General features: G+C 36.8%; 2 protein-coding genes across 2 annotated transcripts; one reads left to right on the forward strand and one right to left on the reverse strand.

Annotated features, from left to right (window-relative positions):
* Window positions 1-548: 548 nt before the first annotated feature.
* LOC140164577 (endoplasmic reticulum resident protein 29-like) lies at window positions 549-62269 on the reverse strand. Its single transcript, XM_072187882.1, has 3 exons — window positions 62103-62269; window positions 49723-49861; window positions 549-2078 (listed from the first exon to the last, which is right to left on the reverse strand). The coding sequence occupies exons 1-3, from the start codon at window positions 62217-62219 to the stop codon at window positions 1576-1578; spliced, it is 759 nt and encodes a 252-aa protein (XP_072043983.1). The 5' UTR covers window positions 62220-62269; the 3' UTR covers window positions 549-1575.
* Window positions 62270-62496: 227 nt separating this feature from the next.
* On the forward strand, window positions 62497-97686 carry LOC140164578 (TBCC domain-containing protein 1-like). Its single transcript, XM_072187883.1, has 18 exons — window positions 62497-62621; window positions 67368-67478; window positions 70221-70345; window positions 71276-71373; window positions 73374-73482; window positions 74715-74781; window positions 75377-75452; window positions 77098-77191; window positions 77945-78011; window positions 80965-81085; window positions 81808-81871; window positions 83337-83385; window positions 87762-87841; window positions 89697-89819; window positions 92728-92903; window positions 94864-94961; window positions 95852-96001; window positions 97068-97686. The coding sequence occupies exons 1-18, from the start codon at window positions 62619-62621 to the stop codon at window positions 97137-97139; spliced, it is 1683 nt and encodes a 560-aa protein (XP_072043984.1). The 5' UTR covers window positions 62497-62618; the 3' UTR covers window positions 97140-97686.
* The last annotated feature ends 46493 nt before the right edge of the window (window positions 97687-144179 follow it).

A 144179-nucleotide genomic window follows, 5' to 3' on the forward strand; every position in this document is an offset into this window, starting at 1 on the left:
AAACGTACTTCACAGACAATTCTTCAATATTACTTTTTGACATGTTAAACAGTATTTTTATACTGTAAGATGTCCACAATTGATGTTGCCCCTTTAATGAAAATCACCTTCTTTGAGACATTGAGGACAAGCTTTTTGGTTTGGGTATTTTTTGAGGGGGGGAGGGCATTCAACCCATTCTTTTAATGGCCAGATACAAACACTAATTCTCACCAAAATTTCTTACAAAAACATTTACAGCCTTGTCATCATAAAAGAGTGTAATCTGAGTTTTAAACACAATACTTGACTTTATTTACGTGTAAGGTGGTACTACACCCTTGATAAATTTTTGAATATTTTTGCATTTTTCTCAAAAAATAATAACACACTGGTAACAAAAGTTAGGGGCAAGGAATCCAGTTACTACACTGGAATTTCAGTGACTCCAGACAAGCGGTACATTATTTATGATAGGAAAAGAGGTACCACTAGAATGTACCTCATTTCTTAACATGTTTATATAATGAACCACTTGTCTTGAATCACTGAAATTTCAGTGAAGTAATTGGATTCCTTGCCCTATAATATACATAACTTTTGTTACCAGTGTTTAGTTATTTTTTGAGAAAAATGCGAAATTAGTCACAAAATTAATCAGGGGTGTAGTACCACCTTAATAGACACCACACTTGGGAAACCACTAGTACTATCCTTCCTTTTTCTAAATGTAGGTAAGCAGTACAGTTTGCCCCAAATTCACCTGCTAATCATGTGCCTGACCAAATCCACTAGGTCTAATGGCAATATCATAAAATTGAGACTAGAGTTAAACATAATCATATTACTAACATGTCGTTTAAAATTCTCTTTTAAATGCTGAAGACCTCACAAGTCTTGACACATTTGTGCAAATTTATGGGCTTTTTAATGAATAATCTTATTCAACAAACCAAAAAATTCTATGTATGCAGGTTAATTAAAACTGCTCATCTTCAAACTTAAATAGTCAATAATAATTTTGTATTCAAAATACAATTAAGAGCAACATCTCACAGATAACTTTGATCATTTTAAAAGAATGGGCAGCCTTATTATTGGTTGTGTTATTGTGTCAGGTTAAAACTAATTGGAGACCTAGAAACACTGGGATCCACAACATGCTCATCTATCAGGGCACAGTTCTTTGACTTCTATACATTTGTACATTCATTGAATGACCTTTGAAAATTTGGGTACAGAAACTCATACTCTGCAACTTGAGGTCAAATTTTGTGCCATGATTGTTTAATTGAGGTTATTGAACTATGCCATTGGGATGAGGCCATTGTGGTCCATAGTGAAAAAGGAACTGTCCCACAAAAAACACCTGCCATTACATCCTAGTTGATGATAGATTTATGTCTTCTTATGTGATAACTTTGACCATCATTTGATGCTACCTTACACCTCATCATCCCAGTTAGAATAGGAAACGGAAACCAAGCAAAAAGAAAGTAATAGTTGGATTAATTTATATCAGGTACACTCTTTTACCATGAAAATGCTGTTTAATTCTTAATCGCCTCATTTTCTGAAGAAAACATGTCGGCTATGTCAAAGCTCATCATGACCTGCTTGTGATTTCATTGATGCCAAGATATTCAACCTGGATTCAAAGGATTTCTTCTTTGCATCGCTAACTTTCTCCTCCGATAGTTTCTTCACCCTGTCGTATTCATCTTTGACAAATGAGTTGCCTTTCTGTACAATTTTCTTCATCAGCTTAACATATATATCTGCATTGTTTTTATCATCATCTTTCTCGAGTTTTTGCAAGGCCTCTTCGGCTTCCTGAATTATGCCTGATTTTTCCTCGTCGGACGTCGATCCTAGAAGGCGCTTCACTAATTGGTCAAATTCTTGGAGGCAGTTTTCAAGGCCTATCCAGAGTTTAGAATGATGGCTGACAAATCTTAGAATGTCCTCATCTTTGATTTCACCCTCATAGTCTATAGGCTCTGTCTGACCTTGAAGGAACAGTTTGTATGCTGGACGGTCTTCTTTTTTTGCTACGCCAAACCTCTCTGCTAATTCACTATTTTCTTTATTCCCGTAATCTGCAAAAAATACAAAAATATAAAACAGAATATTTGAATTTGAAATGTGACTTTAAGGGTACACAATGTATTGTTATCGATTTTTGTTATCTATAAATCAATATATTATTGAAAAATAATACTTTGATGTTTTGCAAAAGTTCATTTTACAAATCATATACTTTGAAAACTTACTTGATTTATTGCTGTTAATGAGTTATGAACATTTTACAAGTGTTGTTGTTTCAGCCCTCTTTACGACATAACTCAAGAACCACAGGGACCTACAAAAGTATATCTGTGATATTTGAATTCTTCTACACGCTCGCTATGAATTGAGCAATGCAGTTTTTGCCAAAGCTCACTACCATTCGCTAGATGCAGTGAACTACCAAATCGCAACAGTTTAAAATAGTTGCTAACCTTAAAATGAATGATCAAATAAACGCAAATCCAGAGATTTAAACTGGCAAAATTGGACGATTTGCCAGCTGTTGTAGAATCAACAAGCAAATATGCTTCCACCCAAAGGGAAATACCCAGATTTAATAATAGATGCAATAAATGAGAAGTCTGAAGTATCAAATAATCTGAAACCCCTTTTTTTTCTATTCTTTCAAATTAGGTGAATATTCCAGCATCATTGGCTTGAAAGTGGGTGAGTTTATCTAGCTACACATCATGAACCAGAACAAACAAACACTGGGGATCAATTTCATGATGCAAGGAAATGGGATATAAATCATAACAAAAGAAGAAAATAAATAACCTAGTTTATATTACCCAACACTGTGCTACAATTAACAAGTGCAAGGCCACATTTCACTGAACTTAATAGCCCTTTGTAACTAGAGTAATCGTTGGTAAGTTACAAATACCCTTTTACTCTATGTAACTTTTAGGGGGAGGAGGATTAGGGGGAGGGATTCATATCATAAATTTGATTTAAAACCCCCATTAAAAATTTGAATCTAGTAAAAAAATGTCTAAATGGACTCCCAGACATCTAAACCAAGTAAATAAATACAGAAGTTCATTTAAAAGACCAATACTTGCTCAAAATGATTGTAAATGTGGAAAAAAGAGGTGGGGTTACATCTTCCCTACTTTGTGATTGTTTTTGCCCTCACTCTCTCATTTTTTAACCGATTTCCATAAAAAAGGTGTCAAAATGCTGAGGAGGATGAAACACTTCAAATGAGATGTGTAGGTAAAATGTTTGAACCATTTAATTTTTTTACTATGTAACACAAAGGTACCCCAGGTTGTGACACAGGACCATGTACTTTACGAAGGGTACTCTGATGGTAAGTCATTCTAGTGAAATGGTTTTTCTAATGTCTTAAGTTACGACTGATTTTGATACTGAATACAATGCAATAAGATTTTGCTGCAACTTTCAAATCTTGGGTTTCTTTCACTTAAATGTACACTGCAACGTCAATATTGTGACCATTGCAACAAATGAGGTGTCAAATGCGCAGAAATAAATTCTACTTCAAATACATGCCAAATTTGGCATTATGATCAAACGCTTTGCAAATGGTCATTTATGGGAGGGGGTAATTATTTATTGGTAGGTATTTATTGTATTATGTCCAAACCAAAAGACCATCCACTCTTTCTGATAAAGAGGACAGAAACCTGCAGCTAATGTACAGTACTCAGCAACAATAGTTGCTGATGCTTAATAATAATAGATGGGTTTAATCCTTGTTTGGGACCTCCAATAGATTTTTCCCTATGCACTAAAATGCTCAAATAATATCACAATGACCAAATGACTTGGGCAAATGGGCTATTCCAGTTGAAATCCATACACCCCGCTATGGAAGTCATGTTCTTAATTTCCCACACAGGGAGTGTGAATTTCCAATGAGGCTACCTAGAAATGGGTAACTCCTTTTGAAATCTACACCTCCTGTGTGGGAGATTAAGGTCATGTCTTCCATAGGGGGTGTATGGATTTAAACTGGAATAGCACAATTTTAGGACCACCCCTTTGCACTCATTTTAGTGATAAAATATTAGACCTACCACCTTGGGGTTTGGTATAGAATGGGGTTTGGTATAGAATTCCAGAAGGGGGGTATACCCCTAAGTGTGTAACCAAAGAATACCTCGTTATAAGGCACACATTTTGAACAATCCATATAAACCCATAAATATGGCATCACATAATCAGATATACATACATTTAAAAAGTGACTAAATAACTTAAGGGTTGACTAAGAATTTTTGGTCGAGGCAGCCAAAAAGACCGATTTTCATTATCTAAATCAATATATTAATAAAAATAAAATAACACCTTTATGTTTTGCAAAAGTTCAGCCTACAAATCATACTTCATTTATTGTCGGCAATGAGTTATGTACGTTTTACAAAGGTGGTGTGGTTTCAACCCTCTTTACAACATAATTCAAGAACCACAGGACCTACAAAAGTTTATCTGTGATATTTGAATCCTTCTAGATGCTCGCTATGAAATGATCACTGTAATTTTTACCAAAGCTCACTACCATTCGCAGGATGCTCTGACCGAACCTTAAACAAGGTGTTCGAGGCTAATACTATACAAATGTGGATCTCACGTATAGTAAATAGGAAGCGACCTTAAGTATACTTGCAACTAAAAGGAAAAAAGTTGACTATTTTTGTCTTGCTGTGAATAAGTTATGATGTATTGCCGCACAGGGATAACAAAGATAAAGTTAATTCATATATAACTATTAAAAAGAATAAACAAAATATATTTTTGTCTATGAATAAGTCTACAAGTTAAAGTAGGGTTCCTAGTAAAGTAGACACCATAAATTAAAAAAAGATGCCGTGCTGTTTGTTTTGTGGTGCGCATTCATCTTGGAGAAGTATTTTTCTCCCAATTTTTTTTTACCCAAAAATATTGCTTAAATGTTTAAAATATATTTTTAAGCATTTTGTTGGTAGAATTGTGTAAAAACAATTTAAATTATCAAAAATGTTTTATTATGTGTATAAGAACATAAGTTTTGAAAGAAGGAACTCAAGTTTTTAAAGTTCAAAGCATCACATTTGCTTATTTTAATTGAGTCTGTGTGGGAGAATGAATAGCAAACCGCATTCTGCATTAAATGTTAAAATCATCGCAGGCTTTGTTTGCCAAGGTCAAGTATTGCTGATGAGACAGGAAGGACAAGGATGAAGTTACAGAACTATTATGTGTGTAATATGCCCAGTGGCGTAGATTTCTTTTTGACATTGGGGGGATGGGGTTGGGAAAAATTTCTTGAAGTATAGTGAATCAAGCACCTTTTGGCGACAGAATAAGTTAATGGTACAAATAAGCGGCAAGTGTGCGAAATATTTTGCCATATTGAGGCTAAATTGATTAAATATGGTGCAAAAGTGGAATAAATCTGCACAGAGCATGCAAAAATTTGCACTTTGGGGGCTAAAATGGACAAATATGAGGTTAATTTGGTCAGAAACCCACATACAGTTGTCAACAATGGGGGGGGGGTAGATGACTGTATGGACTCCCCGGCAATACAGTCAAAAATGCCGGGATTTATCCCCCACCCCCCATCCCCCAGGATCTATGCCTATGAACATGCCCCTCGGTTCTACAACAACACATTTATATTATTAATAAATTGTTTTTCTAATATTTGACCAAAAAATATTTGTTAAACAAGTATTCATTATTAAATATATTACCCCAAAAAATTCAGTACAGAAAACTGAAATAGGAGAAATGCATTATGGGAAGTGTAAGATGCATTCTCTGCTTTACTCCCTGTGCAGTAAAACATTTAAATGAACCATAATCTTAAGTGTTAAATTTATTGGAGTAATGCATAAAATATGAGATTTCTTCTGATACCAAAATCTCAAATTTGAGGAAAAATGTTGGGTGGGGATGAGGTTGTTGATCAGGTTTGGTCACATACCTTTAAGCAAAATTTCCCCAAAAGAAAGATTTTAGAAAGCACTTTTAAAAGTTTTGCTTTTTTTACCTCAACCAAGTTGAAGATTTGTAACCATCTGTTAAATAGCTGGGTTTTTTTTTGTTTTACGTTTTTGTTGTGTTGTTGTTTTGTTGGTGTGCGTGTTTACTGTAGTCTACAGGTATAGTCTTTCTTTCTAAAAGGATCCTTTTGGAAACAAGCCTTTTAAAAAGCTTATAGAGTTATCTTTTAAAAGCAAATCAGCTGAAACTTATTTATGGGGCGTTATCAAAACATTTGGCCATGTCTGATGTGTACACTTGTCATACTTGAGTGGCTCACTGGGTTGAATCATAGATCATCTATGGTTGAAGACAATCAAATCTGACTTGATAATTATCATTTTGTGTGGTGCATGGTGACATCATATTTTTGGTCCATCAATCCTGTCATCCTGTGCCTTTATATATTATGCTGCGGCATGCACGTGCGGCAAATGTCATAGTCAAGTCATATATATACCAGCCCACACTATCCTGAAACCCATTATGAGACACACACGGTATGTAAGTAATTCAAATGCTTCATTGGAAAGCAAAATCTGGCCACTATGATAGCTGCCTTTTGACACTTTGAGTGTTCAAATGGATCAGTGTAGACTGTAAAGTAGGGAAGACCATGGAGTGTTTGCCCTATTTTTTCTGACTAGCCTAGCGATGTCAAGTTTAAGGCTAGGACTAGGAGGGATATAGCCATGAAAGCCCTGGCTACATATGACCATAATCTCAGGACTGTAGGCCTTACAATAGCAACAGAGTAATTCTGGGTTTATACTGGGGGAAACAGGGGGGCATGAGTTCTGACTGGGGGCATTTGCCCCCTCATCCACCCGACGTGGTGCCGCTACTGGGACAGATTAAGAACAACCTGTGGCAAACACCCTCCTCTTTATGAAACTGACTGCTACATACATAAACATTACTCTCTGTAATGACTGCTTAAAGGCACCTTCAAATGATGGAGTACTCTCAACGGGGTGAGCTGAATTTAATTTATAGATGTTGCGAATTAAATTCAATACTCCAGCAAGGTGCCACTGTCAGGAATTGAGCCTGGGACCTCATCCTCATACACCAGAGCGAATACACTAACCACTGTGTCATGCACCCCCCCCCCCAAATAAATGGTACTCTTGGTACAAAATTCTCCTTCACTAAGGCAGCTTTGACACTTACAACCTCCTTGCATTCTCCAAAGACAATATCACTTTAGTAACAGGTGGATTAAATGTCTCCTTAAAATCTCCTTAGATATTGTTAAATGCCGATAATGAATTGACATGGCCCACGCAGACCTACCTTATTGCTGGCAGCAATTGAATACATGAATACAAAAGCCACCTAAGTCCATGCGAAGTTATTTTGAGAGAAAAACCCGTGTATCATTTTAATTCCTTCAGTTAGATTTACCTGGTCAATATGGTAAGTTTTACGTGCAAATGAGTGGATTAACCTGTATTAGGTATGACGATTAGCATTTCAGGGACTTCGTGGGGTTCATTTTAAATTTTGGACTTAGGTGGTTTTTTGAATCATATACAAAGATAACAATGTTAGAATGAGATTACCACTAGTAAGATAATACAAAATAAAGCACACAGGTATGTATAATGTTGATAAGCATTCTGCCATGTAATATAAACCACACACTTTCCTTTATTAAACCCATTTTTTGTTCAAAAGTCATTCTCTAGCAATGAATGTGTTCAGGGCCGTAGCAAGCGGGGCGGCCGGGGATGCCATGGCCTCCCCACTCTTTTAGAAATTTGTTATGATTTTCTTTATATCTTTATTTCAATTTGGGCATTTATTTGTAATTTGGCCGCCCCACATTTGTGATGGCCGCCCCACATTTGTCAACCTTGCTACGGCCCTGAATGTGTTACCACTGGCGTGTCCAGGATCTTTTCCTGCGGGGGGCTCAGCCCCTCTTTCAGATTTATGTGGGGGGCTTAATGGCTAAAATCGCCAAAAACGGCTGATTTTACATGATTTTTAACAAAGTGCGGGGGGCTTCAGCACCCAAAGCCTCCCCCCTGGACACGCCACTGTAACAAGTGGACTTTTATACATACTGGATTTCAATCAATGTGTTACAAGACTCAAATCTTGGAATTGGGTGATTCTTTCATACATGCTATTTTTCACATGCCCAATAGACACAGAGAATGAATTTGAGTTGTTCTTTCATGCATATGACAGGCCTATGTATAGCAACAATTTCCCATGCTTAACTCAATTTGGCCAAAGTATGGACTTAGGTGGCTTTTGTATTCATATATTCAATTGTCTTTGGGTCATGTGCATCAGAGCTGGTTTGATTGTGAAGAAGTGTGTGTATGAAAGGGTTCATTACTGTGACTTGCTAGTTGGGTGCAACTTCTTAAGAAGCTGAATCGCTTCCTACCCACCCCTTTCACATTAAAAAGAACTGTATTAAGTTTGTTACAGAAAAATGTTGGTACATAGGCTTATATGCTGTAGAAATCAATTTAAATGCTTTTTAAAGACTTTTACAAGACAAAAAAATCTCCTGAAGAAATAATCCCATAAACAAAGAATTGAGAACACAAGATGATGTCCCATGCTAGACACACATTTGACAGCAGTGCCAAAGCTGTGTCGCTGCTAGTGTGGGCGTGTTACATGTTTTGAGACAGTAGGGGTTTATAAATGTTTATGTGTTTGTGTTTGAACAAAGTGCATTTGTTGCTGGATGATTAAATACAAAATTAGTCAATTGGTGATTAACACTTTACCTTGCATATATCATTTTGAAGACAATAATCCATCCATTTAATAATCTTAAGAACCAAAAATGCTAAAATATGACGCATACTATCACCTTCAATGACTAATCTTACTTGTAAAAAATGCCAATTAATCTCATTTATCTTGTGCAGAAAACAAGATGTATTTTGTTAGCAATTTGTTTTGATAATCCTCCTGATGACACAGTGGAAGTGATTAATTATTTTAGCTGCTCTGAAGTTCATACACATTCATTATCTAGGCCTGACAAGAATTAAGGTGGTAATACACCCCCTGATAAATTTTGTAACTAATTTTGCATTTTTCTCAAAAAATATAAACTACACACGGGTAACAAAAGTTATGTAAATTATAGGGGCAAGGAATACAATTACTACACTGAAATTTCAGTGATTCAACACAAGTGGTTCATTATGTATGTTAAGAAATGAGGTACATTCTAGCGGTACCTCTTTTCTTATCATAAATAACGTACTGCTTGTCTTGAGTCACTGATATTCCAGTGTAGTAACTGGATTCCTTGCCCCTATAATATACATAACTTTTGTTACCAGTGTGTTATTGTTTTTTGAGAAAAATGCAAATATAATCACAAATTTATCAAGGGGTGTAGTACCACCTTCAGATGTGTAATATTCTTTTGTCAGGTGCAGGGTTGCCACACCTGTGATTTTGTAGCCCAATTAAGTGCCTTTGAACTATCATCCCGTAGTCATTTGATGGCAACATGGTCTAACTTAAAAAACATCAATTTGAAATAAATAATGCCATCCTAATTCCTTGAAAGACTATATTTGCCACATGAAACAAGTTATAAGTATTGGAAAGTGCTTGAGATAGATCATGTTTCTTTTAAAAATGGAGCATATAATGGGTATGCGAGACTTCAGAAATGGGAAGAGCATCCTTGGTTTGCTTAAAAATACATTTATCTCAAACAGTCAATTTACAAGTAGAATGCTTGAAAATGACCACCATGATTTTGCAACTTTTGGATGACTTCAGGGGTTAAGCGGAAAAACAATAATTTTAGCCCATTTTCTGTGATTTATGTTTTAAACAACAAATCAGTTTTTGAAGACACTTTTTGGAAACAATTCAAGAGAATAATACAATTTTAAACCCATTTTCCGGGCCCATTTTGTCGCAAAATGACATCTAAAATTGATTTTTTGACCAGATATGGTTTAGGTAGGTTTTTTTAATTGTGCACTATTTCAAGTGTCGTACCCACAAAATGAACTGAATTTTTTTGCAACCCTGGTGTCAGGAATGTCATCAAGTAAACCAAGCATAACTTGATATACTGGATTGGCTAGTTATCTACAAGCCGTACATCATCAATGGATGCTTGACTTCTACTTACACATGCAGATTGCATTCATTTATACATGTATGCTCTACTTCTTCTTCTTCTTCCGGTAAAGTGCTGTTTCATCTGGATGAAGATAATCGCACTGCTCTTATGATATCCATTCATCAAATAATTGTCACTACTTTGCATAAATCATACCATAACCTAAGACTATTACGGTATAGGGCAAAAGGAACGAGCCTGGGTTCAAAGGCAGAGTACCCATCTCTCTTTAGAAGCAATTGGGCAAGACTCCTCCATATAAATGCTGCGGCGGGGTAATCATTACACCTCTTCCACAGCGAATCTGTTACCTTCCCAACATTGAGTAAAGCCAGTACCCATTTGTACACATGTGTGGGGAGAGACAATAGGGGTCAATATGTTGACGCCTTAATGAATGTCCTTTACGCATGTAGTTTTATCACCAAAACAATAACATTGCTCCAGCGGTTTAATCAAATGTGTATCACAATGGCCTATAAAACACTATTGGTAGTAAACCATGACGGGGGATGAAACTCTACCACATTTTGTTCATACCATCTATAAGAAACATCTTTTAGGCCTAAATTTTTACTTCATAATCATATTGAGAAAAATTTGAACCTTTTTATGCCAAAATCTAATTTTAGATGTGGTATCAGGGCTTTAATGACACTATTAATACCTGTACATAATAATAATGAAAAATAAAGCACAGCATATATTAACAGTATCTACAGCACGGTAGGAACCATGCATTTGTAAGAATGTGTAGGTGGTAGTACTTGATTATAAGGCACATCACACAAACACAACTTTAAGGGTAGAAAAACATTCTAATTAAATGTTATAGTCTATCAGTAGTAGCAGACTGAATGATAACACACAAATAATAAATTGAAGCCATATAATAGGGGCTACCGCTGGCAACACAAACACTTCTCAATCCATATTCATAGTTATAAGATTTACAGTCCTTAAGGGGTACTACACCCATGTGGTAAATTGTGACTATTTTTGCATTTTCTCAAAAATAATAACACACTGGTAACAAAAGTTATGTATATTATTGGGGCAAGGAATCCAATTACTACACTGAAATTTCAGTGACTCAAGACAAGCGGTTCAGTATAATATGATACGAAACGAGGTACATCCTAGGGGTACCTTATTTCTTATCATAAATAACTAACCGCTTTGTCTTGGGTACCGTCACTGAAATTCCAGTGTAGTAATTGATTCCTTGCCCCTATAATATACATAACTTTTGTTACCACTGTGTTAATAGTTTTTGAGAAAAATGCAAAAATAGACACAAATTTATCGAGGGGTGTAGTACCCCCCTTAAGCTTGAGGTTTTGATTGCTGAACAGCCTGGACAGAGGCTATATTAATTATTATCAGGATAAGGTGGATACTATTTTGTGTGTGTACGTATGGGGGTGCGATGGGGGGTGCTTGTAATCACCCCGAAGCGGGGACACATGAAAAACTACTGTGGAAATGCAGACACACAGGAGTTGTCCCCGATTACATGTTAAAGCATATAAACATGAGTCCGCATTTACCCGGTATAGGACGGTCCCTGGTTGCATGGCGAGTTTTCAAACAGTGGCCCGGTTAGATAGTAAAAAATCAAATGTGTGTGTCCCCGGTTGTATTGTGTTTTCTCAGACGTATGTGTGTACGTCCATGGTTGCCGGTGTTTACAAGTATTCTGAGCTGTGAGTAGGTGTGTGCCTTTGTACCCGGGGGCACTCAACTTAAATTTTGGTAGGGGTGTGCGGCGCGGACCGCCGAACTTTGGGAACTAAGAACTGATTTTCGGGCAAAATAGGGGCTTGAAGAACTGAAATTAGGGCCAAATTATAGGCTGTTGAGCTAAAAAATTCTAATTTTTTTCCAAATTTGAGCTTAAAGAGCTACAATTGTCAGAGTTTGAGGCTCAAAGAACTGGAGCAGATCCAAATGTGGGGCTTAAGGAACTGCCGGAGAGCCTGAAAAAGGGACCCTTGAGCGCCGCACATACCCGTACCACCTTAACATGTGAGTGCCCCCCCGGGCTTTGTACAAGAGAAATTCCCATGTGGGGGTGGACACACAGGGGTCCCAATCGTCCATACAGGAGCTCCAATCCTCCACACTTACTGGATGGGGTAACAAAAATAACAGAAACACTACATCAATGTTTGTAGTTGTATCGGGGTAGATTTAGTGTGCACCCTAAACAAAAACGTAATGTGTTGATCTGCAAGAAGGCAATAAAAACTTTATTGCTGTAAGCGTGCGAGTATGGGTGCATAAATGATCCAATGTTTGTTAATTTTACATATGTAGCTGTAGTTACATAGCTTTATGATCAATAAACATGTTGTAAACAAACTTTGATGAAATAAAATTCTTCAAAGTCCTTCTTGATGCAATAATCAGTGTACATCTATATCTGCTATCTACTGAAGATAGCATGGTAATTACTATGTTGAAGTGACATTTCATGAATGCACACTTTATGTTATCAGCTGGAACATAAACACATCCAATTATATAAGTAGCAAAAAAGCATAATAAAATGTCTATATCAGAAACATAAAAATAGGGACAGTGGGCAATACTACATGTGTTTACAGCACATCCCCATTTGTACTGGAGCACCCCCAAGATGGCACACCCCCTCCCAGAGCTACATGTATGCCACTGTCAGCAATTGACTCTCTAAAAATCACAAATTTTGTCCTTTTTGCAAACATTTTTTCCAGTCAAAAAAAAAATCTACTTTTTGCCCCAAAACAGCTGATATTACATCCATACAACAATTTCCGTCAACTCGGTCTACTCCTGGCAACAACAAAAAACGGCTGATTTTACATGCATACAGCAAAAAAAAAAATAATTCAAAAACAGACAATCTGGATCGGTTGGGCCCATAGAACAAGGCGTTTTTTTTGTCTCCTAACCTCAAATTGTGCAGTGTACCAGAATGAAAGGTACTATGCAGACAGCCTGTAGTAATTGAAACAATAAACAAACCAGTAATCAAACAATATTGCTAGGTGATGAAGCTGCACTTCCGATTGCTATGTGTAAAATAATTTGTGTATACATACTCCAGTTAGGTCTAAAAATATTTTTTGATTGGCATAACCCAACCGAACTTAAAAGTAGGCCTGACCCTAGACTTTAAATAAATAAATAAAAATTAAATTTTAAAAAAAGAGAACAGAAAAACAGTTCCAAGGCCTCTATCAAATGCAATTTACAGCTTCAAAAGCAAAAAATATCCCTACCTACCTACACTATTTTTTTTAATGTTACGCCAATTATCAAACAATTTTTTTTTAGCTTAATGTCGTTTTTGGGAAGTATATAGTACTACAACATGTGTACTCAGTAAACAACTTTTTAGCCATCACTAATTGCTCTATAAATTATTGGCACTTTGTGTATAAACCAAATCATACAGTTCATTGATGTGCTGCTAGCTGACGAAGCAGATTAAGTTCAGGGGCATATTTCTCACACCCAATTCAAAATTTATGTAAAAGAGATATGTCTATCAAATTATCAATAGATAATTAAAAACACGGTAAGTGATATTGCTAACGACCACACCCTAGCCTGTCTAATAAACCACACACTTTCAAGTCCATGTGAAGGGGTAGGTGTCCCAACACTAATGAATATTACATATTTTAATTAACACTGTCCTATGTACTGCAACACTCCCCCAAATGATTTTAAACTGCAACACTCCCAATTTGAGGTTATTGACTGCAAGTATTGGACTACAAAAAGTCGACAATTTATTCAGTATTGTATTGATGAGCCTTATACGCAGAAGCAATAAGTGGAGAATTCTGGCATTGCCTGGTTTCAGAACAACAACAACCTCAAATTATGCACTGTCTATAAACAAGACAAATGCTTACAAGATAATGCCGGTTTAAAAACTGCCCCCCCCCCCCCCCCCCCCGACTCCCACCAGAGCTTCGCCCCTGGACACCACCAGTGCACCTGGACCCCACGCCGTCACGCTTTACTCCCTACGCTTACTCGCTAGGATAGTGGAGCTTGACTGCTTGAACAATTCTATTCTCTAAAAGTGGAGCTTCAGATATGTTACTTGAGAACCCCTGCTATTGAAGCTGCAGGCACACTGTAATCTTTGGTCAATCAATTGTTGAAATATTTTGAGCTCTCTAAACCTATAGTATGCTCCATATTTGAAGTATTACATCCAAATTCTAAGACATAAAAACAAACACTTTCAAAAGTTACAAAAACTAATTTTAATTCAAGGTTGTGAAGCTTTCTCTGACAAAATTTATCTGCAAATGTTTGTGGTAAACAACACATGTTACAAAAAAAGATCTCATAAATAGATCTTTCTTGGTACAAAGGAAGCAATGACTTCAAAGAACAAATCAATTATTTGATACAAGGACTTTGATGGCAATCAACAATAGTAGATCCATTATTTCTGGAAACATACACAACAGTGATCCAGTACTGAGTTTAGGTCTGTTTTCTAGCCAATACAATGAATGTTCGCGGCGACTTCTGTTTTCTAGCCAATACAATGATTGTCTGCTGCAGACTTTGTACTAGCTTTGTTCAAGGCCTTCTAAGACTTCCTTCCTGTTTGAACTATTTTTGGGCTTGCCAAGTCAGCGAGGGCTAGATTACCGCTATAATACTATTAATGATCGTGCGTATGCTGAAAAACCGAACATGGGTTGAGTCTATCAACTACCAAAACCTTGTCTCACTCTACGGGCTCGTAGGCTCAACCCGAGTTTGATCGTTCAACTTACGCATGATTGCAGGTAGCCGCAGTCTATGCCCTCATATCATGGACTTGGCGAGCCCAAAAGCAATGATAAGATTAGAAACTAGGATTCAAGTGCTGGTCATGATGGAAGAAACTTAAGAGGGCCTTGAACAAAGCTAACTTTGTACATGCAGGGAAACAAAACAGTACCGGACCCCTGTATATTTGCTCCCAAGTCATTTAGGAAAGGATCCATTTTCTGGCATCAATGCTGTAAACAAAATCTAGTCTAAAACTTTTTAGTACTTGTACAGAAGTCCTAACTGTTGTGCATGGAAATCCTTAGCTTGGAACCAGAAAGCTAGTAAGTTAGACAGATCTGTAAAGTCTACTTATGACTTTAATGCCCCCTTTTACACATCAGCATGCAGCCCTAAATTATACCACTAAAAGGGTATATTTAAGTAGCATCGTTGTCCAGTCATTAATACAAGTGGCACAATGACCAGAAGCTAACAGACAATCGTGTTGCTGGTTAGCTCATGCCCCAAGTTATAATCTGGACGTGCTAGACAGTGCTTCCCGGTAACCTGGTGTAAAAGCCAGTTGGCATACATTAACCCTAACCGAACCCATAGTGTTTTTGCTATTGGAAGGGAAATAAGAAACGAAAAAGGAGAGAAGGTGAACAAAGAAGTCACTTGGTACCCCTGGGATTCGAACCTCGGACCCCTCGCATGCCATGCAGAAGATTACCGACCTGTAGCCACGGAGGTTACGCTGCGATTCCCTGGGTATACGAGGGGGTATCAAAAAGTTTTAGAAATCGCACAGAAGTGAAAGAGCTATATCAATGAAATTTTGTCAGGGCAATCACTGGTCTTTTTGTACACTATGATGCAAAAATGGTCTCATAAGAATGTTTACTTCTTTTACAGGCGCTAGATGTCAGTACCTGCCTATGTAACCGCATAACCAGCAAAATGGAGAAAATTGAGGCATGTAGCATGATTAAGTTCCATTTTAAGGGTTACAGTGCCCAAAAAATAGGTGATGAAATAAAAATTCATTTTCCAAAAAACAACAGTGACAATATCACAATCACCACCGATGATAACTTTCATTTCATCATCAATTTTCTAGGCACTGCAACCCTTCAAATGCAGGATCTTAATAACGATGTTTGCTTCAATTTTCTCAATCTTGCAGTTTATGCGCAGTAACTGGGGCAGCAGGTTATTAGCATCTAGCGTCGCCTGTAAAAAAAGTAAACATACTTATGAGACCATTTTTGCACCATAGTGTACATAAGGACCAGTGATTGCACTGACAAAATTTCATTGATATAGCTCTTTCATTTCTGGGCGATTTCTAAAACTTTTTGATACCCCCTCGTATATGACTTAAGCTGATTGCGTCATCAAGTCACATGGAATGCATGCACGCACAGTGGTTTTTTATAGTGAGTTTTAGTGAAACTTGGTTCGGTTAGGGTTAAAGATTCAGAATCCTTACAGAATCGATTATACACAGGGTGTATAAAACCAGATTTAACACAAACTTTCTTGCCTCATGCAAAGCCATCTTGCCTCATGCTACATGTAACACAATCAAGCAACACAAAATAGTTGATCAACCACAAATGAGCCTAGAAGTTGGGAAAATGTTGTTTTCAGCTACAGTGCAAGCTATCCAAAAATTTCATACTTTGAGAAAAAATTAGATTTTCACAGATTTGAAATAGTTCACACTTCCTTTACACAGCTGCAAAGTTACACAGCTATACAAAAACTAAAAACAATTGAAAATTGACATTTTGAGCTGGTTTCAACAGAAATGATAGTACAGTTTTCTCAGTGTTGCGCTCTGTTGTAAGGCAAATTTTGCAGAAACGTAACTTCATTTCAGGATATCATTATGATTTTATGAAGGGCCAACTTCTGGGCTCATCTGGACTGTCACATATTAGCTATTTTAATTTTCAAAAACAGTTGGAACATAGCAATCAAGAACATTTTTTAGTCAAAGTGGTTATAGAGCTCATATATTACATGTAGGGCTGTCTTTTATTACCAAACTCAGTAATGTTCATGGGCTGTAGAGCATGAGCTGTAAATTAAGGCTGTAACATAATGAACGAGATAAAAGTTTCCAATGTGACAGCAAATGTGGAGCTACAAAGAAACATTGAAAAATATAAGAGTGTAATTTTGAATACATATATGTAATGTAATTATTTAGACCAGGCCCACTCAACTGGCGGCACGCGCACCACTTGGAGTCAGTCGAAGTGGGGCACTGTAATTTGAATAATATTTTCAAAAAAATCTTGAACAAAAAAAGGTGAAAAATACCCAATCTGGGCCTTAAAATCTAGGAGCTTCCGGGGGCACTGCCCCCTGGAACCCCGATAAAGCACCACTGTACCTTACTCGCTATGCACACGCGCTACATCACACGAGTCCTCGCTTGACATATTGGAACTACATGATCACTAAATTTTCCAGTTGGGACTTCAAATAAACTAGTTGAGAAGCCCTGATTTAGGCTAATAAAAGTTGATGTTGAGTTTCTCATTGGCCATTTGTTATTTTGCCATTTTATTGAAATGTTTGAATATTTAGGTCTTTTTTATACTTTTGATACTATCTGTATAAACAAAATTACCTCTTGTAATGAGGTCAGTATTCTAAATAAGCTATAGTATAACTGACTTGTGGTTTTCTTGCCTTAGACATGGCTTATTATTACTTACTAGTGTGATAGAAAAACCGATGTGTTAAAAAATGAAAGAGTCATCGCATCATTTGGCAAAAATGTGCAACAGGAAACTCCACATCGACTTTCATAAAGGAGTATTTCATGATCCTAGCATCCTCTTTTTATGACATTTGTCAGTGTATATATCCCCAAAATTTCAGTTGATTCCAATTTTGCGTTTGCGAGTTGATTATGTGTATAACACTGTTCCATAGACAATGTGTTGTAATTTTGTTCTGGTGTGCCAGAACGTAATTCAAATTTCACGATATTTTTGCTGAACAAATTAATATGCAAGAAATTTTTTGTACACTAATCATTATGTAGCCAGAGGTTCCCATGCAGAGGTATAAAGTATACAAATCTCAACTTTTTTTGAGAAAAGTGTGGGGATGATGCTGTGGATCAAGTTTTGGTTACAAGCATGTTAACAGATACTTCAATTCAATTCAATTCCCTCAAAAGAGTCAAATTTATTCACTTATATTAAGGCCTCTGGCCCTAAAATACATTGTAAATTAAATTACTTCAAAAATATTAACATAATTATACATCTACTGACGAAAATTAATAATGCAGTGCCAGTGAAATTTCACTATGCTAATGTGCACAGCTGACTCATTACATGTTATGCAACTGTTAAAATGCTTGAAATGTTATGCAACTGTGCAAAACCCCGATTGAAATGTATGTAAATTGATAATCAGTTTTGATTGCAAGGCATCATTGTCGGCAAACAATGTACATCTTACCTAGGGCAAATCCTGACAATGCTGCTTTATAATGTCTCCCACCCACAGTCACCTCAATGGGCTATTCTAGTTGAAATCTATACACCCCCTATGGAAGACATGACCTTAATATTCAAATTTCAAATGGGGCTACCTAAATGGCTGACTGCAATTAAAATCCCCCTGTGTGAAGTTTAAGGTATGTGTCTTCCATATGGGGTGTATGGATTTCAACTGGAATATAGCCCAATAACATTCAAATTAGAAAATGTTTGTCAGACACATGATAAATGGAATACGAGTAAATACTTTAATAACTGAAAAGGGATGTGTAATAAATACAAATTCAGTGTTTAATCACACATTTATTGTTCTTCCCTTTGAGACATCACTGATGCTACTTGATCTCTTCACCTGATATAGGTATAAGATCTTAATTTATCGACTGCTCAGTGCCAGAAGTGGGTAAGTGCAATAGCTGCCATGTGTATCTGCCATGTGTAGATGAGGTCAATACTGTGTGTAAATAAACAAATGTTCACAGGGCAGCTATTGCACTTACCCACTTCTGGCACTGAGCAGTCGTTATGTGGGTGTTTAAGAATAGCTAGGTTATACAATGATGTAGCACCACAGGTTTGTCAAAAATATGTGATAAAGGGGCTGTCATTTTGTTTAGAATGGGAGGGGGCATGAAATAAACTGGGAGAGTCATAAAAGGTTCTGATGATGCCTATTGACCATGATCAATAGTGAGTAAAATATTTTGTTTTGTTCAAAAGAAATTTATTTTACAAATAAGCTATGTAATTTACAATGGCTAGTTGGTCAAGACTTTGCTTTACCAACTCCTCCCAACCCCAGTTACCACAAAGGTGTGCCATTTTACACCTAAAAACAAAACAATGTGTCAAACAAATTTAGTCAAGTAACAATTTCAAACAGGACGTTTCATGCACCACTTGTAGTTAAAGCAAAAATTTCCATTAAAGCAAAAATCAGATCATATTCACATCACACCCTGCCAAAAATGTATCAAATTTCAATTACCAAAACACTTGCTTATGATCAACAACTTTTATTATGCAGATCAAATTTGTTTCCGGTATAATCTGCCGACATAATCACGATAATTAAAATCAAAATTGTGTTCCTGTAGCTACAAACAGGTTGTCAATGTTTGCCAACTGGGCATGTTTAATAGTTTTGGTTTACAACTACTGGCAGATCATGTGATTTGCCAATCAGTTTAAAGTACCCTTATTTGAAATTATAGACAAATTATAACAAAGAATATTATTATATCGCACACCTACAAAAATCACATCACATTCTGATAACAAACTCAAAGCAGTACAGCGTACCCAGGATTTTATTGCGAGGAGCAAAGCCAAATTTTGGTGTATCCTTTGTGTAAGAGAATACTAAACAAATCCCAACTCTAATCCTAACCCTAACTCTAACCCTAATCCTAACCCTTACCCTAATCCCAATTCCTAACCATAACTCTAATCCAATTAGTATTTCGTGCTCTCTTACACTAAGGATAAACCCAATTTTTCATCCCCATTTGTCAATTTTTTGTCCCATTTTAGTCATACTCTGTCATCCCCATTTTATCCCAGAAAATTTTCTGAGGGTAGTTTTCCCCCTGGCTACGCCCCTGACTCAATGATTACTATAGATGATGTAAAAATGTGTCATCATTAACTTGAGGACTCATGCACCAAATCAAAGATACATTATGTATAGGGCAATAAATTTATTGAACAGCGACTTTGTGATTACATGCTATACATTTAACCGCAAGCATGTTGATAGTCTAGACCATGTACCAGTTTCTTTGAATATTGCATTCACCTTATCAATAAATTACCTCAAAGAAAATGGTGATAATTTACCCACATTTAAAGACCAGTTTTCTGTGACTTTCTTTGTTAGAGCCATAATGTAACAGAGAAAGCGAATGTGTGGTTATCGGGTGATGTCTACTGTAGATATAGACAGCAAATGTGTGGCTATAAGATGCTATCTACTGTAGATAGCAGAGAAAGTAATTAAGTGGCCATAAGGTTAAATTTTAGATAACAGAGAAAGCGAATGTGTGGTTATCGGGAGATGTCTATTGTAGATATAGGCAGCAAATGTGTGGCTATAAGATGCTATCTACTGTAGATAGCAGAGAAAGTAATTATGTGGCCATAAGGTATTTTAGATAACAGAGAAAGCGAATGTGTGGTTATCGGGAGATGTCTACTGTAGATATAGACAGCAAATGTGTGAATATAAGATGCTATCTACTGTAGATAGCAGAGAAAGTAATTATGTGACCATAAGGTATTTTAGATAACAGAGAAAGCGAATGTGTGGTTATCGGGAAATGTCTACTGTAGATATAGACAGCAAATGTGTGAATATAAGATGTTATATACTTCATTAATATATTCTTGTTCATTGATTGGTTAAAAGTGGATCACATGACCAAAAATAGTTCTACCAACAGTACTCCTATCCGTAAATAGTACCTCTATGCCGTAAATAGTATTTTCAATGTCCCGGGATGAGCCGTAAATAGTACCTCCTAGCCGTAAATAGTACTTTTGACCATGCCTTCCGCGTGCGCGCATTCGATGCGACATTTACGGTTCACGCACGCGAAACTGTCATAGCGTGATTTCGCGCTGCTGTAATTGGTTATTTTAGATAACAGAGAAAGCGAATATGTGGTTATCGGGTGATGTCTACTGAAAATATAGACAGCAAATATAGACAGCATAAGATGCTATCTATCTGTAGAGAGCAGAGAAAGTAATTATGTAGCCATAAGGTATTTTAGATAACAGAGAAAGCGAATGTGTGGTTATCGGTTGATGTCTACTGAAAATATAGACAGCAAATGTGTGGCTATAAAATGCTATCTACTGTAGAGAGCAGAGAAAGTAATTATGTGACCATAAGGTATTTTAGATAACAGAGAAAGTTTAATGTGTGGTTATCGGGTGATGTCTACTGAAAATATAGACAGCAAATGTGTGGCTATAAGATGCTATCTACTGTAGATAGCAGAGATAGTAATTATGTGACCATAAGGTGTTTTAGATAACAGAGAAAGCAAATGTGTGGTTACAGGGTGATGTCTACTGAAAATATAGACAACAAATGTGTGGCTATAAGATGCTGTCATGCTATCTACTGTGTGAAAGTTATTAAGTGCTATCTACTGTAGATAGCAGAGAAAGTAATTGTGTGCAAATAAGATATTTAAATAACAGAGAAAGCAATTGTGTGTATAATGTAAATATATATGAAACAGCAAATGTGTGGCTATAAGATGCTATCTACTGTAGATAGCAGAGAAAGTAATTATGTGGCCATTAGGTATTTTAGATAACAGAGAAAGCAAATATGTTGTTACTTGGTGATGTCTGCTGAAAATGCAGAAGACACATGTGTGGTCATAAGTTGCTATCTACTGTAGATAGCAGGGAAAGCAAATGTGTGGTTTATAGGGTGATGTCTACTAAAGAGATAGACAGCAAATGTGTGGCTATAAGATGTTGACATGCTATCTACTGAGATGGCAGAGACAGTAATTATGTGGCCATAAGGAGTTGTATAATGATATTTCCAAAATCTTCCAAATGTGGCGTGTGAATTTTAAATGGAATAGCCCAATCAGTGGGTGAAAGTAAGAGACGCCAAAAATACTTGTAATGCCCATGTATGCAGAAAAGGCTTTTAAGTAAACTGTAGTAGTTTGTAATTTAATTAGCATAAGATCTTTCCTTATTGTTGTTTTAACAATGTGGTTATAGCTATTTGGTAACAACACACACACAGGTGACTTTTTCTAAGAAGGACAAAAACAACAACATATCACCAACATTACGACCACCAATGGTTCAAACTCATTTCCTCTGCACTTTAAAGCTTTTTTCCTCCCGCAATTCACTAATTTTACCAAGAAATTTGGTAATCAGAAACAAGTGGTTTGAAGTAATCAGTCGGATGTGGAAATCATTAATAAGGGCGCGTTCTCACTATGCCTGTTTGATACCAGGACGTGGAGTCGATCCTACATCGAGTCCACTTCCAAGCATAGTGAGAACGCGAAATAAGTGGTTTCGATCCTACATCCAGGATGTAGCATCGAGACCACCTCATTGAGGTAGGCTCGTACCTATAGGACGTGGTATCAAACAGCATAGTGAGAACGCGTTTACAAGTGGACTCGATCCACTTATACCAGAAATGTTGTATACACAACCTTGATGGCCGTCGTTGTACTATAGGCCTATACAATATACATGTCTACATTATATAATTTTCCATGATAAAATGTAAACATGCATTTTTAACTTAAAATTGTAGCTGGTATTATAGAACAAATTTATACATGCATGCTTTATTTCATGAATTTACAATATTTATTTTTATGCGGAAAAAGTCGAGGGAAAGTGGATATACACGGACGTTCGTTCGAGATGCTTGCCGTAGTTTGATGAGCAGCATGCTTCTCGTGCAGTGTGAAAACAACGGCATCGCGGCAAGATACAGATTTTATCCAGTTTCAAAATTAAACAAAACGACATTGGGCTTTACAGTATAATTATACAAAAGAATATTCAGGTGTAATATTCATTTTTGAGGTGTACATTTTGCTAGACTGAGTTAAAATTACCAATCAAAATTAGTATTTTTGATGGTGATTTAGAGGTTGTGTTGCGTGTGAATCGGCGTGCTTGACCAAAATCAGAAATAACCACCCGATGTATTTCTCTCATTTTACACGTATAGGCCTATATAAAATAACAGTTTTTAGAGGTGTTTATTTCAGATCTTTCCAAATACATGCATATATCACAAAATAACATATCCATAGATTGAAGGAATATATCAGGGGCCTGGAAATAAAACATGATCTTTCCAAATTGATAGTAGTTTGATTTGCGCTGTGAGTTCGGCTCAAAACATGCATTGGAACAGAATTTGTGACGTCATGGTCATGCATTGAAGCGCTTGATATTATAACATCCGGGTAAGTGGAGTCGATCCTACATCAGCATTTTGGTGTTAGTGAGAACGCGAAATCAATGTGGACTGAGTCCACTTGTATGTGGACTCGGACCTAGGTACGAGACCCCATGTCTGTAGTGAGAACACGACCTTAGTTGCAATATCTTTGATAGTACATTGCATTTGTGACAAGATCTGATCCAATCAGGCTAAACTCGGCAATAATGAAACTGAGATAGGCAAAAAGGGAGGAGAAAAACAATAAAAAAACATAAGAAAATGGTTATATAAAAGCTGAAAGGTTCATAACTTGGCCACCAAGTATTCAAGAGACCTTGGGATTCAACATCAGTAACTGTAGTAATGGCATTAACAGATTAACTCAATTTTCAAAATTTCCGACTTTGGCCTGGATGGATCAGATTCACATTTTAAAGGATTTGACTAATACAGAATTACTTTTGCATCTCACAAACTACTATGCCTATTTTGCATAGCAATCCTCAAATGTTTGTGTACATGTGCATGTAGCAATTTTAAAGAAGCTTAGGAACTGACAGGGAGGGCTTCATTATATACGCTTATACGCTAGGCGCTATTTTGGTGTGTATGAATGTAAGGCAGTTAGGATCCCATAATGTGCATGCATTAGCCATGCAATCTGATCCAAGAGCTGCAATTTTCCCATCTGTAGGCACGATCTCAAAAATACATCCAAATCTGACCCAAAAGCTGTAATTTTCCTAATTGCCTGTACGATCTCAAAACCATACATGTCCAAAAACCCTTTATTTCTTTAGACATAGTTGCATATTTTTACAAAGAGACCAAGCTTAAGAGTAAACCTGGCAAAATAATTTAAAGACTAAAATTGTGTCTATCTTTCATATCACTCAAGGGAAGTAATTATTGAAAACAAATGTTTGCACCAAAATACATTTAAGCCCAGCCTAATATTCACACCTTTATGTCTCTAGTGTTACCTGGAGATATCCCTGCTTTTTTTTTAAATGTTTCTGGCTATGCTTACCTCCAGTCACCCAAAAATAAGAGAGTAATTGGGGTTCCCCAACTCCGATTCTGAAGAGCAACAATCTTTTTGAAGTATGGAATCCAGCACCTTTTGGCGACAGAATAAGTTTATGGAACAAATGTAAAATTTTGCCTTCACAAGCTAAACAGGTGAAATATTGTGCACAAATGGAACAAATGTGAGTGCAGCATGCAAAAATTGGCACATTTTTTTGTCTAAAATGGCCAAATATGAGGTTAATTTGGTCGGAAACCCACATACAGGCGCCAACATTGGGGGGTGATTGTATGGACCATCTCCCCAATCAAAATATTTGAGGGGGTGAGGGTTTATCCCCCCAGGATTTACGCCTATGATTACTTTATTTCAACTGAAGTGTAAAGTGCTTGTTCTGAATTTAATCAAGAACTTCTAAGCAGCTGAGCTTGTTCTGAATTTAATTTTTTTACCCTAACTGAACCAAAAATCAAAAAACCTCAATTCACAAAGCATATGCACGCGCGGGTTTGTTTGTTTAATTTCTTCTTTAATCTGGGACACTCAATCAGTTGAAAACACAATTAATCATCTGTTCTTCCTTGAGGCCCATGTGATGCGATTGCGTCATCATATGGTGACAGAAAGCTTGGCCGACCAAGGTAGACCCCGTGCCAAGGTATGGCCATGTGCGTGTCTGGCACCCGAGGGTGACAGGTTCAAAACCGCACCCGAGAAAACAAATATCTCTTGTTCTTCTTTGCTTATTCTTTCCTTCCCCTTGCCAAGGCTATAGGACATCTAAGCAGCTTATTTTCTACTTAAGTCCACTTGAAACACTGATTAGTTTTACACAGCTATCTCAGTATCCATATTTTACTATATTCACACTACAATACTCCCACTTGTTTTAAATACAGTAAGCCAAAGAATTAAGGTACCAATTGTGTTCAACCCTGTATATCCTAAATAAAGACACATGTGTCAAAATAAAAACCAGCAGCCAATGCCTGTACTCTTTAGCTCTGATTTATAAGACCTTATTAATTTTGTTGAAATTGGCTGAGAATTAAAGAACCAGTGATCTAAAACCTAATGAAGATACAAAATAAAAAGTTGCACTTTTGTGTTCTAATCAATGAAAGCACGACGCTAGTTTTTTGTGCTAATCAATGAAAGCATGGCGCTAGTTATCTTGTTCGCGAACGCTTTGTGTACAAATCAATAGAGAATGGAATGGGGCAAACTACAACTTTTAAATTTGCATCTTCCTTGGGTATTTGGATTGCCGTGTCTTTATTTCTTGAACAATTTCAACAAATGAGGTCTTAAATTTGAGCTAAAAGATACAGCTATTGGCTGTTAGTTCCAATTATGGCATACCTGCCTTTATTTAGAATATATATACAGGGGTAAATGTGACTGGAACCTTAATTTTTTGGCTTACTGTATTGCTCAATGAGTTTCTATTCTTGATATTATGCATTCAATGACTTATGATAGGAACAATTGTTCTATCTGGTATGAAACCTAACACCATCTACATGCAACATGATATGTAAATCATGTAAAGTTGTTTTTATGTTACAAAATGAATGTCTTTTTATTATACAGTTTAAAAAATGTAATGTGGTTCACCTTTGTATCAAGGACATATAACTAAAATTGCATATTTTATAAAGGACACACAAACAATTTAGGGTTGCTTGATTTAATCATGATTTAAATCACACAATTTTTTTTTCAAAAAAATCACTGATTTAAAGCAACTTTGTAATTTCTTACCATTTTTGATACATATAAGTTAATTTCTTTCTTAAATTGACAGTTTTACTTCATTCCTACAACTTTTGGATACAATTAAAATACCTTTATGATGTTACTTTATCTATTGCTAAAATTTGATCTTCAAGATGCACAATTCAACAGGTTGTTTCCCATAATGTTACCAATTTTTTTCTTTGAAATTTTCACATGTAAAAACACATTTAAAATTTTTGTAAATACCTGATAGGATTGTGCATAATGTCTAGCATTCCACTGGTGTCTTTGGAGAAATTACATGAAGGAATAACCTAAAAACTGAACAACAAATTTACCAAAAACTTTGTCTTCTTGTTAAAAAGGATTGCTTTGTGGCAACACAACATATTTTACTTGGCTTTTATCCAGACTCTTGAACAACTGCTTGTCCCAATCTAGGTCATTAATGAATGCTATTCTCTCAAGACACAAAATTATCATGAACACTACTACACTGGCCATCACAAGGACTACCACCGTATCTTTTATCTCTATATCTCTATACATAAAGGCCATATAAAAAGCCACTTAAGCTTTAAAAGCATCAATGATAATTAGGTATATGGCTAGCGTGCAAACCACTGAACATCAATCAATTAATGTAAGTAACTTATACCTAACTATCACTGCAGAGTTGGTCAAGCTTGAAAAGGATGAAATGGGGGTTGCATCACTGAAAAACATCATGAGAGGTTTTATTTAACCCTCTCGACGCGGGTGTCGACTGCAGACGACAAGTTTCAATTTTCTTTCTTTCTGCATTGTACATTTTCATGACCATATTTGGTATTACCATGAAAAATACATTAAAATGAGTACAAACAAGCCTAGTATTGGTTCAGTGGTTCTTGAGATAGCTCTTGATATTTTGAGAAAATATCTCAAAACTTTTTATGTTGAAGCCTACATATGGCTAGCATGCAGAGCATTAAAGATTTGTGTTTAGTTGATGTCCCAATGATACTGCCCTTTTAACATACCTTTTAAGTGAAATATGGTCAGCTTTTAAAAAATGGTTTGAAAAAGATGTGTGGTTTTCTATTTTTTAATGGGCAAATGTTGTGATGCTGCATGTAAATTTCTAGCCCCGATTTTCACAGATTTATTTTCATAGTGTCTAATTTTCTGTGATATGACAGAGCTCCAATCCTGAAAAGATGTGTTGCAACACTTAACAACATCATTTTTTAATACTAAAGGCATCAATGCATACAGGTGTTTTTCATGAACCCCTTACACTCCTTTCCAATTACAAACCCCGCCCACCCACCAACCAATATGGGTGGGTGTAGCCAGTGTACCCTCAAGGAAAATACGACATATTGTTCTCGGTAAATTTCAATAGTTTAAATAGGGTCAATATAATTATATTTACCTTTGAAGTGATATACTCTTATGTGCTATTCCAGTTACACCCCTGTGGAAGACATGACCTTAATCTCCTACACAGGGAGTGCAGATTTCAAATAGAGTTACATGTACCCATTCAGATAAGTCCCATTTGAAATTCACACTCCCTCCGTAGAAGATTAAGGTCACATTTTCCAAGGGGTATACGGATTTCAACTGGAATAGCCCATAAAAACAGCAAAAACTGAGTTAATTTCAATACATGTTAGAAGGTGTCTACATTTTTTCCTTGTGGGCAAAGCCATAACGTTTTGTCTTCCACTGATAACTCAAATTTACATGTATAAGCTGGAAGCATTTGCACATTTTTTCCAGCTGAGGGTAGATGATTTATCTAGTGGATATATTGACCATAGTTTCTTTCATGCTATTAGTACAAATACAGTGGGATAAATTTAAACGAGTAAATATCAACCTTTTGTCCTCATATTTTTTAATTGAGGTAGAGCGTGCCCGCATGTATCCATAACGTGGCAGTGCATGTTGCACACAATGCACATCATCCACGTTTAATAGCAGGAAGATGTAGGGGGGTGTGTGTGTTGAGTGTCGGGGTGTGTGTGTTTCTGCCTACCAAGTAAATATGCTCATAATGAACGTCATTGGGCCATTTTGGACTCTAAAAATGGGGTTTAACTGAACTCTGAGATCTACTCCCCATTCCAGAACTAATTTTTGAGGATTAAAAAATATGATAAATATTGGCATTGATGAAGTAGTTGTCTACTACAGATAATTGTGTTGATGAAGTAGCCATCTACTGCTGGTGTTGGCATTGATGAAGTACCTAGATCAAGTACTGATACTATTGATGAAGTAGCTAGATCTACTACTGATAATGGTGTTGATGTAGTAGCTATCTACTGCTGATGTTGCCATTGATGAAGTAGTTATAGCTACTGCTGATATTGGTATTAATAAAGTAGCTATCTACTACTGATACTGGTGTTGGTGTAGTAGCTATCTACTGCTGATGTTGCCATTGATGAAGTAGTTATAGCTACTGCTGATATTGGTATTAATAAAGTAGCTATCTACTACTGATACTGGTGTTGGTGTAGTAGCTATCTACTGCTGATGTTGGCATTGATGAAGTAGCTAGATCTACTGCTAATATTGACATTGATGTTGGTACTGATTAAGTAGCTATAGATCTACTGCTGATATTGGCATTGATGACATATTTATAGCTTCATATCTACTGCTGATGTTGGCATTGATGAAGTGGTCAGATCTACTGCTAATGTTGCCATTGATGAAGTAGTTATATATACTGTTGATTAATGAAGTAGCTATCTACTACTGATGCTGGTGTTGTTGTAATAGCTATCCACTGCTGATGTTGGCATTGATGAAGTAGCTAGATCTACTGCTAATATTGACATTGATGTTGGTACTGATTAAGTAGCTAGATCTACTGCAGATATTGGCATTGATGAAGTATTTATAGCTTCATATTGTACTACTTCTACTGATATTGGCATTGATGAAGTAGCTATCTACAACTAATGCAGGTGTTGATAAAGTAGCTATCTACTGCTGATATTGGCATTTATGAAGTAGTAACTCATCTACTACTGAAATCATGCGCATATTTTGTGGGGGCCTTGGGGGTGTGATCCCTTTCCCCCCAGGTAAAAGCAGGGGCTGGCAAAAAGAAGGGGCTGGCAAAAAGAAGGTGCAGCAGAAATAATTATTAACGAAAAAATGGTGTATAAATTTTACATAAAATTTGTGGTTTTAGGTCGTTAATGCTTATAATCCCTTTTTTTGGCTCTTCACTTTTTCAAACCATCTAAAAAAATATTGGGTCAACCTTTTCAGGCTGTTGATGAAGGGAGTGGCAAAATTTACCTTTTCTGCAGCCCCGAGTAGGAGCGGCTATGGTACGCCACTGGAAACTGGTGCAATGGCTATCTTTGGCTGATGTTTGCATTGATGAACCGAACCAAACATAGAGAAACTTCAATTCACTAAGCATTTGCACGCGCGGGTATCCCACATGATGCAATTACATCATCATGCAAACAGTCATATGGCCACAGAAAGCTTGGCCTGCCAATCTGGACCCCTGTGGCAAGGTAGGCCTATGCATGGGTGTGGCACCGGAGGGGTCGGGGGTTCACAAACCGCACCCGAGATTCCTCTTCTTCTTTCTTTCCTTCTCCCTCGCCAAAAAGCAACTGGGGTGTTAGGGCCACTATTGGCATTGATGAAGTAGATATCTATTATTGATACTGGTGTTGCTGATGTTAGCATTGATGAAGTACCTAGATCAAATGCTGATATTAGTATTGATGAAGTAGTATAGATCTACTGCTGATATTGGTATTAATGAAGCAGATATCTACTTCTGATACTGGCGTTGGTGTGGTAGCTTGATCTACTGCTGATATTGGCATTGGTGAAGTATCTATAGCTTCATATTGTAATACTGATATTAATCGACAAAGTATCAAATATCTACTGCTGTATGCTGATACTGATGAAATAGCTACCTACTGCTGATATTGGTATTACTGAAGTAACTATACTGTCGATATTGTTATTGATAAAGTACAAATGTTAAATATTGGTGTTGATGATGATGTAGCTATGCTGATATTGGTGTTAATTTAGGTAAGCTTACAATATTATTTATGTTTCCTGCAGTAGACCGGACGCGCCGTATCTATTGTTTTTTATACCGCAGGCCGCCGACACAATTAGTTGTTATCAGCTAATCTGTTTTATCACCGAAAAGTGTGACACTGATCAATAAACACCATCGCATCAACTCAATACGAAGCCTACCGCGGTAAGCTTCCAGCACCGATCTATTTACATAGGCCTACCTAAAGTCACTGATTTGAAACTCTTATCTTAAATCATGTTTATATTGTTAATTAACATATAACTGGTAGGGGAAATGGCCTGGCGGGGTTGAAGCTTTTGGATTATAGCTTTTTAAAAGCCGATTGGGAGCCATTCTGGGCTACCGATTTCTTTATTAAAAAATGACCCTGAAAATAGGACTCATTTTAAAATCGCTGGTAAATTGGTAAAAATGGTTTAACCATAGACCCTGGGTATAACCTAGAAAGGTTTTTGATTTCAACACACCAATAAATGAGCCTAATAGTAACATAATTATAACATTCCTCATGGTAATGTTGCATGGGTTATAGAACTGTTTTTATACCGCGAAAACTTCAGATAACTGTCCTGAAAACATCAGTCGCTCGTCGCATGCAATACAATCGCCTCGTGTTTTCATACACCCAACTACACGCTTGAAAGGGCAATCTTTCCCAGTTTCAGCGGTATTTCTAGAAAGGAGGGTGCAAGCATTCCCTGCATATTTTTTTCTACGATATCAGAATCAGAAGTTATGCTGAAAAGTATAGTCCATATTTATAATAAATCTTCCCAAGAGAGAAAAAATCTGATTTTTATATAATTTTATATGAGCTCAAACTCCTTAAAATGTACTTATTAAAAATAAGGGCGATCTAAAACATGCTTCAAAGTCTTACTTCTTTAATCGAGTCGTATCAATTTCATGTATATGATCAACCAAGCTTCATTAATAAAAATAATTATAGTCCTGAAAACGTTTATGACAATGTACACTGTACAGTATTTCCTTGTTTCCAGTATTTTTTCGACAAATTCAAATTATCCATTTCATAGGTTGTCATCATCTGATCGTCGATACACCTCCTGATTCAATCGCCGCCCCAATTAACATTGTTTGAGCATTCAATGGTATAATGAGCTAATCTGTTAATTCTGTTTACCACTGAAGTGTGTGAATTGTTCTCGATTGACCGGGAACGGGACCGTGTTTACAACTCTATCCTAATTGCGAGATTAAATCAATTACATGGGATTTGGCAGTTCACACATTGGATTTGGCAGCCGTGTTTACAACTCTATCCTAATTGCCAGATTAAATCAATTACATGGGATTTGGCAGTTCACACATCGGATTTGGCAGCCACAAGTCAATAATATTATAATAATCTGCATTGCATTTGCCACTTCGATTTTGTTTTGCCGGCCAGTTCAAATCAAAACATTTAGCCTACAATCTGCAGTATTTTGGCCAATTCGATTTTCTTTCAATGACATTATTATATTTGGCCGCAATCGACCGCCCTAATTTTGAAAAAGGGAAAAGGTGTCCCGAAAGGTGTACAAAAGAATACCGACCTTAATTTATAAAAATCAAGAAACATTTTTCACATTTGTGCATTATAATTGACCACAAATACGTTTTTATACAACAAAATTTACCGTTTAAAAAAACCCAAAATTTTAGAAAGACTGTACTTTCAATATTATTTCCCGTGACAAAATTGCTGCTCAGTGTGTTTGATAACTCGACCTTCGTCAGTTCTCACCTTTATAGCTGTAGGCCCGGGGGCACTCGACTTTGGATGTGACGGGTGTCCCAACTTTTCCAAAAGTTGGCGTCAATAAAATTGCGCCCCCCCCTATTTCGACAAAATGATCCCCACCAACCAGCACCGATAGGCCTACACCTTACCCCAATAACCATGTTAACAGGTTAAAATTGTATTGAAACCAGTCTTTTTGTGACTCCCTCCATTAATTTTGGTCATCTTTTCAAAAAATATGACCCCCCGATATATTTGTGACAACCCCCCCCCCCCTTTCCGAAGAAAATGACAACCCCATTATTGGCCAGGAACATTGGCGGAAACTATAATTATGAAACAACGTGGCTGCCTATGACCCCGTAATTATTTATTTATAAGCCTGACACCCAACCCCCGGGACCCCAACCCGGCACTCCAATAAGCTGGTCAATTGAGATACAGTATTCATGAATCGAGTACCCCGGGATCGAGTAACATGTTGACAACAGCCCATTCATAAAATTATAATAAGGTGAACTTGTTTCCAGCTAGCGCTGTGATTGGTTGTACGTACGTATACCAGACATTGACCACAAAGACCGTCGTCCCGTGTTACCATGGTTACAACTAGATGTCTTGGTATACTAGTCTCGGGGTAAAGGGTAAAGCAAAAATCATTAGCTACAATAGCTGGTTAATATTGTAACAGTAAACAGTTATATTCATCCATTATCACACATTCACACACACTCCCTAGAATCTGTTTATAGTTATATTGACTCATGATTTAAACCAGTGTAAACAATGAACATTGTTTATTCAATGTGCACTAATGCAGAGGTCCGTTGTACTGCGGTGTACCGCGACTGGTGCCACTACTATTAGTGACCATTGATTTTATCGGAAAACTCAAGAGGTGCTAATTGCTACTTACAGAAGTGTGAAAAAATGGGATGAGGTACGCCCCACTTGCGGGATCCCGCTAAAAACTGCAGTGCGACTGGGTAGGCTTTATAAATAATATTGTCAGCTTACCTTAGTTAATTTAGTTTGCTATCTATTGCTGATATAAGCATTTATCTGCTGCTGACACTGGTATTTTATGAAATTAGATCTACTACTGATCAGTATTGATGAAGCAGCAATATTTCTGCTGATATTGTCATTGATCAAGTAGCTTTTACTGTTCTAAAAGGTCAGTATCTACCAATCAAATGGTTATTTGTATTGATGAAATACTACTGATATCTTAGGGAATAATATATTTTGAGGGATATTCTGGAACAGCTGGTGAAGCACTTCCTTGTATCATGCTCATGAAGCTATCTGCTGCAGTGGGTGTAACATGCATTCATTTCATGCCAAGTAAATACTAATTTTGTCATATTTCCCATTTTATAATATTGATATGATTCGCATCATGACATCGAAACATTATACATAACAGTCTATTAAAGCAAAACCGCAATATTGCAAGTCACAATAAACTAATTCCTTTAATTCCAATAATGCAGGAAGCCACTTTAATGTGGAAACTAAGATTGTAAATTACGTATAATATATAGAGTAACTTGAGATCGTGGACGCTGCACTTTAGATAATTTCCCCGGTTTTAAGTTATAAAAAGGACAATAGATATCAAACATGACATGTAAGTATGCAGCGCTTATGGATTCTTGGAATAGAAGTCGTCATTTAATGTCACATGACTAAAACTCTTAATCATATAGATGAGTAATTCTGCATGAAATAATTCCAAACCCCAGCTTATATAAAATTCTCAGCCCACTCAAACTTCGACTGGACTATTGATTTTCTGTGTTTTCTTCTTCTTCTCACAACTTTTTTATAATTTGCTCTAGCTCCTTCATTATTTGACCAATTATGATATAAAATTGGATCGGTTGAGCCCATATTTATTGGTCGAGCTATGAGTTTTAAAATATTGGCCGAGACGTAGTCGAGGCCTATATATTACAACTCATAGCGAGACCAATAAATATTGGGCGTAAAGCATCCAATTTTATCATTATTATGTTTTGGATCCAATATTATCACAACTTGGATCCATCAAAACATAATAATGATATAAAATTGGATCGATTGGGCCCATATTTATTTGTTGAGCTATGAGTTTAAAATATTGGATAAGACATAGTCAGATAAAATTGGATGCTTAAAGCCCAATATCTCGCTATGAGTTTTAAAGCCTTAATTGACTAAGCCCATCAGTCCAATATTTTTAAACTCATAGCCCGACCAATAAATATGGGCTCAATCGATCCAATTTTATATCAAACTTGGGCCAAAGCTTGAATACCTCAGCCTTTACATTTGACATTAATTATTTGGGGTCAAACGTCATGCATGAGTAATTTAGGTTAAAAATGTGATTTTTACCAGAAATGCTACAGATTACATGCATAAATAACACATGGACATTGGCTATTATAGCTGGGGTCTATTGTTACGAATTTGGCAGAGTGACGAATCGAGAATTTTGAGTAAATTGAATTTTTGTATGCTTATGATTATGCTTCAGGTTGTCTTTTATTTCCACCAAAATTAATGGTAAATCTTACTCCTCGACATAGTTATTGAAATTTTGATTCAGACAAATCACACAAATAAATATGTATGAGTTCAGTATGCTACAAGTTACAACATTTAATGCCTGGTTACTGAGCCACTTTATGATAATAATAACATAGAAAAATACTTTATTCCTGTCCACAATTTTAAAACATCCTGTTCCAAATTGCTTGGTGTCAAGTATACTCAAAAGACAGGGTATTTTAGAGCACTGTTTATTCTGTAAATATCCATTTCATAATTTTAAAGGAGGAAGGTCAATTTTTTCATATTCTGTTTTTCATCTTACATCACATTTTTTTGAAAAATGATGGAAACCCGTATTTGGTCTGTTTTTGCATACACTACGATACCTGGAGGAGAAGGCCTTTTTTCTGGTAGGTTAGACCCCTCTACTGATCACAAAACTTTCCTGAATTGCTTCTTATACATGTACATTTGTATAAGGCTATGGAAGGCTATAGAACTTCTCAAACATCTTCATTAAAAAGTTATAACTGAAATTTTAGAAAATAAAAATAAAATTTAAGAATCTTCAAAAAAGGAAGCGGGGGGGGGGGATACTACTATGTAAACATGTTTTTTTTCTTACTCGGCCTACAAAGAAAACCACTGCACAGGCATGCATTGCACATGTCTGGCATGACATTATCAGCCTAAGTCATATATATACCCAGTGAATTGCTGGCTGGACCAGCCAAACCCCCATAGCTACAAGTCGGTGTGGGTGGCACCCGCGGGGTCTAAGGTTCGAATCCCGGGGGTGCCAAGCAGGCCCGTACGCAGGGGGGGTGCGGGGGGTGCGACCGCACCTCCCCAAATTTGCAAAAGTATACAAGTCCCAAAATTTAAGAATTTGCGAGAGTAGCGAGCAAAAAAATCAGTTTTTTTACGTTTTTTTTTGTCAAAAAGGTCCAAATTTGGGGGAAAAGTCCACTTTTCACAAAATCGCCCCCCCTTTGGCAAAAGTCCACTTTTTCAAAATCAGCACCCCCAAAAAAAATCCTGCGTCACGGGCCTGGTGCCAAGTAAAACATTTGTTCATCTTCTCTCCATTTCCGTTATTCCTTTCCTTTCCTTTCCCATCTGATGATGGTCACCACACTTTACAATTTTGTTCACACCATCTAAACAAAACATATCTTGGGCGAATGGGCGTTAAATTTTACTGGGGTCATGAGAAAAATATCTTTCTTCTGATACTGAAATCTCAGTTTTGATGATGAAAAATGGGGGATGAAGCTATCGATCTGGCCATACACCTTTATATCTTGAAATGCAGTGGCATTTCAATGTTCAAGATTGTTTGATGACATTACATGAGACAATATCCGACAGAAAGAAACCACTAGTTTTGAAGGTTATGGAAATAATCAGTACACTTCACTGTCATACTTCACCATATATATCCATTAAAACGCCGCTTAAGTATGTTGTCAATCCAAATTAAATGTGATGCCACTAACAATGGCTTATGGATACTTCGTGGTCGTCATGGTAACATAATAAACCACAATTAGGCCAAGTAAAAAAAATAACATGTATATTGTCCGGACTTTGTCAATAATCATTGAGGCCCTTTTTTTGTTATTATGTTATTTTTTTACCATTCATTTCTGTGTAAAATTGCACTTGCAAAGTCTTTGTCAACACATCATAAAAACGGGGAGGCCCCTAATATTTTTGTTATTTCCTCAAAGACCTACCCCTAGCTTGTGGCTAGAATACTTTGCTTGAAGAGAGTGTTTGCAATATCTTTAACAATATTAAACTCCCTTCATGTCTTTTCATTGCAACAATTTTAGAAACAAAGTAAAGGGAGCAAAGAAGAAAAATAACAAAAATATTTGAAAATCTCCAAAAATTGGTGAGGCCATGGATGATACACATTATTTATTTTACTTGGCCTTAAGTAAGATTTGTGTTTGAATTTGTAAAACTTGGTGTGTTGTTTATGATCAGTGGCAGCGCTAGGAATTTTTACCGGGGGGGGGGGGCATTGAGGGGCAAAGTGAATTTCAGGGGGGGGGCAAAATTACCACAAAAAGGTACATTTTTGGGTTTTTACTGGGGGGGCAAACAGGGGGGGCAAGAATTCTGACTGGGGGCATTTGTCCCCCCCATGGCACCACCACTGTTTATGATTTTTTACAATTTTGTATGTTCTCTTACAATTTTAGTCACAAAATTCTAAAGCTTGGCACACTAAGTCTATCCTGAGTAGTATAGGCTAAGAGTTAGATCATAATTTTTTATCTTTTTATGTTATTTTTGATATAAATTGGTTATGAAAAAAATATTACAAAAAGTATTTTCCACAAATTAGAATGCATAACTTTGTACAAGTCTTTGGGCTTGATTGTCACAGCATATTTTTAAAGTTATTTGACCTCAGATAACCCCTGGGTGACCCCGGATGACCCCAAAATGACTGTCCAAAAATTTGACTCTAAATGTTGATTGTACCCACCAAGTTTCATGCCCAAAATGACCTTAAAAAAATTGGTTCTAAATTTGGTTCTAAATGTTTACAGTAGGGGAGATTGGGGTTAGTTGGAACGCGGGGTAAGTTGAAACATTGTATTTTTTTCTGACACAAAAAATTAATTTGGTAAAATACTGGCACCTAGCTAGTAATAGGTATTAGTAAGGGTCATCCACCAAATTAGCAACAGCACTGATGCCCCACCAGTGTTGGCTTGGGAAAGGAATATCTGTTTTTTGACTTACTGACTAATTTTTATACCCCTCAGAAAAGATGTGTTATCTCCATGTTGTTTGAAGATTCAGGGGATTATTTTTGAGTATCATAAGCAATGATGTTAAATAAAAGTTTTATTGTATTTCTTATTTTGTGTAATGAACTTTGAAATGTAAAAATAGGCATCGGGGTTAGTTGAAACTTTTGAGGTGGGGTTAGTTGACACGTGAAAATCGCAAAGAAAAATATGGTTAAAAATTTGACTTTTTAAAAATTTGTAACATGTTTACCATTTCTTCAATATTGCTTTAAAGTTTAATATGGTTAAAAAGCAATAATACAAGCAAAAAGTGCACACAGAAAGTACATTTTATAATATTTTAGGCTTCTCATATTTTGGTCCATGGTGACACTCGTCACCTTGTGTCCAAAGTATTGACCCCACATATTTATTTATTCATTTTTTCACACTGATTGTATGTTAAAGGGTGCCTTCAAGGGAAGTATAACCCTAACAACACAATAATAATTATTTTGAAATTTTTACAAGCCGTGTTTCAACTAACCCCACCCTATGTTTACACAGGGCCGTAGCAAGCGGGGCGGCCGGGGATGCCATGGCCGCCCCACTTTTTGAGAAATTTGTTATGTTTTTCTTTATATCTTTATTTCAATATTGGCGTAGGCCCCCTATATTTGTATTTTGGCCGCCCCACATTTGTGATGGCCGCCCCACATTTTTCAACCTTACTACGGCCCTGTGTTTACACTTACCCCAGGGGTGGGGTTAGTTGAAACACTTTTTTTCAAATTTTCAAATTGGATTATATGAATAATCATAAGCAGGTCCAATAAAGTTTAAGGCTGTATTTGTAGCATGTATATATATGTTTATACTGATATGGTTAGTGTTTCTTGAAAGTAATCGGTTTGCGTTAAAAAGACGATTTTGTGAAAAATGTTTCAACTAACCCCAATCTCCCCTACCCACCAAGGTTCATGCCCATATGACAGTTTTTGCTAATTTGACCTCAGATGACCCCTAGATGACCTTTGGTGACCTTGACCCACTAACCACACCTACTGGAATTTGAAGACCGCCAATGACCATCCCTCCACCAAATTGCATCACTATAAATCTTACCAGTTCCGAGAAATTGCACCCGCAAGCTCGGACGGACGGACAGATGGACAGACGGACGGATGGATGGACGGACAACTAGGAAACATAATACCTCCGGTGGAGGCATAAAAAATGCCCTAAAAATGCATGTTTTGGGGCTTTATTTCCAAAAATTAATCAAATTTATATTAAAACTTGACTTTCATTGCCAGTTAGAAGAATATAAAAAGGATTTAGGATCGAGCTATGTTGTATTTGGCTAAACAGCATAATTTTATTTTTTTAAATAAATAAATTTAGGTCAGGAAGTAGTCCAGACCACCACTTCACCCATATAAAGTTATAATAAAACTAAAGTACACGCTGTAAGCTGTTGAGCCCTGTCAATGCTTTTCACTGGGGACCACTCATTACAGGAATTGTAAGCGGGCTCTTACAAACATTTCCAAAGAATGTACATCTTTATCGTCCGGCTGCAAACAAATCATCCTTTCTCTTCAGAATATTTGTTTTACAATATTGCTTAAACTTAAAGCTTATATTTTTTTATTTTTAGTTAACAAAAACAATCAAACTGACCACATTTTAATATTTTATTGACGTACATTTGAAAATGTACGTCAATTAGAAAGTTCCGAGAGGCACTATACTACCGGTATATCAAAAACAACTATCTCATTTACTTCACTAAAAAGTACATGTTTGCTTTAGTGTGGGAGCATCTTTGTAATATCCTTTTTGGGTGGGGGTCCAAGTATTATTTTTTACAAGTTGTAATATTAGAGGAGTACATTTTTTGCTTTAGTGCAGTCTTTGTAAATATCATTTTTATGGGTTCAAGTATTTTACAATTTCAGTGGCGTATCAGGGTCAGTTGTCTGAGGGAGCAAAGACAAAAAAACCGGTGGGTATCATCTCCTGACTGTGATAATTGCCTGTGAAGCGCTCCAGGGACTGTCTTTTGGAATTTGCAGGAGAGCATTAAATAGCTCTTCTGGAGCCTTCAAGGAGAGCTGTTTAGAGCAACCATACAATGTAATTAGAGAATGGTCAACTAAGGAGAGCTAAATATCACTCTCCTATATTAGATTTAAGAAGAGCAGCAGAGAGCGACTGCTCTTACTCTCCTCAAAAGGCAGTCCCTGCGCTCAATTTCATTTCAATTGTACACTATTTTAAGGTTAAAATTAAGGTGAAATTTTGTGTTTACCAGGCCAATTTTCAATTTTACACCTAGTAAATTATCCTTACCTCCCTGTTCCTATGGACAGCATTAAAGGAGGTTATGCATATAATATTTTGATACGCGATGTAACTTGCACTGTGGATACGCATACCGTATTTCGTCAAATAAATGCCCCCGGGGGAGTTACATTTTCCCAAGGGGGCGTATATTCAAGGTCAATTTTAGAATGATAATTCCCGTTAAAATCATTAGGTAAACTTAAAACTCACGCTAAAATGACGAACTATGAACTAGAAACACTGACTTCTGGTTCACTTCCGGGTTTCCAATCCAGATTTTCGCCAAAAAGTGACGCTATTATTAAACTTGGTAAGCTTACTACACAAGATAGCATGGAAATATATATTTTTTTGAAACATCTTGGTTGAAAAAAGTGGTGGGGGGCATTTATTTGAGGGGGCGACTATTTGACGAAATACGGTATGTGAACAACATCAAATGTTTGGACAAAAAAAAGTGAAATTGTCTCTTTAAAATCATACTATATTTGCTGTTTAGATAGAAATATAGGTTGCTGCGTATGCCTTATTATTTACACACAAATAATGTGTCGTCAATGGCAGTAAAAACATTGAAATTACGAGTTCGGCTGCACTTTGCCCATTATTTACATTTCCCTTTATTTCTTACATCTTAAATTTATGAGATCTTCAAGACAACTTTATGTAACACTAACACCGTGTATCTTGTCAGGTTAGATTATTTTTACATAAAATATTCCTGCCATATATATTATTTTCAATTTTAGTATCAAAAGTCAAGTATACTCTTAAAACACTGTGAATTCTGACATTTTATTGGACTATTTCAGTTGAAATCCATACACCCCTATGGAACTTGGAAGACATGTCTTTAATCTTCCACACAGGGAGTGTATTTCAAATGGGGTTACCTGAATGGGTAACTCCATTCAAAATCTACTGTACACCCCTGCATGTGTGAGAGATTAAGGTGGTGTCTTCCAGGGGGTGTTTGGATTTTAACTGGAATAGGCCATTTCAATTTTCAATCAACTGTTAAAGTGAGTTCTCAAGCAACCATGATAAATGGGCAATTTGTGTCCTAATATATGTTGCACTCAATCACATGTCGGAAATGGGTGAAATTTAAGTGGTATGATCGTATTCATTGTCTTGACCTGGATATGAAATCACTTCCACTAATGACAACAAACTCGGACTAGCATGTCTTGCATGTCAAGATAATGCGTTTTTTTTAAAGGGAATCTCTGACCTAATTTGTTATTTGTGTTTTTTATTTCAAGACTTCTGAGACCAGAGACAAAAACACAGTATTAATAATACTGAATGGGTTTGAGGGTGATACAAGAATATATTGCTCAAGCTAAAAATTATCGTACAGGTCGCAGATGAGTATGTCTTTTATACAGCATTGAGTGCAACTTATTCTCTTACAATGTATCACCCACAAATAATTAAGTCAATCAATATAATTATCATTTATCTTGTGCTTTGGCTATGCGTTCAGTATACCTTACCAATGTGTACAGTATAAATTTATTAACCTTTATAGTCTTTTTTTCTGCTTTTCCTTTTCAAATATAGACAAATTCGGAATACCTTTTGTAAATGTGGGTTAACTTATATTTCATAATTCATCATCTAGTTCTCAAGAATTGCAGGAGATATATCTGGATTCTGGTTATACTCGTTTAAAAATTACCCATAAGCCAGTGACTGTATCTAGTATGGTCGTTGGACATTTTGACCCGGAAAAAATTGGTACAAAGCTGATTTTTGCACCAGACAAGCAGAATACATCATAAAACATCATATCCAAAATCCGAAGAAATCCTCCTTGGGGAATTTGTTTTATCCAAGATGGCCGCCAAAATGGCTGCCACAACATATAATTAGCTGTATCTTAGCTTCTAAAGCAGATATGATGATGATTTTAGTGTCTTTGAATAGGTTTAAGAGGTCAGAGAATCCAAATTTGTGCAAATCTAACACACTGATGTCTTCAATCACACTGAAATCCAAGATGGTCGCCAAAATGGCCGCCACAACATATAATTAGCTGTATCTTAGCTTCTAAAGCAGATATGATGATGATTTTAGTGTCTTTGAATAGGTTTAAGAGGTCAGAGAATTCAAATTTGTACAAATCTAACACACTGATGTCTTCAATTTACACAGAAATCCAAGATGGCTGCCAAAATGGCCACCACTACATATGATTAGATATATCTCCGCTTCTGAAGCAGATATGATGATGATTTTAGTGTCCTTGAATATATTTCAGGGGTCAAAGAATTCAAATCTGTACGTATCTAAAACACTGAAGTCTTCATCCACACTGGAATCCAAGATGGCCGCCACCACCACGTGTTATGTTTAGGTATATTTTGGCTTATGAAGCAGATATGATAATGATTTTAGTGTCTTTGAATATGTTTAGGTGATGCAGAAGTCAATTTTGTATTTATCTAAAGTACAAAGTCAAGTCTTCACTCACACTGTAATCCAAGATGATCCTCAATATGGCTAAAATCAAATATGCTTAACTGTATATCTCAGCTTCTGAAACCAATATAATGATGATTTTAATCTTTGAATAGGCTTTTAAGAAAATGTAGGTTTTAGGGGTTGCAGATTTCAATGTTGCAATTACTTAAAACACGGAAGTAAGTGCTCAGTAACAATAGAATCCAAAACAGCTGCCACCACATGATTTTCTATATCTCAGTTTCTGAAGCAAAAAAAGCTATCTTCGACTTCAACTGCAAGTATAATCGCCTCAGCGTTTTGGCAATTTTCTCCTCTGCAATCTCCACAATCTGTGACACCTTTAAATCCCTTTTTGCGACAGGAACATCCGTTATTTCCACAAGGACTCCTGGTGGATAGTTTACATTTGTATCATACAAACTTAAGCAAGCCTTGTGGTGCTGTATCTACATCCGTAAGGACCGGTGCTAGTACGGTGTCAGAGAGTTTCAAACCATTGATTTGGATCGAAGTTATTGTTTGTGAGCTTTCTCCAAAGTATGACCTGCAAAAGAACACTCAGACTGTGAAAATACGTTGCTCTTTTTAACTAGGTGGAAGCTTTTGTGGACCAAGTGATGCTGTATTTGATGATACCATATCGCCATGAATTAAGCGAACCGCAGACCGTTTAAAGAATCTTCTTCTCTGCCACCACATAAGACAACAAATAATCTGATGCCATTTGTGCCAATCTGTTCTAATGTCGCCTCAGGATCGCTCATCTAGGATGATATCTGCTGCAATTCTTCTTATCTTCCCGGAAACAAACTTGTCTTTCCATGTCCAAATGTTGCAGAAGTGGAGTCACAACCACTCCATGCAAGGATAAACAGGACCTGAGATGGAATGTCAATACTTCACCAATGTTGTTAATTAGGTCTTGAACTTTCCAACCCACCGATATCAGCTATATTCTGGTCCCCAGTGGCACTTCTCTTCCTTGTCTTGAACATGGAAGGAGTCTTGAAGGGTACATTCCACTATCAATGTGTCAGCATCTCCGGTACTATTGTCCACCATCCATCGACTCAGCTGCGTAGATAAACTGGCATTTGTTCTTATCATATTCAGCTCACAGAATCTATGAAGGTTCTCATCATGACCAGCAGACCTTCGTCTCGAATGAGCAGAACAACAGTCAGTTTATCTCGGCTGCTGAGTCGATACTTGAAACCAATGGTCAGATCGATGCGCAGATGACACAGATATACTTGTCCTTTTGATGTACCACTGAGACCAGACTATGGCTGATATCTTATCTCCTTCCATTCAGAGAAGAAAGGGTAGGTGGTTTGGAAAGTTCAAGACCTCCTGTTTATCCATGCATGGAGTGGTTGCGACTCAACTTCTGCAACATTTGGACATGGAAAGACAAGTTTGTTGAAGAAGATAAAAGAATTGCAGCAGATATCATCCTAGATGAGCGATCCTGAGGCGACATTAGAACAGATTGGTACAGCTGGCATCAGATTATTTATTGTCTTATATGGTGGCAGAGAAGAAGATTCTTTAAACGGTCTACGGATCGCTTAATCCATGGCAATGGTATCATCAAATAAAGCATCATTTGATCCACAGCTATCTACAAAAGCTTTCACCTACTGAAAGAGCAGCATATTTTCACAGTCTGCGGATTCTTTTACAGGTCATACTTTGGAGAAAGCTAACAAACAATGACTTATTTTCAAAGTCTGCGGGTTCTTTTACAGGTCATACTTTGGAGAAAGCTAACAAACAATGACTTGAATCCAATTTAAAGCAATGGGGCTGGAAACACTCTAACATCGTTCTAGCACCGGTCCTTACGAATTTAGATACAGCACCACATAGCTTGCTTAAGCTTGTACGATACAATTGTAAACTTTCCTCCAGGAATTCTTGTGTAAATAACGGATGATCCTGTCGCAAAAATGGACTTAAATGTGTCACAGCTTGTGAAGATTACACAGGAGAACATTGCCAAAACGCTGAGGCGATTATACCTCTAGATGAGAACGAAGACAGCTGCTTTTGTTTCAGAAGCTGAGATATATATTCACATGTGGTGGCAGCTATTTGGGATTGTATTGCGACTTGCACTTCAGTGTTATAAGCCGGGTTTTAAGTAATTGCAACAATTCTCTGACCCTTAAAACCTACATTCTCTTAAAACCTATTCAAAGATTAAAGTCACCATTTATATTGGCTTCAGAAGCTGAGATATTTAGCTAATCATGTTTGATTTTAGCAATATTGAGGGCCATGTTGGATTGCAGTGTCAGTAAAGACATATACTTATGAAGATAAATACAAAATTGACTCCTAAAACCTATTCAAAAACACTAAAAGCTACTAAAATCATTATCATATCTGCTTCATAAGCCAAAATATACCTAAACATAACATGTGGTGGTTGCGGCCATTTTGGCGGCCATCTTGGATTCCAGTGTAAATGAAGACTTCAGTGTTTTAGGTAATGCATAAATTTGAATTCTTTGACCTCTGAAATATATTCAAGGACACTCAAATCATCATCTTTTATGCTTCAGAAGCGGAGATATATCTGATCATATGTGGTGGTGGCCATTTTGGTGCCATCTTGGATTTCAGTGTAATTGAAGACATTAGTGTGTTAGATTTGTACAAATTTGAATTCTCTGACCTCTTAAACCTATTCAAAGACACTAAAATCATCATCATATCTGCTTTAGAAGCTAAGATACAGCTAAGTATATGTTGTGGTGGCCATTTTGGCAGCCATCTTGGATTTCAGTGTGATTGAAGACATGAGTGTGTTAGATTTGTACAAATTTGAATTCTCTGACCTCTTAAACCTATTCAAAGACACTAAAATCATCATCATATCTGCTTTAGAAGCTAAGATACAGCTAATTATATGTTGTGGCAGCCATTTTGGCGGCCATCTTGGATAAAACGAATTCCCCAAAGAGGATTTTTTCGGATTTTGGATATGATGTTCTATGATATATTCTGCTTGTCTGGTGCAAAAATCAGCTTTGTACCAATTTTTTCCTGGTAGCCACTGTTTTTCCTCTTCAACGACCATACTAATCACCAAGTTGTTCATTGTGACACGTGGTGGTGCTTTTTATATGACCATGGTGATGACAAAAAAAATATTCAAAAAAAGATTGTATTGTATTCGAGTACTTTGTATCTGTACAATACAGTTTTGATGTGAAATGTGCATAAGCCTGTGGAGCCATCACATAAAATACTATATTGGACCGATGTGTTTAACTGATGAAGATCTGCCTGAGTAATCCCTCATTGTGTACTTACCATGATTAGTACCAGTGCGACAGGGGGGTCTTAGTGGAAAGGTGGGTACGGGGTGTGTGGCAGATGTGGTGGTGCATTTTACCCTTAGTTTTGCTATAAAATTCATTACATTGTGTATAATCTGTCATAGACAACTCATCACGGCAGAGGGTATGTGGATGAGCAGCGAAGCCGCAACATCAAGAGGGGATAAGCGGAGCAGCGGCAGTGCGGTGGAGCAGTGAAGTCACGACATCGAGCTGCAAAGTGGCATAACCACTTCCGTGATCCTGTCAGTGAGTGGTACCCAATAGTTTATCAAGCAACCATGATAAATGGGCAATTTGTGACCTGATACATTGTATATGTTGCACTCAATCATACGTCGGAAATGGATGAAATTTGAGTGGTCTGATGATATTCATTGTCTTTATACCTGGACATGAAATCACTTCCACTATTACCTAATCACAACAAATTCGGTCTGGCATGTCTTGCGTGTCAAGATCATATGTTTTTTAAAGGGAATCTCTGACCTAATTTGTTATTTGTGTCTTTTATTTCAAGACTTCTGAGACAAGAGACAAAAACATAGTATTAATATTGAATGGCTTTGAAGGTGATACAAGAATATATTGCACAAGCTATAAAATTATCGTACAAGTCGCAGATGGGTACGATATTTTTTATAGAGCATTGAGTGCAACTTATTCTTATAACACCCAAAAATAAGCCAATCAATATTATTATTATTATCATTAGCATTCAAATATATAATCCAGCTTGCCTAAGCAATGCATATTTAAGTCCCGTGATTTTAGTCTAATTATTACCTTTTGACTTGTCTTTTTTTCTGCTTTTCCTTTTCCCAAAGACAAATTTGGAATATTTACATCCTTAAATTTAGTGTTACGTGGTGATATTGAAAATGATGGATACATGCATGGTCTATACATAGATAGTATTGTTTTGCTTCATTCTGCTTTTCCTTTTCCCAAAGACAAATTTGGAATATTTACATCCTTAAATTTAGTGTTACTTGGTGATATTGAAAATGATGGATACATGCATGGTCTATACATAGATAGTATTGTTTTGCTTCATTCCAAACACACAAACTTAAACAGCAAGGACAATTGTTGCCCAAAAAGGGTATACTTCTCAGGTGTCATACAAAAGTCTAATATGGTCATTTTCACGGTAAAGGGTGTAACTTTTGATTTTTAGGGTCAAAATTTCAAACCACTTAAATATGTTTCTGTTTACTGTAATCATGCATAGAAGCAACTTAAATTCCAGTAAAATAGTGTTTCAAGGCTTAAACCTTTTGATTTCTGATAAAATTTGACATTTCCATAACATTTTGGTTAAAATCTAAGAAAAAATGTATTTTACATAAGCTCAGAAAATTATGACATGAAAGCTGGAATACATGTGAAATCCCATTCCAAAGTAAGTCAACAGATATAAGTTAAATTTTATACCATGTTTTGCTATGTTTGTAATTGCAATTTTGAAAATTTTTAACATCAAGGGTCATTTGCAATGGAAATTTCCCAACCTTAAACATATTTTTTAAGTTTTAATTGGGTTCCTAAAATAATTTAAATGTCTAACTTCATGTACAAATACTACTTGATGAAAGGAACCTCCCAGCCAAGTTTCACAGAAATTGGAGTTATTTTTAGAATTGGCAATTCAAGCGATTTGTGTTTCGGAGGCTTCAGTTAACAACACAGGTGATCATAAAAGTAAAATATTTGGCTAACTACTACAAGTTGACATGAAAAAATAGGTAAAAAATATCACAATTACCAATTTTCATGCTTTGCTTCTAAGTATTGAATTTCAGTTGTGACAAAAATTAAATTATCACAGCAAGTCATTTTTTTTTTTTCGGAGGCTTCATGTTTACAATGGTTAAACATGGCAGAAGTAGTTTTTTTGAAAACAACACTGTTGGGATCATCTAAGCTGTTATTTTCTTGTGTGTATTGAATCAATGATTCTATGCGGCAGATATTGCAGATTTATAACATGATAATTTTTTCACCCATTTGTTAAGTATGGTGTTATTTGCATGTGAAGCCTCCAAACGGGCTTTCTTGGATATCAGTATATTTTTCAAGCATTAACCATAATATCAATTTTTTTTTAAATTTATGACATTCTGCACATATCATGCAACAATTACAATGCAGATATCAATATGGAACATACCAATTTAGATATGCATAGATGATAATTAAGTTTACTGTTGTTTCGGAGGCTTCATTTGTTTCGGAGGCTTCAATTGTTAACGGAAAGTTTGTATTGGGTCCCATTTTCAAACGGTGATATATATCTCCATGATTTAAAAACAAGTGACTTGAGGATCTACTTTGCTACATTTTGATAAATAGATTGGATGAGCTCTTTTATTTATATTTGCCCAAGCTTGCTGAACAGTTTGTTTCGGAGGCTTCAAAAAAGTTAACGGAAAATCGGCTCTTTTAATTGAAGTCAAGATTTTATAAAAATTTTAAAAGCTTGCAAATCAACTAATTTTTGTTACCCATTTCAAGTTAAGATATCAACTGTTATGAATCAAGAAGAAGTGAAGAAATAACCAAGAATTATGAACCAAAGCTATACCCACAAAGTTTGTTAACAATTGTTAACGGAAAATGAAGCCTCCGAAACGACAAATATCGAAGTCCGGTTCTCAAAAATACAGGGCTGTTCACAATTAAATCTAATGTGACAGTGTTTACTGAACATATGACCGTACTTTCAGGATAAGAAAAATTATCCATGAACTAACTGAAGAAAACACAGGGTTTTACAAAAATGTTACTGTTTTTTACAGTTTTTCAAAATGGCAATATTAGGTACATTTAAGCCTGCTAAAACTGAACGCAGTAACTCCCGAAGATGATTATGCTACCCAAGGTAGCTGCTAACTAGATGACTTATGTGGCCAAAAATCATGGAATTCTGTGGCTTTATTAGAAAACTACGGATCAAAATGTTACAAATCCAAAGTTACACCCTTTACCGTGAAAATGACCATAACAATTGAATACCTGAGTGGAAGAAGGGCCCAACTCCAATTTTTTACAAAAATGAGTTAGAGCCAGCATTTTATTGCCAGCAGACTGTTCTTCCTTGTGTGTGAAAGATGAGCCAAAATTCACTCTATAAATAGTCTTCCACGTAAACGTAATCATGGTTTGCATGGAAGAAAGGCCCAACTCCATGGAGTTGGGCCCTTCTTCCACAAATATTGGATTAAAGAGGAATTTTGTTCATCCATGAAATCTGCTTTTCACTACAATAAACTTTCTTGTTAACATATTACATGCTTCTACTTGGGCAATTAATGGATAATTACCTAATTTCTATAGCTATTTATAACACATCTGCTTACGGAACTGGCACTTGCAAGTATATTAGTGGAAGAAGGGCCCAACTCCAGCTCAGTATTAAGACCTGTACCGTTGCCATGGAAACATCATATATAATTTCGAATGTATGTAATATTGTATGTTCATGTATTAAAGGTCCCCTGAAGATGAAAACATTCTGTCTATAAAACTTTTCCAAATATTAAGTTTTTTCTTAATATCTCAAAAACAGTTTTGATGGAGTTGGGCCCTTCTTCCACTCAGGTATTCAATTTGAATGGCAGTAATGGGTACTGATGCATGGGCAAAATTTACAACAAGGTTCCAGGGGCTGAGAAACTATTGGGCTTAACCTTTTTATTGTTGCCATTTTTTCCACCAAGAACCGGAGGCTGTTTGGCACTTCTACACCCGCCCCCCACACATTTGTGGATGCTTGTTGTGCAGTCCTGTGAGAATCATAACAGAAAATTTCACCAGCATCATGCTCAGGGGTGTGAGAAGCCACATACTGTGGCGATGCCACAGGAGGGGGGGAGCATGAGGGGGAAATGCCCCCAGTCAGAACTCTTACCCCCCTTTATGAAAATTTCCACTTTTTGCTGCAATTTTGCTTAAAATTTGTTGATTTTGCCCCCCCCCCCCTGAAATTAACTTAGCCCCCGCAATGCCCCCCCCCCCCCCCAAACAAATTCCAGGCGCCACCACTGGCCATATACTAAAAAAAGAGTAAAATAACTGAAAAACAGCGTAAAATCAGGGTAAAAATGCCAAATATGGGCTGAAAATAAAAGAAAACACATAAATTTTGCCAACCAAAAATGAGGAAATCAGCGGAAAAGAGGAATTCTTACACCCCTGTATGCTTAAAACATATATAAGTTACCTTGTATGCCAACCTCTGCAATAAGCAGGTCTGGTTGAGAGCTCCCTCTGGAGGCTACTTTCTTATATTCCTCTTGTTTCTCTCCATATGGGTAGGTCTCATCAAACTTGACTAGTACTGCTTTGTGTTTGGAAATCACCTAAAATTAACAAAAAGACAGAATCAAGCAAAGTGAGTTATTCATACCTTCATTTTTGAGGAGCTCAATTGCACCAGAGCTCCTACACTACTACAGCTCTCCTTAACAACATTTCAGGAGTATGATTTACTGTTTTAGATATTAAAAGATTGAGCTCTAGAGTGATTAACAGAGCTCCTGCAATTTAGGCCTGGTTATTCAGCAATTAATATCGATAAATTGTTTTGTTTTTTTAACTTGTTTTCTTGACTTTTGTATTGAAGCTGTACTGACAAAACATGATTGGAAAATGACAATAAGCTCTTCTTTTTAGTTTGCAAAGTCAAAATATCTAAAAATTATAAAGTCTTTTTTTTTTGCTTGCAAATATGAATAATTGCAAGAATTACAAGAATTACTGCAAGCAATCATAAAGAATCACAAGAATATCACAAGCATCGCAAGAATTAAATTGCAATCATTGCAATTGCAAAAATCATTGTTTTTGTATGCCCATAATTCATAAATCCACAAAGTTTTCTGTACATATTTGATGTGGAGGGTTTGTATGGCTTTGACAAAAAGTTGAGTTATAAAAAAAAAACATTTGCCCCAAAAGGTTTCAAAACATTTGATATATCCTCACTAGCACTGTTTGGTAGCATATAGCACATAATAATTGGTTGTAATTTTTGCATGTAATAATTGGTTGTAAATCTTGCAGATTTTTACATTTTAAGTGTCATCATGTCAAATGCTTAGCCATTAGGACACATTTCTTTCAATCATCATTTTGTGCAAACATTCCTTTGGGTCTATCTGTAACTCAAATTTCTTTTTAAGCACATTTTTTTCCCATTTAAACATTTTTCTACACATGTAGGACTCAAAAACATGGTTTATGTGTCTGTATAAATTGTATCCCTTGAGCATCATAAATCTGAAGATATTTTAGATTTGACGATAAGCTACGGTGTTGACATTTGGCTGTTATCAAAATGTTACAAATTGATCCTAATGATAATAAAAGCAGCAAATGGCAATTTATGACAAATTTTATTATAACTCTAAAAATGGAAGAATTCGAAGAAATCTAATCATTCAACACCATTGAACATTCTTCCATTATGATTATTCTATTCATTAATTTTCTACACATAATATAGGGCTCAAAAACATAGTTCATTTCGTTATGTCCCTGGAGCATCTTAACTCCGTCCTCACATATCAAAGACATTTTGATTTTAAGGCCCGCTTTTTAGGATGAGTTACTATAAGTTGACATTTGGCATATCAATGTGGTGCAAATTGATCCTAACAGAAGCAGCATGGCAATTTAAACACACATTTTATTATCAACCTAAAATCACTTGGATGGGAAAAAAAATTGAAATGAATCCATAGGGAGATCCGCTATTCCTTTCATAGCTGTGCAGCATTAACAGCAAAATGTCAGAAAGTTATTGTATGCTCAAAACAATTTAGAGTGCCAATTGGTAATGTAGCTGATAGTGTATTTGAAATAGTGCAAGTTTATATTGAAAAAGTTGTACATGTTGCACTTTTTTGTGCTTCAATTTGCTTATAAATTTTACACAGTAGCTTCATCTGATTTGATCTGTTCGGGCTAGAACTGAGTGCCATCTTTCTCGGAACTGTTTTGATTTGGAGACCAAAAATCTTCTTTTGGCCACATCTCTCCGTCTTCAGCTGGATAGTTTTGCCAGTCACCCAGCTCAGCATGTCACATGGTCTGCATTTATTATCAATTACCTAAAACCAACTACTTTCTTGACTACCTCTGTGACAGTATTCAAACTGTTGGTATATGGTGCAGACCTCTGTATCATATATTTGTTGCACTGGAGGGTTTCAAATTTGATTCCCAAAATCGATTTGGAACTGTTCTCTTGTAGAAGCATCCTGTAGCTTCTTCCAGTCAAACTTTGGTCTATTGCAGAGTTTCCCTTTGGGAGTTCTTACACTGTAATACACAAGCAAGATGCTGAGGACCCAGTGATCAGAATCTAATTCTAATTCCACTGAATTGTATTAAGGGATCGGATAGCGACGTTTGCACAGTACTTGTTTGGGACATGAGAGCACACACACCAAATTGCATTCTGAATACAAGCAATGTCCTTCTGATATCAAATAATTTTGTTCTTTTGAAATTCTCAACATAATACAAATGTTATTGCAAACTATTACATATTTACATTTTTGACATCACAAAGTATTTAAGTCCTCGAAGTAAACTTTATAAATCTAATGACATACTGAAAGTGTATGTAGCTGGGAGGATTGAAAAAGCTGACCATCATTTGAAAATTTCGACCTTTGGTACATTTTTTCCCAAGAAAGACTGCAGGGCCTAGGCTGTTCATTAAAATGTGATCTCACTGATGTGTTGAGCTGTCGACCCTGTTGGATGCATTCATGTCCAATGACGATGTCAAAGTTGGAGTAATCTCATTTGATCTGGACAAAGTTGTGTTCCTCACACATGCAACTCAATCTAGCATTGACGCCGCCTACAACCAGTGGATATTATGTATTTAGCTGTTTAAAGGCAACAGCAAAACTCATTCTTGTTTTCAAAGGAAGCACACTCTGTGGGAGCATAGACAAATTTGCAATGGTAATATATTTTATGAAGCACTGTTGAAACATGCCAAAAAAAATGAGCAAAAGTTACCAATTTCATATTTCACCTTTGGACACAGATTACCTGACTCTAAACACAAAAGAGATATCTTACATTAGTGGTGGGTTAAGGAATTGTGATGTTTCAAATTTCTTAGGGAACCAGCTTATTTGATGCAATTAATATGATCTCCTGAGCATTTTGACACCATTTTCATCCAAATCGGCCAAAAAATGAGTTGGTGCCGGCAAAAACAAGTATTTGGACAGGGGGTCTGTAGGGGGTCTGAAAATCAATATTTTCACCAACAATCATCATTATATGCCTGATTCTGTTAAAGTTGATATTGATTTGTATGTAATTGATGTCTAGATTTCCATTTTTGAAAGTTGCATAAAAATAGGAGTTGTTGTTTTCTTAAAATGGCCATTATATAAGGGTGTGAGGGTGCTTTGCATTAAAAACATGCACAAATGGAATTCTAGACATTAATCAATTACATACAAATCACCACCAACTTTAACAGAATTTGGCATAATAATGAGCGGGAGAAACGTAAGTCCGATTGAGCTCTAAGCACCTAATGCTGGTTTCATACTACCATGCCGCTTGCCGCTGAGCGGCGTGGCGCACGCGCATTGCAGATAAACGAACACAAGTAAGGCTTGTCATTGGGTGATATGCCACGCCGCTTGCCGCAGCGGCAAGCGGCAGGAAAGTATGATAGGGGCATAAGTTTAATATACAATGTACCAAATCAGAACAAAATTGAAGATGGAGGAGGTCAGGATATAGCCCGAAACATCATGGCCCTGTTCCTTCCTCACTAGGGCCATGAGTGCCATACGTACGTAAAAACAGGGCACCGTGAAGTCACGTCGCGGTGATGACGTCACACTGACGGCATCTATTTATAGGAAGAGTTCAAAACACAGCGATAACAGTCACAAGTCTGGTCTTTTACATCCTTAAATGTAGGTATATAATACCCAAAAAAAAAATTGAAATTTTTTTGATTCTCATCAAAGTAATCTCATAAAAAGAGCTAAATGAAAGAAAACTGATGAGGCATAAATGAATGTCATACGACATGTGGTTGCGGAGATATGCTAATTTGAATGTCTCGATTTTTCAGCCATTTTCCTGTACAAACTTTTTGTGCATGCACATATTACAATGTTTATAGGCCTATGAGTATTTACACAATTTTAAGAAGCACTTGCTATTTACCGGTACTTAACTGTAGGGGCCTAAATGTAATCCTAGATTGATTGAATTTGTATTGATGTGAACATAAGGGCCTATCATTTTCTTTGGAAGGGGGGTCCCAACCAAATATACAGGGCGGTCATAATTTTTTGGAAAGAAAAATAGGGGGGTCATAAAATTTTGGTGACCAAAATGTAGGGAGTCGCAAGATGACCACAGATAGTGTGTTTATCTTATAAATTCAAAAAGACTGAATACAATTTTAGCCTCTTCAGGGGGTACATGTAAGGTGGATCGGATTCCAAATGAAACCATCTACAATCTGACCAACACCACTCCACTGGTTGCCAGAATCAAGCTTCATCAACTCAAATTTCTCGGCCATATACTGCGTCTTGAAGACGATGAGCCTGTGAAAGAATATGCCCTTTATATTCCACCACATGGGAAGAGGAAACCAGGACGACCGCGCACACTGTATTTGCAGTATGTCCAGCACAAAATTGTTTTGCTTGCCCAAGATCGCAATAGTTGGAGAAAGCTTGTAGTCGCCTGCTCCGCAGCCGACTGATGATGATGATGATGATGATTTAAGGTGTATCAGTGGGTGGTGGGGGAGGTGTCATAAAACTTTGTTGCCGAAATAGGGGGGTCGCAATTTTATTGATGCTGACTTTTTGTAAATTTGGGAGCCCCCTTCTGCAGAAAATGATAGCTCCCTAATATACAAATGAACATGTATGAGTAACATTTTGTTTTATTTCTGTTTTCTAATGCAGATTTCAGCTTTTACAGATAGGATGGAAACCAGGGACTATCTTTTGGAATTTGCAGGAGAGCATTAAATAGCTCTTCTAGAGCCTTCAAAAGCTGTTTAAAACATTTACAATAAAATGTACGGTAATGAGAGAATGGTCAACTAAGGAAAGATAAAAATCACTCTCCTATATCTGATTTAAGGAGAGCAGTAGAGAGTGATTGCGCTCGCTCTCCTCAAAAGGCAGTCCCTGAGAAACCACAGTGAGGACCAACACCAAATGCAAAAATAAAGAAAAACTTATTCAAAAAGATGAAATTTGTATTGAAAGTGTCTTATTTTTATTTTTTTTGTCATTGAAAAACTCATGATTTTGATACTACCCACTTGAGTACACCTTTTCACTGATACAAGGGGGGGGTAATTTGTTTGAGGGGGGCACCCTTTAAAATGTTTAATTATTATATTAGCACTAGCTGATGCATTCACCCCCCTCCCCCAGGAAAATGTTTTTGAGCAGGCACCCTTTGGAGCTGTTCACTTGAACATCAGAATGGGGTCACTCCTGCTCAAGTATGAACCCCCTTCCCCGTTCCCCCAACTTAAGTTTTGTCTTTGAGCAGGCAGCCTTTGGAGCACCAGGGTTCGATTTAACTGGTGTCATGGAGCAAAATGCTCCCCATTTTGGACAACCTGCTACACAAATGTCAGCTTGCATAGCAATTTTTTACAATTTAAACATGTATGCTAATATTATTATATAAAGAACATCGCCAAAATAAGGTTTTTGCTAAAATTGCTACGCAAATTTTTCAAAGTAAAACCAAACCCTGTGGAGCACTGGCTGGCGCATGCTCCCTATTCTGAAGATCATTGCGGAAACTCGAGGGACAGTTCACTTGATCATCAGAATGGGGTCACTCCTGCTCAAGTTACCCCCCCATGACATAGCGTCATAGGAGTACGTCCCCCATCAATTTGAACATTTAGAAAATCAAATAGGAAAATGGCCAAAAAGGAGGGAATTACGTCAACCAACCAACCAATGGCGCCGGGTGCGCGATTTCCCTATGCTGAGAGAGGCTGAATATTGCGCATGCTCAGGTAAGGGCAGCCCTCGAATTAACCCACGGCACCGATGGCATATTCCCGTGGGTGCCCACCCCCACTGCCGTAATGCCCTCAAAATATGTCATTTCCCCTTCCATGACCTTTTTGAAAGGACACTATGCATAATTTATTATTTGATTTCTGGACATTTTCGAATCAATTCTTATTATAAACTGTTGGATTCATATATATACCCTCACTTAGACATGATTATAAATTCCATGGTGTTAAATTGTTTGTTTTTTTTGGGCAAAATCATTGTCTGGTGGAGTAAAACCCGGGGGGGGGGGGGCACTTCCATGACAGATATGCATCATGTGCCTCGGGATAGACCCCCTTTTTCAAACCGGCTTGTACCCAATGACCCCCTTTTTTGTGTTATGGTCCTACCTATTACCCAATGACCCCCTTTAAAAAAAATTCATGTACTCAATGACCCTCTTTTTCTATTTCCTGCTATACCCAATGACCCCCCTTTTAATTCCCAAATTTAGGTGGTATTTGTGTTCTCCTCCATAATGAGATTTTTCACATTTCCAAGGTGGCGAAGTTGTTTTTACGCAGTTTGGCACTTATTTAAGTGTACTTAATGATACTCTTTTGGCAATCCTGTACTGACTCCCATTTTACTTTTTGTTACCCCAATGACCATCCTTTTTTCAAATTTTCATACCGAATGACCCCATTTTTATTCAGGTTGTGTACTGAATGACCCCATATTTTTGTAATTGTACATTTGATCTGAATGCCCCCTACTTTTAACATGGCGAGGCACACCCTGCCATTTCAGATAGGAGTGCCCCGGAGTAAAACAACTTCAAATCTATCGTACGTGTTATATCATTGAATTAAAAACACATTTTTAGTGCATTCAGTCATAGTCACTAAATATTTCAATGAGCTAATTTGCACATTTTACCAAATAAGGAAACCTGTTTTGTAGTATACATTCATATTTGTGAACATGATTAAGCTCATCAGTAGACTAAAATGACTTTATGCTTAATGCTTGTGGTGCTAGCTGATGATGTCCAGGAGATGCCGATACATTTACATATTATAATGAGCTAATTTGCATATTTATATTTTGCAATTTTTTAAGGAAAATACCTTAACCTTTGGTGTTAGAATGGACAGAATAATTCTGGTATACCCTGCACACAAGTATAAACCTAATCCAAATCGATATAGCTACAGACTGAAATAAAAGTTTCCCTGCTGGTCAGTTGGTAGGCCTACTGTTTTAGTTTGCTTTTTTGCTGAAATAAAAGGGAATTCCCCAATTCTTTCCGCATACTTGCGAACTTCAATTTGAAGACCAATGTTTGATGAGCACTAAAATCATCTATCATGATTGCTATCGTGAGTTTTCTTCACTTTTGAGAAATTGCCTTGGTGCCCTTCTCAAATTTTAAACAGTTGCCATGATGCCCTTTTGAAATATTACAAATTGCCGTGCTGCCTCGCCTTTTCAATGAAAATCCAAGGCAATTATCAATTTGCCCTAAAAAAGTTGCCGTGCCCCTTCAGATCCTTAATTCGAGGGCTGGGTAAGGAATGCTCACATACCTATCAAATGTGCTCAAAATTTACGAACATGCACCAAATATGTTTTGTTTAAGTCTCATCTTCACGTGACGTCGTGAGGAATGGTAGGAAGTGGTATTTATGAGAAGTGGTATTTTATGTGTACCCTTGCTCGAGAAACACTAGCCACGAATTTGCTCACGGATGCCCTCGCATTCGTGGCTAGTGTTCCTTTGCCCGGAATATCGGTCGGTAAACAAATTACGTAAGCTTACCGTTACGTAATGGGTCACACGTTTTAAACTCGCCACCCAAAAAGGGTGGAGATGTTACGCTTTTTGGTATCAAGCTGCAGTAACTGTTAATCTCATATATTTTCATAATTACAAAAGCTAGATCAATGCATGTGGTCTCATTTGAAAGCTGTATTATTATGTCATATTCCTGCAAAGTGGCATTGCCATAGTCCATCCAGAAGTGAAGATATACCTTTTTGTAGCTTGAAGTACAGGGGTGGAGGCGGCGCCGGCGCCGGCGGCGCCGCCTGTACAAACTATATGGGAAATTGACATTTTTAGTACTATTTTTGCAGAAACGTTAATATTTTTGTCAAATCTTTGTGTATGGCTATAAATTTGGTACCCAAAGAAAGCTAACACATTCTACTTTATTGTTTTATGATTGACAAGTAGGTAAATGAATGTATAGTATGGACAAACTGGGTGATCATAAAGAAAATAATAATAACATAGTGAATTTGTGACAATTATAAACTTGCAAATCGGTAGGAAAAATTATTTTAAAAATAATATTTCATGCCCATTGGTTTATTTTATTTTAAAAAGCCAAATAATGTTAACTGTTGGGCCTATATATAAGTTTCCAGTAATCATTGTCACTTTTTTGTTTATTTTAAGTCAATTAATGTCAGCATGATGCTAATGACCTTTTTGCATTCAATAAATCAGTAAATCCATGAAAATGAAGATGAATTTGGACTTCTAGATCAGTATCCTCCAGGAACTAAGGTCATTACTGGATACTACTAAAACAGTACTATCTGCGCAACATTCAGGCAATCCACATCACTACTAAAGCCAATTGATGCTATCATACCTAAAGACTGTGTATCATATTTTGGTATCAAAACATGCCATCGGACACACCCTGCATGGACTATGTGGATGGAATGTGTGCAATTGCACTCTTTAGATACTTTTTACATAATCTATGTTCTTAAAATCCTAATATTTGTGTATGTATGTTTGAAAGAATAAGCCTGTTTTCATGGGACATAGATAAATTTCATGTACATCTTTTTAAAAGGTGCATTCCCATCAACACATTTAATTACTCGGTAAATGCAGGTTGTTTCAGGTATGTTAACGTTTTTTTTAAAGTAAATTATGATGACTTGTTTCAGTGATTCTTGCTGCCACAAAAGCAGGTTGGAATGTGCAATAGCAGGATATAAATAGATAGATTTTTGGGGGTGATAATGGGCAATTTTAAGACACTTGCATACATGGACTCTGTGAGAAGATTAAATTTCCGATTATAATTTTGCACCAAATTGGGATGGAAATATTTATTTTGGGTGAATCATGAACCCCGTGCAATTTTATATTGTTGTAAGGGCCTAAGTGTGCTCTGCAAGAAAATAGCATTATTTTTGCTATAGGGTTACCACAGAAAATGTTATTGTAAAAAACATTGAATGACTAAAAATATTTAAAAAATCACATTTCAGTCAATGTTACCTTTTTATCTTACACCTAGTGTCAATTCTGAGTGCATATTTGGATTCCTTGGGCAATTTCCTTTCAGAAAATGTATACTTTTACTACCATAGGGGGTATACTTCAGCAAATATGAATTTGTAAAGGTAAAATCATGTCGCGAAAGCAAAAATCACCATGTAACGCGAAAGGAGGCGACCTTAAAACGCACGACCAACGTAGCTTTACCTACCAATTTGTTACTATGCGAGTTGTTGACGTAATTCTCAGTTCTATGTGTCATTTCAGGTGCATTTAGGTAAATATTTCATTACTATTTCTGGAGAAATTGCTCCAATATTTTCCGGCGATCGGCTAAGCGTCACCATTTTGTCAGGAAGTAATTCAAGTAAAAGGTCAGAGAGATGCAGGTGGTGAACGCCGTGCAATCTCTAAATTCAGTAAATTTGCTTTGTCAGCCGTGTAATTGAATGGGATTATTTTGAAATTTAAAAACGCTTAAAATATCACAAACAATTAGGCCTATGTTAATAAATATTAATACAAGCTGAAACCGTTGGGGTTCGATAAGGCCGTATAAAATTAATGTTTTGGTTCTCGTCCAGAGGATTTTCATGAATTGATGAGGGAGGGAGGTGTTTTTTTTGTTTTTTTTTTTTTCCAATGTAAAATTAGCATTGTCAGTAGTTTTCTGTCTTCTCCAACAGTGCTCGAGGAACGATGAGGCCCCTTTTTTTTTTTTTTCAAATGTGAGATTCTGAGGATAAACCCCTAGAGTACCACAAAAAGACTTGGAAGTGATGCTTGTTCTCTAATAAACTTATTTATATGTATGAAGATTTCATAAATCATTCCAAAGTCTAAAAAATTGAAAAATCTATAAAAAAAAAAAAATCTGACAAATCCCAGAAATTAAAAAAAAAAAAAACGAGAACCAAAATATTAATTTTACACGGCCTAATGAACCCTACAAAAATAACCTTCAAATTAATTAAATACTGTAAAATTTGATTATTACTGGATGAGAGTCACTCTGACGTAATTTGCCGTGTTGGTTAGGCTCCGATCACTCAGTGTGCAAATTGAATGGCGCGTACCAGTGATCACGGCAGCTGCGAAATTCATCGCACTTGTGTGGAAAGTGCCATCATGTGAATACTGGCTGAGCAGTTTTGCCGTCTCTCTCTATCATGCATGTCATCCGCCGCCTGACTGAGGGCAGCAATCTAAGGTCAGGTCACGTCAAGTAAGCTCGCGTGGTAATAAGATACTCTCATCTATAGAATCTGTTAGCCTATGACCTCCCAGTCATTATTCATGAATATTTACCTGCGTCAAATGCCCCTACAGGTTGAGCTTAAATTTCTGCCATCTTTTCGTCGGCTGTGCAGTCAACAAAAATCAGCTTATATTTGCTTCCAATTTTTAGGATCGTAAGTATCGAAAATGTAAAAAGGTACGACGTAATACATGAAATAGAATAAAGCTTATAATGACACGCTTATGAAGTGTGTTTGTGAACTATGAAGCATGTTTACGTCCCGGTTAGGCCTGGCATTTTCGGGTAATTTTGTACCCGGGTACCCGCCGCAATTTTCGGGCGGGTAACCGGGTACCCGAAATTGCAACAACTTTTTTTAAGTTTTTTATTTTTTTCGACTTTTGTAGTGTCTCTGGACCTAGACCTAAATGCCAGGATCATTCATGGTTGACCTAAAAAAAATAAAAAAAAAAAATTCAAGATATTTTGTTATTTTTTATATGAAAATTGATAATTTGTATTCATGTCATAGTCTATTAATGATTTCAAAATGTATTGAATTTGAATGCATTTTGAAATCATTAATAGACTATGACATGAATACAAATGATCAATTTTCATATTAAAAATAACAAAATATCTTGAATTTTTTTTTTTTTTTTTAGGTCAACCATGAATGATCCTAACATTTAGGTCTAGGTCAAGACACTACAAAACCGAAAAAAATAAAAACTTTAAAAAAAATTTTTTTTTTTTTTTTTTTTGAATTTGGTACCCGGGAGGTATTTCCTACCGGGTAATGTAATCTCGGCGGGTACCCGTTTACCCGACCGAAAATGCCAGCCAGTGTTCGAAATAAGTACTTATCCTCTTGTCCTCTTGTCCAAAAATCACTGGGGACAACCATATTGCGCTATGTACTTATCCCCTCGACAATCACTATATTTTACCTCCAAAAGTATGACACATTATGGGGACAACCAAAATGTATTGAGGACAAGCAGAATTTATGCTTTAGTTATCCTCGGGATAACCTCCAGATTTTCCTTATTTCGGACATTGATGCCAGCCTTAGTCCCGGTACAATTTTATGAACCGGACTATGCACAAGGATGACATAGTAGCCATCTCTAACAGTAATGCTAAAGCATTACGTGTTAGAGAATATGCTCGAACAAGTGTACCCTGGATATGCTCAGGAGTCTCAGACCTTCGTACGGAGAAGGACAGTGGAAATCATAGTGACGGAGGTGTGACTGTGAGTAGGTATGCTAGGTGAATTCAAATTTGCTATCAAACTGCATCATTTTATATATCAAATTAAAGCCCTTGAGTAAACAAAGCCAAAACTGAAAACCCTTTTTTCATAGCACTTTCCGTAGCAAAGTTACATAATCTTGTCAAAGATTGACTTTCATCAAACAATCACAAAAAGATTCAGCTAGCAAAATTCCCCAAAACGGCATTTCGGGGGTGTTTCTAGATCTTGTGTCTCATTATGATAACAGGTTTTTTAATGGAACTGCTATCAAAATCCCTCTAAAATTCCATGAGCGAGTGTCTTATCACCATAAAAAATCATATATTTGGGTCAAGTGAAGTATAGAAAACATATTTATGTAGGTTTCCTTCTTCGCCAGTTGTTTTAAATTTCTATGTAAAAATGCATTGACATTTTCGGCGAATTTGGCTGACTAGCAAATGTGTTTGCCTGGCATACCTAACTGTGAGTACCTCGGCTCGGGCTAGTCAGGTCAGGATAGCATTTACAAAATTACATTTTATTTGCAATTTTGGCGATTTGATATGGAATGAGCCTAATGAGCGATATTAGCGGAGAGAACCCACTTCCGTATTTACGCTATGCAAGCTCTCAAAATGTGTCGTTCTTTGACAGAAACTGTAGGTAAATGATAATGAGGCATAAGAGGGTGATGTCTATTGATATCATGTCATGTCTGTCGAATTCGGCATTCATGCGTCCGACTTGCTCGTTTTTTATTTTTCAATACCTTATCAAACGTAAGAGAATCAAGAGGAACGGATCCTTTCACTGCCAAAGCTCGAACATTGTAAAAGAGCAATGTAAGATACACAAAAATGAGATACACAGGTGTTTTATCCATCATTTGACGTCTTTTTCCGACTGCTCCAAAGTGACTTCTTAAAAAAAAATCGTCTGCAAGCTTTGCTGCAAATGCTCTAGAAACACTTTGTTTATTTTGGGAAATGCACTGGCCAGTATTATTTCTTATTTCAAAGAAAACTTGCTGACTAGATTTCAACATTGCATTATGTTTTTGCATGAATGATAATATAAATGTATTTTTAAAACCTTATACCTGTTTTAAAATAATGTAATATGTAATTCAATTAGAATAAAGTTAATCAAGAAATAAACACCGCCGAAAAAGTCCATGAACTTTGACACTTCAAAACAGGTGCAAGAAAAGAGAGTCGTTCTGCAGGTGGCAAATTCAAGAAAATTCAACGAAAAGATTCTGCATTCAGGCTGCAGCTTCCACTGAATGGTATAATAATTTACTGTGTAAATATTTTCAAGTGTAATTACTTATAATTAATATAAATAATTAATCTTGGCGATCCTGACTTTTAGACCACCCTCGCTATATAGGGCTCAAATATTACTATTTCATCAAGGTTTAATATTCTAACAAGCTTAAACTAAAAGTTTCATCTAAGGAGTCAAGCTTTAAACTATTAAGCAACAATATCCAACAAGCTAAAAACGATTTTTTTACCCGTTTTTTAACAAGCTAAAACCAATTTTTGAAAAGAAGCTTTAACATCAATTTTTTCATTGTAAAAACCATCTAAACAATCTTTAAAAATACAGTGACCTACCTAATATTACTAATCTATGTTTCCGATGATATCCAAGAAGCTAAAATATTGTGAAAGAGGGCAGGGCTTTGAGTAATGAGGGAAATTCGGGTAAAATACATGACGTTTTTCGAGAAATTCGCCATCTTGAATAAATGCAGAATTGCGTCATGCAGTAAAAGCGATGTCAAGCGCGCTTGAAAATGCATGATACGCGAGCGTAAATTACCATCAAAATGAGCGTACATCAAGCGCTTGTGCTACGGGAAAACTTCGAGCTGGCATCACCGGTTTTGTAACCAGCTCTTTTACGTCAAAAATAGCTATAAAAACATGAATTTTGGAACAAAATAAAGCTTGTTTGATGGAATAAAAGGTATGTTTGTACAGTTGAAAACATGTTTAACCTTGTTGCGAAAGTTTAATATGATAAATTTGCAATTTGTACCTTATATAGCTCGGGTGGTCTAAAAGTCAGGATCGCCATAATCTTCATGAATAATTTCCATTCTGATTGATTTTGGCATGCAAACTTGGATTTCAATTTTCATTGACATTGTTATTTATATTTCATGATTTTTATATTGTACTGTGTAAGTTAATTTTTTATTACTTCTGTGGTCCCTACCCGCTGGTGATCGGCGATTGCATAAAGTGGCGAGGTATCCTCCCCCTCTACGCGCCGCCGAACCAATGGGGGTACCGTGACAACCGTCTTGTTGACTCGAGATTTGCTAATGGATATTTTGAACAACCGTCTTGTTGTCATGAAGACATGATTGACCGTTGATCAGCCAATTGGCGTGATTGTTTATCACTTCTGTGTGTATGCTTGTGCACGCCGGCGAACAGCTCAGACCACTGAACTAATAAAAAATTAACTTTAAAATTTAGACCCTTCACAATTAATTCTTAGACTTAGTTTCCTATTTCCCGCCCGCTTCCAAAGCAGAGAATTGCAAAATATTTAATTTGTTATTTTTATTTCGGATTTTCGTAATTTAACTTTTCTTCTGTACCGCGTATGTGTTTATTGCGGAGCCACTAGCGTTCACAGTTTTATAGCCAATCCAAGAAATACTTGTAGTAGGAATTTTAAATGAACGCAGCCTGATATAGCGTGATGATTTTTTTGCGTACCTGTACACTACGAGATACATACGCCAGCGTGTGCGACTGTGCGTGAGTAACACGGAAGTGAATCCAACCATGACAACACACTAGTGATTGGTAGTTACATGGATCGAATCCATGGGTTCCTACTCAGGACTACAGTCACCCATGGAAAACAGGGTACTGAAAAGCAGTACACCATGGGTTGTTTACATGACAATAATTCCTTCAGAATAGGCACTACAGATTCCAAACATATAAAACTTACCTCATATCAGTTTTAGTTGCCTCTAATAACGCCAAATTGACATGACAATTAATTCTATTTGCTCAATTTCATACCAAAATCAAGGAAAACATGGTGTTAATTGTTATTGCAAAATAACATAAAAATCAGAAAGGTTATATCTGGTCACTGTAGTAGGCCACTTGAAGTTAATCAATATTGGTACTTGAATTACATGACTCAGTGACTTTCTGCTCATTGTAAGAGTGATAGTATTGTAAACTTGATTGCATAACATTAAGATTGCCAACTGATATATCCTTTGTATTTGAGTTGTCTGTTGATGGTATTAGAACTGTCATGGATGTAAACATTACACAAAATGTCAACAAAACAAATCATGCAGAACTCTATGCCTGTATGTGCCGATCTGAGGGCTGATGACACACATTCGATGGGTGTATTGGTTAGTATTGTATCCAAGGTGTTGACGTTTGAAATGCACATGTTATACGATTGTGGTTGGATCAAAGCTGTGTTCATACAATTGAAATTCCTTCTCTATTTTCCTGTAGCTCGAGATACTCTTACCTACATGTACGGTAGCTGTTTACTATCTTACATTATTTTGCTGTATTTCAGCTAGAGCCCATGTAACCCAGGTTTTTTCTGAGAACAATACAAATACGTAATCTCTTCATGACCAGTGGCGTAACTACGGAGAGGGTGGCAACATGCCCTGGCCGCTACCCTTAGGGGGGGCGCCAAATTGACCAATTCAGCATCGATTCTGCGCACTAAGCGCGCATTTCAGCACAGAAACAATTGAAAGAACATTTTAGGACCGATATTCAACTTCTAGGAACCAAAATTATAGTGTACATTGTATATAGCCTTATTGGTCCGCCCGCAATTGTTTCAAGAATGGGGGGGGGCATTATGTATCCTTAGCTCCTAGCTATATATGCCACTGCCCGCGTCTAAGATATTCTCGGGGGGGTAGGGGCGCCAAATTTGTTAGTTACGCCACTGTTCATGACCTCAGTGATGCGACCTCGATGGCCATCATTTCAATTCTCCATGTCCATTGAAGTGAGAGAGAATTGAATAGTGTGTGTTTGTCAGAACAGAAATTTACACAATAGAAATCATCTCATGAATGCGCTACCAATCTTTAATAAGGAATAAGAAAACTTGCTTCTAGGCGGGATGGTCTTGATGTCTGAGTGTACCGTACTGTATTTTTTTTGTCATTTTTACTTCAAGTATATTCTATTTTATAATTACAAGCACGGTGGCACCAATTTTGATCAGTTGTCCTCCTCTTCACTTTAAAAAAAAAGAAGTGTCCGGCAATCACAACATTATGCCTTAAATATGTTAGAAAAATAATTATCAAGCACGAATCACATGGTTTTATTTGAAACAAACTCACAATCATATTTTAAACCATAAAAACGAATTTAAACAGCCATCTGTCAACACGCGATATTCAAAATTCCCGGGCAGAAATTGTCTAGAGTAATGACGTCCCAATAATTTAATGAAGCCTGGCGACAAATGAGCACAAATAACCATGGCGTTCCATTGATCTAGAACCTTTGGGCGTGGGAATTTTGAATATCGCATGTTGAGAGATTGCTGTTTTTATTAGATTTTATGGTTAAGGGGGTACTACCCCTGGCCAATTTTGTGCCTATTTTACATTTTGCATTTTCTCAAAAATTATAGCACCTTGGTGACATTGAAGTACATGTATGATATGTATATTATAGGGGCAACAAGGACTACAACTACCGTATTGGTCCGAGTATAGTCCAACCTGTTTTTTTAAGTGAACATTTTTCAGAATTGGGGGATGGGATTATACTCGAATTTCCAAAAAAAAAAGGTTTTTTCGGTTTTGGAGTGATGCTAGGATCATTCATGGTTGACCTAAAAAAAAAAAAAAATTTAAAGTTTCAAGATTTGTGTTTTTAATATGAAAATTGATAATTTGTATTCATGTCATACTCTATTAATGATTTCAAAATGCATTCAAAACACAAAACATCTTGAAATTTTTTTTTAGGTCAACCATGAATGATCCTACATTGTATAGCATCTAGGTCCAGGGACACTCCAAAACTTACAATTTCTGGAATTTGTCGAAAAATGGGGATGGGACTATACTCGAACGTGGGACTATACTCGGACGAATACGGTAATACTGTACTAAAAATTCAGCAACTCAAAGCAAACTTAGTTACAGATTTCGTCAAATAGTCGCCCCCTCTCAAATAAACGCCCCCACCACTTTTTTCAACCAAGATGTTTAAAAAATGCAGATATTTCCATGCTATCTTGTGTAGTAAGCTTACCAAGTTGCTCACATGGTTGATAATAGCAGCAATAAATGGCGAAAATCTGCATCAGCAACCCGGAAGTGAACCAAAAGTCAGTGTCAAAAGTTCATAGTTCATCATTTTGGCGTGAGCCGTGACTTTTAAGCTTACCTAATGATTTTAACGGGAATTGTCGTGCTAAAAATGACCTCAAATAAACGCCCCCCCTTGGGAAAATGTAACGCCCCCAGTACGGTATTGATTTATTGATCAAATATTGGTTTTCCTTCATTTTTGACTGTAACTCCACAACTGTTGTCTGTGCTGAAATAAAATTTCCAGTGCAGTAGTTGTAGTCCTTGCCACTATAATATATACATATCTTACTTGTCCCCAATGCGCTATAATTTTTGAGAAAAATGCAAAAATAGGCACAAAATTGGGCAGGGGTGTAGTACCCCCTTAATATGAGTTTGTTTTGTTTTGTATTATAAGGGGCTAGGAATCCAATTACTTCACTGAAATTTCAGTGATTCAAGACAAGTGGTTCATTATATATTAGGAAATGAGGTACATTCTATAGTGGTACCTCTTTTCTTATTACAAAAAAAAAGTACAGCTTCTCTTGAGTCGCTGAAATTCCAGTGTAGTAATATTCCTTGCCCTATACATAACTTTTGTTACCAGTGTGTTATTATTTTTTTAGTTTTCCAGAACCGGTGTATACAAAATGTATTTTAATATATATTTCATTGTGCATTGATCTGCAGAAAATGACCACAATGGCAGGCACCGGTGGAGGGGTGTCATTATGGTTAAAAGTTGATCCGTTCTATATTGGAGCATTGCCTGTACCACCACATCCAAAACTCTCACTACATGTAAGTACCGGTATTGAATCATCCACTGATTTGTTCAGGTTTCACAACCCTTGTCAACCCAAGAAAGCCACAATAGCAGGAATCAGTGGAGGTTTTTTATTATTATTTTTTTTTTAATTTTAAGGATGGCTTGCGTGACACAAGGTTAATGAATGAAGTTATTAAAAAAAAAATCAAAACATGTTTGATTTTTTTTATAATTGTTCATGTTTAGGTTTTATAGGGCCATCTTCCAGAAAAAAAACATTGAAAAACAAAATTCCTGACCTATTGACCCTACTTGGCAAGTCTGTCAGGGATGTAAGTTTGTAAGTTCTCAGTTTTTTTAAGGATTGTTTTTATTTTTTGATTTTTTTTACATTTCCGGAATTGGATGATGATATTTCATCATAAAAAGAGCAACAAATTTTAGGGGTTATACCGTCACCGCCTTTTTCCCAGTCCCTAGCGTTCGCTATAAAGATACATGTAGTGCTCTAATCAAGCGTTCAGCTTACTCGCACCGTTTCAGGGTGTTTTTTTTTCAACAACTACTTACATGCCTGGTTTTTGGTTGCTTTATGGATGGCTTACGTGACACAAGGTTGAATGTTTAGTTATTTACATAGAGGACAGTTCAGGGGGCAGGAGGGTCTTGTACAAAGGGATTGACATTCATGCTGAATGAGGATTTAAAGGATAGTGTTGTGCTTGCAGAGTGTATCTGCTTAAATCTGCTTTTTGGATCTGTTCAAATTCCTACTATTTGATGTCTAGAGCTTGATCTCCTTTTTTGAATACTTTTGCATCATGAGCATTTGGAAGGATCATTGTATGTGATTACTGTGAAGACTGTCACTTCCCCTTTAATTGAGAGCTTAACTCTTGACTGCAGACGACAAGTTCCAACAATTTTTTTTAATTTCACAAATTTATATTTGGCCATGTGTTTTATACTGGGTACGGTGGAGCAGTACTTTTGTGCGAGATTTTTTGTGCTAATTCTTAGTATTTTTAAGTCAAGGGTGTCACCTACCTAGACAAATTACCTATCAATTTAAAGCTTTTGATGAGACCTTTGTATTGGTACCATAACAATTTATGTAGCATAAACCATTCTGAAGTTATTTTGGTTTGAGTGAAAACATGACAGGGTGGAGCCGAGGATTGATATGGAGTAGGCCTGGCATTTTCGGGTAATTTTGTACCAGTACCGCCGCATTTTTGGTGCCGAAATTCAAAAAAAAAAAAAATTTTGTATTCATGTCATACTCTATTAATGATTTCAAAATGCATTCAAATTCAATGCATTTTGAAATCATTAATAGACTATGACATGAATACAAATTATCAATTTTCATATTAAAAATACAAAACATCTTGAAAATTTTTTTTTATATTTTTTTTTTTTTTAACCATGAATGATTCTAGCATTTAGGTCTAGGTCCAGGGACACTACAAAACCGAAAAAATAAAAACTTTAAAAAAAAAAAAAATTGTTATTTTTAATTTTTTTTTTTTTTTTTTTAGGTAAAACATGAATGATACTAGCATTTAGGTCTAGGTCCAGGGACACTACAAAACCGAAAAAATAAAAAACTTAATACCCGACCGAAAATGCCAGCCTTAATATGGAGGATATGTAAATTTAACTAAAAATCTCAAAAAAATAGGGGTATATTGATATATTTGCTTCTTTTAATTGGTTTTACATGTATGTTGTAAAGACTTAAGAACAATTATTTAGAAACTAAAAAAGATAACTCTGTCTTTAACTTTAGTGAATTTCTAGTGCAAATCACTTGATTACAGAAAATACCTTAAATTGCACTGTTTGTGTGTAAATCCCTATTCGGAATGCCTCAAATGTGTGTTTCAAATATGTTTGCACACAGCGAAACCTGTAGCAGGTATCATAATAAAAGTATACATTTTTTAATGCTCTTGAGCCAAGGAACTCAAATATGATGTCTTTTTCAGCATAGGGTATAACATGTAAAAAATATATCTCACTGAAGATCAAGCAATTTTTATGGAAAATGTTGCTATTCAAAGTCCACTACCTCCCTAACCAATCTTTCTACTGGAAAACTAATATCATTTTTGGATTCCCTGTTTAATTTCCTGTCAGGAAATGTATACTTTTCTATTATTTATGGGTTTAGTTTTAAACAATTATATTTGTATCAAAAAGCGTGTATTTTCAAAGAGGGAAAAAATTGGAAATGTTGGGTACCGAAAAATCTACCAACTCAAAACACATGGCCATTTGTACATTTTCATGACCATATTTGGAATCAGCATGAAAAATGCATTACAATGAGTACAAACAAGCCCAATTTTGGTTCAGTGTTTCTTGAGATAGCTCTTGATATTTTTAGAAATTACATGTAACTTTATGTTGAAGCATACATTGTACAATGTATGGCGAGCATGCAGAGCATTAAAACCAGAAACAATTAATGTCCACCAGAATACAAAAATTATAACAATTGTATTTAGGACCATGCTATTACATGCTTGCAAGCTAGGCCCACTGTCATACATGTATTGATATTATTTTCAAAGTTATCTAAAATAATAAAAAAAAAGAAGAAGAAAGGTATTGTTTGTGCTGGCATTGCAACTGCTTACTCATAAGTCATCAAAATGACCTTTTGGAAACAGCCAGCTCTAAACCTCAAGCATTTATTGCCAAGGCACATCAAATCCACCAATTACCTACTTTAATGTACATGTATTGTATCTTTTCTTTACACACAGTATTTGCGAAAGATAGCAGTTTACGCCAAGAGTAAAGGGAAAGCTGGATTTCCACATCTGAGTTACCCAGTATGGAAGCATATAGCGTGCAATAAACTCAACATATCGGAAGAGTTGGCATGGATGTAAGTGTTTGACCTACTTTTTTTGTTCTTAAAAGCAGAGTGTCTTTTAATTTCAATCAAGAGGGTTAGAGGTCATATTCTGTGTTTGAGGGGGCTTAATAAATTAAACCAAAATAAACATAACCTGTTGGAGAACTGCACTTTATTGCTGAAGTCTTAAATGGTCACAAGAACTCCTGGCTCAGTTTTTATGGTACATAGCAGGTTGTAACAAAGAAAAAACTGTAAGACATAGAAATATGTGACGCGATCTGGTCCATGGGGGCCAAAGGCGGCAAATATGAAAGTGAGATAAAGGCAAAAATATGGAGTAAAAAACAATAAAATACATAAGAAAATAGACATCACAAAACTTCATAACTTTAGAACCAAGTATGCTAGACCTTTGGTGTTTTCAATATATAATAGCCTAATGTTTTTATAAGGTTAAAATCATAGTAACTCAATTTTCAAAAATGCCTCCTTTGGCCCTCATGGACCAGATCGTGTCACATATTGTCAAAATGCTTCCTCATATTGTCAACCCATACTGATCATTAACTTGTTCTTTATACTCATATTGAGGCTCTATTTATTAAAAAAACAACAACTTGGCCTATTCTATGGGTGAAGGTTCTCTTCAAAGTTGGGCTGTTGGGTTGGGTGGGTTAGCAATATTTTTTTAAACCATGTTAGTGCTAAACTTGACAATAAAAGCATTTCCATTCACTTTGGTAGATGAATTACAGAACTAAATAATCAGAACCAGAACCATTTGAAAAAAAAAGTTTTCTGAAATTTTACCAAAATTGGGCCAGTATTCATTTGTACTGGAATTTTTATTTTTATTTTAAAATAATGTGGTTCGGGCCTGTAGGATGGGGTTTCTTTTTTCTTTTCTTTTTTCGTTGTCGTAAATTTACAAATCCACTTGTTTGTTGTTGTTTGCAGGTACTTTGAAGGGTTTGACCTTCTGTGTGAATATCCTCCTGGAGACAGACTCAAACTAGCACAACAGGTGGCAAAGTGCAAGAACAAAGAGCAAGAAGGTTGGTCTGAAAACTTGTCATAGTCTCTATTAATAATTTGAACATTTCTGTAATTAGACTAACAGGAATTCTGATGCCAAAATGATTGGTATGAAATCTGTTTTATAGAAATAAAAAAGGGAATTTATATCATGCCTTGTGCTATAGAACCAGCTCAATACGCATACAATATAAACCCATATACAGTATAGTACTTAATTTAATATGCAAGTCGTAAAAATTTCAATGAAACATATTACATAAAAAGTAAGTATTTTAAATATCACTGTTGCTTTATCCCAACACTACAAGGCCATGGCGACACACAACCTATAAACAAGATGATGAAGTGCAAAGCATGATGGGAGGGAACATAATTTTTAAACTTTTAAACTTACTAAGCCCTTATGTTTCCTCAAAGTTTTCAACTTTAGACAAGACTACGTCACAGCCCTGCAAGGTGCTAACACTTCAAAGTGTTCATAGTTCTGGTCGCTGGGGTTCAAATCCCCGCACATGCATGGAATCCTACGTAATATGTATCATGTTCGCTTTATAGCGATCAATAATCTGAATAACCATTGTGTAATTCAATTCAATGCACAAGCTCATACACACGTGGTTTTATTCGCATACAATATAACCCATGATCAATAATGAACGTTGGTCAAAAGACGAGCTTACTGAAGTGAAAAATTATGTATGCAGATTCATCATTTATGCATATTGCCTTGAAAATCATAAAAATCGATTGCTTGATTAACCCAAATGATTTTATTAGCGTTATTTCTAAACCAAATTTCAAAACCACAAAGTGTTTTACCTGACTTTTGACCCAGAAATGTATGAATTTGATGAGAAATTGTGATGACAAATAATATTTTACAAGTCAGATTCAGAAAGAGAAAATCGCATTACACACGTTAATTACATCGCAATCTAAACATAGATGGTCAAGTTCATGAAGAATGTTACAAACTGTTGTATGTTTTGCCATATCGTTTTTCTATAGGGAATAATGTTTTATCGTTAAAATCGGACATGAAAACCTATCAAAAACACAACAAAACGTGCATCGCTGTTTGTTTGCATAAAACAAATTATAAGAATTGTACAGAAATGACCTAACACTTATAAAAGCTGTATCTTGAGAAAGCGAATGGTCTGATGCTAGAATCTTGGCAAGGACACTCTGGTGAAATAAAGAAAAATATATCTGATTGATTTTGTGTTACTTTTGAGCGTTAAATGCTTCAAAATTTAAAAATGAACAAAATGCGAGCAACTATGATGTCATCAACATGACAATAATATTCATGATAAATAATTATTGCTCCCTAAAAACGAAATGGTTAACAAATGGTTTGAATACATCGCACGACCTTATAGTAACTGTATCTGGAAATTTGTGCAAGTTACTTTTCTACGGTTACTGACCAGCTCATTAGCGCGATATGGGACATTCTTTACCTCGAGTTTACTGCCCTCTGTTGACGATAGGGCTTCGAACTCTTATCAAGGCGATCTAGGAAGTGCAGGGCCGTGACGTACCTACCAGTAAGTGTTAAGTGCCTTTACCTGCTTATTCCATGTGATGGGAACTTACTAGCAAGGATATATAACCTCTAAATGTACAAACCTTTGCAATGCTCGAATTCAAGGACACAAATTATCTTTTGATTTAATTAGGGCTCTTGACAAAAAATGCCAGAGGTACACTATTTGGCCCCCCCCCATGGGTGACAAATAATATGGCAAATTTAACATATCCTTACTGTGCAGTTTTAAGCTGGTATTCTTTGGGTATAATCTCTAAGTACCTCTAGTAAAATCAACTGGCAACACCAAGTCAATCATCAAGAAATGAAAACAGTAAGTGTAATTTATTGGATCAGAAATAAGAACCTCTTGCTTGACATTATTCCACTGATCATGATGAATTTGTTTAACCAAACCCCTGAATACTTCTTTAATCAATTACAATTACTTTTTATTTGATCTTTTTCTCTTTCTCTTTCCAGATTTTTTAAGAAACCAGGCATCCGTTGATACATTGCAGTTTCTGTTGTACCTATTCCTACAACAAGTGTACAAAATCTCCTTGCGTTCATCACTAGTAATCGGAGACGAGTATCCTTTAATTGAGATTCATGTATATTGTCATCATTTAAATTCGAAATTAAAGATGGGTGACCTGATCAACAGTCTCATCTCTGATTTTTCCTATCAAAATGGAGATTTTCATGGTATCGGAAGAAAGCTCGTATTTGTGATGCGATCAAGCAGAACGAGTCTGATGTCAATGAAAATCAACATTCAGTTTTCAATTTCATTACATGAGTTATTCTCAGAGCTTTACTTTGCTGAAAAACCCATCATAATTAGACTGGCAGTTCCAGAGTTATGGCCATTTTAGTGTTGCTCAAAACAGTAAAATACAAAGGAACTTGAATACTATTATTGGTTATATCTCAAAATCAATATTCCGACTCATTTTTCTTGATCACATCACATTTTTCTCATAATCCCAGTGAATTTTTAGCCCTAAAATATATTCTGTTTAAATGTTATGAACAAAGAAGTGATAGCCTCCCCCCCCCCCCAATTGTGGTATACCACATACCATTCTATGGGCTGTTGTGAAACTTATTTTTACTTCTAATATCAAAATGGCTAGTGCAATTTATCTCAAAACTTGGGAATTGGATTATTTTGGTACAAGCCTCCGTGTGAGTTTTGTTTTCTCAAAAATCTGCAAGATTTTTACTTCATCAGTTGAAAACCACAACATGTCTAGTACTACCAGTGGTTAGGTAAAAAGATAGAAAATTCCTAGTCCAATCTCGACTGCCACCAGGTGGCGGATGACATGATAGAGAGAGCCGGCAAAACTGCTCAGCTGTATGGCACTTTACATACAATCGGAGTACGGAAGTAAATCAGCTATGAATTTCGCAGCTGCCGTGATCACTGGTACGCGCCGTTCAATTTGCACACTGAGTGATCGGAGCCCTAACCAACACGGCTAATTTCAAGCGACTCTCACCCAGTAATAATCAAATTTTACTGTATTTAATTAATTTGAAGGTTAGTTTTGTGGGATTCCTTATCGAACTCCAACCGTTTTAGCTTCTATTAATATTATTTATTAAGATAGGCCTACTTGTTTGTGATATTTAAAGCGTTTTAAAATTTCAAAATAATCTCATTCAATTACACGGCTGACAAAGGAAATTTACTGAATTTAGAGAATGCATTGCGCACACCACCTGACTGCCACAGAGACATTTCAGAATCAAAAATTGCACCAAGTTGTGCCTATCACAGATTTTATGATTATTAAACATTAACATTGCGTACAGATGGCCATCAAGATCCAAGTCACCTATTGCATCAGATGGGAGGACATCTGGCACAACTGGAACAAAGGTAGGAGAGTTAGGCAGGTGCTGCTTTTGAATTTAACCCCCTTGGGACTACTGCTTTTGTAACAACAACTTTGATTGGTTGACAACAAGAGTTTTTCATTTGAATAGCCAATAAGAATACAGTTTTGAAAATATTTCACTCCATTCATTTTAAATGATGGCATTATTTTTAAAAGATCACTGATGGGTTCAATAAATGAAACAACATCCATGCTGACCAATCGGCGTTCTCAACTTCTCATGGGGTTGATAAACAATTTTCAGATTTTCAGATCATTGGCCCTCTCCTGACCTCGACCGAAGTTTCTTGCGTTCAGCAGTTGTACTCAAATGTCTTTGTGAATGCTTGTTATGTGAAGCCTATTAGATTATGCCATATGGGAATATCTGAAAGCATAAGAAAACAAATAAATTTCAGTTCAGAAGTTCCTATTTTGCCTGAAAATCAATTCTCAGTTCCCAATTCAGTGGTCGACGTCACACTCCCGGCCGTACCAAAATTTAGGTTTAGTGCTCCCAATGATTTAAGCATTTAAACTGTTTAATTTTGAGTCCTCTATATGTATTTAAAATATTTGTATTTTGTTTTCCAACAGAACTTAGATGAAAACTCCCATATGACTTTCTTCCAAAATAATATCCATGATATACTCTCTCTACTGATTGAAGCAGGTAAGGGGATTATATAGAAAACAATTCTAGAATGCAATAGCTGCCATTTGCAACATTTCAATAAATGTACTTACTTTTAACCAATAACACTAGAAAAATCACCCAACTACATGTAAACGTGATATCTTGGGGTTAGCTTAGTGGCCATCAGGAAAGTATACAGAACATCAACACTTTACAATGAGCATGATGAGGTGATTGTGTTGCAAACAATAGGTATTTTACAAAAGGCAGCTATTACATTCTACTACACTTACGATAGTGTTGCACTCTGCTGACGAATTGAACCTTTCATAGAAACATAAAATTAGATTTAATTATGGATTTTCTGGACAAGGGGATAGTGAGAGGAGAACCAGGTGTTGGGGCCAGAAATTTGAAGAAATGAAACTTGTGAAGGAGACATTTACTATTAGATTCACAGAATTAAAACCAGAGAACCAGGACTCGACCGCCATCTTGATACAGGCATGGAGCAAAAATTGGGGGTATTCGGTTTCCCTCGGAATGCGCTCGAGGCATTCGTTGTCATGCAAGCGCGACATGGATGATGGGCGCATTTGAGAAACGCACTTGATGCGACCTGCACGCGAGTACCAAGACGCTTCAGATGAGACGCAGAATTGTTTTCGTTCGTCTCCGCGCACCGTCGGCAAGGCCCGTATGCCCCCCAGTTTCTCCCCATAGCTGACGGCGCGATTGTACGTGGCGGTATAGGGAGTCCCGGTTCTCCTTCTCTAATTCTGTGATTAGATTGGAACAAGTTTTAGTGATGATTAATGCTTTTTGTCCACTGAGACTGACCAAGCTTGTGATATACCTAAAGTCCGATTCAGATTCCACATGGCAGCGCGATGTGATGCTGCGATGCTTTCAAAACTGAAATCTGAGCCAGGTTTTACGAGAAAATTTTCATCGCATTGTTGAAATTTCATTGCAATGAGAATTGAACTTTGTTCAGCTTTCTTCGCATCGTGCTGCGATATCGCGGCCATGCACACTTGTGATTGGCTGCTGGAAAATAAAGGTTGGCAGAATAACCATAAAAGGAGATGCAAACCCCACATGCTTTTAAAACATCACAGCATCGTGTGAAGAAATTAATATGTTTGTTTTAATTTCATCACACGATGCTGCGATGTTTTAAAAGTATCGCAGCATCGCGAGTCTGAGTCTGAACCAAACTTAGTTCTGAAGATGTTAGAGTACATACAAGTAGTACAGCAGTCTTTTTCTGCTCGCTCCTTTTAAAAAGGATCGCTTTCTAGTGAAACCATAGTACATCAGAATGTTTTGAGTCATGCAGCAGTAGAAAATGGATAAAAACATGAATCAAAATCATCTGCTATTTGAACCATTTTTTCTAGTCTTCATGAGACTGCGCAGAGACTTGGCTAGTAATTTGGTCACATGATGGGAATCTGCAGGGCATTTCAATTCACCAATCAACATCTCTGCACAGTGTGATGAAGAATCGATGAATGGGTTGCAATGTTAGTGAAAAATCTTTGGCAAGTCTAGAATTTGTATTTTTAGTTTGTATTATATTTCAACATTTTAAGAAATTCAGAATCGTATGCATAATTCATTATCTATTTACTAATTTTGTGTGTGTTAATTTCTTTCCCATTGTGTTTGTACATAGATTCCTATGCTGGTTCAGCTTCTGATGTTCTATTATCTGTGCAATGTGTAGACGCCTTAGGGTTTCTATTAGAAGGGTCTGCTGATCAACTCAAGTAAGACATGTCGCTTATTACTTACTTTGTTACTTAACAAATTCAGGGGTCAGTGGAAAGTGACATCATCTACTGCATTCTTTGCAAAAATGAAATTTTGATACCAAAATTTCCAGAAAATAAGGGGCTTTCAAGTGAAAAGAAATTCATGTGTTCCATGTGTTACAGCCACCGACCAGTGAAACATAAGGTCCGTTCATACTACGCCGCAATTGCGTTGCGATACGGTGTGTTGCCGCACTGCATTGTACTGCAAAAGATTGTAGAAATTTTATGGTTTCTGGGGCAACCAAACCATGTGAGCAAACTTCAAGGGAAGTAAGATTGCAAGTGTGGCCATTATCCAAAATGTCAGAAATTAGATCTGTATATGCGTTAGTTTTGCGTTCGAGCTATACAGTCCAAAAGGAACGGTCTGCTCGACTAGGTGAAAAGATTTTGTATAGCCTGTCTAATGGACAACAAAGTCATGATCGAAAATTGAAAAAAGTGCACAACAATTATTTCACCTGATTATATCACTGTATATAATTTGGTTCACCTCAAGTTTGGTAGTGACGTATTTCGTTGGCCTAAGCAGTGAATCGCGTGCATCAAGTTAATCACGCAAAGTGTACACTCACGCGCACAAGAGCGATTTGTGGGCACACTTGCGGCGCAATCTCGAAAAAGCATTCACGTCACTACCGAACTTGCAGTGAACCAAATTATAGACTCGCATTATGTTTTAATTCCATGTTTGTTTTTCCACAGAACCTTCAAGTCTTTGAAAGAGTTGGCAATGCTTCAACAGGTGCAATCCAAAAGTGGTTATTCAAAAGTGAGTCGAGAACAACTTTTTGCACTTTTTTTCTGTTTTGTTGTTTTGAATTATAATTATTATAACTGAATAGTGAATATTTCAAAGATATGCACATTCCTATATTGTGAACTATATTGATACATATTTCCAATGTACCTGTATATATGTGACCCATCACATCAAAACCGACCACTTCGCGGCTGGCTTCATTAGCAGATAACAATGAAGAAAGATGAGAAAATATAAAGATAATAAAAAAAAAATTGAGCTTGTTTTGCCTCCTAAAACATTTTTACTTATTTCAACAAGTAAGGTGTCAGCTAAAAAACAGCAGTTTATCCTATATAGTGTTTAAAACTTCATGATCATTTCTGCCACAAAGTTTTGATGTGGTGGGTCACATATGGCCACGCGTTTTGAACTCGCCACCCAAAAATGGTGGTTTTGTTACGCTTTTCTAAATCGAGACTCGTTCAAATGGTTATATCTCTGAAAAACAAAAGGTATTGTAGTGTGTTTGGTGTCATTTTGTAGCTAAATGAGTGCCCTAACAGACCACCAAAGGAGAATTGTTTATCAGCTAAGATAGTGGAGTTACAGTTGTTTAAGTTCAGAATGGCCGAGGTGGCGGTTGAGGCGGTGGCGGTATGTGCAAAGTCTATGGGAAATAGAGATTTTGTGTGTGCGCGTTGAATCAACTGATCATATATCTTTGCATCCATATGGGCTACAGCCATGGTTAAGAGCTCTTTTGAAAGATTATTTAATATTAATGCTGCTAATTGTTTTTAATCATTTTGAACACTTCATGATTGGTTTAGTCTATAAAATACAAACTTTTACGTACAAAACTAACCGTTTTCATATTAAACACTGTAGTAAGTGATGTGGATGTCTTCAAAATCTAAAAGTTACTGTAAAATCTTAATTACTTACAAAGTCAAAGTATACATTTTCTGAGAGGAAATTTGATGAGGAATCTAAATATGAACTTACTTTTTCTGTATGGGATAGGGGTAAAATGTTTCAGTTCAAAATATGTTGAATTGTAAATAAATTTGAACACATTTTGGGACCCTGTATTCCGAGATTACAAAACAGCTGTGATTTTTTTTCTTCCAAAGTCAGTAGGCTCCCCCTAACCTCTAACCATATCAATGTTGTTTACTTTCAGTTTATAACTGCAAGTTAGTAATAAGCAATGCATTAGGCCCATGAAAGTCAATTCCGAGTTTATCATCCCTTTTTTTTCCCGGGTTGGTGAGGTGACTTTTTCATTTTGCATTATTTCATCAGATTTCATTATTGACCTAAAATGAGTGTTAATTTAAAGCCACACTCATACATGTTATTTATAAACAGGTTTTTATATGGGTAGGGACTAGAAAAGTTAGAAAAGAGCCTGGTTTTGCTTCCAAGTTATGAATTTATATGTTTTACAAACAAAACTATATGTTTCCAATTGCTAAAACTGGTGAAAACACCGATTCTTTGAAAATAATGAATTATTTTGGCATTTTTGACAATTTGACGCGGGTGTTTTTGGTTTCCAAAAAGTGACGCGGGCAGGGGACGATAAACTCGGAATCGACTTTCACGCGCCTTTAAGGGCTGGGGTATGAGCGTTTGGACAGTATTTATTTTGGGACATTAGAGCACATCAGACATATCGAATTGCATTCTGAATACGAAGAATGTCATTCTGATATCAAATAATTTTGGTTTTTGAAATTCGCAATTTAATACACATTTTATGGCAAATCATTAAAATTGATATTTTTGATATTTAACAGTACTCGAAGTAAACTTTATAAATCTGATGATTTATACTTAGCGATGTATGTAGGTGGGATGAAATGCCGACGATCAATTGAAAATTTTGACCTTTCGTATTGAAGATATGGATTTTTTTTCCCAAAACACAAAAAAAAAATTAGGTCTTTTGGGGGAAAAATCTATATCTTCAATATGAAAGGTCAAAATTTTCAATTGACCGTCGGCTTTTCCTCCCTGCTACATACACTTTAAGAATATATCATTAGATTTATATAATTTACTTCATGGACTGTTATATATCAAAAATTTGAAAAATATCAAATTTTATAATTTGTCATAAAATTTGTATTATATTGTGATTTTCAAAAAAATGAAAATTATTTTATATCAGAAAGACATTCTTCGTATTCAGAATGCAATTCGATACGTCTGAGGTGCTCTCATGTCCCACAAAAAATACTGTCAAAACATAATAAACGCTCATTTTAGATCCCTTAAGTGACCCATTTTTTATTTGTAATTTTTTTATTCCACCCTGTATAACTTCAAGGTCACCCTGTACAATGAGTTGAAATGTGTATATTTAAATTGCTTTTGCCTTCAGCTTTCCAAAAATGTATACTTTTGCTAGTTTAGGGTTGATAGTTGTGGAGATATTCTAAATTGAAACATGATTGGTGTAAAAATTCATAATATTTGTGTCTTGTGATAACGCTAAGGGTGGCGAGTTCAAAACACACGGCCATATATATACAGGTACGTTTGAAATATGTTTCAATTAAATGTGGCATTTAATATTATTCAAAGAAGGCATTTCCTTCTCAATCCAGCTGAAAAATGGAGAGGAAAATCAAATTTGTCAAGATCATGATGTTGTATGATTATTTATGCATGGATGGATACCAGACATGTTTGGGTCATTTAAATGGGTGCCAATTAATGGCAAACACATGTACAAGCAATCATGTCTCAAATTTTACTTTTTCTCTATAGTCAGTAATTTAGATGTCTTTTATTGTATCTCTAAATGTAATGATGAGAAGTATATAAAAGTAAATGATGCAAGGAATCTATTTAGCAGATCTCGAAATTTGATTTTACTTGACTGACTCAAGGAAGATATATGGACTATATACATTTGTACATCTTAATAGGTTGAACTTGCAGCCATATTTGATTGATATTCCCTTTGCAGATCACACTGTCTTTCTCATTCCGTTCATTTGAGACATGGCTTAGGAATTGTCTAGTAAGCAATCCACATGGAGTCATTGCGTGTGTTTCTGCAGGACAGCGATTAGCTTGGCCAACTTCAGGTAAGGAGACTTCCCCTGTATTTGACCTAATTACATGTAGTGACCCAGATAACTTACAAAGATGTTTGATAATACTGTATTCAAACTAATTACAATTATCTGGATCTGGATCATTATACTCCAGACAAGCTGCATATATCTGCATCACACTAGAGTTGACATGACCAAGAACGTTAGACTGATTGTCAGGGTTGCCAAAAGATTTCAGCCTGAATCGCGGGTCAAATAATCGAAAAGTCGCCCAATTTTTCTCTTTACCATTGGTTTCTATGGGGCATGAAACTACCGGAAGTCGCGGGAGCCAATGTTGAAATTTTTTTCTTAAGCATTGGTTTCTATGGGACAGGAAATTGTCAAAAGTCTCGGGAAAAATCTTCAAAAGTCGCGCAATTGGGCTACCAAATCGCGGGTTTGGCAACCCTGCTGATTGTTTGGGAGTGTGAAGTTTGGTTTTATATTGTTTGTGTTGTTTTGCCTGACTGTCCTACATTAGCTTTAGTTTCAGCCATGTTTATCATGGCAAGCCGAGCGTCTAGTGGTTAGGGTGTCTGCCTAGCATGCGGAAGGTTGTGGTTTGATTCCTGTGCCATTGCATTGTGTAAAAAGTAAAAAATAATACATTGTGTGAGAATTATGATAATAATAATAAGGCGTTTCATATATTATTATTATTATTATTATTATTATGGATTAAATATTTTGTTTTGTTTTTTTGTTTACAGGGGGTGATGGAGATGGGATGAAGAGGGGCAAAATGGCTACCAATGCCAATAAAGCTCCAAAAAGGTAAACCATTTCAGAAATATCTGAAAGTGTGACTTATAAACCACATGACATCATTGTTTATCAGCAAAGGCGAGGGTCTGGTCTATCGATATGCATGAACAAACCGCTACACTGTTCAATGGCTTTCTTATACTATATGAAATGGGGTGGGCAATTTAAAATGCATGTTTCCTGAACAAACTACGATGCGTATGCACACTGCAGGGCAAAGAACAATGGAAATTGCCATAATTCGTGTACTTACTGCCGGGCAATGACGTCACATGTCAAGTGGTCTATATGTGGGCAATTCCATGGTAACTCGTGCTACACTTTATCGCGTCCTTTGACAAACTTTATGCTCCAACCTTTAAACTCATTTGAGTGGAATCTTTATTTTTTGTATTTTAATACCCAACATTCAAGGCTAGATCCTCATAGTATTGCTAAATGCAGATATCAACTTTGATACGTATGGGACAACTGAGAAAAACGGTAACTCGTGCTACGAGCCGTGACATGCCAAAAAAATCAATCACTTTAATTTGGATGGTGTCCTAAAACAAAAAACACTATAAAGCCTAATTGATTATGATAAGTAACTACTATGTTAAGCTTGATCTTGATATACATAAAAAAGATGTGTCCTTCATAGTTTTACTTTGGCTTGCAAAAAACATGGTAACTCGTGCTACGGTAACTCGTGCTACAGTTTGTCCGCCCAAAAAGATGGAAACAAATTACGTAATAAATACATTAACAAGATAAAAAAACCATGAAAAACATCATAGAATATGTAAATTTCAATATTCCTTGAGCAATTTAAAACAAAAAACATGAAATAAAACCTTAATGAAGATGTGCAAATGAGATCCCAAATATAGGTCTTTTTTCACTTAAAAAAGTAACAAATTTGGCCAAAAACAGGTTTTTCAAAGAAAATTCATGATAAACATGCAATAATGTAACTGCAAGTCGACTTAATTTAAAGAGTATGATAATCTCTTTCATTTGATACCAAATTTGCCATTGCAGCACTTGTAGTTTTGAATTTCTGAGCATTTTTCATGTTTTGGGTCATGTCCACTTTTGCTTGGAATTGCCCATGTATAGACAACCTTCAAATTTTAAAGAGAACACATTTTGTGGTGTGATCAAGCAAAATCAGTTTGAAGTCAGACATATTCAATTTTCAGGTACTTACAGGATTGTGAACATCATTTGCAAAGCTACATTTTGCAGAAAACCTCATTGAAATTGGACAACCAGTTTAAAAGATATGAGCAGTTAAAGAGTTTCCAAAACAATAGGAAACAAAAGGAAATACTTCCTTGGTGTGGCTATATCTCAAAATCAATATTTCCGACTTCCAACTGATTTTGCGTGATCACATCACATTGCAGGATAAAACTTTTTTTAATTAAATGATTTCTTACAAATAATTTATTTCCTTTCTTGTTTTCCTCTCATTTCCTAATATTTGCAGCTGCAAATTTGTTGTGTTATCTCAAGTGTGTAAGCAGACACTAGCAAAAGTAAGTTGTACTGTTAGGTATAAAATATGTGAACCAACATATGGTTTGTGGACATTGATATTAAAGGAGTATTTCATGATCCTAGCATCCTCTTTTTAAGACATTTTTCAGTAGATATCCACAAAACTTCTGTTGATTCAGATTTTGCATTGGCGAGTTATGCATGATTATGTGTTTTACATTGCTCCATAGGCCACTGTGTTGTAATTTTGTTCTGGTTAACTAGAAATATAAATTAGACAATAAACAAATTAATCTGCAAGAATTTTTTTTGTACATAAACATGTAGCCAAAGGTTTCCAGTGGGAAAAAATCTCAACTTTTTTTGTGAAAAGTGGGGTGGGGGTGAGGCCTAGGATCACAAAATGCCCCTTTAACATCCTTTGGTTAATTGCAGCCAAGAAATACCTTTGTGATTGGTAACTTGAAAAGCAGAGAATTGCATGTCAGTATTCTGACCACCCGTTATATCTCTTGAGATTTGCAGTGATGCTAACGCCATGATTCGGGTTCCGAATTAGGCTACCGTACTTAAAGTTCACTTACTGTAACTTGTCTAAAATTTTGCTACTTTTGAAATTATAGCAAAGGGTTTTGTGATAATTTACTGATTGGTCAGTAGGTAGTGGAACATTAAAGTGATGTTCCTATAATTGGATGACTTATGTTCTAAGTTTGGACTACAACAGAGTCATTCAAATATTTCTGTTTCCTCCTAAAATATTTTCCAGGGCACCCCCTTCCCGAAAAAAAAAATAGAAAACTTAAGCTTTGCTTGCCCCCTCAGTCAAAATATGAAATTTGAAGAAAAAAATTGGGCTAAAAATTCCAAATTTAATGCAAATTCTAAAATTTCTGCCCCTCCCCCCTAAAATTGTCATAATTTTCCCTGAAGTGTTCATGCCCCCGAATAAAATTTCTGCATTTTAGATTTTTCCAGGCATTTTTTTTTATTCTTTCATGCCAAATATCAGTCAAACGTTCAGTTAGATTCATCTCATAATTCATACTCCAGTTTATGCCAATGGCATTTGCAAAATGTTCCATAAATGTTTTCCTATCATATTGTATTTTTTAATCACTATTGGGTCCTGCTATAACTGGAATTAGGATGTTACTTTTTTTTTCATCTTTAAGAAATTATCAAGCAAAATCATTCAAAAGTGTTAAAATAATTTAAAATCATCCAAGAAAAAATCTTGCATACCGTATTGCATTTCCAATCACTTGTGAATTTATTGCTAAAATTATTTATGGTTGTGATAAGCTATTAATAATTTCAAAATGAATTTTCATAGTGATGGCTGGATAATATTCAACAAAAGAATGACAGCGTCTTGGGGAAAGTCTATTCTGTGTCATCCTGCTGAGTGAGAACTGGGTTCCAGTCTAATGTTCTCTGAAAGGACTTGAATTAGAATCTGTTTAACAATGCAATGTACAGGTGTATTGACGTGCTCCATTAATTATGTCACAAAAGATAGCTGTCTGATCAAACTGGTTTGGGTGCTTGGGAGTCACTTGCAATTGTACCATTGAGCGAAGCAGTTGGGTTGTACTGTGTGTTGGAAGTCCACAATGGGATAGCTTCAGAAACACATGGTTGTGCAGTAAAGTACTTTGGTGATGCCAGTTCTCATCTTATCTTGTGATACATAGTGATAGATGGATTGCAAAAATGTATCTTGTGTGTTGTGCAGATTATTATGGAGAGATGTTCTTCAACATTTTGATGATAATCTTGTGAAGCTTCATAACAGAAACTCGCACAGGTTGGTACTTCATAATAACAGAAACTCACACAGGTTGGTACTAGCATGTACTGACATTCTGATACACATAGCCTGAGAAACCTAGCCCTAGAACTCTGGCCATAGTATCCGTTTTTACTTCCACTAGGGCCAGAGGCACTTACATTGAAAAATTTGTTGGAGATGCTTGAAGCGATCCAGTACAAAAATGACAGTATTTCAATGCTTGATCGAGGTCACTAATTAACATGATAAAACCCACTTGAACACACACAATCGCCGCCATTTCTAAAGATGCATTTACTCAAGCGCTTTTGGAGAAACCTGAATCGCATGCATGGTCAGTGTACTAAATCGCCGTCGTATTTGCCTGCTGAGCATGCGCATGATTCGCTGTTTTTCAAAAGCGACACGTAGGCCTATATTGACACCCTCTATCTGTCGGTCAACATTCTCTAAAATTGCACACATAACTTGTGTAGTTAGCGACAATGATTCAGTCTGGGTATAAACACAGCTTTACACAATGACTAATTTACATAGGCACAAAAGACCATGTTCATGTACCGTTACTCAGCCAAACATGGCAGAGTAGGTCCCGGATCTTCTGTACATGTTCCTATCTCCTCAACGTTATACCTTTCCAACAAGGAAAGAGATACGAAAGGCGAACGTCTAGAGAAACCTCTCTGTAATACAGGTTCACATTTATTTCACAATCTTGACATTTTCTTACTGTATTTCAGCCAGAGTGCATGCAGCCTGTCAAAATTTGTGATGTAAATGTTAACAAAAGACCATCCGTATTGCATAAGCAATATACGATTTATAAATGTGACCTCATGACCATACCTTCTATTCACTATGTTCATCTAAGTGGTGTGTGTATGTCGAAACTCCTGCCATCTCTTATGGAGGGCAACCCACCAGGTACTAATAGAAATTAGCATCTCATGAATGAGATAGAATTAGAAGTAACTTTCATGTTTTTGACAAGAATCAACTCTGGAGACGACCTTCTATATGGAAAAAGGACTTCATTTATGGTGAATATAAATAAGCACATGCTTACTCGAGAACTCTAGCTTCAAATTTCCACACAATAGTTGGGGCATCGATGCTATATTTCATTGCCGTCGTTTTTAGGTCAGTCGGCGTTGACATCTTTTGCAACAGATGCTACATTATTCTGTTAATGTTGAAATTTGGATGAAAGTATAGTACAATTTTACATGGCTCTGAAAGTCATTTTATCAATTCATTTCACTGAAGAATGTCTTCTGCTTGTGTCAGCCACACTTGTTGGCAACCCTCAACACATTCTTCTTCAAGAATATTCATTCTTTGAAGACAGGATCGCTCTAAGTCCGCTGGTGCACTTGCCATGGCCCAAGCCGTGTCCATAATTTCAGACACGGTTTTGTGACTCCTGTTCATTACGAACTCGGCAACGTCTTGCTTAACCTCCTCTCTTTGTCTTTACACAAAGCTTAAAAGCTCCAGCCTACTTTTCAAACCTTTCGCTCGTCAAATTTTTAAGAACTCAAAATTCGTCATCCTAGACCGAAGCACCTGTGCAGGGGGCTCCCAGTGTTCATCGGAATCCGGGGAGTCATTTGGGGGTTTCTAAGAGCACGACTGAACAACGGACTTCACTTGCTGCAATAGTACGTGGTGGTTGCGTATTGGTCAGGTCAGGGTGGTTTTCAGATTGTAGATAGTTGACATCTTCTTTTGTAACACATGTCCATGCCGAATAATAGTTCACATGGGCATTTGGAAAGTTCACATTTACTCCCAGCCATCGGTGGCACCTGGTCAGCTTAATGACCATGTGGTAGTGCAAGCCAGCATTCACATGATCTTCTAATGAATATACCCAAGGCTGAATAGGTGCATTGATAGCACCCCAAGACGCAGTAATTGCTTAAAAGAAGCTCTGGTCGGAAACTGCTCAGTGTCTGCCTGGCTGCAAGTTATCAGGTATATCATTCTATTACTTGGATTCATTTGATTCGCCATTAATAAAAATAAGCAGCAAGTATCAGGCTTGACTAAGAAGCAAGTGATTTCATGGACCCAAGTTATTCCCATTTCTTCTTAAATTGATTATACATTTGAAAAACAAATAGCCAAAGGCACACCAAAGGTCACCACAGTTCATTTCTTTACAGGTTCTGATCTAATAACATGTACATGTAACTGTGTATTTGCACGATGTTAGAAGTTAATAAATTTACATATTCGCCAATCATGTTTGTCAATGGTTTTTTGAAAAAAAAAGTATTTCGATGAGTCAATTGTAAACTTTCCAGTAACGATTGTGTATTTGGAACAGTCCAACATTTTTTTGAAGTGCAATTTTGGCAATATTTTTGATGTGATCGCCAGTCATGATGGCTTATTTTACTTCTGAGCTTCCATTGCATGCTTTACACCGGGAGTCATGCTTCAGCAAATTACACTAGATTTCGAATGTATAAGTCTCTAGCCTCAAATGTAAAGCTCATCGGTAAGTAAATTCCAGGGCCAATTTGTGGCTATAGACTTATTGACCAACATCAGGGTGAAAAATAGTGTAGTAAATTCCTAGTAACTCTCATAACTATGTTTTTCTATCGCCAGACCTCGGCCACGTTGGTAGATGCCCGTGTCAAGATTCACAGATGTCATCACGCCTTCATTTATTTACTTTCACCTCTCAAGTAAGTAGGAATGGTTTATTTTTAGGGGAAATGGAATTGTTCAGAAATGTATTTTTTAAAAAGTTCAAATTTCTAACTGATATCTTTAATAGCATATGCAACTGTGACTGTTGGAAATGCCAAGTATCCAGTGGGGCACCAAAGGGGTGGGGCAATTATCCAGTCAGTTGAACAAAGACAATTTCTGTTTTCGGTCTGGTGATTTATGGTAATTTCTGACATGAAAATGGGAGATGAGAGGGTTGGTGCTAACCTTGACAAAAGAAGTGTCTAAATTTTATGGTCGTAAATACGCGATAAGTTGTACGGCTTTAATTAATTTGCGTTTGGTGTATAGGCACTTCTGCTCATGAAAATATACTTAGTTATACTAGCACTGAAATATATACTGACCATGTTGCCAAGTTATAAGCAAAAGTCTTTCAAAAGAAACGAGCGTCTGCAATAGTGAGGGAGAGTGTGGCGCAATGGTTGGGGTACTTGCCTTAAGTGCATGAGGTCCCGGGTTCAATTCCCGTCGTTGGAGATTTGCAGGGATATTGACTTGGAAAAAAAGTCTAAAATTAAATTGGCAACTTCTGTAGATTAAATTCAGACTTCCACTCTCCCCATGGTTCATTTAGAATTGGGTAAATGAATCATGAAAGTACGCAGTCCTTCGGAGGGGACGTTAAGCTGTCGGTCCCGTCAGCAGAGAGCCATATCTGTACATGTATTTCACAGCCAGTTTGAAAAGAGTAGGGTGTTAACCCCCCGACTATTCCCAATCCGTCCCGGTGTTCAAATGGACCCCAATGGAAATAAGCTTCAATAGAGGCTTTCTTGGGTTATCCAGGGTTGTCAAAATCCAAACAAAAAAAATTTAAAAAATAGCCAGATATCTCCCAATGAGGCGTCGTGCAAGTGACGATTTGGTCATCATGTTATATTGAAATGCAGGAGGGAAGGGCGACACAGGCCCGTAGCCAGGATTTATTGGGGTGCGCTCGGCTCAAGTGGACCTTTTGTGAATTAAGGGCTGCTTTTCAACGTTTTTACAGAAAAAAGGAGACCTTTTCATTCGAATTGGCAATTTGTCACATTAATGTGAACCACTTTAACGACATCAAAGGCCTTATTATACATGTAGGTATTAGAGGACATAAAAGCGAGAGGGGCGCTAGACCACTAAAAACACTGTGTTCCACACACTGTGTTCTATAAATAATTATGATCTTGTCTTATCCAGCCTTGATTGACAGCAGGCATCTACCTCTATTGAAATATAAAGCTGATTGGTACTTCAAACTTCAATGAATTCAAATTACACATCAACTAACATAATCCCTTGCGTTTTCGTTTCTGAACAATAGCACTGAAACTGAAAAGATAAAGACCCTCAGTACAGTTCAGACATTTTTCAGCTTAGCAGATTTCAGCTTCTATGGTTGTAATTTATTTTCAGCCCAATTTGAGCTTTTTTCCCCAAAAGTAATCATTTATAGTTTTACTAAAGCCATATCAGAACACAATCATTGCAGAAAAGTAAATTGTATGTGTGATCAATGTTTAAAATCGCCATTGTATTTGTATACATTTACATGGTCACAAAATACTGCTCATTACTCGTTCAAAACTTGGCAGAGTAGGGGCCAAATGTTCCATTGAGAGTGTGTTAAAATGTTCCCTCCGATCAGAGATACAAACAGCAATCAACTAAATCATCATTTCCTATGAGAAACAAATTAGTTCTGGCCTCCATTCGGATAAAAGCCATATGAAAGTTATGATTGTAATCTAATTTTTCCCATGAGTCGTTCAAAGAATTTTGGCTCCCAATTATTTCATATAACGTAACTACTTCAACTTTGTGCAGGTATATAAGCATAGAGAAGTGTCGCAATTCTACCATAGTAGTTGGTGCAGTAGAGACCACCGTACACATCAATGGGTGTGAAAATACAAGGGTAGTAGCAGCAGCAAGAAGATATAGTATAAGGTAAGTAAAAAATAGCTGCCAGATGTGTGCAATATAGTTAATCATTGTGAGCATAGGAACCGTTGTTTGGAAATTTGTGCAATTTTAAAAATGACATAGGAGTTGTATCACACAACAGAGCTAGTGTGAGTGCCAAGAATTACGTCGCCTGAATAGAGCGGCAGGTTAATCAACATCTACACACATCTGAGAGTTCTAATTTAATTGTCATTAAAGGTTTACCCATGCATGTCAAAATGCAAATCAAATACCCTGCTCTTTTAACTGTGCGCAGGCAAGTGTACAATGATTCCTGTACGGGTTACTTCGGACCACATGATAAACTGATGCCATGCATTGACTTTTGCGTAGTCAATTAGTAATTTGTCATTTTTAAAATTGCACGCATTTCCAAACAACGGTTCCTATGATGATTAAACTTTTGATATCAAATTTGGTATCAACCTTAGAAGGAAAGTGTATAGAAAATTATTATATAAATTATTTTGCCATAAACTCATCAGACTCTGATTAAATGGGGATGGAACTAGTGGCGACTTAATTTGGTTGTGTTACATGCTTAAACCATATTTTGTACTTTGTTCTTAAAGTTACAAAAAATGAGTTCTACAAAAAGCGTAGCAGCCTGACGATAAGTTAAGTCAAGAAATCAAGGAGTTGATGCTAGATGGCCCCATGCAATAGCTGCCAGGTGTCGGATGTGTGCAATATAGAATGCAGAATTGTTAAATGTCTATAGGGCAGCTATATTTCAGATGAGCCTTCTCACATTAATCCCTTGAAATGTAGAGAAACCACGCAAGTCGAGCGCAGTGCATTAGCTGCTACATTGTAACTATAATAATCACAAGAAGTAAAGCTACAAGCAATTGAATAGACGAAGGTCCCGTTTTAAAAATGACAAACTAGCCTATATAAAGGCGCAAAATGATTCCAATAAGCGCAACAAAGAGGCAACACAGTTTCTTCAATAAATCTTTATTTAAAGCAGTTTTTATTTCAGTTTTTACTTCTCTGTAATTTTCATAACTTTCATTTTATTTGTCGGCTCTTTTGTTTCAGTTTTCTTTTGTTCCTTTTGTTTTTAATTACTAAAGGCACACACAAATTAGCCATTCACCACTCTCAAACCAGATGTCTAGTCCCTGGAGTTTGTCACTTTTAAAACTGGACCTTGTAACTTTGCTTCTTGAAGTCAATGGTGTGTCATAATGTACCAGATTAGATAGTGCATCTAATAAAAAACAAATTTACCCCAATATGGTTACCCCAGTATGGTTACCCCTTGTAACTTTGCTTCTTGAAGTCAATGGTGTGTCATAATGTACCAGATTAGATAGTGCATCTAATAAAAAACAAATTTACCCCAATATGGTTCAGTTTTTAATTTGTTATAATTTTTTCAAGTGTAAGGATACTTTTTTGGCGCAGTATATCTGTGTTGTTCTTAACCAACCTGTAGAGCTTGAATATAAAAATAAGTGTCGATTTAGCTTTCACACACAACACACAAAAAAGGCAATGTTGCACCCTTCGATTATCAAACTCCAGATTAGAAAGTCCTGTACCCAAGCTTCAGAGTGTGCTTAAATTTGGCTGACAGTCAAGTATTTAAACCTGGTGACCTTGCTCATCCGAGTGTCCATGTACTGCTAACCATTATGTGAAGGTTCCTTTTGCATACACTCATGCTATTTGCACTATTTTGGGAGTTTGGTAACACACCCCACACGTACCGGTGACCTCCATGGGCAAATAATCAGCAACCCTGGTCAGACCACTTAAACCTTAGTGTCAAATGACCCAGGTTGAGCTCAACCCTATTCATTCATGGTTACAGCCTACAGGGTATACAGACTGTAACAATAAAAATTATACCATTGCAATTTCGCTTCTCATAAAAAAATAAGCTCTGGCAACAATGTTATGCAGTGGAATCGGTAAAATCTTGACTAACAGAAAAACTTTACTTGGTTTCTTTACTGCCTTAGGCTCACGCTATGCTCAATTAACTAAATCGTCTAGTTTGGGCCACTTTTGACATTTTTGCTTTTCATAATAAAAGGGGTCATGGCGTAAATGTGATATGCAGTAGAATCAGTAATATCTTGGCTAACAGAAAAACTTTACTTGGTGCCTTTCCTACAATCCAGGAAAAAAAGGTTGGCACACTGTACTGGTCTTTTGGTATATCTCTGCTCCCGCTCCCCCCAATTCAATGTTGGCCCAGGCCATGTTGTTAACAGGTCCGTGAAACCCTCCAACATTGAAAGATGTGGGGCAGGGTGAGATATAGGGGGGCTCTGTACTTAACCTATATAATATTGCATGTATGTTTCACTCGCCTCTCCAATTTTGATAGGGCATGCATTTCCATTGTTTAATGCAAGTGTGCCAACTATTTTTTAACTGGATTGTAGTTCGGGTTCAAACGCTGTGCCCAATTTTACTTCATCAACATTTTTTGCCAATATCGCACATCAAGTTTGTACCGCATAAAATGAACTCTCATGCTTATCGTCAAAGATCTCAGAACAAAAGCAAAGGTTTTTCATGTTTTTCTTTTACTTAATTTACATGAGTAAATAAATGATATTTATTTCAACTTCATAAATTCATGATTGAGCTCAATTCAGTCACTTTTGCTACACAAAGACACAAAAGTGGCCCAAGCTGTTTTAGGACTACTTTACACAATTGACAATATCTTAGCTTGTACACCACCCGGTTTTATTGAAACAAAGCTTATGTAGTAGCTTTAGAAATTATGTTGAAGACCAAGTAAAATTTAATAAAATCAATAAGTGACATGTTTGCCTAATACTGTTTTCTAAATTGTATAAATTTTTTTGTTTTTGTTGCAGCCTGTAGTAAACCCATTGATTATGTGTTTTTCTTTTGTTTTCAGTGGCAGCAATCTATGCACCCTTCACATGCTGACTCCAACCAGACCATTACTATTAGGAGGCAATGATAGTATCACATTAGCCCCATATCACACACACTATCCACTGCTAAATCAACACATGGCCAGAGTTGGCCTTGCTAGTCATCCAAACATATGGGACCAGCCGCTTTGTATAGGTATGTATGCATCTCTCTGCTACTGAATCACTGTGTGCACTGATTTTACTCAAGATACTGTAGAATACTGAAAAAGATAAAGAATACTGATACATTTTTGGGCTCAGTCACCCACCTTTGCACAGTATTTTTGTGGGACCTAAGAGCACTTCAGACTTACTAAATTGCATTCTGAAATTTTTAGGACTTAACTTAAAGGCCCTTTCAGTGATTTCACAGGAACATTAAAAAAAATGGAAATTTGTCAGAGTTGCTTAGAAATAAAGAATAAGTCTACAGAATTTCATTAAACCACTTTTCCCCCGAATACATCGACAAATTAGTCTAAAAACAGAAGTTTTAGAAAGGTTTTCTACTTCAACTCAGATCGACTCGAGAAAATCGAGATTTTCGTACAGTGCGCCACAATTAATCGACTGGAAAACTTCCTAGTCCAGTGTTTCTAACACGGGGAAGTAGAGTCTAAATTGATTTAAAACAGACGCTTAATTTTTGTAGTAGAAAACAAAATCAGCAATTAAAGCCTTAAAGGTCACCGAGGCAAACTAACGGTCAATTCAAATATGAAAAACAGTTAAAAGCTGTTAAAATTGTGTATTTTGTTTAAAATAGTAGCTGCTGATGTAATAAGTAGTAGAAACAATACGCACGCGTGTTGGTACGTGGAGAGTGAGCTTCTTTCGATCTCGAGTCGGACTTTTGTACTGTCAGTATCAAAAGTCCAGAATCATGCAAATGCTTTATTTTGTCTAAAATACACGGCTTTCGACCGAACCATTAGCAGGCTATGTTAGCACATCTATGCCAATTACAAAGGTACCAAAATCTGAATTTTGATGATTTTTACGATCGTCCGGATGAGCAAATCACTGAATGGGCCTTTAAGGGATCTGTTTTGAGCGTTTCGACAGTATTTTTTAGGGGACATGAGAGCACCTCGGACGTATCGAATTGCATTCTGAATACGAAGCATGTATATCTGATAGCAAATAATTTTTATTTTTTGAAAATCATGAATTTTATGACAAATTATAAAAAATTGATATTTTTCAAATTTTTGATATATAACAGTCCTCAAAGTAAATTTTTAAAAATTCTTAAAGTGTTAATGGATTTTTTCCCCAAAAAGCCCTAATTTGTTTTGGTGTTTTGGGAATAAAATCCATATCTTCAATACGAAAGGTCAACTTTTTCAATTGATCGTCGGCTTTTCATCCCACCTACATACACTGTAAGTATAAATCATCAGATTTATAAAGTTTACTTATCAATTTTTAATGATTTGCCATAAAATGTGTATTACATTGCGAATTTCAAAAAATCAAAATTATTTGATATCAGAAGGACATTCTTCATATTCAGAATGCAATTCGATATATGTCTGTGCTCTAATGTCCCACAATAAATACTGTCCAAACGTTCATACCCCTTCCCTTAATGGATGTCTTCAATACGAAAGTGAAACATTTTCATATGATGGACAGCTTTTCCTCCCAGCTACATGTACATATCATTAGAAGTTTACTTCCAGGACTGTTAAGTAAAAAATGTCAATTTTTAATAATTTGCCATAAATTTATATTTTAACACAAATTTCAAAAACTTATTTGATATCAGAAGGACATTCCTCGTAATCCAAATGCAATTTGATGTGCTCTCATGTCCCACAAAAGTACTGTGCAAAGTTGGGTTACGGAGCCTTTAAGTCTTAAGAATTTGCTTAAAAGATTGGCAGCTCTGCTTCCGTAATTAGCTTAGCATGTCCTGGCCTCAAAGTTGATGGAACTAGCCTCTGTATATATAAATATTGGTAGCTATATGGTCATATCCCATACCATACTACATGTATATTAAACTTAAATGTATTAGCTGATGTGTGGCAATTCAAAACACTTTTTTTTAAGTTGAATTCTTTTAAAACAGATATTTAGTCATTGTATTATGTTGCATGTGTAATCAGGTCCAGATCATCAAGTAGACAATCCTAACTACCAGTTGATGACACCAAAGGACTTCTTCACATTCGTCATACCATTTGATATGGTTGGTGATACCAAGGTAAGCTTACAAATTCTCTCTTAAGCAATAGACACAAATTAGTTTGATCTTTCGATCAAACATCGATGCTTGGTCGATTCTTATTAGTTATGAAATCAATTAACTAAATTGTTAATTAAGATAACATATGAATATTTGTCTGTATTGATATTGACCAATATAAATTTAGCATAAATTTTGATTAATTAGTTAGTTCATTAATAACAAGCATCGAAACAGCATCGACAGTCGATCCAAAGTTCAAACAAATTTGGTTCTGGTGCCTTAATATGTGTATCCTGAGTTTCTCTACCCAGTTTGTCAGAAATTCCTTACCACAAGATGTATTGCATAACAATAGACGCAGCTTGAGGTTAATCCATCTCCTTGTTATGCAATATGCTTATTGTATTGTGGAATGGGATTTTGATCAAGCAGACCTCCAGTAGATCAACCCAGGATCCACATATTGCTCTTCCCAAAAAAGGGAAAGGACAGTAGGGACATTTATCACAGATCACTTGAAGGGTAATTTTTTCCATAGCAAAATCATCATAGTCCGCATGTGTGATGATTCTGCATAGAAAATATACCTACTTTGAAAAGTTTCTGGTACTTGAAATAATTGGCTATCATTTTCTGGTTCACACCATATAAGAAAACTTATCTCAAGCTTAAATATTTACCATCGTTATGAGAAAAAATATTCAGCTTTAAGTGGGGAATGAGGCTGTCAATCGATTAACCTGCAAATTAATGCGTCTGTTGAAACTAGGCAACTGCACTGTAAGAATTTCAAATCATGAGGACTCCTGATGCTACTTCAGTGTAATATGTAAGGAATAAGTCAACTGCCAACCCATTTGATATAGGCTTTCTAAATTCAGCATTATTTAACTCCTTTTGTACAGGAAATCCCTGGTGGTCTACCAGCAATGTATGAGAAAGCTCTTGATCAGAGGGAGAAGGAGATCCAAGGCTGGCAACAGACTGTCAAAGAGGGCGGTCTAACCAAGGCACAGAGGAAACAGTTTCAGACACTTGTAGAAAATAAATTTCAGGTGAGTAACAAATGACCTCCCAAAAAATTTATACCAGAGAACCAGGATTCGACCGCCATCTTGATACACACATGGAGCAAAAATTGGTATTCTGTTTCGCTCAGAATGCGCTTGAAGTAATTGTTATGTGAGCGTGACATCACATTACTAGATGTATTTGAGTGGCGCACTAGATGCAACCTGCATGCGATACCTAAACGCTTCAGATGAGACGCAGAATTGTTTTTGTTAGTTCTTTGTTTTCTGTTAAAGGAAGGTGACCTGATATATTTGGAAAATCTAATTCTTTAAAACTTACCTATAACATAAAATGTCGTCCCTTTCAAACATTCATGCATAAAGAATATGTAAATGTTCCTTGTGAATGCGACTAATTCCTTATGGAATTGCTAACATTTTATACAGCGTGATGTTAGTAGTTTACAGTGTTTTTATTAATGATAATCATCATGATCATGTAATAAATTGATATCAGATGAGAGATCCTAGGAGTTCAAATTCCAAATCGGTGTATTTCCGAAGACATGATCAAAAAACTGTTGAAATATAGTTTAAAATATGGTATACCACATTTGAGACTAATTTGACAGTTTTTTGACGTTTTCTCCGTAAATATACCAATTTGGAAACGCCTAATTTCAGCATGTTAATAAGAAAAATATGAGCTTTCACCTGATACCAAAATTAGCATTTTGATGGGGTAAATTGAGGGAATGAGGTTGTCAATCAGGTTACCCACCTTTAAACTGCATTTTTCTCTCTGAGTAAAAGCTTGGGTTTAGTAAGAATCGGCAAAACAAGTTGCGAGTTGATTTTGCAGATGGGTTTCCAGCAGAGTGTGACAAATTTTATTCAATTTTATTTATTTACTCTTTTATTCTAATCTAAATATGTGTATTTTTTTTTAAAGAGAAATGCGGTATAGTCCTTACAATGTTTTAGCAAAAAGGGGCTTAAAATGTCATCCTGAACCACACAAAGGTTGCACATAATACAACCTTACTGATATCACTTTTTTTACTATGTTTAGTTATCTCCATTGTTTCTATTTCCCCTTCCCATACAGGCTTGGTTAGCAGAAAGTGGACACAAGAGGGAACTTGATGGTTTGGTACCGCCTGGAGCACCAGGGAAGTGAAAAGCAAACTAATCCATAGAGGTGAAATTGTTCTGTGTATGTTGGTACATATGTGATGCTACTAGCATACCAAGTGTAACAAAGTTGAAATTGAGTTCATGTGCAATAAATCTGCTCTCAAAACAATCCAGATATTGTTTTGGAGTGATTATAGACCATTTGCACATATCATCCATCTTGCCACCAAAACAAGGTTCTTCATGCAAAAACAAGCATAAAAGTGCATTTGTCTTTTCGCACTTTTCTTGCGTGTGAATGCTGTTATAAATTAAGTGTTAATTTCAATTAAACCATGCATATGAAAGATGCATGTATATAAATGACACATACTTATCAGCAAGTAGAACCTCATTTTAAGATGATTGTGCAAAAGGCCTATAGCAGAAATAAGCTACTCTTGAGTACCATCTTGAGGTACCATCGGTTGCAGCGTTCAGGAGACAGAATTGTTATCAAAATCTGGTTGCTGTTGTACAAATGGGCTATTCCGTCCACACTCGCTGTGGAAGGCAACCCATTCACCCCTTGCATGGTTCCACCATATTGGGTAGAGAAGTGAATGGAAGACAAATGGGGTTATCTGAATGGGTGACTCCATGCAAATTCTACACCCTCTGTGTGGAAGAAGGTCATACCTTTCATAGGGGTGTATGGATTTCAACTGGGATAGCCCACTGTGGGTTACAATCATGCTGTACTGCGATTGTTCCCCAGATCAGCAGCCATGTGAAGTCGACTTGTAATAGGTCAAAATTGGCTTTGGGTACTGCCAGTGTCAATAAAACCTGATGTGAATTGTAAACAAATGTGCGTCTGTCGCACAAATACGCTTTGTGTAGGAGCTCTGCCCAACTATACGGAGTCCAAGCAACTAGTGACCGGTTAGTATGATGCAGTTAAAGGCAGCCATTTCAAAATGAAGCCCTCTGGTTTCAAAACAATAAAAGATATATTTCAGTCTTATACATGTAGTGTGAAAACAGACAAGGTATTAATTAATAATTGATTAAATAATTAATTAATAATTGATTAAATAATTAATAATTAAATAATTAATAATTAAATAATTAATAATTAAATAATTAATAATTAAATAATTAATAATTAAATAATTAATTAATAAGCAATATATGAAGAGTTCAGATGCAGAAAGCGGTATGTTCATTTTTATCGATTTGAGATATAGCTCAAATATAGCTCGTCAGAAAAGAAAATATGTGCTGTTGTTTTTCATAGTTTCAAAAATATACATTGGATTTTTTAAAGTAGGGTTTCAATTTATGCCAGCATTAATTGTAGGGCAGATGTTGATGGCCTTAGAGCAAAAAGTTTTACAATGACATATCACATTTTCCCTCTGGACTCTTCATAATGACTGATGAGCAGTGTTTACTCAGAGGCTGTATGTCGCAATTTGGCCCAGTGAAAATTATATTTGGTGCACACAAATTTGCAATGCTGTTTTACTATTAGTCAACCAAAATTGGGCCAATTTTGGGGGAAAATGCTTCATTTGGTGCACCCAAATTCCAGAGAGTAAACACTGCTGATGAGTCATATGTTGGAATAGATGAGGGAGGCATATCATGAGTGTATTGATTTGCTGAAGAATTGAAATAACAAATGGTGCACTCCATCAATTGTTATGTATAATAATATGTGTAATCCGCATACTGGATTTTCATGCATTTAAACCCAAAGCAACTGTGCCTCTGGTATTTATACTTATTTCCGCCAAAGGCCCAAGTCTTGTCCGCAGGTCACAAGAGGGCCAAACACATTTCAAATGCATTATGTATGCTTAAAGGCCAATTAGTTTTCCTTTACATTGTAAGAGTTGGCAGGTCAGATTTGGTCTGGAGGCTGCATATTGAGAACCTCTAGGGTAAATAGATTGACAGTTAAATTATTAGAAAAAATGATTTTGCATAAAATTTATATAGTAGACACATGTAATAGTATTTCTACCAAGAAGCAACAGAGGTGTTAAGAAACTATACTTTTACTTATATTCAACACAATTTATTAATTGTGCATTTTGTGTTTCTAAGGAATGTAGTCCGTCATGTTTTATTTTTGTCATGTTATATTTTTGCTCATTGTTTGCAATTTTTTTGCCCAAATTTTGTCACATCAATCTATTACGTACTGACAGACTTAAGCTTTATCTGCAACTCCTTCACTCATATTAATGTCTTTCCTATTTGCTTTTGCCGGTGTTCATTAAGGGGTTTGAGCATTAAGGTAGCATTCTCCGAAAAGTTTTTTTTGATAAATTCATTAATTCCTCAAGAAGTAAAAATCGCAGTTTAACAAATAACTGTTAAAATGAAAGCCATTATTGGGGGCATAATTATCGTATGATTATAATAGGTCTGTCAACAAATAAAATATGTGTTGTGATGTCCCAAGTTCATAGTAAAATGTGCTCACGCTCTTTTTTACAGATGGCCTCGAATTCTATAATTAAGTTTGTCCGATTGCCCGAAATTAATGATATATTTCTGAAAAGCGTTTCTGCTTGGAATGTAGATACCCATTGTTGATCTTACTGTCCATGATTTTAATTTATGAGCTCTTTCATTCGACAATTTTCGATGTCTTATACATACAATAAATGCCGCATGCGAAAATCTCGCTATTTTTTAACAATATCGGTTTTGTTAACCAAAGAACCATCTAAATTAGTTTCTTACAGTTTATTGTGGTTTCTCGCTTGATCTGTGTGAAAATGCTTTGAACTGGTGCTCATCCATGAGGTTGCATGCAGTCTGCGCCAGTGTCTGCCTCAACTAGTGTATTCACATCGTCAAGTTGTACTTGCACTGTAGTTGGGTTGTCATGAGAATTTTCTATCTTCACTTGTCTGACTTGGTTCAGATGTTCAGCAGCTTGGTTGAAGAACTCACATCTGAGCTGGTAGATGAATCTGATGAGTTGCCATCTTTTTGAGTTGCTTTCTTCACATGGCTTCTGTGTTTCTTCTCTCCGTGTTTCTTCTTATAGGTTGATGCTATTTTCGGCAGTGTTTTCAATGTTTTGGGCAACAAAAATATTGTACTTGCCCAAATGTATAATCCTGGCGCCCGAAATGGTCGATTGTATAAGTTGGCCACAATTTGAAGATGATTTCACTCTATAAAATGGCGAAGTTATTCCAAAAGTAAGCAAAGGCCACAGAGTCTCGAACCACGAATCTCGTCTGCTTATGCATCCGAAGATATGGATAGTGAACACCATGAACCTGTTGCAAAAAAGTAGGCCTATGGATTACTCTCCTTGATACCACAATCGGATCTCTTTTCCTCAAGTAACATCAGCGAGTCGATCCAATCATTTCTCACACTAAGCGGAACCATACGGCCTCCAGTGTTCCCCTTTCATATGGTAAGCAAGTCACTTAAATCTGGAATAAAAGGAAGAAATGAAATTTTATGACTTAACTAGTTAATTGGTTGGATGGTATGTATGGCAAGATGTTGTGTCCAAATTTTGTCATCGATGTACAAATATTTGCCTGTATTGATATTGAAAAGTATAAATTTAGCATTAATTCCGATTTAGTGGTTATATAGTTCATTAATAACAAGCATCGAAGCAGCATCGACGGTCAATCTAGATATCAAACAAATTTGTTTCTGTGATGGTGCCTAACTGATGAGACTTGTTTACCCAATGGTGATGGACTTTTGGTGATGGACTTCTATTTCTAGAGTTATATAACAAATCTCTTCCACTTTCTCTTGAATCATGGCATCTAGTATTAGGTCTGTGGTCAAATACATCATATTTGAACGATCAGGTGAATTTGAGTACCAATCGGATGAATATGAATTGGGTCTAGATTATCTTGAATGATCAACGTCCAGTGTCGGTATTTTCCCTTTCTTGACCGTCCTCGATCTGGTCCAAATATCACTGGGTCTATAGTATACATTGTAAGTATCATAGTATTCACGTTCTCTTGATCCATGGTTTGTGTACCTTGATTTACTTTTTATGGATTGAACCTCATTTTGCAAATCTTGATGATTTTCCTTGATGGATTAGACCTCGGTATATAATTCCGAGACCATTTGTGAAACTTCAGTAGGCCCTCCTGACATAGCTTGAACAGTATCTTTTTCTTGTATACTAAAGTTATCCCTTTATTAAAAGAATTACGGGCCCTGGAAGAAACCTGCCTCCAGTCCAATATCAAAACCACAAAGGGGTAAATATTACAAGAACATATCCAAAATCTGTCTCATTTTGTGAAACACATAAAAAACGAATCATGACTTAAAAATGCACCAGAAACACTACTTCCTTCAACATGTTTAAGGAAAGTATAAGTGTTTCCTAAATATACCACTTCCTTCTTCTGAATTGGAATAGTGTATAATTAAATATAATATCGTCATGTTAAAGAAAACTTATACCACTTATATCTATCGAAACTTAGTAGTATTACTTCAGACATGCATTTAAGGGATCTAAAATGAGCGTTTATTGCGTTTCGACAGTATTTTTTGTGGGACATGAGAGCACCTCAGACCTATCGAATTGCATTCTGAATACGAAGCATGTCTTTCTGATATCAAATAATTTTCATTTTTTGAAAATCACAATATAATACAAATTTTATGACAAATTATAAAAATTTGATATTTTTCAAATTTTGATATATAACAGTCCTCAAGTAAATTATATAAATCTAATGACATATTCTTAAAGTGTATGTAGCAGGGAGGAAAAGCCGACGGTCAATTCAAAATTTTGACCTTTCATATTGAAGATATGGATTTTTTCCCCAAAAGACCTAATTTTTTTTGGTGTTTTGGGAAAAAAATCCATATCTTCAATCTGTAAAAGGTCAAAATTTTCAATTGATCGTCGGCTTTTCATCCCACCTACATACACTTTTAAGTATAAATCATCAGATATATAAAGTTGACTTCAAGTTCAAGTACTGTTAAATATCAAAATATCAATTTTAATGATTTGCCATAAAATGTGTATTAAATTTAATTTCAAAAATCAAAATTATTTGATATCAGAATGACATTCTTCAGATTCAGAATGCAATTCGATATGTCTGATGTGCTCTAATGTCCCACAATAAATACTGTCCAAACGCTCATACCCCAGCCCTTAAAAATATCTATATTTCCATGAACCATCTAATTTTACATGCTCCAAAAAGCATTGTATTTCAAAATCTTTCAAAACTTACAAAATTCTTCCATATTTCCATTTTTTTTTTTTTACTAAACTTCTGCGTAAGCAGACTCAAAGGAAAACATTGGCACTAAAACAGCAAGGCCGAAGGTCCGAGGCAGCGACTCCCATACTGACGACTAAACACTCCAAGTGAGTTAATTTTATATAGGCCCCTTAGGGCTAGAAAGATCGGTAGAACGCTCAAGCCCTAATGCATTCTCATGCCTCTAGAGCTTCAGTAAACCCCAAGGTTTTAAATTTTATTTATTTATTTATAATATAGCCCTAATGCATTCTCATGCCTCTAGAGCTTAAAAAGTAATAAACACATTTCATTTATATATATGTTTCTATTTGTAAAAGCAGAACACTAAAAGGGGCATTTTATTGACACAAACTCAAAACAATTGGTGGCTCTGAAAAGAGCCGTTTGGTTTTCAGTGGAGTTAATAACTCCAGCTGCGGCCTCTGCCGCGACCTCGCCTAACATTCCAGCCTTCACCATGAGCCGGGTACTGGTTCCCGTAACCCCTAGCAGGCTGGGGTTGACGGCGTGAACCCCCACCCCGTGAAGGATGCGGCGGTTGTCGGTTCGCTGTTCTGCTCTTCTTCGAAGGTCTCTCATTAGAAGGCTCGTCTCTCTTTTTCTTGTTTTCCAACAACTCGGCTCTGTTAACTCTCTTTTTCTCGTATGCTTCTTCAAACTTACGGCGTGCGACATGTAACTCAATGATCAGGCTGCTTGCATCTATTTTGTGTCTAGATGCATTCTTCGCCTCATCAATTTCAATTTCAAAATCGGGAATGACCCTATTTTCCAGGTCTTTCATAAGTTTCACAAAATCCAAATTGTGAGTTCGAAAAAGGGGGTCTACTTCCGACCTCATCTTAACTGAGAAGTTAGACCCCGGTAGGCTAGGCAACTTTCGGACCGCACAAAGCTCCTTTGGAATCTCGAGTTGACCATCCAGCATTTTTGTAAGTAAAATTTTGTAAATTTGCTTTCCACCATGTCAATAAGACCAAAAACAAAAGCGTGATTATGTTTAGAGAGTTCCTGATCAGGAACAGAATTTGACAATGGTGTTGGGACAACTACTCGAACTTTCTGACCTGGGGCAATTAATTGAGAGTCCTGGGTTGGTCCTAACGGCACAGACCCTGACAGAGAAATAGCACCTGGCATCTGGTCTCTCTAATATAAACTTTCACATAGGCAGTACAACATATTTTAACCCAAAATTTTTAAGTAGCTGGTCCTTTTCAGAATTGCTCGGGTCGTGATTTGTAGTAAGAATATTCCAACGTTCTAAGACTACTGTTACTCAAGAAAGCATTAACAAGTTCTTTAGATACTGTCCCTGTAGTTCATAATAGTTTTACTGTGCAAGCATTTCCTACCAACATATTCAAGAGTGCGGAAAAAGACATGCAAATTCCAGCTTGATTGAAAAAGATATCCACAGCTTTGCTTCTCCAGCCATTCCTTCACATACGCCACAAATGAATCCCCATTTGATACAGATTTCCTGTGATTTCATGAATAATCTGTTCTACTTAAATGTCTAGAATCAGTTCTGAATGAATGATCTGTTTTAAATGATCAGATCTGGAGAGTTTGAGTACCAATCGGATGAATTTGAATTGGGTCTAGATTCTCTTGAATAATATATGATGATCTACGTCCAGTGTCGGTACTTTTCTCTATTTCTTGACCGTCCTCCATCTGGTCCAAAATCACTGGGTCTATAAGTATCATAGTATTCACAATCTCTTGATCCACTGTAACTCAGCTGCTGTGTCCCTGTTGCAACAACCTGCACCATCTGATTAAAGTAAGTATAATGAAACAACATTGAAAGTTCTATACGTGAAACATTATTCAATTTTGGTTCAAACCAAATTATATTCTCAATTAAATATCTTTAAAATATGAAGAGCTTTGTTTCAAAACCCCTTGCATCCACTTTTGGCCAAATTGAGTTATTGGCATAATATTATAGTGTGGGTAAAAATACACATTTTGGTGGTTGTTTGACCTTCATACTACCTTCCCTTCCGAGTTATCGATATTTCCCGTTTGGGAAATCTTGGGAATTTCGAAATCTGAACTTAAAATGAATATAGAATTGTTTTGTTTTAATTTTTTTTATGTATAATGGTAGCTTGGAATGTTCTTTACCTATTAAAACCAAAAGGAACTGTTTTTGGGTCACTGTGTTTGAAAAAATCATTTTAATTAACAAAAGGTGTAGCTTCGAAATACCCAAAAATGCCATTTTCCCGAATTTAATTAAAATTCATAATTAAAAAAGCAAATGAGATATTTCAATTTTTCTTTTTGATTTTCAAAGCATTAGTCAAGTTACATAATGTAGTGCAAACAAAATGGCTCAAATTTGATTGCAAATGTGGTTTCTAGAAAAGGGGTAAATTAAATTTGTTGCAAAACCCCTTACATCCACAAAAGGTGCGATATAAAAGAAATAATAAAATAAATAGGAAGCCTTGAAAATTGTCCCAAACCTATTCTTTTAGTTTCTATTCATCAACACTTTATCCAATCCCAAATTGAATCAAATCGAACAAGTAATACTTGCACAATTAAAAAAAGCTGTTTTTCTCAAAAAGTCAAAAGTGGATGTAAGGGGTTTTGCAACAAAGCTCTTCATATATTGAATTTGTCGCAAATGCAATAAACAATAAACGTGCCTACCTGGAATAAGTCCATGAAGCAGCATAAACCCTGGTTTGGTCCGCACATCTGGAGGGAGATTTAAGATTACTGAAGCTTGCTGCTTGATAGAATACGGCTTTGAAGTTGAGTGATGGAAGGGTGAAAATCCATCAGCGCTGAACTCGAGTGCGATTGCACGGTGATCACCCTTAAACATGCCACCTTCTCCATAGAGTCCGCACATCTGAAGGCAGGTTTAAGATTACTGAAGCTTGCTGCTCGATAGAATACGGCTTTGAAGTTGAGTGATGGAAGGGTGAAAATCCATCAGCGCTGAACTCTAGTGCGATTGCACGGTGATCACCCTCAAACACGCCACCTTTCCCGTAAAGTTCGTTCCAAGCAAGACTTTGCTGAATGTAAAATAAAATATAGCATTAACAAAATTGCACAATGAAATAGACATTTTTACAAGTCTCGCAGAGTAAACATAAATATAGCGACCAATACCCACTTTTCTGTTAAATATGCCAAGGCCCGATACAGTGTGCAATGCAAAGTCACTTGTGCAGTCGTCTTGGTCACTGAGCATCTCTGATTGTACAATCCAGGTTTATATGAACATTTGAAACAAGATTGTCAAAGTTTTTTGATGCGTCGGATGATTTTCTGTCATTTAATTTCTCCAGTTTGGTTGACAATGACCTTCATTATCGACCTTTAGCTGTTTGAATGACTATTTCTGATTGGGACTCTTTCAGAATTTGAAGCTCTATTTTCAGAAGTGCCTCCAAATTGACGATTTGGTGACTCGTTTACCCAATGGTGATTGACTTCTTCCCTTGAATCATGGTATCTATTAGATCTGTGGTCAAATACATCATCATATTTCCTGTATGGAGACCTATGATTTCGTGAATAATCCGTTCTACTAAAATGTCTAGAATCTGTTCTGAATGATCTGTTCTAAATGAATGATCAGATCTGGATGAACGATCAGGTGAATTTGAATTGGAACTAGATTCTCTTGAATAATATGATCTACGTCAAGTGTCAGTATTTTCCCTATTTCTATCTGGTCCAAAATCACTGGCTCTATAAATATCATATATAGTATTCACGATCTCTTGATCCATGGTTTATCATGGTTTATCAAATTGTACTTCTCATTCCGGTACGCGATTTGTGGGTCTGATACATCCTTCCGAACACCTGCATAGATTGAGAAACGTATTTACACAGACTTTAAGTCAATTCATAATGACTTATACCAAATATGAATGGACTAATGCAATAATAATACAGATTTAAGTGCTTTTTTCTGAAACAAATGTCAATAAAATTGAATCATAAAAAACTATGGGCTAGATGAACAGCTCTGAAATGTACAGTAAGCAACCTGACCAGGTGTGTTTATCCCTCAATGATTTTGGCCCCCTGTGACACACAAGCAAATTTAATCGACACCCATTGTCACTTGTAATGTCACTCCCGCAGTGCAAAGTTGCAAACGATTCAACAGGTCACATACCAAGTCGGCAACCAACCAACTTCCACCCTATTCATTCTTTCTTTCAACTTTTCTTTCCATGTTTATAAAAATACTTGAAAGGCTTACCTTGTAGAATACCTTGTAAATCGCAAACAAATGCATCCCTGTATGTACTCTGGGTGAAACGAACAAATGCTGTTAGCTTCCTGTCAGCATCGCCTTCCACCCTGAGCATATGTCAGTCATTATTTATGACCTTCCTCCATCGTCCATTGATTGGTCTTTCCAACGGAAAATAACACTGTAAACATTTTTTTCAGCAGGCATAAGGGGTGTATGAAAAATAAAAAATGACATACTTGTAATTAAAAAATTCCATTGTCACACTCCCGCAGTGCAAAGTTGCAAACGATTCAACAGGTCACATACCATGTCAGCAACCAACCTCCACCCTATTCATTCATTCTTGCAACTTCTCTTTCCATGATTATAAAAATACTTGAAATGCTTACCCTGTAAGTCACATACAAAAGCACCCCTGTACGTACTCGGGATGAAATGGGCAAATGCTGCTAACTTCATGTCGGCACCACCCTCCACCCTGAGCACATGTCCGTCATTGACTACCTTTCTCCAGTCCATTGATTGGTCTTTCCAACGTAAGATAACACCAGTCCGTTTCCTATCAGCATCACCTTCCACCCTGAGCACATGTCCATCATTATTTATGACCTTCCTCCATCGTCCATTGATTAGTCTTTCCAACATAAAAGTAACACTGTAAACATTTTTTCAGCAGGCATAAGGGGTGTATGAAAAATAAAAAATGACATACTTGTAATTAAAAAATTCCATTGTCACACTCCCGCAGTGCAAAGTTGCAAACGATTCAACAGGTCACATACCAAGTCAGCAACCAACCAACCTCAACCCTATTCATTCTTTCTTTCAACTTTTCTTTCCATGTTTATAAAAATACTTGAAAGGCTTACCTTGTAAATCCCAAACAAAGGCTTCCCTGTATGTACTCAATGTGAAATGGGCAAATGCTGCTAACTTCTTGTCGGCATCGCCTTCCACCCCGAGCACATGTCCGTAGTTGTTTACCACTTTCCGCCATTGCCCATTGATGTGATGCTCCAATGTAAAGAAACGCCAATCTGTTGGTGTGATGGCATCTTGAATGTGCATCAAGTGCACATCAATAACACTAAACATTTTTGAAAAACAAAAATAAAAAATGACATGTGTCGTTTCAAAGGAATTCGCCGCTTACAGTTGGTTAGTTTGTTTTTTGCGGAATATCAACTTAGTTTTCTTAGTCATTTTACTGTCCTCATAATATTAGCTTGCCAATGATATGATGTTGACCAAGCAATATGACCTTTAAAAGAAATAAAAATAAAGAACTTACCATCTCCCTGTTCTACAGGTCGCTGCTTTGGATTTGCAAAGCAAACCCCTTCGGGCCACCACTCTGGTTTGTTGGCGGGTCTGCCCGCTTGATGTATCTGCCACCCATCAAACCCTCGGGACGTTCGAATGATCTTTTGCAGTGTCTTTGCATTAAGTTTGCTGGCTGGCGCTGGTAACATAGGGATCGAGCACCACCTTCGACCGAGGCTCTGCTACTAGCATTTCGTGGTCATTCCACATGTCAGTATCTTTCACTGCCACGAAAATGTCTTTCCCAAGTAGGTTCTGCAGCATGGCCGACCCTTTGAAACCAAGAAAGCCGCTTTCTGTTGTATATACAACCATCATCTGCATTGGTTTGCCTGATGACCTACCTGTAAACAACAATAAAAACATTTGAATACCGGTACATTATTATTTGAAAATAGCTTACTTGAACCTCTCACCCACCCGACTACGGTTAATAGATCGATGGGCCCTACATTTTGCACCTAACCGTCATTATCGCCTACTTTATTTTCGCTACTGCTCTGCTAAACAGGCTCCACTCTACACAAAATTGTTTTCTCCTTGTACGTTTGTATTTTGTAAGTTGTAAGTAAAAGTCGCGAGTGCAGAAAATAACGAGCCAGCTATAGATAGAGCTAAATGGTTCCAAAACTGAATGGTAAAATCTCGAATTTGAGCCATTTGTTTTCAAAATCTTTATGGAATCGGCTTATCAGCTAATACTGGATTTGAACTGTAAAAGGTTAATAATTAGCATTAGAGTAAGTTCAATGCTGCAAATAGTCCCTTCCACTGCTCCCCGACATTGCCGTCCCTGAATTGATGAAACTTGGAAAGTTCAGTGTCAGTGGAATGCGAGCTAAGTTGACGATGGTCAGCTGATGCAGGTAGGTATTATTGGTAAACTCTCACTGTTGGCATGGCACCCTTTTTAAAGGGTGCCACTTGGAAATTTGAAAAATCCTTAAAAGGGTGGGGGTTTAAACTTTGTTGGTAAAAAAGGGTGGATTGATATAAAGGGTGGGAGTAAAATAAAAAGGGTGGGAGTGCCAGCTTACTATATATTTTCATTGAATGATAAAATCATCCTAGTTTCCAAGAATAAGTGCCAAACCACAAAAAGTGCCAAACCATAAAAAGTGCCAAACCACTGCCAGCAAACCATATCGCAAGATAAAATTCCATTTGATGCATAGGTGCAGAATTCGGCGTACTTGATTTACTTTGAACCAAATTGCCTGTGACTTCATCAATGTATACAAATTGGGGGGAAAGCAAAAAGTTGTGGGGGTAAGGAATTTTCAGTGTAAAGGGTGCCTCGGTATAAAACGTGGGTGTCAGGAATTTTCAATATAAAGGGTGCTTCAATAAAAAGGGTGGGGGTAAAATAAAAAGGATGGGGGTCAAACCCCACTGCCGAGTATGACTCTGTCAGAGTGGGATTGTCATTTCCTCCTCCAGAAGCCTGCTGTCTAATGAAGTATTGTTCTAGTGGATCCTGTGTGAATTTCTCGGATAAAATCGCGTTGACATCCGGTCTTTGCAGAAGTTGCTTTGTAAGTGTTACAATGGAGTAGACTGCAGCAAAGATTATATTTCAATCAATCAATCAATTTTATTTTATCCATTCATCAAGCAACAAGCAACAATATTCATCAAGCTACAATAAACAATGAATTGTACAATTATGAAAATTATAAATATAAATATATACACAGTGTACATTGAAAAAGGTAAATATCAATGAAAAACTTCCATGGGCAAGATGATCGATGAGGACACTGCTAAACGCAGAGCGTGAGGTGCAGTGCCCTCGACCTAAAGTTACAACTGGAAACAAAGAACTACAAATAATAATAAATTATACAAGGTAAAAATTCAGAGTGGTACAAACTTCATGCACTCAGCATAATAATGTACAAAATAGTGAAAAGCAAAAAGTTAAAGCCAAAATGCTGCTCAATGGAAATGTAGAAATAGTGGGCCTATAATAGGCCCTATACTGAATAATACCAAAAAATGAGGGTGCCGACAACAAAATTTGCTTACATGATAGCAAAATACGATAGAGACCCAAATGAATAGTAGTAAATTGTGAAACATGATGGGAAATTACGAATCACTTGGCATATATTTTCCAAGAAGATATTTTTTCATGTGCTGCTTGGAAACCGCAACCGAGGGTGCATTTTTTTTTTTTTTTGGTAAATTATTCCAAAGTAATGCACCTTGGATTCTAATGGTGTTATATGCAAGGCACGTGTTGGTTTGATCAATATGGATATCGCCTGCATGACGAAAGTGTTGTAATTATGCACATCACTGTTAACAATAAAGTAATTATGATCAAGTAGGTCGTTGGGAAGGAGACCATGATAAAACTGATACATAAAAATCACAAGTTGGAGAATGTACAAATCATGTATTTTTAATGTTTTCAGAGATGAAACAAGTGGGTCAGAATGTGCTAACCAGAGCGAGTTAGTGCAGGTTCTGACAAGCTTCTTTTGCAACAGGAGAACAGAGTCATGGTGTGAATTGTTCTTATCAGCCCAGATAATTGCACAATAGTTTAGGTAAGGATAAACCAAAGAGTTATACAGGGTTGGTAATGACTCAATTGGGAGAAATTGCCTAACTTTTCTGATGATGCCATTATATTTAGAGATGATGTTACAAACGTGAGTGGTGTAGTGGTCAATTAAATGAATGGCTAAAGTAAACAACTTTCTGTAAAAGGACAACATTATATTATAGCAAGGTTGTATAAATCATGTATGCTGTAATATGTAATTGTGTTACTTCCAAGAGTCATGTTAATGAATTTGGCTACAATTAAAAACTGTTTGACCTGCTTAAAACGAACACTTTATCAACTCTTGTTGCAATCAAATAATTTATAGGCTATACATACCTAGACTCTAGATGGACTCTAGATGCTTGACACAGACATTTCTAGGTAGGTGAAGAGACAAGTGTCCACAGAAAGTCTTTCATGATCTCTTGGTTGAGTGTTGGACGGCACTGGGTAACATAAATAACATTTATTATTGCAGCAACTGGTTCTTTTAATGCGCGAGTTGGGGTACAGCCAGTCATTATCTTTTGGTTGGATGTTTGCACTAGCCACTCCAGAATCCACACTCAACTGTTTCTATCCATGAAATCTAAAATAAATATATGTACCTTTGTCTCCACTCTTGTGTGCTACAATAAGGGGACCGGAAAGATCATCTATGGATACAAAGCGGTTCAGCCAAGGGTGTGATGTCCTTGGATTACAGACAAAGAGTTTACATTTGTCTTGAATTTGAGTCACATACCACCTGACTGCACAAAATGTGTGATCCTTTCCTGAAAGAACACAACTTAAATAATACATAACATGTCCAAAACACACTGTCCCTAAAACCCTATCCCTTGTATACCACACTTCCTTTGTTGCCCACCTCTGTTGCGACCGCCAGAACACACTCCTTCTGTGTGAATACCACTTCCTGATGTGTTGGTGTGGTCCAAGCAAAAATTGCTCCTCCTTGGTTCTTATTGGGCCTTTGTATCTTTTGTAGGCGCCATTCAGTAACTCGTTATATTGAGAGATATTGTTTACCTTTCCTCCAACTGTATTTACTGTACGGTCCCACATCACTCTGCAGTGACTGCCTGGCTGAAGTTCGGGACAACAGGTGGGGTTTGAACGGCAGGCGGAGACGCGGTGGGGGTGGGAGGCGGAGATGCGGTAGGGGTGGCAGGAGGAGATGTGGTGTGGGTGGCAGGCGGAGATGCGGTGTCGGGGGCAGTCGGAGATGCGTTGTGGGTGGCACGCGGAGATGCGGTGGGGTGGCAGGTGGAGATGCGGTGGGGGTGGCAGGTGGAGATGCGGTGTCGGTGGCAGTCGGAGATGCGTTGTGGGTGGCTTGTGCTGGAGATGCTGGTGGGGGTGGCAGGCGGAGATGCGGTGGGGGAGGCAGGGGGAGATGCGGTGGGGGTGGCAGGCGGAGATGCGGTGGGGGTGGCAGGCGGAGTGGGGGTGGCACGCGGAGATGCGGTGGGGGTGGCAGGCGGAGATGCGGTGGGGGTGGCAGGCGGAGATGCGGTGGGGGTGGCAGGTGGAGATGCGGTGTGGGTGGCAAGCAAAGTCTCGCTTATTGTCTGCAAACTTCCATCATACCCTGCAGGGTAAAATAAGTTAAAATTAGCAATAATTAATACTTAATAATTAATACTGTCATTCTGTACTGTCAGTTTTGCTAAGGATCAAGTGTTACCCATTCACATACTTTGTTTTCACCCAATGTCACAGCTACAACAGTACCACTCTCACCCTCCAAAAATTCCACAAATGTCTACTTTTTGGTGATATGGCATCCAAAAAGTCTAAAAGCACAAGTTTTTTGTCCCTTTAAAACAAAAAATCTGCAACCTCACTTTTCATTTGATAAGGTACACCAAGTTTGCACAAATCCTACCCTTCCCTAATCAAAACTGCCTTTGAACTTAACATGCTTTCCCTACCTGTTGTAGGTCAAGAAATGCTAATATCCTGATGAACAACATTATTATGAATGGAAAATGTCCAGTTAACTTCCACAATAAAGTAACAAGCACTGGCATCCTATCATAGGCCAACAGCATGCAGGTAGTTTTCATTATAAATGAATAATAAATGCTGCATTACCTCCCATTTTCTTTCCCATCTCTTGTATTGCCCTGTCGGCTGTGTTCTGTCTTTTTTCCATGGCATTCACCTTCTTCACTAACTCCGACATTGGATCATTCTAATGTTGAGGGGAAGAAAATACAGAATAAGTAACATAATACAACAAAACCAGAAAACTTTCAATATTCAAACAAGAGCAACCATCCCAGCTCCCATAGCATACATTATTCAGCAAAAAGAAGCATTTTGCCGATTCTAATTTGGATCAGCTGCAGTAATAAATTAATTACCTCCACTCATATACTGTCCATTAAGGGATCTGATATTAACGTTTAGCAAAGTTTTCACATATTTTTTGTGGGAGCTGAGAGCACACCAGAACTATCGAATTGCATTCTGAATTCGAAGAATGTTCTTCCGATATCAAATAATTTCTATTTTTTGAGATTCGCGATATAATACAAATTTTATGACAAATTATTCAAATTTGTTATTTTTAAAGGCCTATATTTGAAATAATCTAACCTGGTTGCATCTGGAACACTATAAAGCTGCTGGCTGCCTTTATAACAAATTTTTCTCATGGCCCAAACGGGGCTTTTATTTTACTCTTGGCATTTTTGCCAATATTGGCTATTTTACAAAATGGCATATTAATACATGGGAAATGATATTGCAAATGCATTACGAATATAAATACATTACCGAAATTAAAAATCAATCAGAGATAACACTAAGTAATGTGTCCTTGGCAGTTTGGGTGTAAAGGAAACGCCATAACCAACCCTTAAATATTATATACAGTGTAGTTGGCAGCAGGCTCTCACCATTTCTTCCTTGTCATCTTCGTTGTCCCCTATCCTGCTTTCAAACATGTCATTGGCCAACCTGTCAAATGTGTCAGATGATTGATCTCTGTGAAGGTCGTTTTCTGTGTGGAGGGTGAAGGAAAAACCCACTGAATTAAAATATCATGGTGTAAAAATTTACAAAACTTGCATAAACTTGCATGAACAGATTTTATACTAGAACCAGCGTAGGCCCTGTAAAATTTTGTTTTTTAATACATTGTATATCGTGTTGTGATAAAAAGTTGATTTTGATTGATTTTTCCTTGTTTTTTATAACATGGAAATGCTTTACTTACCCCAAACTTCTCACGTAGTCTTGACTCAATGTCTGTTGCTGGTTGGTATTATTCTAATTAGGCGATTTTCATTAGTTGCTTACATTTGACCACTATATATGCCCATACAATGTTCGAATATATTCCAAAAATGTTGATGTCTGCGGTATCAACCATCAGGGCTTTGACCGGGCACACTGGGATTGTGCAATGTCCTCCACAGAAGTAACGGCCTGTGATGTGCATGATATATGTTCTGAAAACTTACCATGCTTCCCTGCGACACATCTGCATTGCCTGAATTCACTGTCACTGACCCATTTGTAGTGTTTGGGCCCCCAGCCCATGAATGACACACAGCAGAGCCCCACGTCGTTGCGTTCTTTCACAACATGACATCTTCACCATGTGCTGTCACAATCCATCGCTTCTGCCAATGCCATGTGTGCCATATTAGATCAGATATTTAAAATTGTAGATGAACTGTACTTTGTTTATACCAACTTACTTTGCATCGTTATACAAGGTCCATTCTGACCCATCCTTACACAAAGTAAGATAATGGCCGCGATTAATGGTGGCGCCATCATGGTTGATCACGGCGTGGCAGTCATAGCTGGGTGGTTGCACTGGGCTCTCATTGTCTGAAAGACCAATAATATAGTAAAGAAGAGCAACGATAAGTCCATGTCAGAAATTATTATTGCAATTATTGTTGTTTTATTGTTATTGGGCTCGCCATGAAAGTCATTTATTTAATAAATTTTGATCCAAATGTTAATTATTATCGGTATGACAAAACGTACCCGCTCGAAGTGAATAAATTTAATAAATTTTGATCCAAATGTTAATTATTATCCGTATGACAAAACATACCCACTCGAAGTGAATAAATTTAATAAATTTTGATCCAAATGTTAATTAATTATTATCCGTATGACAAAACATACCCGCTCGAAATGAATAAATTTAATAAATTTTGATCCAAATGTTAATTAATTATTATCCGTATGACAAAACATACCCGCTCGAAATGAATAAATTTAATAAATTTTGATCCAAATGTTAATTAATTATTATCCGTATGACAAAAAATACCCGCTCGAAGTGAATAAATTTAATAAATTTTGATCCAAATGTTAATTATCCGTATGACAAAACATACTCGCTCGAAGTGAATAAATTTAATAAATTTTGATCCAAATGTTTTAAAATTAATTATTATCCGTATGACAAAACATACCCGCTTGAAGTGAATAAATTCAATAAATTGTGACCCGGCAGCACAAACGAGCCGTAAATTCCCTAAATTGTATTCTGAGTTATGGTGTAAAATGTGTACGAAGGTCGTATTCATCGGTCACTTAAGCTGGCGCGACATCTGTCTTATTTTGATAGTCACAACACCAATCAATAATCCTATTATTGAAGTGGATAATAAGCTTCTACCTTAGATGGCTATAGAACTTTTAATAGCTCTGGTCTTTGTTTGCTTTTGCTAAATCCTTTTCAAGTGGCGGGTTATTTGTATAGGTATGCATAACCAACAATTAACAATGAGAGAACCTTCTTAAACCTCGTTGACTTGGGGATGATTTGAAATGACCGCCAAATATGACTGTTTGATATTTATTGCCAGCAATGTGGAAAAAGAGACACACATAGAAACGAAAAAAGCTATAATTTTGTTGAAGGAGCAAAGTTTAACTAACCATAACTCCGCTTCTGGATATCGTTTGAAGTCAAATGATATACCATTTTTAAGTTTATGATGTTTATTTTTAAACACGAAATAAAACAAAATTGACGGGGAGGAATTTACGGCTCATTCGCCGTGGACGGTCACAATTTTGATCCAAATGTTTTAAAATTAATTATTATCCGTATGACAAAACACACATGGCAATAGATTAAACAACGTAGATATGTTGCATACAATATTGTACGTACAATAAAAAGTCTGAATACTGCTTCAGATAATGTCATAATATTTTTTGAGAACTTGAAGGAAAGCCTTTATGGAATCAATAAAAACATGAGTGGCGCACAAGGCTATTTGAGGTGTCAAAATATATGACATAATTGAGGTACTCAATCAATCAATTCCGGAAATCCCGCCTCTTATTTCAGGCGCACCACTGCTCAGCAGTGTAAATCTATTTTATATCACCATTCCACAACACTACATGAACACAACTAATCTATTACCAATACTGTACACACAACTACTAAGATGCGGTGTGGGTGGCAGGCGGAGATGCAGTGTGGGTGGCAGACGGAGATGCAGTGTGAGTGGCAGGCGGAGATGCAGTGTGGATGGCAGGTGGAGATGCGGTGTTGGTGGCAGACGGAGATGAGGTACTCAATCAATAAATTCCGGTAATCCCGCCTCTTATTTCAGGCGCACCACTGCTCAGCAGTGTAAATCTATCTATATCACCATTTCACAACATTACATGAACACAACTAATCTACTACCAAGGCGGAGATGCGGTGGGGGCGGCAGGCGGAGATGCAGAATGGGGGTGGCAGGCGGAGATGCGGTGTGGGTGGCAGGCGGAGATGCAGTGGGGGCGGCAGGCGGAGATGCAGAATGGGGGTGGCAGGCGGAGATGCGGTGTGGGTGGCAGGCGGAGATGCAGTGGGGGTGGCAGACTGTGTTGAGTTCTGGATGGCAGGAGAACATACATGTATCTGAGTAGATTCATCGCAAGCAAAGTCTCGCCTATTGTCTGCAAACTTCCATCATACCCAGGGTAAAATGCAGGGTAAAATAAGAGTTTAGCAATAATTAATACTGTCATTCATTATTTCTGTACTGTCAGTTTTGCTAGGATCAAGTGTTACCCATTCACATACTATATGTTTTCACCCAATGTCACCGCTACAACAGTACCACTATCACCCTCCAAAAAATCCACAAATGTCTACTTTTTGGTGACAAGCGGAAGTTTTTTGTCCCCTCTAAAACAAAAAATCTGCAACCTCAATTTTCATTTGATAAGGTACACCAAGTTTGCACAAATCCTACCCCTTATCTAAACCAGAACTGCCTTTGAATCATTCTAACTTAACATGCTTTCCCTACCCGTTTTCCCATTTTCTTGCTGAATCTCTTGGATTTCCGTGTCCACTGTATTCTGCCTCTTCTCCATGGCCTCCACCTTCTTGACTAAATCCGCCACTGGATCATTCTAATGTTGAGTGGAAGAAAGTACAGAATAAGCGATTTTCATTATTTACTTACATTTGACCACTATATTTGCCCACACAATGTTCAAATATATTCCAAAAATGGCGATGTCTGTGGCATCACATTAATGACAACATTTCTAATAGCGATTCAAACATGTGACAAATTTGGATGGTTGCGATAGGCTATACCATTTTTCACCCTGATGTGGCAGTGACATCAGAACAGTGCACATTTCATTGGGCGCAGCCTCAAATCGCTGGTGTACACACACATGCGCTTAAAGACACCGCATATATGCTATTGGTTGTGTTTCAAGAAGCTTTGCTGTTATACAGTACTTGCATCTAATTTGAATTTTAGGGTTTAGACTCCTAGAAGTTATGAGATGTTATTCCCGTCTCCCCATTGATAACCAAATTTCCTTGTTCCATCGGAATCGATTGTGATCTGAATGGATCTGAATGATTCGGCAATCCGAATTTATATGAATTTCTTCAACAAGAATATCATGAAAAAGAATATGGATCCCCCATCAACATTCTGCACTGTTACAGGCGCACAACGTACCCCTCCATGTCTACTAACTTTCTTTTTCTATTTGCTACCGACATTTTCTATACCGCTAATCAACAATCTCTCCAGAATGATGCCAAACCTTATTTTACTTAAACAACAGGGCCCATGATTTCTCCCCAATAAAAGTAAGCTCTAGGCTAAACATTTCTCAGCCTATTCAAATCATGAAAAGCTCAAAATGAACTTTGAGTTTTGACTCAAATCAGGATTTTACTTCAAATTGAAACCTATAGATTCAACTTAGGAAATGTGCCTACTTAAACAAAATCTATGCGATTCTGCTTCTAGATATTGAAGGATATATATGAAATATTGTTCTCTAGTGAATTCAACTGTTTCAACTTTACCATTGTATGTTTTACCAGTCGGTAATTGAATTTTATTGTGTATCGCTTCTGCATATCTGGGACATTTCAACCGTCTACTATCTTCCATAATTTCTCCAGCTAGGTTATCTGGGACGTAAGCGTAATGATTGTAATGATACTTTGAAAATCATTGAATGATGCCAGTGTCTTTATGAAGACTCTGTGATTTCCCCCTTTTTCAGTGAATTTGCTCGCTTGCTTGCCTCATGCAAAGATAACTACATGTCACATTGAACTGTTCCAACAACACTTTCTCCATTTGCATCAGGCAACGTAACGATACTTAATAAATCATTGATGAATGATGCCACAGTCTTTTAAGTTCAGTGTTAGCAATTTCCTTGAAGAGAAATCATAAGGTACATTATTATTATTTTATTAGGAAGACACTGTAATTTCCCCATGAAAAGGCAATACAAAGCTACAAAACAATATCATTCCAAACTGTATCGGAATCTGTGGTGGTATAGAAGTTGTCCCACCCTATCCTTATCAGAATCTTGCCAATAAAAAACAATATTGCGAAAGCATGCCTTCGGTTTCAACACGATCCAAATCAATTCTCGCTATTCGCAATAAGGGCGCCGCCAGCGGTTTGCGATGTATCATGGGAAAAATCGTGATGTATCATGGGAAAAGGTCGACATCCAAGTCCGCGCAATACGAATATTACCATGCTATTACATAGGAACACGTGACAATATTTTTTAGTTTGTCCATATAACGGTATTACACGCAAATCGATAGAGACAAAATTAATTGTGCACATTTCAAATCACATTATTAAGTATTATTGAGTATCGATTCGCGTGTAACACCTTTATTTTGACAAACTAAAAAATATTGTCACGTGTTCCTATGTAATAGCATGGTAATAAGATTATGCGCGGACTTGATGTCGACCTTTTCCCCATGATACATCACGATTACATCACAAACCGCTGGCGGTGCCCTTATTGCGAATAGCGAGAATTGATGCGTATTTAAAAGGCTGAAGATTTCTCTTTTCAAACTGATAGTGCCATCATCATCATCAGTGGCACTTGGCTGAAGAGCAGTCTCCTTGGTGTTAACTCTGATGTTGAAGTTCCTCTGTGTTGCCTTTTTAAATTTTTAAATTCCTGTATTATGATTTTAACAAAAATAAGTTGATTGTACGAGAAGGAGAGAGAGCTAGTAATAGACAAGGAGAAAGAATGGGAGGAAGAGGACAAATAATAAATTGTACTTGTTACCTAATTTCTTTTGATATGGGTAGAGTTTCTGCGACTACTATTAACAAAATCCCACTTGTCGCCGGAGTCTCGAGATGTACCAACTCTTCCTCCCCCGGAAGCTGGTGTCATGACAAAGTTTGTTGCCAGAGTATGCTTACTGACATATTCCAGTCTTGGTTTGGCCTAGTTATCGGACGGTAATTTTGGAGCCATGCAGCTCACCAATTGCTAGCCATATGAATAGATGTCAATTGCACGGCATCTTCCTTAATTGATCATGCCGGAGAAAACCAGGCAGTGGCAGGAACATCAAGGTTGTCCGAATTTGCCCATATTTGGTGTAGTAGGGGTGTTTGATGAAACATTCTCACTGAAACTTTTCCAGGATTCTGACCCCCCTTGTTAAGGGTTTATAGCCCTTATTTGTTTTGGTACAATCTACCCCCTTAAAAATGGATTAATTTTTCCTGAATTTAAGCCAATTTTGTATTCTCATTTTTTCACAAGTGGTTGAAGTTATTTAAGTAAATTAAGTATTTGTAGGAAACATCTACCCCGGGCATTACAGGGAACAATTGACATTCAACCAACCCCTATCATTTGGCTCTAGGGGGTGTCTTAACATACCCCCCTCAAAATGTCTTAAAAAATTGAATTTTTAGTTGATAAATTCAAATGCAAATATAAAAAATATACATCGAAATTTTGAATTTTTGTTGGTGTCATTAGAGTGACCCAACATGTGGCTGTGGGAAACAAATTAGAATATCTTGGGGCGGTGTTGCTTTTTTTAGAAAATACAGTGTTTCTATATGGTATTTTTAGCAATATTACAAAGTGAAAATATTGTAATATTAATGAAATATGTGATTATTTCAACTACATACTTTATTTAGAGCTGGTTATCAAGTTGAGTAAGGTTTTAAACTTTAATATCATGGATAACAAAAGCAAAATGTTACTAAAATTTAAGTGTTTCTAGATTTTATTCGATCGAAAATGAGAAAAACCTAAAATACGTGGTCAAACACTCAAACAAAAGTAAGAAATATATAATTATTTGGATTTAAATCATGATCATACAACATTACCCCGGGAACATTACTTAGCATCAACATATAAATATGAGTTATTATAGACCTAGCAATTCAGTTTTTTATTAGTGCATAATCATGATGACACTTTGCATGTTACTGTTCTTTTCGACGCCTAATTGTACTACATGTAGCTGAGGACAGGCAAGTGTCAAAATGATATTCTAGCTTACACATAAGAAGTTGTATGGAACTGAAAGTGCAATGTTTACATTGCTTTGAGGAATCACTACATTAAGATCCATGTATTGTTTTTTTTCACGCTGCTTTTGGAAATATTGATAACGATCGGAGCCTTCTCAAATTATCACAACGTAGACCATGCCCTTATTTGTTTTGTTTTTAACGATTGGTAATATACAATATAATTGTAATACAAAAATTATTACCTCATTATACCTCATTCATTCTAGTGAACATTATAGTTAACAAATAATAATTCATTTTTATTAAATGAATTCACAAGCATTCTATACATCCAAATTTTGTTTTGTTTTCATCTTCCTCCAAATGAATCAACCTTAGGCTGTAGGCCTAGACTGTGGGAAACAAATCAGATTATCTTTGGATGGTGTTGCTTGGTTTAATAGAAAATTCAGTGTTTCTATAATGGTATTTTAGCAAGATCACAAAACTGAAAATCACTGTTAAGGAAGCACATGTCTTTTAAGGTATTTCTTCATTATAAAGTTGACTAAAGTTACCAAGCTGATAATAAATGGAAAAATAAACATTACTAAACCTTTAAAATGTAGATGTTTCTTTATCTCATTTGATTAAACAATCATAAAGCTGAAAGATATCGTATGTCTTTCATGCATTATGCCATGTTGCACGTATACTAAAATCGAATGAACATGATGTATGCCAGAATCTTATCTATGCAATAATAGTATCATAAGAATAAATATTCTTATGTAGATCTTGAGGTTCATTTGCTTCAGCAACAAGTGTCAGCATTATTTTCGAGTTGACTTGACATCTAAAGATCTTGTTTGGAGCTGAAAGTGCAAAGTTACATTCCTCTAAGCCATCTACAAATTGTCTGGCGTAGATTGGCTGTGTTCTTATTTGCTTTGTTTCAAAATATCACAATCAGCCTATAAATAATATAATGTAAGAAAACAAAATGTTACCTGTACTTCATACTGGTATTTGAAATACAATTATCGTGAATACGATTATCATTGTCGAAAATGTCTATTAACAAGTTACAAAGTAAACACTAAAGAAAAAAACAAAGTAGGATACTCGCAATATTTTGGGTATCTCAAATGGAAATCTGTCACTTTTTGTTGGACATTGCAAAAAGACAAGATTCTTGGATTTTACCCTCAATCGTCCATTGATATTTCTGATCCTGATAATCCTGATAATATAGAACAACTCATCCCTACTTACCCAATATTTTATTGAAAAGTATACAATTTTATACCTCAAATATTTCAAGCACAATCTAAGTATTCCAGCCAGAATAGATACTTTGATTAAATCATATACATCAAACATGTTTTACTTTTCAAGTATTTATGATGTCTTGCTGTAATATTATTTCCAGTTCAAAGATGCATGCAAAAGCATTCAAAGGTCACTTTATGACTGTGCAAGTTATCTAGGTTATTTTATTCTCAGGAACAAATAACATAGCATGTCTGATATCATGATGTTCCAAGAAGTTTGCTTTTTAATAAACAAAATATGGATGGATTGGTACCAATCGTTTTAATACAACCTGTATATCTCGCATGTAAATGTAGGCCTATGAATTACATTCCAGACAGATGTCCAAAAAATACATTTCTAAAATTTGAACTCTGCATGACCTTTGACCTGACCCATGCAAAATGGTCCCCTGGTCATGAGATTTGTTGTCACTGAGTTTGAGCCCCATACCCCTTACAGGTGTCCAGAAAAAGAAATGATAAGATTTGACCCCAGATAACCTTTGACCTGACCCCTGCAAAGTGTTCCAAAATATTCCCCTAGTCATTAAGTTTGTTGTCGCAGAGTTTTAGTCCCGTACCCCTTACAGATGTAAAGAAAATGAATTTCTAAAATTTGACCTCTGCATGACCTTTGACCTGACTCCTGTAAAATGTTCCCCTGGTCATGAGATGTGTTGTCACCGAGTTTGAGCCCCATACCTCTTACGGATGTCGAGATAATGCAATTGTAAGATTTTACCCCCTTAATGACCTTTGACCTCAATTCTTTGTTCAACTTTTAGACATTAGTTAAAGCTGATGCAGGTATGCACGTGACGTCATTGTGTTATGAAATTTGTGGAAGAAGATGCATTTTTAGTGAAAATCACATTTTGGCCATAATGACCTTTGGATGACCTATTGGTTCTTGTGACCAAATATGGTTACATTGGCCTAAAGCATAGGCCTTATGGCTACGATGGCTCATTACAAGTTTGACAGAAGAAAGAAAGAAGAACTGTCCAAAAAATTGGACATTTGCGATTGTAATTGAACAAAATCCTGGTTTGAATTAGTGAATATTTCAGTATTTATAAGGCAGTTGCAGTTCAAGCAGTATAGCATGAAATTGAAGATCATAAAAGACCATATCTGCCCCCAGCTAGTACTAGCTAGGCCTACTAGAACTACATCCCATGGCTAAGATTCTTGGGCATAGTGTTTCTAGAATAATTATTTGTGAATGTAAACTGTGATCCAATTTGAGTAAGATTTAAACTTTCCCTAGAGAAGTCCTTTTCAGAAGGCTGAGCTTTCGGAACTCTAGCGAGTGCCATCTTCATGTTTACCGACCTAGAGTACCAAGTAATTTCAAATTGTGATCCAATTTATTTGAAATGATTAACTTACTCCTTTATAAACTCTTGTGATCTATGTTAGTTATCAGCTATTATCACAGTAGCCAACTAATATCCTAGTTTCTTACTCACAACATTGAGGGCTTTTAGGCATACTTATATACTAATATATAAAAACAATATAATGATATAAAAAAAAATGCATACACAATAGGCCTACATTATATTTAATGGACCTACATTTATATTGCAATTTTGTTCATCATGGTTTATCACAAGGTAGTCTTGTATTCAGTATTTCTGTTTTGTATTTTACTCAGATAGCTAAATATGAATTGTTTTGTATTTAGAAACACTTCTGCAGACTTGACATGATTCTGTTTAGAAAAATCTAAAACAATGTCACCATATGAAAACATTTTAAGCATTTTATGACTAAAAATAGAATTGTCACATTCAGTTTCCTCCAATTTTTAGACTTACAATATCATTTTCAAGAAATTTATTATACGAAAATACTAACTAGAAACACCTATTTTATGCAAATTCGTTACACCACCCGAATCTACCATTTATTGTTTGGAGTAGACCAATATAGTCTCAAAATGTTGACATTAAAAAAAATCAATATTTAAGATGTATATTTTCATAAAAGGGCTTTAAAGATTACCCTTTTTTACATTTTTTAAAATGCTAAAGAGGGGTAACATTGATGACCCCCTCCTGAAAACCCAAGACCCCAATCATTGCAATTTTAAGTTCTATATTACAAATAAACTATGCTCTTGACAAATATTTTAAAATAAAATCCAATCGAGAATTTGCTGATAGAAAAATAACTTCATAAACTTTGCCAATTTTCAACTGTTTTCACAGCAATTTTCCTGTGTCAAAAGCCCCAAATTAGGGGGTACCCATATCTCCCTACCCAAGGGGGTCAGGTGGGTCTAGTATGGCATGGGAAAATATGTCATCCAGTACATCAATCTTACAAAGTATGAATCGATTTGGCCAACCTTCATGTTCCCAGATTTTGTCATATTGCCTGCATCTCTCTGGCATGGACAATTAAGATCACCGCTAGGTCGATCCATTTGTAAATGGCCATCGCTTCTCCTTCATTCTGGACACATGGTCTCCTCTTCCAATCATTCTCCTTAGTTGCACAGCCATAGTCGATAATAACTGGTGAAAATTGAGTCAATACCACATTTCCGCCAGTATACATCAAATGAAAATAACAAGATTCAACATGAAATGAACAAAAGCATCTTTTATGTAAACTTGTGATGGAACTGACTGCAGCTGCAATAGTGATTTGCATCTGCCACATTCAACAACATTCACTTGAGTTAGTTCAACGAGCCAAACAAATAAATTATTTTCAGGATTGTTTGTTTCTAGCTGAAGTTCATTTTTAATACTTTTTATCCTGCCGGACAAGAACGAGTTCTACTATCTACTTACCATGCTTCCCTGTGACACGTCTGCATGACATTGCCTAAATTCATTGGCGCTCACCCATCTGTTGTGTTTAGGCCCCCAGCCCATGAAGGACACATAGCGGAAACCTGCGTCGTTCTCTTTCACATGGCATCTGGACCATGTGCCTTCAGAATCCACTGCTTCTGCCATCATGTGTGCCATAAATCATTGGCGCTCACCCATCTGTTGTGTTTAGGCCCCCAGCCCATGAAGGACACATAGCGGAAACCTGCGTCGTTCTCTTTCACATGGCATCTGGACCATGTGCCTTCAGAATCCACTGCTTCTGCCATCATGTGTGCCATAAATCATTGGCGCTCACCCATCTGTTGTGTTTAGGCCCCCAGCTCATGAAGGACACATAACGGAAACCTGCGTCGTTCTCTTTCACATGGCATCTGGACCATGTGCCTTCAGAATCCACTGCTTCTGGAAAGATAAATAACGAACTTATCCTACCTGTACAGTATTCATGGGATCAACTGGTATTTCCATGTTCACATAGACCCTTTTTCCCAGTTTGCTTTGTGAGCCTTGTCAAACCCCAGTAGAGTTCCCTTCTTTGGCGTCTGTCCTTGTGTAATTCTTCAACGAGGTGCTGCACCAATCTGCCATTGTCAATATACTCGGCTTTGTCCCTCTTCTCTGTGGCTCTCTCTCCATTCTCTCCTGTCATCTCCCCACTCCTCTTCCCTCATTGGATGGTTGGTTTGCAAATAGCGTCTATTTTGTCCATACAGGACAGTTCCATAGCCCGCATAGTGCTCCCCCTGGTATATGAAAAAGATATGAAATAAATGTGTAAATAAAGAGAACATCATACCTAAAAATCTGGTACACTTTTTAGACCCACAGGTTGTTTATACAAACTTTTCACTTGATAAGGTCCAAGTTTTGCACCCTTCAAAAACAAATCCTACCCCTTCCCTAATCAACACTGCCTTTGAATCATAACATGCTTGAGTGGTCTTACTTCCTGTGTACTTGAAACATGAAATTGGGAAGCAATGTTAGTTAATTCAAACATTCCATCTCATATAGTATTGCAATATTAAACTGACATTTGTTCTAATATCTTGAAGAACAACATTGTTTTGAATGGAAAATGTCCAGTTAACAGTCCTTTCCTGGTCATCACAGGTATCCACCTGAGGTAATATTGAGAAGTAATTCATTGGTAGAGCACCAATTGGGAGTGGCTGCACTCAATCAATGTCTTCAGTTCTTTTGTTTCTTCTGATATTGGACTTCATGCAGCTTTTGTCCTATGATATTGGTTACATTGTGTCCTTGAGGTGCAGTTTCCAGCATACTTCTCTCTGATGTATCCTGGGAAAGGGGAAAAAAGAAAAGAAAAACAAGTACATATCTGTTGCTTTACTGTTGCTTTAATGTCATGGGTTACCCAGAAAATACTGCTGAAGTCTCACATGAATTGAATTTCCATGATTATTGAGCCAATTTAAATATTTGGAATAGTATCTATTTTGGAAAACTTAACCCTAACAGGACTGAATACTACAAAATACTCATTTTGCAAATCTTGATGATTTTCCTTCATGGATTTGACCTCGGTGTATAATTCAGAGACCATTTTGACCAATTGTGAAACTTCAGTAGGCCCTTCTGAAATAGCTTGAACAGTATCTTTACTAGTTCTCCCTTGATGCATTCCCTTAAACTGTTGGGCAAGTTCTAATTATAACCATATAGGGCAGTTACCCATGCTTTCTCAGCACCATCGTTATCAACTCATCAAGGTGTGTGAGACAAGTGCCGCCTTTCCCTTCAAACATGGAAGTAAGAGAAATGAACAGTTCTATCTCAGACCAACCAATAATAATAAAAAGATCAAATATTATGTATTACTAATACTATATACACCAGTCTGCTATACACATTTATTTTGATTGTAGACTTGTAAAATATTTTATTTTATCTACCCGTTTTCGTAGGCCCTTTTCTCCTTTCTTTGAAACGGTCTTTCCCTGTTTTCTGATGTCAATATAAACTTTCACATACATGTAGGCAGTACAACGTATTTTAACCCAATATGCTAATATAATTTTTAAGTAGCTGGTCCTTTTCAGAATTGCTCAGGTCGTGATTTGTAGTAAGAATATTCCAACATTCTTAGACTCTGTTACTTAAGAAAGCATTAATTAACAAGCTCTTTAGATTATTGTCCCTGTAGTTCATAATAGTTTTACTGTGCAAGTATTTCCTACCAACATATTCAAGAGTGAGGAAAAAGACATGTAAATCCCAGTTTGGTTGTAAAAGATATCCACGGCTTTGCTTCTTCAGCCATTCCTTCACATACGCCACAAATGAATCCCCATTTGATACATATTTCCTGTGATTTCATGAATAATCTGTTCTACTTAAATGTCTAGAATCAGTTCTGAATGAATGATCTGTTTTAAATGATCAGATCTGGAGAGTTTGAGTACCAATCGGATGAATTTGAATTGGGTCTAGATTCTCTTGAATAATATATGATCTACGTCCAGTGTTGGTATTTTCTCTATTTCTTGACCGTCCTCTATCTGGTACAAAATCACTGGGTCTATAAGTATCATAGTATTCACAATCTCTTGATCCACTGAAACTCAGCTGCTCTGTCCCTGTTGCAACCACCTGCACCATCTGATTAAAATAAGTATAGTGAAACAATATTGAAAGTTCTATACGTGAAACTAAACGCATTCAATTATGGTTAAAACCAAATTATATTCTCAACTAATGTCTTTCAAAAATATATTGAATTTGCCGCAAATGTGATAAACAATAAATGTGCCTACCTGGAATAAGTCGTAGCATAAACCCTGGTTTAGTCCGCACATCTGGAGGGAGATTTAAGATTACTGATGGAAGTGATGGAAGGGTGAAAATCCATCGGCGCAGAACTGGAGTGCGATTGCACGGTGATCACCCTCAAACACGCCACCTTTCCAGTAAAGTTCGTTCCAAGTGCCAGACTTTGCTGAATGTAAAATAAAATATAGCATTAACAAAATTACACAATGAAATCGACATTTTTACAAGTCTTGCAGAGTAAACATAAATATAGCGACCAATATACCCACTTTTCTGTTGAATATATGCCAAGACCCAATAGGCAGTGTGCAATGCAAAGTCACTTGTGCAGTCGTCTTGGTCACTAGTCTCATTTGAATGAGGACACGTCTATGAAAGCATATCTGATTGTACAAATCCAGGTTTATATGAACATTTGAACAAGATTGTCAAAGTGTTTTGATGGGTCTGATGATTTTATGTCATATAATTTCTCTAGTTTGGTCGACAATGACCTTCATTATCGACCTTGAGCTGTTTTAATTACTATTTCTTATTGGGACTCTTTCAGAATTCGATCTATTTTTGGAAGTGCTTCCAAATTGACGATTTGGTGACAGAAAATGAGACTCGTTTACCCAATAGTGATTTCTAGCGTTATATGGAAAATCTCTTCCCCTTTCTCTTGAATCATGGTATCTATTTATCTGTGGTCAAATACATAATAATTATTTTCTGTTTGGAGACCTATAATTTCGTGAAAAATCTGTTCTACTAAAATGTCTAGAATCTGTTCTAAATGAATGATCTGTTCTAAATGAATGATCAGATCTGGATAAACGATCAGGTGAATTTGAGTACCAATCAGATGAATTTGAATTGGAACTCGATTCTCTTGAAAAATAGGATCTCTACGTCAAGTGTCAGTATTTTCTCTATTTCTTGACCGTCCTCTATCTGGTCCAATTCTCTGGGTCTATAAGTACAATGTATCATAGTATTCACGATCTTGATCCATGGTGTGGGTACCTTGATTTACCTATGGATTGAACTTCATTTTGCAAATCTTGATGATTTTCCTTGATGGATTTGACCTGGTACAGTTGAAAGAAAAACAATATACATCAAACTCTCCCATTATCAGAAGCATTCTATGTACAAATTATACTTACTCCTCATTGCAGTAGGCAATTTGCGGATCTGAAACCTCATACTGCACACCTGCATTAAGAAACATATTTACACGACTTTCATAATGACTGATACCAAACCATATGAATGGGCTAATACAATAATAAGATTAACATTCAGAAACAAATGTCAATAAAATTGAATCATTGAAGAAACTATGGGCGAGATGAGCAGCTCTGAAATGCACATAAGCAACCTAACAATGCGTGTGTATTCCTCAATGATTGTGGCCTCCCTGGCACACAAGCAAATTTAATCGACACCCATTGTCACTTGTAATGTCACACTCCCGCAGTGCAAAGTTTCAAACGATTTAACAGGTTGCATACCAAGTCAGCAACCAACCAACCTCTGCCCTATTCATTCTTTCTTTCAACTTTTCTTTCCATGATTATAAAAATACTTCAAAGGCTTACCTTGTAGAATACCTTGTAGATCACAAACAAATGCGTCCCTGTATGTACTCTGGGTGAAATGAGCAAATGCTGTTCGCTTCCCGTCAGCATTGCCTTCCACCCTGAGCATATGTCCATCATTATTTATGACCTTCCTCCATCGTCCATTGATTGGTCTTTCCAACATAAAATAACACTGTAAACATTTTTTCAGCAGGCATAAGGGGTGTATGAAAAATAAAAAATAACATGCTTGTAATTAAAAAATTCCATTGTCCCACTCCCGCAGCGCAAAGTTGCAAATAATTTAACGGGTTGCATACCAAGTCAGCAACCAACCAACCTCCACCCTATTCATTCTTTCTTTCAACTTTCCTTTCCATGATTATACAAAAGCATCCCTGTACGTACTCGGGGTGAAATGGGCAAATGCTGCCAACTTCATGTCAGCACCGCCCTCCACCCTGAGCACATGTCCATCGTTGTTAACCACTTTTCGCCATTGCCCATTGATGTGATGCTCCAATGTAAAGAAACACCAATCTGATGGTGTGATGGCGTCTTGAATGTGCATCAAGTGCACATCAATAACACTAAACATTTTTGAAAAATATTTGGACACCATAATCACAGCAAGTGCCCTACGACTATTCAGAATGGGGCCCTTACATAAGTCTTTTTTATGCAATTTATGAATAAAATTACCAGTGCCATTGTTTGTTATACAAAAATTTAATCTAGAAACTATTTTAAATAGAAAGTGGACATCTGTGTATAATGTAGAGCCTGATTAGCCCACGGACACTCTAGAGCTGCGAGTTTCCGGAAATAATTTCATCATACTGTCGATCAAATTTCAAATCAGTTTTTAACCAGTTTCTACAAAATAGACCCCTACATCAGCATCCAACAGTGAGCAGACAAGGGGCAAAGCTTGTCTTTCAATTCGAGAAATGCAGTCACACAGCACAAAACTGTCATTGAGGTATGTATTACAACCATTATTAGTTCAGAGAACTTTTAAATTCCTGTGTTATGAATTTTATCATTGGGGGTCCGGCCCCGTTTGAAGTGAAATTGATTTTCAAGGCAGCGGGACTGCAACAACAACAACAGTGTACATTCTGTGCATTGAGAGTGTTAACCATGTTTACAGTCCATTCTCTCAAAGCGGGCACATTCCATTTCACTTTTTTCCTATGTCAAATCTGTGTCGTTCAAAGGAATTCGCCACTTACAGTTGGTTAGTTTGTTTTTTGCGGAATATCAACTTAGTTTCCTCAAAAAAGGAGTCATTTTTACTGTCCTCATAATATTAGCTTGCCAATGATATGTTGACCAAGCAATATATATGCCCTTTAAAATAAATACAAATAAAGAACTTACTATCTCCCTGTTCTACAGGTCGCTGCTTTGGATTTGCAAAGCAAACCCCTTCGGGCCACCACTCTGGTTTGTTGGCTGGGTCTGCCCGCTTGATGTATCTGCCACCCATCAAACCCCTCGGGACGTTCGGAATGATCTTTTGCAGTGTCTTTGCATTAAGTTTGCTGGCTGGCGCTGGTAACATAGGGATCGAGCACCACCTTCGACCGAGGCTCTGCTACTACCATTTCGTGGTCAATCCGCATGTCAATATCTTTCACTGCCACGAAAATGTCTTTCCCAAGCAGGTTCTGCAGCATGGCCGACCCTTTGAAACCAAGAAAGCCGCTTTCTGTTGTATACGCAACCATCATCTGCATTGGTTTGCCTGATGACCTACCTGCAAACAACAAGAAAAACATTTAAATACCGGTACATTATTATTTGAAAATAGCTGACTTGAACCTCTCACCCACCCGACTACGGTTAATAGATCGATGGGCCCTACATTTTGCACCTAACCGTTATTATCGGCTACTTTATTTTCGCTACTGCTCCGCTAAACGGGCTCCACTCTACACAAAATTGTTTTCTCCTTGTACGTTTGTATTTTGTAAGTTTTGTAAGTAAAAGTTGCGAGTGCAGAAAATAACGAGCCAGCTATAGATAGAGCTAAATGGTTCCAAAACTGAATGGTAAAATCTCGAATTTGAGCCATTTGTTTTCAAAATCTTTATGCAATCAGCTTATCAGCTGATACTGGATTTGAACTGTAAAAGGTTAATAATTAGCATTAGAGTAAGTTCAATGCTTAACTCACAAAGGAATCCTTTGTGAGTTCAGGCTTTCTGATTGTCAACCCTCGATATGATCTACGTCCAGTGTCATATCTGCTGTGTCCCTGTTGCAACAACCACCTGCATCATCTGATTAAAATAAGTAGTTCTATACATGAAACATAAACACATTCAATTATGCTTAAAACCAAATTATATTCTCAACTGATATGTCTTTCAAAAATAAACTGAGCTAAAAAGAAACTTATAATTTTTCACAAGGTCATATCTTGAAATCCTGTCCATCAAATTGAACCAAAATTACACACAGGTTTACTTCAATACTCTACTCTTAACACATGTCAGTAACCAAGCAGTTATCCAACTGACACAACAGCAAAATGCACTGACATGGAACAGCTATTGCAGCACAGTCAAGAGCAGCTGATGACTCCTTTGCCAATTCGCAATATAATCTGATGAGAGAAGGTGAGAAAGATATATTATTTCAGTGAGTGCAGAATATTATATCTTATTTACTGACCATATTACGAAAATTTTCCAACACTATATTACCTTGTCTATTTCAGTGATTTTTAAGATATTATCTACTTGTTTTTCCCTGTGTGCGGAACTTGTTGCTCTGGCAATAACTGCACAGCCAAGAGCAGCTGCTGACTCCTTTGCCAATTCGCAATCTGAGTGCAGAATATTATAATCTTATTTTCCAACACTATATATTACCTTGTCTATTTCAGTGATTTTTAAGATCTCCTCTACTTGTCTTTCCCTGTGTGCAGTACTTGTTGCTCTTGCTATTGCAGCACAGTCAAGAGCAGCTGATGACTCCTTTGCCAATTCGCAATATGATGAGAGAAGGTGAGAAAGATAATATTTTCAGTGAGGGCAGAATAATATAAGTTTTATTAGCAAGACTCTGTGATTTCCCACTTTTTCAGTGAAATTGCTCACTTGAAATTTCCTAACATATAGTCGGGTGTACAGTATATGTCGCCTTTGAACTGTTCCCACAGCACTTACTCTGTTTGCATCAGGCATTGTAACGATACTTTGGAAATCACTGAATGATACCGGTCTCTTCAAGTTAGGTGATAGCAATTTCCTTGAAGAGAATCATTATTAGGTACATTATTAATAATTTTATTAGAAAGATGCTGTGATTTCCTTTTTAGGTAGCCCATAAAAAGTTAATATATAAAGCTACTAAACTATCGTTCCAAACTCTATTGGAATCCATGGTCAGAATCCTGACAATAAAAACCAATATTGCAGGGCTGTGCCAAACCTATCTAGGGAATGATTGAAAGCATCCCTTTTGGTTTCAACACAATCTAATTGATGTGTAATTATTAAAGGTTTAACAGGCTGAAGATTCTCTTTACAAACTGATAGCGCCATCGTCAGTGGCACTTGGCTGAAGGACTTAGTCTCCTTGGTGTTGACTCTGTTATCTACATCTTATTCGTCACTTCGAAGATCAGTTGAAGTTACTCTTCATTGCCTTTTTAAATTCCCGTATTGTGATTTTAACAAAAATAAGTTGAGGAGAGAGAGAAAGAGCTAGTAATAGACAAAGAGAAAGGATGGGAGGAAGAGGACAAATAATAAATTGTACTAGCTACCTCTCATTTCTTTCGATCTGGGTAGAGTCTCTGCAACTACTTCTTCCAAAATCCCACTTGTCGCTGCTAAGACAGTTTCTTCTGCGAAGTTCTTGAGTCTTGGATGTCCCAACTGTTCCTCCCCCCGGAAGCTGGCGTCTTGATGTCATAGCATGCTTACTGACCTATTCCAGTCTTGGTTTGGCCTGGTAGTTTTCAAGCCATGCGGCTTACCAAGTATCCATATGAATAAATATCACTTGCAGGTAGGTATTATTGGTAAACTCTTGTCACAGTGGGATTGTCATTTCCTCCTCCAGAAGCCTGCTGTCAATTGAAGTATTGTTCTAGTGGATCCTGTGTGAATTTCTCGGATAAAATCGCGTTGACACCTGGTCTTTGCAGAAATTGCTTTGTAAGTGTTACAATGGAGTAGACAAAACAAAGATTATATTTCAATTTAATGAATGGCTAAAGTAAACAACTTTCTGTAAAAGGACAACATTATATTATAGCAAGGCTGTAATCATCTATGTATTTGTGTTACTTCCAAGAGTCATGTTAATGAATTTGGCTACAATTAAAAACTGCATGACCTGCTTAAAACGAACACTTTATCAACTCTTGTTGCGATCAAAATAATTTATAGGCTATATACATACCGATCTGAATTTGCAGAATTTGTACATGGACTCTAGATGCTTGACACAGACATTTCGAGGTAGGTGGAGAGACCGTGTCCACAGAAAGTATTTCATAATCTCTTGGTTGAGTGTTGGACGGCGCTGGGTAACATAATAACATTTATTATTGCAGCAACTGATTCTTTTAATGCGCGAGTTGGGGTACATCCAGTCATTATCTTTTGGTTGGATGTTTGCACTAGCCACTCCAGAATCCCTACACAACTGTTTCTATCCATGAAATCTAAAATAAATAACTGTACCTTGTCTCCACTCTTGTGTGCTACAATAAGGGGACCGGAAAGATCCTCTATGGATACAAACCGGTTCAGCCAAGGGTGTGATGTCCTTGGATTACAGACAAAGAGTTTACATGTGTCGCATACCACCTGACTGCACAAAATGTGTGATCCTTTCCTGAATGAATGGCTAACATACATGTAATACATAACATGTCCAAAACACACTGTCCCTAAAACCCTATCCCTTGTACACCACGCTTCCTTTGTTGCCCACCTCTGTTGCGACTGCCAGAACACAGCACGCTCCTTCTGTGTGAATACCACTTCCTGATGTATTGGTGTGGTCCAAGCAAAAATTTGTAGTTTGCAGAGAATTTGTAGTTTGTGACCGAATGTGCCAATCTTTATTAAAAATGGCCCCATACGTTTCAAGATGGATTGGCCCTAATAAAAGGTAATATGCACATAACATACCACCACCCTCTTTGGAATGCAAGACGGATGAAGCCATTTGGGAATTTTACCCTCCCCGATCTCATAATATTGCACAACCCCTAAATGTGATGTCAAAATTGCTTTCATTACTAACCTTCTCCTTGCTCACCAGGGCGCTGTTTCGGATTTCCGAAGATGACGTCCTCCGGCCACCACGTCGGCTTACTTGCATCAGAACATATCTCCCACAATTGATGCCTCTCATGACGGCAGGAATGATTTTCTGCAGCGACTTCACCTTTAGAGATCGGAGTGGCCCTGGCAGCATTGGTAGTACCACTTTTGTTGTTGGTGCTGCCCTAACCAAGTGCTCGTCATTCCATGTGTTACGAGTGCATTATCTTGGTTGAAATGTCTTCACCTAGCAGGATCTGCAGCATGGTAGATCCCTTAAACCCACAGATGCCGTTGTCTGGTGTATACCACCATCATCTGGATAGGCTTTCCAGTTGCGCCGCCTGTAAAAAGATTTTTGAACAACAATTTTCAGCAATAATAAAAATACAACAAATAATAATTTAGTAGTAACAAGCAATTATCCTATACAGCATCCAGGAAGTTCAGTATGCTTCATTACCTCCCATTTTCTTGCCAATCTTTTGGGTTACCCCGTCTGCTGTATTCTGCCTCGATATAGCCTCCACCTCCTGTATTAAATCAGCCACTGGATCCTTCTAATATTGACTGTGTTTATGCAGAAACTAAGATAATGTCATAATATTTTATGAGAACTTGAAGGAAAGCCTTTATGGAATCAATAAAAACATGAGTGGCGCACAAGGCGATTTGAGGTGTCAAAATATGATATAATTGAGGTACTCAACCAATCAATTCCGGAAATCCCGCCTCTAACTTCAGGCGCACCACTGCTCAGCAGTGTAAATCTATCTATATCACCATTCCACAACACTACATGAACACATCTATTACCAATACTGTACACACAACTACTAAGATGCGGTGTGGGTGGCAGGCGGAGATGCAGTGTGGGTGGCAGACGGAGATGCAGTGTGAGTGGCAGGCGGAGATGCAGTGTGGGTGGCAGGCGGAGATGCGGTGTGGGTGGCAGGCGGAGATGCAGATGTGTGGGTGGCAGGCGGAGATGCGGTGTTGGTGGCAGACGGAGATGCGGTGTGGGTGGCAGGCGGAGATGCGGTGTTGGTGGCAGACGGAGATGCAGTGTGAGTGGCAGGCGGAGATGCAGTGTGGGTGGCAGGCGGAGATGCAGTGTGGGTGGCAGGCGGAGATGCGGTGTGGGTGGCAGGCGGAGATGCGGTGTGGGTGGCAGGCGGAGATGCGGTGTGGGTGGCAGGCGGAGAGTGTGGGTGGCAGGCGGAGATGCGGTGTTGGTGGCAGACGGAGATGCGGTGTGGGTGGCAGGCGGAGATGCGGTGTGGGTGGCAGGCGGAGATGCGGTGGGGGTGGCAGGCTGTGTTGAGTTCTGGATGGCAGGAGAACATATCGGAGTAGATAAGTGAGTAATTGTCTTATTCATCGCAAGCAAAGTCTCGCTTATTGTCTGCAAACTTCCATCATACCCTGCAGGGTAAAATAAGTTAAAATTAGCAATAATTAATACTGTCATTCATTATTTCTGTACTGTCAGTTTTGCTAGTGTTACCCATTCTCATACTATATGTTTTCACCCAATGTCACAGCTACAACAGTACCACTCTCACCCTCCAAAAAATCCACAAATGTTTACTTTTTGGTGATATGGCATCCAAAAAGTCTAAAAGCACAAGTTTTTTGTCCCCTTTAAAACAAAAAATCTGCAACCTCACTTTTCATTTGATAAGGTACACCAAGTTTGCACAAATCCTACCCTTCCCTAATCAAAACTGCCTTTGAACTTAACATGCTTTCCCTACCTGTTGTAGGTCAAGAAATGCTAATATCCTGATGAACAACATTATTATGAATGGAAAATGTCCAGTTAACTTCCACAATAAAGTAACAAGCACTGGCATCCTATCATAGGCCAACAGCATGCAGGTAGTTTTCATTATAAATGAATAATAAATGCTGCATTACCTCCCATTTTCTTTCCCATCTCTTGTATTGCCCTGTCGGCTGTGTTCTGTCTTTTTTCCATGGCATTCACCTTCTTCACTAACTCTGACATTGGATCATTCTAATGTTGAGGGGAAGAAAATACAGAATAAGTAACATAATACAACAAAACCAGAAAACTTTCAATATTCAAACAAGAGCAACCATCCCAGCTCCCATAGCATACATTATTCAGCAAAAAGAAGCATTTTGCAGATTCTAATTTGGATCAGCTGCAGTAATAAATTAATTACCTCCACTCATATACTGTCTATTAAGGGATCTGATATTAACGTTTAGCAAAGTTTTCACATATTTTTTGTGGGAGCTGAGAGCACACCAGAACTATCGAATTGCATTCTGAATTCGAAGAATGTCCTTCTGATATCAAATAATTTCTATTTTTTGAGATTCGCGATATAATACAAATTTTATGACAAATTATTCAAATTTGTTATTTTTAAAGGCCTATATTTGAAATAATCTTCCCTGGTTGCATCTGGAACACTATAAAGCTGCTGGCTGCCTTTATAACAAATTTTTCTCATGGCCCAAACGGGGCTTTTATTTTACTCTTGGCATTTTTGCCAATATTGGCTATTTTACAAAATGGCATATTAATACATGGGAAATGATATTGCAAATGCATTACGAATATAAATACATGACCAAAATTAAAAATCAATTAATGAGATAACACTAAATAATGTGTCCTTGGCAGTTTGGGTGTAAAGGAAACGCCATAACCCTTTGTCTTAAATATTATATACAGTGTAGTTGGCAGCAGGCTCTCACCATTTCTTCCTTGTCATCTTTGTTGTCCCCTATCCTGCTTTCAAACATGTCATTGGCCAACCTGTCAAATGTGTCAGATGATTGATCTCTGTGAATAAGGTCGTTTTCTGTGTGGAGGGTGAAGGAAAAACCCACTGAATTAAAATATCATGGTGTAAAAATTTACAAAACTTGCATAAACTTGCATGAACAGATTTTATACTAGAACCAGCGTAGGCCCTGTAAAATTTTGTTTTTTAATACATTGTATATCGTGTTGTGATAAAAAGTTGATTTTGATTGATTTTTCCTTGTTTTTTTTATAACATGGAAATGCTTTACTTACCCCAAACTTCTCACATAGTCTTGACTCAATGTCTGTTGCTGGTTGGTATTATTCTAATTAGGCGATTTTCATTATTTGCTTACATTTGACCATTATATATGCCCATACAATGTTCGAATATATTCCAAAAATGGTGATGTCTACGGTATCAACCATCAGGGCTTTGACCGGGCACACTGGGATTGTGCAATGTCCTCCACAGAAGTAACGGCCTGTGATGTGCATGATATATGTTCTGAAAACTTACCATGCTTCCCTGCGACACATCTGCATTGCCTGAATTCACTGTCGCTGACCCATTTGTAGTGTTTGGGCCCCCAGCCCACGAATGACACATAGCAGAGGCCCACGTCGTTGCGTTCTTTCACAACATGACATCTTCACCATGTGCTGTCACAATCCATCGCTTCTGCCAATGCCATGTGTGCCATATTAGATCAGATATTTAAAATCGTAGATGAACTGTACTTTGTTTATACCAACTTACTTTGCATCGTTATACAATGTCCATTCTGGCCCATCCTTACACACAGTAAAATAATGGTCGCAAATAATTGTGGTGCCATCGTGGTTGATCACGGCGTGGCAGTCATAGCTGGGTGGTTGCACTGGGCTCTCGTTGTCTGAAAGACCAAAAATCTAGAGCAACGATAAGTCCATGTCAGAAATTATTATTGCAATTATTGTTGTTTTATTGTTATTGGGCTCGCCCTAAAAGTCATTTATTTAATAAATTTTGATCCAAATGTTAATTAATTATTATCCGTATGACAAAACATACCCGCACGAAGTGAACTGCAGGGTAAAATAAGAGTGACATATCAGCAATAATTAATACTAGGATAAAGTATCAGGACTGTGTTTATGCAGAAACTAGAAACGTGATCGAAGAAGCCCCCTCACTGGCGTGAAGTAGGAAAAATGCACTGCAATTTTTTACTTCATAGGAAAATTCAATCTGATACAGAAACCACACATGGTGGCATAAACTTTTGACCATTGTTAAAATTAATTGCAATGTTGGTGTTTTTAAACTTGGTTTGTTTTTAATGTAAATAAGATTTAAAGTTGATTAAGGTGTTGATTAAATAAGCCAAAAATGGTGATGTCTGCGGTATCAACCATCAGGGCTTTGACCGGGCACACTGGGATTGTGCAATGTCCTCCACAGAAGTAACGGCCTGTGATGTGCATGATATATGTTCTGAAAACTTACCATGCTTCCCTGCGACACATCTGCATTGCCTGAATTCACTGTCGCTGACCCATTTGTAGTGTTTGGGCCCCCAGCCCAGGAATGACACATAGCAGAGCCCCACGTCGTTGCATTCTTTCACAACATGACATCTTCACCATGTGCTGTCACAATCCATCGCTTCTGCCAATGCCATGTGTGCCATATTAGATCAGATATTTAAAATCGTAGATGAACTGTACTTTGTTTATACCAACTTACTTTGCATCGTTATACAATGTCCATTCTGGCCCATCCTTACACACAGTAAAATAATGGTCGCATAAATAATTGTGGTGCCATCGTGGTTGATCACGGCGTGGCAGTCATAGCTGGGTGGTTGCACTGGGCTCTCGTTGTCTGAAAGACCAATAATCTAGAGCAACGATAAGTCCATGTCAGAAATTATTATTGCAATTATTGTTGTTTTATTGTTATTGGGCTCTCCCTAAAAGTCATTTATTTAATAAATTTTGATCCAAATGTTAATTAATAATTATTCGTATGACAAAACATACCCGCACGAAGTGAACTGCAGGGTAAAATAAGAGTGACATCAGCAATAATTAATACTAGGATAAAGTATCAGGACTGTGTTTATGCAGAAACTAGAAACGTGATCGAAGAAGCCCCCTCACTGGCGTGAAGTAGGAAAAATGCACTGCAATATTTTACTTCATAGGAAAATTCAATCTGATACAGAAACCACACATGGTGGCATAAACTTTTGACCATTGTTAAAATTAATTGCAATGTTGGTGTTTTTAATGTAAATAAGATTTAAAGTTGATTAAGGTGTTGATTAAATAAGTTAATCCTCCATTCTGCAATCTCAAACTAACCTGAAACATGCTCCACACAGGTGTGACTTTCCTCAATTGTGTGCCTATAGTACAAGTACACCTGACATCAGTGGCAGGCAGTAAAAACTTCTTCTGCACATCCCCCGGTGTTGCACACGGTTGTTTGATGTATATAGAATTGGCTTCATTATTAACTAAATGCAAACTATAGATGGCGCTATTTATCCTAAATCATATTTCTTTATTTGCAAGGAGTAGGTGATTAATACTGCATTAAAACAGCTGGAATAGGTGAAACAAGCAACAAAGAAATTTTATAAACATATTTTATCAAACAATAAAAGGAATTATTTGTATAAAAGCTTGAAAAACTAATTTCCAGTAACTAAATAGCGCCACCAATTTTGTCATTAATAGATACATTTTATATCCGAAAAAGCTTTAAAAATTACTGTAAAAGTGAATAATTTTGTAAAAGAGGGGAAATTAAAGTTGAGAATGACTCAAGAACATCTGTATACATTAGCATGATATCACTTTTAGCTGTTTAAGCCTATAATTTGGTTGTACATGATGTTTTGTTTGAAAAACTAATAAATGATCCCATCAAACAACCGTGTGCACATGTTCGGCGGTTTGTCAGGTTGCTCCCCGGCCGGTGCTGATTTGTTGTGTTGCTTGTTAACATTTTTAGCAACCAACAATTTGAATAGTGGATATTATACATTCAACCAACAGGAACACCTACCTCACTCTTTTCTGCCAAATATCATAAATCAGCAAATCCTGATATTCTTCTTCTCCTAGTTGCATTTTTCCTTTGTAACTGTTGTGATTCTTCAATATTTTCAACGGGATAGGCTCACAACATACCCCTCCATGTCTACTAACTTTCTTTTTCTATTTGCTACCAACCGCTAATCAACAATCTCTCCAGAATAATGCCAAACCTTATTTTACTTAAACATGACTTCTTGAAGCTAATCATTTATCAGCCTATACAGATCATGAAAAGCTCAAAATAAACTTTGATTCAAATCGGTATCACAACCTAGATTCAACTTAGGAAAATACCCTACTTCAACCAAATCTGTGATTCTGCTTCTAGATTTTGAAGGATATATATATGAAATATTGTTCTCTTCAGCTTTTTCAACTTTACCATTGTATGTTTTACCAGTCGGTAATTGAAGGACATCGAATCAATATAGCTGGGCCTACCTTTGCTTAAATTTCACTTTAAAAAGAGATCAACTTCATATGTAAAAGAATTGATTAAAAATGATCTACAATAACTTGGATTGTGTATCGCTAATGCATTTCTGCATATCTGGGACATTCAATCATCTATCTTCCATTTTCTATAATTTCTCCAGCTAGGTTATCTGGGACATTAACTGTAAGGGAAAGGGTTAGCTGCTGATATCTTTGATGATATTGGCATTTGTAGTTTTGCCTGTTCCGGGAGGACCTTCAAGAACCAAATGAGTAACAGGAGCGGTTTTGCCTTTTTGGTATGTTTCATCTAGATTTAACGCACATGTATATCCATCAAATATGACTTTGGCTGTTTGTGGCCAACAACTTCACGAAAGTTTCTCTTAATACAGTCTTCTGCCTCAGCATATCGTCGGCCGTATCATAATTATACTGATGTATTCGATACATACTGACGTTATTCATTGGTCGAACACCTTTCTTTGCGTTTTTCATGTGATCAATAATCACATCAAAAATACTGACCTTGCGAGATGGACAAAAATGCTGGCGCTCAAACAAGTATTTACATAATAATATGGTGTATAATATACATTGTAATACTCGCACATGTTGATGTATTCTGCCTTATGGCATGTGCACTGATCCACCTGAACAGACCTAGTAGCAGCTGGCCGGTGCTGGTTAAGGATCATTGAAAGATTTAGCAATCTTCCTGTGTTGTATATGAACACAGGAACATCATCTCCTTGTAATTGGAACTCCTCCTGGGTCCTTACCTGATTAACATATATGGTTAACAGTAGCAGGTCACTATAATGGGCAGCCAAATGAGCTCCAATTGTTTTATATGCTCATGTGTCTGTTGAAGAAAACAAAAACAATTATATTTTAGAATATTTGGTTTACTATTTATTACTTAACTTTGGCTGCCCTTGAGAATGAGCACAAATGTGGCCGTTAAAACGTTAATATTTACTGAGCCACATCAAGCAAGTTTAACACAATTAAATATTTCCCACAATCCTTGTACATGTACCCTAATACTCGCACATGTTGTATTCTGCCCTCTGGCAGTTGCACTGACACACCTCAACCGACCTGTAGCAGCTAGCCAGTGCCGGGTAAGAATATATACTTGAAAGATTAAGCAATCTTCTTGTGAACACAGTAACATCATCTCTACACTACATAAGTTTTGATTTATGCGAAAGCTGCCATTGGAACTATTTTGAAAACATTAAAGAGAAGACGACACCTCAAACACAAGATTGAATTTGATTGAAGTTACTATAGGGCAGTGAACATGTATTTTTTATTTTTTTGATTCAGTCAATTCTTACCGGTGTCCTGAACCGTTGTATAGCAGCTGTATTATGACGGATGAATTCTCTGTTGATCAAGACTTTTCCCGTGTAAAGTAACTTCAGAATCGTGTTCCAAGCAATTTGGTTCATCCGTACCCAGCTATACGGCATATCTGCACACTGCTGAGAGACTGGTCCTGTTCGAATAGGCGCCTAAAATAAGGGCTTGCGTTACTTAAGATCAGTTTATGTGCTGACACATTAAAACACAATATTCTTCCGGGTCGTAACCTTAATGCCTGTACAAAGATGAGACGATCTTCTTCAGGCATTGAGACCAAACGGCATCTGGTAAAAGAAACGGGAAAATCAAAAATATCGTAAATTATACCGAGTGTAATTTCCACGGTTTTGTGGGAGGGAGGAAAAATCCGCAAGTATCCTTGTCTTCTGCCAACTTACACACGACATGATTGACACGACTCGCAGAAACATCCTAAAATGATGAGGTGTGTTTACGTGGACTTGTATAATGAAAGTTTTCTCAGTGTTTTCCTTTGTTATCTGTCCCGTGCCCCTAAAATCATTCTCTCTTTGCAGATTTGATACATCTTGTGAGACTGCGTCTGATGTTGCTACCACTTTGGCCAGATGGCTTTGCAGCAAAATTGAACATTCCCAATGTTTCACCATCAAGCTATTTGCCCATGCAGCCATCTCAAGGACCTGTGATCCGTCCTAAATCGTTTCCCATACAAGTAATGATGGAAGCGTTTAAAGAAAACTGCAGCAAGTAATTCTCGTTGTCAAGCTCAATTCACTGTATTGATAGCCAATTTTGAAATGTTTTGAATGATATCTGAGACTGACATCAATAATATTAGTAACAGTCTTACCTGAAGTCTCTGGAAATTCTCAGTCCATAAGTGCTAGACTGCGATGTAGGTGTTTTCTCATCCTCGGCAGCAAATTGGTGTGTGTGCATCGAGCCACACATATTGCCATAATGTGGCAAAACATTACCAGAGCACACAGTTGCTGTTGGTCTAGTAAGTTCTTCAAGGCGTATGAGTACATACCCTTTGTCATTAAGTCCCCTTCCACCTGGTCCAATGCTAATTTTTAGGTCATTGTAGGACGTGTTGACATTCTACTGGGACCGGGGTGCAGAGACAATGGACCTTCCAAGTCGAGGGATGACACAGTTGAAGTAGGAAGATAAATCCTGGTGCTCTCATCAGCATCTGGATGTCCAGCCTGAAAAAAAGAGTTGCATGGAAAAATGTATAAAATTGAAACAATTTTTTCAAGCCAGATTTTTTATATTCCTTGAGTATTCGCCAGTCTTCTGTAGTTGTTAAATTCTTGAAATGAATTCCTACCCGACTATATAACCCCCTGGCGATCTAACATTGCCTCTGATTGGTCAATTACATGATATCTTCAATTTAATGCACCATCAGAATGGAGCTTGCAAATAATTCACCCCAATTTTTTTGCATGGTGAAATTATTCTAACATTAATGTTGCTGATTGATTATGAAAACTTCTTTGGCCAATCGGCAGGGAGTTCTCATGGGGTTAATTAAAACTTGATTGCATTTTTCTAAGATAATGTTTTTGTTTTTTGTCCCTTGTCGCAATGCCAGTTTGCTAATTCTACTAGCAAGTAATTTTGCAAATATTATTGCAGGACTGTTTAGTTTCATTTTGTATGAGAAATGTCCTGAATAAATGTCTCAATATTGGGTATTGCTATATGAAATCAAGGGTATTTGAACGTGTACGTTTCCAAAATTTTGTATATGCTGCACTTACGGGGTGCGATTCCTACAGGAAAAAACGGATGTGAATGATCTCACTCACCGTTTTCTTGTCTATTTTTTAATGCCAAATGGCACAGGCCACCTTTATGCGTAAAACATTCCTCTGAGGATATTCATACCTGCATGCGGAATTTCTGAAATAAACATGAAAGTGTATGTGTGCATATGGTCAATTAAAAATGTACATCCTAAAAGGGAAGAATGATCTTTCCCCACCTCCCAGAGCCATAGGCCAGGAGCCCCCCCGTCAGTCTGCATAAAAATGTCCACTTTTTTCTGTGAAAACATTGAAAATTCACAAAAGTACACTTTTTAGTCCAATGTACCCCTCCCCCGTATAAAACATGGCTACGGGCCTGCCCAATCCCACCCGCTACGCCATTAGCACTGGTATGTAATGGCGTAGGGACAGGGGGAGCAGAGGGGACACATGCTGAATTGACCAATTTAGCACAGATTCTGCGCTCCCTTCTACGTATGAAAGTCAACATTTTCACGCGCTTCGCACGCATTTCAGCACAAGATCATTAAAGATCAATATAAGAATGATATTCTATCAACTTCATGATAACCAAAATTAAGGAGTGATAGGCCTATTTGTGCAAATCCTAA

Source organism: Amphiura filiformis, chromosome 11, assembly GCF_039555335.1.
Source record: "Amphiura filiformis chromosome 11, Afil_fr2py, whole genome shotgun sequence".
NCBI classification, from domain to species: Eukaryota; Metazoa; Echinodermata; class Ophiuroidea; order Amphilepidida; family Amphiuridae; genus Amphiura; species Amphiura filiformis.

Bases quoted from the DNA above. Each gene is read 5' to 3' on its own strand.
- LOC140164578 (XM_072187883.1), top strand. The intron at 73,483-74,714 runs GTATCCTTTAAT...CATTGCGTACAG, and splicing joins TCACTAGTAATCGGAGACGA to ATGGCCATCAAGATCCAAGT. The intron at 92,904-94,863 runs GTATGTATGCAT...ATGTGTAATCAG, and splicing joins GGACCAGCCGCTTTGTATAG to GTCCAGATCATCAAGTAGAC.
- LOC140164577 (XM_072187882.1), bottom strand. From the start codon at position 62,219: ATGATGGATAAAACACCTGTGTATCTCATTTTTGTGTATCTTACATTG. The intron at 49,862-62,102 runs GTATTGAAAAAT...TGTTAATTTTAG, and splicing joins ATTCTCTTACGTTTGATAAG to GTGATTTCCAAACACAAAGC. The intron at 2,079-49,722 runs GTAACTTATATA...TATTTTTTGCAG, and splicing joins TGCAGAGGTTGGCATACAAG to ATTACGGGAATAAAGAAAAT.